The sequence below is a fragment of the Anolis sagrei genome, chromosome 5, assembly GCF_037176765.1.
Source record: "Anolis sagrei isolate rAnoSag1 chromosome 5, rAnoSag1.mat, whole genome shotgun sequence".
NCBI lineage: Eukaryota > Metazoa > Chordata > Lepidosauria > Squamata > Dactyloidae > Anolis > Anolis sagrei.
This window is the reverse complement of record NC_090025.1, coordinates 150,739,354-150,861,249: the sequence shown is the minus strand read 5'-3', so window position 1 is coordinate 150,861,249 and position 121,896 is coordinate 150,739,354. Positions and strand designations below refer to the sequence as shown.

Below are 121,896 nucleotides of genomic sequence, written 5' to 3'. Positions count from 1 at the left end.
ACTCTCTTCCTTGCTCTTTCTATTTCCCTCTACCCCAGAGCTGCTGTTACCCATGAGCTGCCCACAAATAGGGATAATAGAATTCTAGAGTTTGAAGGGGTCCCATGGGCCATTCAGTCCAACCCCCTGTCAAGAAGCAGTAAAATCACATTCAAAGCACCTCTTCTTTCTAGTATGCCAACTTCTCAATTTCCAAAAATCAAGAGCAAGAGAGAAAAAGAGACATGGTTGATGCTGGCAAAACATCAGGAGAGAATGCTTCTGGAGCATGGCCATACAGCCCAGAAAACTCACAATAACCCAGTGATTCTGGCCATGAAAAGCCTTTGACAATATATTGAACATCTCTATGTGGAGAAACTGTTCCAAGACATATAGAGGACCTCACAACCTCTGTGGATGCCTGCCACAGATGCAGGTGAAACATGAGAATGCTTCTGGAACAGTTATTTATTTACCTTATTTATATCCCACCTTTCTCTCCCCTGGGGGGGGGGGGGTGACTCAAGGCAGCTTACAATCGCACCTCCACAGTGCCTTAAAACATACAATATCAGTTAAAACATACGTTAAAAATTAAAATATAATAAGTATAATAAAAATACATTTCAATAAATCATGTCATCCAGAGTCATAGTCTAAAGGCTGATCTGTAGTCAAATTGCACATATTCCATACTAACATCCCTGTACTGCTCTATCCCAGAGCCCAGAGCCAAGTTTTGACTCTTACTAAACACTATGAGGGAGGGGGTTGCTCTGATATCACTAGGGAGGGAGTTCCACAACCGAGGGACCACCACTGAGAAGGCCCTGTCATACAGCCTGGAAACATCACAACAATCCAGTGATTCTGGCCATGAAAGACAATAGATTAAACCATGTCTTTGTTTTCTTTCTGCGAGCCAGTAGGGACAGAGTTCCAGAGCCAAGGAGCCACCACTGAGAAGGCCCTTACTCACTTTCTTGCCCTTTCTATTCCTCTCCACCCCATAGCGAGCTGCTCCAGAACGACCCACTCTTCTTCTAATGACAAGCTGGAGGTCTTCTCTTAGCATGCCCAACCTTTCCATTCCCAAAAACCTAGAGAGAGAGCAACTGAGAGTGCTAGAAAGAAGCTGAGTCCTCTTTCCGCATGGCACAACTCTGGCTGTCCAGGAACTGCCCTACCCTCCTATAGGTGTGTGCCAGGCGGGTACATCTCCTCCTGGTGCGCCTAACCTCTCCATTTCCAAAACCAGAAAAGGGCGGCGGGAGGGGGGAGACAGCAGCTTGGGTCCTTTGGCCACAGCATCTTCTCCCCCCAGGGCAAGTACACCGTGCCGCAGTCTCCCCTAGAAAGCCACAGGGTGGGGTTAGGCTGGGGACGGGAAAGGGGGCCTTGGGACCAGGGCTGTGGGCGCCAAGATGCGTGGAGGGGAGGGCTCGCTTTGTTCTCGGCGGAAAGCCTTGGTTCGCCTAGCGCGCCTCTCTTCCAAGGGTGGGGAGGGGGAGCCCCTTATCCTCTTGGTCTTGCCTAGAGGAGGAGGATGGAGGATGGATGGAGAGGCCGGCGTTGCAGGCTGCTCTGCGTCAAGGGAGGTGCGGCTCCCTCCGCCCTGCCTTTCCCCCTCCCTCCCTGCCTCCCTCCCTCGCTCCCTCCCGCCTTTCTCTCCGTCTTTAAACGCCCCTGCATCGGAAGCGCCGCGCACATGTACGTCTCTGTCCTCGCCACCTCCCAGAGCAGTACATAGACACACAAACACACACGCGCGCGAAAACCGCTGCCCCCTCTCCCTCCCCACAAAGCCATTGATCTTTCAGCTGGCCACATTGCGGGGACTGCGGGAGAGAAGAGCGAGTCGCCCAAGCCACGCTGGGCGCCTTTGGACAGAAGGTAAGGCTGGCGGGGTGCGGGTTAGGGGGGCTTCTAGCTCCTGACCTCCCGGGGAGAGGGAAAAGGTAGAGGATCATCGAAAGGGGGAAGCTTGCGAGTTTGCATTTATATATGAGTATGTGTGTGATGGGTGGGGTGCCTGCTTGGACACATCGGAGGCGAGGCAGCCTCGTGGTCGCCTGGACCACGCGCTCTCCAAGGAAAGGCCCCTCCATCCCACGAAAGGGGTCTATCCCAAGACTTGGAGGGGGGGGGGGTGCCTTCCTTCGTGGAAAAGGTGGGCAAGGATTGCCACCCGCTTGTCCGCGGAAGGAGGGGCCCGCGCGCCCGCGGCGTGGATGGAATTGACAAGTGGGTTGGTTGGGAACAAGGCCTGGGTTGGATAGGCAGCCAAATATGGGAGGCAAGGAAGGCCGAATGATCCTATATGGCTATGACAGGCAAGCAGTGCCACCCTACTTAGCAGACATGGCATAGAAAGGGCAATTGGTGGGGGGGGGGGGGGAGGTAAATAGGACTGGAGGGATAAGTTATTTGAGGAGAGGGATGTGGGGTCTTCATCAGCGCAGAAGGTGAGAGAGGCGCAGTGCTGTTGCTTCCTCCTCCTCGCTGGTCCAAAGAATGTGGCCTTCTCCTCTCGTGGTCCAGAGAACGTGGCCGCCTGAGGATGCAGAGAGCATCCTTCCCATTGGGATGCCTCCCCTGACACAGCAGGATGGAGGCATTCCAGGCAAGGAAGGTTTCAGGGAGGGGAAGAGGAAGGTGGAGGGAGGAAATCAGAAACATGTGGGTTAGTAGGATTTGGGGGCAGTCGAGCTGGAGATGCTCTGTGGCGGGTCCCCCTACCCCACGCATGGGCAGGCTTGTCGGATCGGCCTTGGGAGATCCCTCCAGCTCTTTCCAGGAAAGCGAGATCTCTTCCTCAGCGGCTTGTATTCTGAGGGGAGGGTGGAATCTTTCTCCAATGTTGCTCCTTTCTTCTTTTTTTTTCGTGGCATGTTTGCGTATGTAGCAAAGGAGACCAAGAACGTCAGCATTTGACACCCGAATGCTTGGTGGGCATGTTGGTTCCCCTTTTTGTATTGCATCAGAAGCAGAGCATTGCAGAGGCCTCAGTCCCATCACAACCCACGTTCCCAGTAGTTGAGGAGCCAACCCCTGGGGAAAATCCCATTCAGCACGTGAGCCTACTTTAGACCAGTGGTTCTCAACCTGTGGGTCCCCAGGTGTTTTGGCCTACAGCTCCCAGAAATCCCAACTAGTTTACCAGCTGTTAGGATTTCTGGGAGTTGAAAGCCAAAACATCTGGGGACCCACAGGTTAAGAAACACTGCTCTAGAAGATCCAGGCCTTCTACAGGGTAGAATGAATGCAGTTGGACACCACTTCCCATGGCTCAGTGCTATGGAAACCTGGGAGTTGGAGTTTGGTGAGGGCCCAGTGCATTTCTGGTTTTCTGATAAACCAGTTACTCATTGTACAAGGGACCCTTGGTGGCGCAATGGGTTAAACCCTTGTGGCAGCAGGACTGCTGACCAATAGGTCAGTGGTGCAAATCCAGGGAGAGTGGGTTGAGCTCCCTCTGTCAGCTCCAGCTCCCCATGTGGGGACATGTGAGAAGCCCTCTATAAGGATGGTAAAACACCAAACATCCGAGCATTCCCTGGGCAATGTACTTGCAGACAGCCAATTCTCTGATACCAGTAGCGACTTGCAGTTTCTCAAGTCACTCCTGATATAACAAAAATAGACATTCTTATACATTAATTCTGCCCTGTAGATGCACATTTTCCTCTCCCTCCACACGTGTATTGTGATTGTCTCCTTGCTTCTCCTGTTTGGCTAGAATCACAGAGTTGGAAGAGACCTCATGGACCATCCAGTCCAACCCCATTCTGCCAAGTACCAAGAAAACTGCCTTCAAAGCATCCTTGACAGATGGCCTTCCAGTCTGTTTAAATTCCTCCCAAGATGGAGCCTCCACCACACTCCGGGGTGGGGAGTTCCACTGTTGAACAGCTCTCAGAGTTAGGAAGTTCTTCCTAATGTTCAGGTGGAATCTTTCCTGTAGTTTGAAGCCATTGTTCTGCGTCCTGGTCTCCAGGGTGGCAGAAAACAAGCTTTCTCCCTCCTTCCTATGACTTCCCCTCACATATTGATACATGGCCCTCATCATGTCTCCTCTCAGCCTTCTCTTCTGAAGGCTAAACAGGCCCATCTCTTTAAGCCGCTCCTCATAGGGCTTGTTCTCCAGAACCTTGATCATTATAGTCACCCTTCTCTGGACACATTCCAGCCTGTCAACATCTCCCTTAAATTTGCAGTTCCCAGAATTGGACACAATATTCCAGGTGTGGTCTGACATGAAACCGGAGCAGTTTGTTATTTTGGTTTATGTAGTCGAGACTGATCCCCATTGAAAGGAATAGATGCTTCTGGATGTTCACAGAGAATAAGAGATGGGCACCCAAGATGCCCTGCAAATTATTTCCCAAGATTCTAATATTTACAGGGGTGGGAAGAATACCATCACTATCGATCATTATTGTTGATTATTGTGATGTTAGGTCTTAACACAACAAAGCAACCCTTTTCCTAGCTTGCCCACCCCATAACACAAGAAAAGCGGAGAAAGGGATTTTTTTGGGGGGGGGGGGGGTAAAGCAATACAAATGCGTATCAGGCCGGAGATGATCAGCCACAGCCATTCCTCCCCAGCAAAGGCTGGCTGGCAACCTGCGACAAGGACACCTTCCTATCCTGCCTGAATCCCCGCCTGCCGCCTCTTGGAGCCGTGGAGGGGCGGGGCAAGGCTGGCACGCAGTGACGTCACAGTGTTTGGGTGGGTATGTTAATGAGCCGCTCAGCCTGGCGTCTACGGAGCTCTCTCCCCGCTCCCCCCTCCCCCCCCCCCGTGTTCGGAACCTCACCCTTTTCTTATTAGGAAAGAAAGGGAAGACATACAATGGCACTGAGCATCACCTGGGTGTTCAGCCTTTCCTCCCTGGTTCTTTCCAATTGTGGTTAAGGTATTCCTTGCATAGGATTATATGAAAATAATAATTAAAATGGCTTATTGTCCTATTGTCTGAAATGAATTGCAAGCCTTTAATGTATGTATCCAGGATTTATTTGCTGAGATGCAATGCTTTTTAAGGAAGTTCCTCTTTAGGAATCTAGTAAGGATTTTATAGAAAATAGGAGCACAATTATACTGTGCATGTGTGTATACAAAGACATATGAGACTAATGTATTGTCGAAGGCATTCATGGCCGGAATCACTGGGTTGTTGTAGGTTTTTTCGGGCTATATGGCCATGTTCTAGAGGCATTCTCTCCTGACGTTCTGCCTGCATCTATGACAAGCATCCTCAGAGGTAGTGAGGTCACTACCTCACTACCTCTGAGGATGCTTGCCATAGATGCAGGTGAAATGTCAGGAGAGAATGCCTCTAGAACAGGGGTCTTCAAACTAAGGCCCGGGGGCCAAATACGGCCCTAGAAGGTCATTTACCCGGCCCTCGCTCAGGGTCAACCTAAGTCTGAAACGACTTGAAAGCACACAACAACAACAACAGTCCAATCTCATCAGCCAAAAGCAGGCCCACACTTCTCATTGAAATACTTAAAAGTTTATATTTGTTAAAATTGTTCTTTATTTTAATTACTGTATTCTTTTAAAGTGTTTTTTGCACTACAAATAAGATATGTGCAGTGTGCATTGGAATTCATTCATGTCTTTTTCAAATTATAATCCGGCCCTCCAACAGTTTGAGGGAGTGTGACCTGGCCCTCTGTTTAAAAAGTTCGAGGACCCCTGCTCTAGAACATGGCCATATAGCCTGAAAAAAACCTACAACAATCCACATATGAGACTGCATCATGCATTGACTCTCTTTCTCCCCATTTTCTTAGCAATACAGAATACACATGTATTAGGACTTTAACAATGCAATACATATCCACACAGGAGTGAATTCCATTACAATTGAGTTTGGATACTAAATACTGTACTGAACACCTATGGAGCCCCTGTGGTGTAGTGGTTAAAGCACTGAGCTGGTGAACTTGTTGACCAAAAGGTTGCAGGTTTGAATCCAGGGAGCAGTGTGAGCCTCAGCTTCTGCCAACCAAGTAGTTCAAAAATATGCAAATGTGAGTAGATCAATAGATACCACTCTGGCGCTGGCCACATGATCTTGGAGGTGTCTATGGACAATGCCTGCTCTTCAGCTTAGAAATGGAAATGAGTACCAAACCCCAGAGTCGGACCCAACTGGACTTAATGTAAGGGGAAAACCATTACCTTTTACTGAACACATTGACTCTTGTTTATAAGTAGTTGTATACAGGATCACATTGTTTTTCTTTGATTCAAGCAAGGAGAGGGATGTCTGCCTTTTCCTCCATCTTCAGCTCTTCCTGAACTATATCCTACATGGATCCCCAAGTTCCTAGATTTTAGTGGGGGATGTAGAGGGGAAGAGCCCAAGCTTGAATGTATACTCTGCTTCATGCGCAGAAGGGATGTTTAGATTCACATACGCGTTTTAATAAAGCAAGTAGATCAGTGGTCCTCAACCTTCCTTATGCTGCGACCCCATTAGGAATGTAAATATCTGATATGCAGGATGTATTTTTATTCACTGGATCAAATTTGGTGCAAATACCCAATACACCCACATTTGAATACTGGTGGGGTTGGGGGGGGGATTCATTTTGTCATTTGGGAGTTGTAGTTGCTGAGATTTATAGTTAAACTACAATCAAAGAGCATTCTGAACTCCACCAACAATTGAATTATACTGGAAGGGTTTGGTGGGCATTGACCTTGAGTTTTGGAGTTGTAGTTCTCCTACATTCAGAGAGCACTGTGGACTCAAACAATGATGGATCTGGACCAAACTTGGCACAAATACTCAATATGCCCAAATGTCATCACTGGTGGAGTTTTGGGAAAATAGACCCTAACATTTCAGAGTTGTAGTTCTGGGATTTATAGTTCACCTACAATGAAAGAGCATTCTAAATCCCACCAATGATAGAATTGGGTCAAACTTCTCACACAGAACCCCCATGACCAATGGAAAACACTATGTTTTCTGGTGGTCTTTGGTGACCCCTCTGACACCCCCTCGTGACCTCCCCCCAGGGCTCCCGACCCCTAGGTTGATAAACACTGTCCCACATGTATCCCCAAGTTCCTAGATTTTAATGAGGGGATGTGGAGGGGAAAAGCCCAAGCTTGAAGGTGTACTCTACTTCATTCACAGAAGGGATGTCTAGATTCACATATGCATTTTAATAAAGTAAGTAGATGGAAAGAAATACTGTTTGTTTCTCTTCAAATGATAAATATATTTTATTACCATTGCATTCAAGGTCATATCATGAAATGTTTGAAGTAGTATTTTGGGCTGGGATATTAGACTGGGCTGTAAGATGTATATGTCAAAAGAAGACAAAGTAAGCAGGCAATTTGAATTGTGTTCCTTCTCTACAGGATTTAAATTTGAAAGCTGCTCACAGGAGGCAGCTATTGCATCAGTTCTTCTGCTATGACTGGGCACTAAGATTTGCTTGGGTTTCCCCCTCCCCCTTCCTTCTAGTGTAAAAAGAAATCAGCTATACTATGCAAAAATAACACAAAATTGCATCAGCACTCTACTGTATATACTTGCTGATGCATATCTATGCAAATTAGTCCAGCAGCTTCATTGTATCAATAGTCTGAATCAAAAGGAAATCTGATTGCTGTGTGACCCTTTAAGATCTGTCAAGTTTCTATTTCCTTGTAATTATCTTCAATTCAAATTATAGTGGTTGAGCACTGTAATTATCTGGAATACCTGGAAGAAGTTTTGTACACACCCGGATTCTTTTGAGTCTGAAGTTGAGTTGAACATTTAGGGAATAACTTTAAATGATTTTATTCTCGCAGGCAAAACTACAGATGCAGCAGCAAACACAAAAATCTTTGAGCAGTTCAAGCAAATCCAAGTTTCTTTTTTTCAGAATAAAGCTGACCTCTTTCACACACAGAGGCAAATCCTTTTGTGTCAGATTTTCCCACTATCTTCATCCCCTAGAAGTGACAAAATATCAGGAAGATTAATATTTTATGGTAGAAATAATCACTGCAAGAAGCCACTGGAATAGGATATTTCTGGGAGAGAATGTTAGCTTGAAATGTTTACCTGTTTTGACTTATAAACAAATTCAACTTAAGAACACACCTACAGAACCTATCTTACTCGTAACTTGGGGACTGCCTGTATATTTGTCAGAGCTAAGTCATTAGATCAATTCTTCTCAACCTTTAGTCTTCTAGACAATTTGAATTTCAGTTTCCAAAAGACCTAGCTAGTACAGTGAAAGTTCAGGAATTCTGAGAATGATTTTCAAACAACTGTAGGAGGTTGAGAGAAGCTGCTCTAGATTGAAGGCATGGCACTGCTTTACAACCTGCGTAGATTTTTGGCTACCATAGAATCATAGAGTTAGAAGAGACTTTCTGGGTCATCCAGTCCAACATCCTGCCAAGAAGCAGGAAAATTGCATTTAAATTACCCTCGACAGATGGCTATCAAGCCTCTGCTTAAAAGCCTCCAGAGAAGGAGCCTCCACCACACTCCGGGGCAGAGAGTTCCACTGCAGCACAGCTCTCACCATTAGGTAGCTCTTCCTAATGTTCAGGTGGAATCTCCTTTCCTGTAGTTTGAAACCATTGTACCATGTCCTCGTTTCCAGAGCAGCAGAAAACAAGCCTGCTCTTTCCTCCCTATGACTTCCCCTCAAATATTTATACATATCCATCATGTCTTCTCTCTGCCTTCTCTTTTGAAGGCTAAACATGCCCAGCTCTGTAAGCTGCTCCTCAAAGGGCTTGTTCTCCAGATCCTTGCTCATTTTAGTTGTCCTGCTCTGGACACATTCCAGCTTGTCAACATCTCCCTTAAATTGCGGTGCCCAAGCTGCTCTTTTCCTGGTTACAAACAAGCTGTTATGGATGCTCCAGATGTATTAGTCCATATTCTTGGCCTTTGGCTATACTGACTAGAGATGTTGGCAAGATCACCCAGACTGGGATTGCTAGGCCATCTGTCAGTACTGTTTGTCCAACTGTATGAACATAGCTGAATGCTTCTCCCCTGTCCAGTGCTGTCCTCATTGGGTTTTTTTTAGAGGGAGGGAATGCAGTAGCAAAAATGTGGATGGGGTGAAGAAGGGGATGTTGCATAGTTCAACCTGGAAGAACTGTCTTCCTGCTCAACATGGATCCTAGAAAGGGGAATGGGAGGAGGAACCTGAGGGTTTGCTGAAAGGAACTGGCAAAACTTGACAGCCCAGACTCCTATGTAGTTGAATTTCATCAGGAATTATTAATCAGACATGTACTAAATTATTGGGCACTTGGATTCATGTACACTATAGAGATAGTGTTGTTTGACACTAATATAACTGTCATGTCTCAATGCTACTGAATCCTGGGATTTGTAGTTTGTTGAACTTAGCTCTGGTGATTCCATAGCATAGAGTCATGACAGTTGTTAGTGTCAAACTGAATTATTTCCACAGTATAGTGACCCCCTAAGGACACTGGCCTCAACCCAACATCCCCTTATCATAGCATAAATATCCACATGCTGAGATATGCTATGTGAACACTATAAGCAGCCCTCCTGCTCAACATTACTGCTGTGCAACACAGGTTAATGAGTGTTTCCTTGCAGAATGTACAAACACAGTGCACAGTAGACGGCATGTAATGTCAATGTACAACATATGGTAAACAACTGAAAAAGATAGTATTATATTTTGCAACTGCAATGCCCAATGCCCAGTTGCAAAGACAAGGCATAGGGTAACACATTGTTTGCAGAACTCCACATCTCCTGCCACCAACCAAGGATGTGAATTACATAATGGTGACTACATATATCTCTCCCTAACTGGATTCTGGACTATACTTGCAGAATTCTGTTGTCTACAGAAATGTTAATGGTACAGGAATTTTGTCCTCTTTTCCTTTCATCACAATAACTATATGTGCCAATTTTTGTGTGCAAATATGCAAAATACATGTGTTCTTATTAGGAGTGTCCAAAAAACCATACTGTTTTTGGTTCCATATTCAGCTGCATCTTCCCCCCGTTCCATTTTCTGGGAAATTCCCAAAATCGGGCGGAGGTGCCATTTTTGTTCCGGTAAGATTCAGTCCATTGCCATCAATTGAAAAACTTTAGATGCTTGTATTTAGGCCTATCAGGATGAAATGTGCCTCACTTGTAGGCCACATGTATGACTGCAAGCCTATTAAGTTTCAGAAAATTTCACCAATCCACAGATTTTTGGGAGATTATTTAAGTCTTTACCATAACATTTAAAAAAAAAACTCCACAAGAGAAATTGGGAATTGGTTGAAGTCCCAACCAGGGTGCACCACAAGAGGGGAGGAGAATAGACACAGTCAACCAAGCCTCTGATTGGCTGAGAAGGAAATGGAAGAAATGCATAGAGAGAAAAATGTCAACTCCCATCATGCCCTGGGAGAGAGAAGAGAGACTACGTCAGTGCCCATGCCACACAAAGTGCTTCTGGGAAAGAGCGTTCCTGGCGGGGCCTTCTCTGGAAGATGGGCCTAGGAAAGCTTTTCCCTCCCCCTTTCTCTCTTTCTCTATCTCTCTTTCTCCCTTATTTTCCTCAAGCAGGTACTCCATTGGGGGGGGGGGGGGGCGTTGAGAAGGGATTGAGAAGGCTGCCGGGAAAGAAAGAAGGGGAGGAGCTACCACCAGGCGCCCACTCTTGCCTGATTTGCCTCAGGTAGAGTGCCACTCAGCCCTATTATCCCCATTAGCCAAAAGATCCAGCTTGTTGTGATCTGTTCTAGTTAAGGCTTTGGCTGGGTCCTCCCCGGTCTGTTTTCGACAACCTGGCTGCCAGATTGCAGAATTTTCCTAAATCCTGAATTGCCAAATGGAATTCTGAATACCCCTAGTCCTTATGTTTTTTGGAGACTTTGCATAGCATGTCAGCCTGTTTTCAATTAGAAGCTCCCTGGGTTGCTGAATCCCAACCCGTGATGAGACAATACACAAGCATAGGTTTGGGGTGTGTATGCATGGAGATATGGGGTTTCCATATTTGATTTAAGGGTTCCATCGTTTATCTTACTGGTCACTTATGTAGTTTGTTTTAACCCTTATCTCAAAAATTGTGGGGCTTACACTTGGGCAATTCCTGGAATGGCACAGCTCTAATTATTCATCTGACTAAATGTGGGTTTCAAATCCTTTAGCCTATTTTAAAGACACCAAAAGACAATTTCTTTCTTGGTTTGCTCATTGAACGCATATAAATGCTGACCATATGACAACATTAGGTTAATACCATTGACTCTAAAGTCGTCTCCGGTTGCTCCGGTGGCACCACGAGATGCAGAGCCAATCTTAAGAAATGGGGCTACAGGGTGGAATCCTCGGCATGCGAGTGCGGAGAAGAACAAACCACTGACCACCTGCTGCAATGCACCCTGAGCCCTGCCACATGCACGATGGAGGACCTTCTTGCGGCAACCCCAGAGGCACTCCAAGTGGCCAGATACTGGTCAAAGGACATTTAACCAAATACCAAATTTACAAAATCTGTATGGTTTTTTTTTCTTTTTCTTTTTAATCTCTGTGTTTGTTTTGCTCTGTTAGAATTGTAAAACAATGGTTGCTGATGACACGATAAATAAATCGACTCTAAAGACTTCCCAGTGCTCACTGCAATTACAAAGAGTGGAGTCTTTTGTCGATCTCAACCTCTATGACATCTACTTTGAGGTGTCCAACTTCATAGAATCATAGAATTAAAGAGTTGGAAGAGACCTCATGGGCCATCCAGTCCAACCCCCTGCCAAGAAGCAGGAATATTGCATTCAAATCACCCCTGACAAATGGCCATCCAGCCTCTGCTTAAAAGCTTCCAAAGAAGGAGCCTCCACCACACTCCGGGGCAGAGAGTTCCACTGCTGAACGGCTCTCACAGTCAGGAAGTTCTTCCTAATGTTCAGATGGAATCTCCTCTCTTGTAGTTTGAAGCCATTGTTCCGCGTCCTAGTCTCCAAGGAAGCAGAAAACAAGCTTGCTCCCTCCTCCCTGTGGCTTCCTCTCACATATTTATACATGGCTATCATATCTCCTCTCAGCCTTCTCTTCTTCAGGCTAAACATGCCCAGTTCCCTAAGCCGCTCCTCATAGGGCTTGTTCTCCAGACCCTTGATCATTTTAGTCGCCCTCCTCTGGACACATTCCAGCTTGTCAATATCTCTTGAATTGTGGTGCCCAGAATTGGACACAATATTCCAGATGTGGTCTAACCAAAGCAGAATAGAGGGGTAGCATTACTTCCTTAGATCTAGACACTATGCTCCTATTGATGCAGGCCAAAATCCCATTGGCTTTTTTTGCTGCCACATCACATTGTTGGCTCATGTTTAACTTGTTGTCCACGAGGACTCCAAGATCTTTTTCACACGTACTGCTCTCGAGCCAGGCGTCACCCATTTTGTATCTTTGCATTTCATTTTTTCTGCCAAAGTGGAGTATCTTGCATTTGTCACTGTTGAACTTCATTTTGTTAGTTTTGGCCCATCTCTCTAATCTGTCAAGATCGTTTTGAATTCTGCTCCTGTCCTCTGGACTATTGGCTATCCCTCCCAATTTGGTGTCGTCTGCAAACTTGATGATCATGCCTTCTAGCCCTTCAGCTAAGTCATTAATAAAGACCGGGCCCAGGACGGAACCCTGCGGCACTCCACTTGTCACTTCTTTCCAAGATGAAGAGGAAGCATTAGTGAGCACTCTCTGTGTTCGTCCACTTAACCAATTACAGAACTTCCCCCAAAGCATCTAATGTAGATGTATTTAATGTTATCTCAATGGAATATAGAGGGATATTCAATGCTGCCACTAGACACCTTGTCTCAACCCAATCCTGAGACAGTGTTTCCAGAGGTATAAAACAACACAAATGTATACATGTACATAAATAACAACAAATCTTCATTGAAAGGAGTTAAACATAAGATATTAGATTATTTATTACAAACTCTAGGATTCCATATCACTGAGCATTGGATGAAAGTGGTGACAAACAAATAATTCTACAGTGTAGCTGCAATGTGTTCAATTGCTCTTTAGCAAATGAGTTCTGAAAGGAGGGATCCAGTTCTGTCTCCAAAGTAGAGAAATGGATATTGAATGAGCATGGTTGTTCTTCCAACCCTGACAAATGGTCTGATGAATTAATAGTATATAAACATCTTGACCTTCCTCCTAGCTGATCAGAGTTTTATGCCCTGGTTTTGGATGATTTAGGGACAGATGCTCGAGAAGCATAGTATTTCATCCCCGGTGTCCCTTAGTGTTATGTCATGTGACTTTTGATTTTGATTTTGGCCAGTTTAGTAGCTTGTTTCTTTTTCTGTTTTTGCTGCTTGGGTTATGCAAGAGGGTATGTGAGAGGCTTGGAGTTGGAGGGCAATACAACAACATTTTAGAGTAGTTTTGAGATGTTTTAGATTTTTGAGGGCAAGCTATAGTATTATTTTTTAAAAAATCTTAGTGTCCTGAGCTTTTTGGGATTCAGGAACCTTAACGTTTGCATGCAGTCTATGGGCTTCACTTTGCCCACTTTTGATTTGAAGGGAAGGGGGTTGGTGGGTAGATCTAGTGTCCTCTACAATCCTCACCTGAGATGCAAATGTAATGACTTGGAACTAATCAAATCACCCCATCCCACCCCCAATAGCCTCTGAATATTTGGTCAGAATTAGGCTAAGCAAAGTTGAGCTCTTTAAAGTTTACCTTTAGGAACTATATTTATCACATTCCCATGATCAGTGTAGCTAGCTACTTGCCATGAATTCTAGAAATTGGGTGACTGTGGAAATTCTTTGATAAGCTTATGATACAACTGTCTTTCTCTCAGACATATAGGTGCTATAATATGCTTTTACAGATAAGAAATTGAACAGTCTCATTGGAAATGAGTGCGCATGTGCATCTACCTGGAAAGTTTTGTTTCTCTGATTAAAATGAAGGTAGCATTCAAAGACATAGTCATGTTAATCTGGAGCAACATGCTTGAACACCTTTGAGTCTGAGAGTGCATCTACACTGTAGAATTCATGCAGATTGGCACCACTTTAACAGTTATGGCTCAATTCTGTGAAATCATGGGAGGTCTAGTTTGGTAAGACACCAGCCATTTTTGGCAGAGAAAGGCTGCCATATAATGCAGTTCAAAACTGCATTATATAGTCAGTGTAGACTCATATAATGCAGTTCAATGCAGTTAAACTGCAGTGTAGTTGGGGCCAAGGCTAAAGACTCTGTAAAATTCCAAATCCCAGGATCCCATAGCATTGTGCCATGGCAGTTAAAGTGGTGCCACATTGCATTAATTCTATCATGTAGATGTATCTTTAATTATTAAAGCTTATGATATGACTGTCTCTCCCTCAGTCATAAAAGTACTATAATATGTTTTTACAGAAAGTGAATCATCTTATTTGAAATGTGTGTACATGTGCATGTACTTGGAAAGTTTTGTTTCTCTGATTAAATGTTTGTATACCTTGTTGAATTTTTTATTGTGGGTTGCTGCAGCACTATTTTAGAGCAATAGGTGCTATTTTAAAAGAAATCGTGGGAGCTGCTACAGTTAACTCCCTGGAGGTTATGTGGAGTACATAGTCCTCACTTACTTTATTTTTCATTTTAATATCATTTGAAGTAGAAGGACACTTGATATGGAACTTTTTTTTAAAGCTGGGGTATTAATGTTTTGAAAGCCATTATTAGGAAATTACCTACATGTGAAATATCTCTCAAAAGAAATGTGTTGTATGCTCATAAAGACAATCTATTAGCAGTTTTAACATATCTCCACCTAAAATATTAATACTTTATTAGGATTTTGTAACAACATGAACAACTAGTGCTGTAAATGGAGAGGAAAAAAGAAACCTTTATTTCTGTTAGTGTGGTTGGATTTAGTAGCCATCCTTTTCTTCTTAGGGAATCCACCTATCATCATTTAAGTCACTGCAAACATTCAGTTTACCTTAATGGTTAGGAATAATATTTGCAGCGAATCTAGGGGAATTCTAAGCTTGGGCTGACTAGAAATTTGCTTATTTATGACACAGACTGTTATATATCTTTTCTTTATTGTATTCATATTTCCAATTATAATACCTTTGAAAATCTGCTGTGGAAATTCAGTACACTTGGATCATACTGTCTCTAGGACGATACTCCAAAACAAATTGTCCCCCAACCTGTTACAACAGATGAAGATTCAAGCTGCATGTGAACTGAACTGTCACTACTGAAATAAGCCAACTGGTCCAGATCAAACAGTACTTTTGCTATATATGTTCAATGCCTGAACTCCTACATTGATTTACTTTGAAGCAAAATTGATTTTAAAAGGGGTGGGGAGTACAATTTACATCAAAGCTGTGCTTTTAAGTAATTGGAACTGAAATCTTCAACACATTTAGGACGGGCTTTCTGGAAAGCTTTGTTCAAAGCCTATATTTTTGGCTCTGGTTTAGTATGCTTATAATTTAGACATAATTTAGCTATCAATCTGGAGGGGGGGGGGGTAGACCTTGTATGACTGCGGAAGACAAACAAATAAGCAAGCAGGCTGAAATGGTTGTGAGGATAAAGTAAAGGTAAAGGTTTTCCCCCTAACATTAAGTCTAGTTGTGTCCGACTCTGTGGGTTGATGCTCATCTCCATTTCTAACCCAAAGAGTGGGCGTTGTTCATAGACACCTCCAAGGTAATGTGGCTGGTATGACTGCATGGAGTGCTGTTACCTTCCCAACGGAATGCTACCTATTGATCTACTACATTTGCATATTTTTGAACTGCTAGGTTGGCAGAAGCTGGGGCTAACAGTGGGAGCTCACTCTACTCCCCTTTTGGTCAGCAAGTTCAGTGGCTCAATGGTTTAACCTGCTGCACCACCGGGGGCTCCTAGTTGCGAGGGTGCAAATGGAAGTAATATAGTTTAACACCACTTTAACTAGCATGGTTCAATACTGTGGAATCTTGGGATTAGTAGCCTGAAGAGGCATCAACACACTTGTAAAATTACAGCTCCCATGATTTCACAGCACTGAACCTTGGCAGTTAGTGATATCAAGCTGCATTAAGTAAGTAAGTAAGTAAACTTTATTATGGTCAATGACCAGATCATAACAGGGGGACCCAGTCCTGCACATCCATGTCAAACCTGTAGAGAAATCGGAGTCCTCAGTCCCATCAGAACTGCTGCCTGCATTTCTCTTTCAGCGAGACATCCTGGGCGGCGGCGGCGGAGGCAGCGAGGGTGGGTGCGCCCCGGCCGCCGTGTTGGCTCCGGCGGTGTCTATCGTGACTGGCGTGCCTCCGGTCCCCCAGTGCCAGGCCGTGATGCCGTTTCCCCCAGCGGCGACCTTTCAACCAACTCCCTCCACTCTTCCGCCGGGACACTCGGCGGGGAGATACACCCCCCCCCCCATGTCAAACCCAAGGGGTTATATGCTTCAAATTTCAACAAATTTTAAAATCTAGGCTAAAAACCACATGCAAGTAATTATTAAAACCCAACTCAACCCACGAGATCATCTGAAGGCAGTCTAAAGGGAGGTAGTGGGGATGGCACGGGTGGGGGGGGGGATATCCAACACTATAAATATTAGTCTATATCTGATTTCCCATCTATATTCCAGAGCTGAAGCTTAGTTCTTTTGACTCTCAATTATTGTCAACCACATTAATTCCACAATGTTGCATCTTTAAGAATAGTCAACTGGAAAAGATTAATTATAACTTCCAAATTGTTCACTTGTAACAATCTGATTTTTTTTAATTTGAAAAAATACATTGTTTTATAGTATTACTGTTGTGTTGTTACTAATAATTTCAGATACTGGTAATTATGGATCACAGAACCAGGGATTCAAACACACCTATTTTTTCCATTTTGTTCATATAGTCACAATAGAATTACTGAAAAATGAGAGCTAGAAAAAGAGTCCACAAGGAAGTGGCAAACAAGGAGAGTGAAAGAATGTGAGACTCACAGATTTTATAGAAACACAACATCTTGGTAGGAAGCAGAAAACAACATTCCCAAACAATTAAATGAAAAGAACTAGCTATTCTCAGGGTCTTTCCACACAGCCATATAACCCAGCATATCAAGGCAGATAATCCACAATATCTGCTTTGAACTGGGTTATCTGAGTCCACACTGACATATAATCCAGTTCAATATGGATTTTATCCAGTGTATGGGAGGGCCTCAATCACTACAGAATTATGTGATCTGAGAAGAAGAAGAAAGATGAGACGAGAAGAAGAGAACAGAATGGGGCATAGCTGAAGATGTTTTAGAACATTTTACTATTTAATGTTATCAAGCACTGCACTTATTTACATGGAAAAATCATGTGCAAAAATAGAGCCTTGGATATTTTTTTTTACTTGTAGGCCAACAAGGAAACAATGTGATATCTGGCTAAACATCTGGCTAAAGATTGAGGCATAATAGTGAATCTGAATTAGAAGTGAACGTAGTGCTTTAATAATTTCATTTCATACTTGTAGGATACCAGACACATGCTACAATAAACAATGTTTTTGGTTTGTGTTTTTTTTTTTTACATTGCATGGCATAGCATTGCCCTTGCATAGGTGGGAGATGAATACCCCAAAAGCAATTAGGGATACTGGACTCCACTGTTGCAATGGATGTATTTGATGCGGGAATCCTGTTCATTCACATTGCATCCTCTTACTGACAAGTTAAGATTTAATTGTCAATAGTCACTGGATACCCCCCAGTAATTGTCTCTTTTTGTTCTTTCCTAACCTCAGAATAGGTTAGAAATCATCAGCTTGGAAGGAACTGCAAGGGCCATCTAGGCCAACCTCTCCATGCAGTTATACACAATTGAAACACTGTTGGGAGATGGCCATCCCACCTCTGTTTAAAGACCTCCAAAGAAGGAGATTACATATATTAGGGTAGAGTTGTTTTTGTTGTTGTTGTAATTTGAATATATTGGTTTGCATTCTAATTTCCCTGGCAATAGAAAATGATCTTGCTCCACCTTCTTCTAGGTAACTTCTTTTCCAAGCCAAGCATATCCAGTTCCCTAAGCTGTTCCTCATAAGGCTTGATTACCAGGCCTCTGAAAGTTTTAGTCTCCTTCCTTTTTCATTATCTTTTTTCAATGGTGGTTGTTCTGGCACACCTGTTCCAGGAGCTCCACATTTATTTGCTTTGAATTAAATGTTGGTTTGCAATCCCAGGCTTGGGATTTTGCAGCAGGGTGGCTTCCTGTTACAGTTTGCAATCATAGGGCAAGCTACTTGTCTATTATAGTTAGGATCCCTGGTCCCACCCCTCTCTGGGTTTTTTGGAGGGAAAGGGCCATCTTTCAGTTAGTATCAGCAAAGGAAGTCAATGCAGAGGATGTATACAGATGTCCTCCTGTTCAAAGGCTTCGTCCCTTAAGACTTTCCGGGGGAGAACAGTCTTGAGAGCCTCTAAAGATTCCCAAAGGTTCCAGGGAAACAGCCTTACAGCCCTGAGGAATTCTGGAGGGAATAACAGCTCTAACCATCAAAGCAGCTAAGTGATTACAGGCCTGTTGGTACGTCTACTCGGTTCTGAGATGCAGTTCAGTGGATTCAAATCAGTCAGGTTTAGGTTCACAGCAGCCTGGGAGGAGCTAGAAAGGGGAATTTTCCTTTGAAAAAGGTTTTTGAAGATAGTGCCTGTTCCCTGTGAACAAGATTGCAAGAGCTAAGAGACTGTTTAGAAAACTTTACAATTTCTGTTTGTTCATCAATAAAAGACTGTTATATTTAAGCTCAAGCCTCATAAAGACTGTTTAATAAGGGAGATTTCTCTAAAGGCTTCTTTTCGGGGCCCCTGGCTTCCCGCTGGATCCAAGCCATACATCCTCTCTTAAAGGCACTTCATTTCAGGTCCAGCAGCGACAGAACAGTGGTAGAAATAGGATTCCACTTAACATTGCAGCCAGCATACGTGCAATATTAGGACAGTAGAAAACCCAGTTGAGAAGCACTAATCTAACAGATCGACTAATGTTTATGAAATGAGTTTCATCTTCTTTTGTAACTAAAGGATAAAGGAGGACTTTGTGACAGAGCACTTAACAAAAAAAGTTAATGACATCTGGTCTTCCCAGGAGGATACCCAAAATTTGAAAACCAGGGGAATAAGACTCTATCATAGAATCTCTCCAGGTACTTTGGTTCAAGGATGCAAAACCAAGAATATACTACCAGACATAAATGCATTGGAGCAGCAATGACCAAAACACAATAAACAGGTAACCAATGGACAAAGAGAGGAAGGCAGTGGTCTAAATCTTGTTGGCATCAACTGGAGTAGATCTAGACTGGTGTTGCTATTGTGCTTACTGTTATCATCTGTATAAATGAAAGTATCATTGATTCAATGTGACTAATAGAAGGATTTATACCTGTTTCCATGGCCACAGATTCTGCCATGTCAGCACCATGTATGAGGAAATGGCTTCCTTTTCTGGTGAATATGAGGCATTCTTGGAGACATCTGCTAATACTGCTGTCAAAATAGTCTTTTCCCCTTTGTTTAATACTGACTAGAACATGTGAAACAACAAAAAAGTAGATATAGTTCCAATACACTGCCCTATCTACGAGTTATGGAGATATGGCTAACTATCAATGGGAAGATGGATGAAAATATATACAAATTCCTTTACTTTGATTTAATAGAGTATAATAGGTGCCTAGACTCTATTAGATGCCTTTTATACCCTATTAAATATAACTATCTTTCAATGAGAAATCAGGAAACTACTCAACAAGCATAGAACAAAGAATATTCTCTTCTACATTACCATATACTGTAGGTATATTCAGTGGGATTTACCATAACAGTAGTGGCAGGTGGAATAAACAGTTTTGTGTTCATCTCATGCAAGCTCCCTCCCATTTCCACACATTGCTAAAACAGTCCATAGATGAAGTATCACGGAGTCCTTCATATGATGCAGACAGACTTCTGGCTGCCACCAGTGGTGTTTTGTCAGTGACCTGTGTAAGAAGTGTGAAGAAATGGTGGGGTGCGGGGAAGGGAACTGAAGCCAGGGAGAAATCATTATGATATGCCTTGAAAAAAGGGACTCTCCACACCAACACAGTTGGTGGGGAGAGCGATTTGCCCCACCCCCTGAAGGGAGAGAATAGGAGGTTCCTTTAGAACCTCCTGGAAGAGGGGCGGGGGCTGGCTCATCACGTGAGCCAGCCTCTTTACCTCAGTCTTGTTGGATGTTTCACCCACCACTCCCGTCCATTGACAGTATATTTGGTTGCCCGTTGGAGCCGGGTAGGAATTTTTTGCCTCTCATGTTCTGGGGTTTTTTTTCGCCTACCCTATACTGTTATTAGGGGCTAGATGGGGTGGTCTGGTTTAATTAGGCCAGCATAAATAGATCAGGAAAACACAGACATGGAGGTATACGCAAGGCACCCCTTAAGGGTGGGGGTCACTATACAACAAACACTCACCTAGAAGTCACCAAATGGGTGAGGGGACATCAATTGGCACAGTAAGGAGATAAGCTGATATCAATAATCAGACACAGGCTTATCCAGACTTTTACCTTCAGGTTGCCCGGTTGGGCATCCAGGGCACACAAATTTTACACACTAAGTAGCCGAGGACGCTGCCTCGGTTAGCCACCAAGTTCCTTGACACTTAGTTTAGTTCAGGAAAAGTTAAATAGGTAACATTCAATAAAAGTTGCCCAATTTGAATCCATACCTTTGTTGTCTGTCTCATTATTTCAGGGGTTAAGGGGCAAAGGAGAAAGCACTTAAAAACATGTGGAATGGGATCTGTCAGATTTGTCCATGTTGAATAGTTTCAGTGGCATGGAGGAATGGGCATTCTTAAGAACAGTGCCTTGGGTCTCTTCTTGAGTAACAGGATTGAGGAGGGAAATAAAGTAAACCCAGAAGTGATGTCTGTCTTAAGAATGGTGCTTGGATCTCTAAGTGGATAGTTGTGGCTCGAGTAGGCGTTTCTGTGTGATGGGAGTAAGTAAATTCTTTGTCTTATTTAAAGACAGAATCCCATACAAATTATTATTATTATTATTATTATTATTATTATTATTATTATTATTATCTTTATTTATACCCTGCCTTTCTCAACAAGGGGACTCAAGGCAGTTAACAGCCACACACTTTGATCAATTTGAAATAAAGCAAATGCATTGGTTTTTTTTTTAAAAAAAACAATTAAACAGGTTATTGACATCCTCATATGAGACTTTTCTTCAGAAATTAAAGTTTTCTATCTTTTCATTTTAGCAGGCACCCTTAGTCTTTTGAAAATGCATGACATCAGTGAAACAGGTGCAGCTTTGTCTAGCATAGAGAAAGTATGGTGAGGCCAGCTGTACTCTATCTGTCATTTGGTTTAGTGTCACCAGACACTGCAAAATGAAAGATAAGTTGTCATCAAAATTCATTCCAAAGTTAATCAGTAAAAATTACTGTGTGGTAGACTGTTCTCATGAAGGTTGACATGTAGAAGACACCTACGTCCTTCTGCCTGCTGTAGATGTCTCAGTAGTGGAATATAATAAACATTAGTTATAGACTATCCTCTGTAGTACCCAATGAACTGAAATCTGTTTATGCTGGTGGTTGATATGCAGGAGGTGTGCAAGATTCCAAACAGGGATAGGGTTCAGCACCTTTATAGCTACTTTAAAGATCAGACTAGGGGTCAAAGCAGATTCACTACCCAGTGACATAGAAACCTCTAGCTGCAACCGTCTTTATCCTGACCTTACCTTGAGAGCACTGAACTGGAGCCTTGCCATTAAAGCATTAAAGCATTATAAAGATCAAGGATAAACCTCCAACACTGTCATGGCTTTGTCCACCTATAGCCTCATTTATTGCTATCGTGATGATAAAATTAGCAGTTGGGCAACATGAAGTCATTAAATAACAGATAGGCTAATTGCAACCAGAAATTTTAAGATGAGAGGGATATAGTTTGATGAAAAGGCAAGTGGGGGGGGGGGGTACTTTGGGAATGCTATTGGTCCATAGGTCAATAATTCTGTTTAGGATCATAGCATAGTGCCAAATGTGCAGATTCCAATTCTTCTTTTCTGTGTAGAGCCCTTTCTTGAGTAAATAAAGCTCATGCTTTCCCACAAAACTATGAGTCTAGGTGGAGCCCATTTGATCTAGGGATCTTTAGTTACATGGGTATTTGAAATGAGAGGACATGTCATAAACTGAATTTCTGGGTGACATAAAGGCTCTATGATGGGCTTCACTTATCCTCCTATAGATATCAGGAACATGAGTGTCCCTTGCGAGTGTTGCTTTCTGGAGAAAGGGACATGGTGTTTCTCATAGGGCACAGTTTCCAGATTTTTGACCATTTTGATCATCCTCCCTTAGACATGTTGCAGCATAAAAAGAAACTTCATTTTCATAGAATTCATTAATTGAACCAAAACTATATAATATAACTGGTGTGTGTGTGTGCACGCGCGCAGGAGTATTCTTGTAAAATGTTTCTAAAGTTTCCTTTATAAGGCTTATGGGATCTTGGTGATATACACAAAGATGTTATTCTTGAGGTCCCTCATTGTGAGGTGAATTTTGTATTTGTTAGCTGGGGTGAAATTATGGGTTCATTTCACCACCATTGTAGTCTTTTCCGTGCATGGCAGGACTGTTGTCTATTCAAAAATCACAGTCTGTGAGTACTGGTAGAGTTGCCAGGGATTTTGTTCAATGACAGTATTGCTACATTAGACTTTGTTTCTTCAGCTGTTGTGTTATTGGCCATACAACAGGGATTGCAGAGAAACATTAATGTGTTGCACTGGCTTTAGCTACAGAATACCAGACACTAGCATAACAAGACCTCTAAGAATAACCTATTTGTGTATGAAAGGCATTTGTGAAATTGCTTTGTAGTCTCATGCTTTAATTAATGAATATAAGACCACCCATGGAGTTTAGCATTATGCTATTTTCATTTCTGTATAGCAGTGGAGTAGGGGCCCAAAATCAGCTCATGAAAGGATTGAATGAAATTAGAAACTGCTGTGTCAATAAAAGATATTGCAATGTAGAACAACTCAATAAGACTGATAATGAACTGTACAACCTTCAAAAGTAGAATAATTTGTAAATAAATCATGATCACAATTCACCATAGATCAGGCATGTTGAGACACCCTAGGGGTGAGAAAAGCAGTATATAAATACTGTAAATAAATAAATAAATATGAGTTCAATTTGGGGTGCAGAGGTAATTGGGGATTTTAAAATGGGACAGGTGTAGCATTTCTAAGTTTCAGAGGGGTTCATTTCCCCTATTCCTTGAAAACTTATAACTCCTGCTTTAAAATGTGACATAGTGGACAATTCTATTTTTCTTAAAATGTAGGCAAGTTGGATTACCATACATATCTTTGATTTGGCTTGTGTCTGTGAGAAGTAGACCTATGTCTAAGTATTCTTTAATAGTTATCCTCTTGCTGTTTTATTGCAATCTGATAAATTTGGTACAATGTTTTTATTATTATTATTGAGTATAAGATGTTATATGAATTCTAGCCAAGTATGGGCCACAGATATTTCATGTTGTACAAGTACATGAAGTTTCTGAAAGATCAAAACATGGAAGGTCAGTGTGGGTCAGATTGTGGAATTATGGGAGGCTGTTTATCACCCTATTTCTCTTTTATTAAAGCACACTTCCTTGTCCATTGAGTAACTGCTAGCAACAAACATGCACATTTCATTTAGCCCAACACATAAATAAAAGTAGATTTCTTACAGGCTTTGTAATTCCTTCAGCTCTCCTTAGAGATTTCTAAAAGATGCCAGTTGCCAAGTGACAAAATTGTCAAGGTTGTCATCTACTGCAGCGAATAAACTTCTAACTGGAGAATGTGGAATACTTGGTGGCACTTTCTTAAGCCTTTGAAATAAAGGATGAAGTGTTTGTGTATTTCTGTGGAGGTTAATGAAAAAAATATTCAGAATCAAATCTGCCATGAGGCATTAAAAATACATTGCTCCAAACTCTGCATCTGAATTACTTATTCTAATGACATAGTAGATGGAGGTAAACAAAGTGGTCAAGCCTCTTATTGTTTCATTCTGGTCATTTTATCTGGGCTAAAAAGAGAAATGAGAACACACTTCAGCTTTTCAGAAATTAAAGGATTTTGGCTCTTTTCTGGGTAACACTTTCCACAATGGCATAATTTATGGATGCCAGTGACAGAGCTTTCTTTATGAAGGACCTCTACTTGGGATCCTTCTGCTAATAGAGTTAGATTTCAGGCTAAGATCTTTCACATTCAACAAGCATTTAACATGGAATGCAGTATTTTTGTTATCTGTTCTATTGTCTGCTCCCTCTGCCCAATATTGTTACTTCATACGACTTAATCCTGTCCTTTCACTTCCCTCAAGTAGTCCCAGTTTCTTTCTGTGAAATTTTGGGTGGTATATTACTTTCCATATTAGTTGGCTTACTCTTTCAGTTGCTGTTTTATCAGTTGTTTTGGATTTGTATGGTTACAGTCCTCTTCAAGGCATTTGTCAGTTGGATAGTAGAGCAACATGAATGGCTAGCTAAATAAATAAATAAACATTCCAAGGGCTAATCTCTGTATTTCATCTCAACTCTGATTTATCTATTTTTTATAATGAAAACACCAAGGTAGTTTATAATAAAAAATCCCAACAAGAAACAATAAAATTAAGTTTAAAATAATAAAAAATCGGTCAAGCAAATACTTAGTTACAATTACCAGAGTACCTGGGAACTTTAGTTTCTAGTACTTTTGTTATGTAAACAAAGAAGTATTCATTTTATACATGTGATAAAGCCTCTAAAATTTATGGGAAAACCATTGCTCTGTAATGAGAAAGCTGCACTGACTTCAGAATGTTTCTATATGAAGGACATGACTCGCTTAATAAAATTGCAGTGCTACCCTGTTGTGGGAAATTTGACTACTCATACCCATTATCTTGTCTAATACTCTTATGCAAGACAAACTTGCCTTGGGGATTTCAGAAAGGCAGACTGACTTAATAGTAACCTCAGGCCCAACTCACATGACAAGACCGACGTAGTCAGCCTATGAGCGGAGCTGAGTGCATATAGACAGTTTGCTTACCCATTTTGGAAGTTAATCCACATTCACTGGATTGTCACAAAACTATCCAAAGTGAAGTAAACCACTTGTGTGATTAAGCAGGACTGTATTGCCATCAGCATTGTAGAGTGTGAAGCAATACATAACTCTCACCAAACTCAGCTCTTGAATCTGCTTATTAGTCGGTCTGCACATAGAACCAATTTAATTCAAGAGCAGGAACAATCCCTATGTTTTAAAAATCGTATCTGTACTAATAAAAATTGCCAACAACGCCTGTTGCATTGGGCTTTGAATCTGCAAAAATACATTTTCAGTAAAAATTCAACTTCCTATATGATATAATTCAGTAATCATTTCCACTTCAGCTCTGACTGAAGTTTTCATTTTCTGACTGGCTGGAGTATTCAGGGAGTTGTGGCACAAAAAATCATGTTTATAAGCATTGTATCTCCAGTCGTATTTCTTGCAGTTTGCAAGTCCTATAGTATTTTCCTGCCTATTAATGAATCAGTGAAGCACTCTATGCATTTCCCATTAGTCTGCTTTGGGGGTGCCATAAATCAGAAATTACTTGAAGGCACACAAACAACATGTTAAAACCTGAGAACAAGCTGAGGACACAGGGAACCTAGAAAAAGAAGAGAGAAACTGGGGCATTTTTAAAACAGCTAAAAAATAGGATGACTAGGGATTAATTAGTATTGTCCCTGCCAAATCATAAGAGTTGAAGGGCATATCAGTCCTGTGACAGAATGAAAGTGCTCTGATGTTTCCTAAGGCCTCCCTACCTCTCACCAATATAGTAGATGTGAAGGTGTGGGATTCATTGAATCATTTCACTTGGTTTTTCTTGAAAATAATCCTTATCCTTCCCATTGTGAGCAATGGGAGGGAAGCCTTTAGAACACCTCTTGTATACTGAAGATATTAAAAAGTAGGTATTCATTCTTGTGTATGCAGACACTTTCCCAGTCATCACATGAGAAGCCTCCAGTCTGCCCATTGTTTACCTTTTCTGATATTATGCTTTCTATGTTGGTGAAGAATGAGGGAGTCAGGATGTAATCTGGCTAACCATCCCTGTGACTCTGTCTCAGTGATCATGAATTAGATTCCACTATAACAAATACAATTACTAATTACCTAAAAAACTGAATAGGGAATTCTGAATTACTAGATGATTAAAGCAATACAGTTGCATGAGTATGCATTCTTCTTTAGATGTGTAGAACCTCTCTCCTATCTATTCATCTATCTGTCTTCCCATGGTTTGTTTGGACACTTCCAGGAAACACTGTATAACCACTGTATTTTATTCTATGCACATAATTGCTTTAACATCTGCATACACAGAACATGGTATTGCTGACAAATGGGAAAAAAGAAGTGAGCTGATTCCACGGTCCAATAATACAGCTTTTAATAGATGTCTCCAAAAAACAATTAGCATACCCAAAAGGTTTATATGGTGCAATATAGCGTAATAGCTGAAATTCTAGATACTACCAACTGATCATTTAGGTTTTATGTATGTGAACCAAAATCGAGTGTTATGCATTTTGTCATTTTATGGAACAAATAAACTTTAAATCACAATTGACACAATCTTTTCAATGCAATCATTTGTTTGCAGGTATTTATGTTAGCGGCAAGCCATTCCGAACAGCAAGCCATTGCAAACATCTTGATCACATTGCGTAAAGGGACTCTGTTGATATTTTTGCCAAACATTTTTGACTTGGCAAAAAACAGGTATCGACTGAGGCTGGATAGCCCATCTGAAGGAAAGTTGATCTGGCTTTTATCGTTTCCCCATTTCAAATGCCTAAGAACAGCAAAGTGGTAAAAAGAGAAATAGATGATGATGTCATCGAGTCAGTTAAGGATCTCCTGTCAAATGAAGACTCTATCGAAGATGCTTTCAAGAAAAGCGAGCTGTCTGTTAATGATTCAGAGGACAAAGAAGTAGATGTGGAAGAAGGATCTGATGTAGAAGATGAGAGACCAGCCTGGAACAGCAAACTTCAATATATTCTAGCCCAAGTTGGATTTTCTGTAGGTCTCGGGAATGTGTGGCGATTTCCATACCTATGTCAAAAAAATGGAGGAGGTACAGTTCTATATTTGCTTACTGGCTTTGTTTGTGTAAGACTGACATGCTTGGTCCCTATTTATTTTCATATCTCATTCATATTCCTGTAGTAAGCAGTGTTGTCTCCTAGTGCCAAACTAGATGTGACACTAAATGAAGATTGCACTCTTAATCTTATGGGTATGAACTGTACCCAATGCTAAAACTGTGCTTGCTTAACCCAGTGAAGGATAGAGATATATTGGCATGATTTCCAACCTCACATCAGCTCACAGAATTGAGGCAGAGGTTTTGTGTTTTAGGACGCACTCTCTCACATACACTGTCTGTATATATTATATATGGTGTGTGTGTTTATTTGGCATTATTTCCCTCTTTGCCAAAATGAATTAAATGTGACCACCCCCATTTACTGCAAATTACTGGCAAGTATTCTTCCTGGAGCTACAAAACAGGCCTTGTATAGTTTCCTGTTGCTGTTCATAGTTATTTGATTTTCTCATAATTACTGAATGATTCTGCCATTTTTGTAAATGGGCAAATTTACAGATTATGTTGCTTGGCACACAGTGTAAATACCAGGAGGAAAATCCCACCTGGATATCTGTGCATGCAAGTTCACATTCTCTCAAGTATATCTTTATTAGAAAATTGCTCTTTGTGTGCTGCTGAGTTGTTTCAATTTATGGCGCTCCATATATGAACCTAGTATGCCATTTTATTAGCAAGATTTGTTCAAAGGGGGCTTGCCATTGTCTTCCTCGGAGGCTCAGAGAGTGCAGCTTGCCCAAGGTTACCCAGCAGGTTTCCAAGGTTGAGTCTTCAGAGTTGTAGTCCAGTGCTTGAAACACTACAAGACAATGGCACTTTTCCTATACCACTGTGTAAGTGGCTTCTCAAAATTTCCTTAAAAGTGAGTAAAGTATCCTTTACTTTCCTAAAGCCCTTCAAACCTTCTGGAGGAGAATTGGGGGTATACTCATTCTGAAGGAGGAAAGGAATCAGTAGGGCACATTCGGGTGTTAGAAAGATATGCTTTGGAATGACAAAAGGTAAGCAGCCATGACATCATGTGCAATACTTGTGGCCACAACATTCTTCTGTAAGAAAAGTCTTCACACTATACCTGCCAGGGATACTTTAGATCAGGACTTCTAAAACCTTTTCCATTTGTGACCCCTTTCCACCTGAGAAATTTTATTATGACTTCAGGTACATAAAATAGGTGTAAAAATCAAACATTTACTGATAATAAATCAGTATTTGGAAGGCTTGCTAAACAGAATTATTTTCCTTCTGTGGAGTACAGCTGAAATAGTTTCTGTACAGTCCACTGTAAACACTGCACATTGTTCCTAACTGATTTAGGTAAATGGGTGGTATTTAGAAAACTTTAACTGTTGTCAATTTTTTGTTGATCCCAACATTGAGCTAAGGGAAACAGTCCTTTAGATGGCCACAGTCTCAGAAGAAGGTATCAGGATTTAGATAATCAGTTAAGCCATCTATTCCCGCAAAGATCCTGAAAATTCCTATTAAATGTTGCATCTTCCTTTGGCAAGAGCTGGGCAATAATTATGTGAACAAAAACCTAGTGTTGTAAATGTCTGTGGTTTAATTTCACAGTCTTTCAAAATGACGTGGGTGTTAATAACATTGTAAAGAAAAAACTTGAAAGCAAAAAAAGACATAAAATAAAACAAGCAGAAACATGCTTGTTTCCCATATACAAAATAGAAAGTGGAACCATTCTTATACGTCTTAATTTCCTTAGCATCTGTGATACCAATAAACACTAAGGATAATATAGTGCCTTTTAGTTTCAGAGACAGGCAGAGGGTCAGAATAATGAGGAGTTCATATCCTAGTCTAGCCATACTTGCAGACAAGTTAGCAGTGCTCTCGACCCTTTCGGGTACTTTACTGCTGCAAGAATGGCCCTAATCACAGGTTGATACTGGACTACCTGTTTTGGCATTAAGGGACTATAATAATATTGCAAATCCTCTTCCCACATCCTCTGTCTCAATTTCTTAGTCATTTTATCCTTTGTACTTTCCCCCCTGAGCTTATTCCCCAACTCCATTGAATCCTGAACCAGAGCTAACTGCTTCTAAAGTGAACTCTGATTTAGCAAAGGCCAATAGGCTTTGCTGTTAAGAAAGGTTATTCCAGTCACTCATCTGCCCTTGTTCTGGTCTTTGCACTTCTCTTTGACATTAATGTTGAGACTGACACTTGTTTACCAGTTGCCATATTCTAATGTTTATACAACAACCTCTTTGGTTAAACAGGTGCATACCTTGTGCCATATTTAATTCTGCTGCTGGTCATAGGGATCCCACTTTTCTTCCTGGAGCTTTCAGTGGGTCAGAGAATCCGCCGTGGAAGCATTGGAGTATGGAATTATATCAGCCCGAAGCTTGGTGGAATTGGATTTGCAAGCTGTATAGTAAGTCACTGAATGTTTCCAAAACCTTACTGTATAATAGGATTGTTTCAATTTTTTTTGTCTGAAAATGGTAATCTATCATAGGATTAATTTTGTAGACTGGAATCCTGTATCACCTACTTGTGTTCGCAACTGTGAACACAAGTAGGTGATACAGGTGATTATGACACTATTGCCATGATTGTAATCCCTCAAACCACAGGTTGAGTATCCCCTATTCAAAATGCTTTGGAACAGAAGTGTTTTATTTTTGGATTATTTTAGATTTTGGAATTCTTTGCACATACATAAGGAGATATCTTGGAGATGGGATCTGAGTCTGAACATAGAATTCATTTATGTTTCATATATACCTTACACACATAGCCTGAAAGTACTTTTATGCTCAATACTTTAGTAATTTTGTGCATGAAACAAAATTTGAACCATCAAAAAGTAAAGGTGTGACTGTCTCAGCCCCCCTATGTGGAAAAGTTTGGATTTTTGCATATTTTGGATTTCTGGATAAGAAATCTCTTATTGCTCATAAAATCTGTTAATGGGTTCCAGTCTTTCAGAAAGTCTTCAACTGACTTATCTTTCAAAATGTATGTTAATTTAGCAAGTTAGGCCAACCTTAACAATCCATTCTTTCATTGGTGATAAGTCCATTTCCAAGTTTGAGTACCCCATATTCTTCCTGCTGTTGTCATATATTGAAGAAGTTATCCAAATTTAGTCTCCAGTTCGTTATCCATAATCCCCAACTAAAACAATTTTGCAAAACCTTTAATTATTTTGGATTAATATATAAAACTTTGAGCAGTACAGTTTTTCCTTCTTCAATTTCTACCATAAATGAAAAAGGAACCCACCTTACCTTGACATCCCCAATATTGGTTTGAAATCTTTTGAACAATAAAAAAGAGATTTTTATGCAAATACATTTTTTGCAGATTTTAATATTTTCTCCAGAGAAGCAGATCTGCAGAATGCACTCTTCTAAACAGTGTCATGTATTGGTTACCATAGATGTCTTTGGGTAGGACTCCATATTAAGGAGATCAGTTTTGAGAATTTTGAGTCTCAGTATCTGTATTTGGCTTTCCATAGAAACAAATGCTCTCATATGTGTGAAATCTAGAAATTGCTTGTCTATTCTGAAGACCATATAATTTTTAAAAGCTTTATTTACTTGTATCAAAACATTTAACATAATATAGGTCTTATTACACCATCTATTCCCAGATTTATATTCCCCCACCCTCACCTAGTGTTGTTACATAGTGTATTTTTACATAGTGTTCTAAAAATACAGTGCTGTCAGTTCTATTACTCCTACTATCTTGAAGAGCATATAATCAATCACAAAGATGGCATTGACACATTGTGGTCAGAAGGGACTCACAAAACTTTGACTGCAAGGACAGAGATTATCAGCAAAGCTATAGCAAGATAATAATAATCTTTATTTCTAGCCCACCCTATCTCCCCAAGGGGACATAGGGTGGGGACATAGGGCATCTTACAACAATATAAAACAAAATGATAAACATTCAGTGCCAGCAAAATATATAACAAATCAGAAAAACATTTTAAATAAACAGATCTCAAAATGCACAGATTGTACCTATGTTAAGTTATAGAATAGAAAATAGCTTTTAAAAAGTGCTTCTTTTTTTCTTTCAGGTGTGCTTTTTTGTGGCTCTCTACTACAATGTCATCATTGGATGGAGTTTGTTTTACTTTTCTCAGTCCTTTCAACACCCTTTGCCATGGGACCAGTGTCCTTTGGTGAAAAACTCTTCTCATACCTGTAAGTTTTGGCTGCACTAGATCAAAATTTTCCTTCTTCTTTGTTTCAAATTACAATGTTAAACTCTTTATAAACTTTGCACTATTGAAAAAAATAGCCCCAAAGGAGTTATACTTTTGTAGAAATAATTCAACTTAAATCCATTGTTATTTTCTAGCGATTTCCTGGTATTCTGGTGAAAATTTCAGTTCCCACCACTTACTTTTAGTGCAGCTGTGTTAATTAAAAGCATAGAGGCTGCAATCCTGTGTATACTTTCCTGGAAATAAGTCCAGTGAATTCAGTGGGACTTACTTCTGAATAAATATACATGTGATTGTATTATTTGTATAGCTAAATCTAGTTGCTGCTGCTTGTTAGTATCTTTTCTGAAATGCAGTATAAAATACCCAAATTTAAATACAAATAAAATCAAAAAGTCACTAATGTTTCTGTGCATTGAGTTGATTCTAACTGTTTTAAGCTATATGGACCTTTGCACTTGGTTCTTTTTTAGAGATATAAATCCTCAGTTTTTTTGGTCTTGCATGGAAGAAAAAACCTTCAAAAATGTTCTTTCTGTTAGGCGACATTACAAACATTTTTAATGCACATCTTTTTCACATTTTGAAGGTTTTGTTAACATTATATTTGTCTGAATACATTTTGGGCAAAATGCAATATTTTGTGTTCAAAATATATTTTTGTGTTTTTCACAAAAAAACTGGAGAATGCAAGGACACCCCAAGTCCTGGATTTCCACAAAAAAAGTGAAAATCTTGTGAAGATTACATTTTTTTTCTACGACAAAAGCACTTGCAAATATCCTTTATATTGTTATTCCTTATGCAGTCACTTTCTCCTTGTTTCGTTTTCCCTTTGTGTGGATTTTTTATAATCATACCCACAATTGATGAAATGCTTCCAATAGTTTCCCTTGGCAAAAATACGGTAGGTAGGCTTTGTATATTTTTTTATATTAAAGTAGGTATTCTATTTTTATATGGATTCCTATGGACTTGCAATAAGTCAACAGATGATTTGAAAGCACATATTTATTTGCTATACTTGTATACCGCCGTTTCTCAGCCTAGCCGGCGACTCAACGCGGTTTACAACAACTTATAACAAACAACAGTATACAGTTTAAAAGCATAAAAACACGATCCACAATACATATATCAATAAACCATCCAATTCATCTCTTGACTAAAATCGCGATCCAGTTTCGTCGTCCAAATTGCCAGTCCTTCAATCATTACACTTATTGCACTGAGTTAACCGAACGCCTGCTCGAACATCCAGGTTTTTAGTCTTTTCCGGAAAACCATCAATGAGGGGGCTGATCTTACCTCCATGGGGAGGGCGTTCCATAGCCGCGGGGCCACCACAGAAAAGGCCCTGTCTCTCGTCCCCGCCAGCCGCACCTGTGAAGCAGGCAGGATAGAGAGCAGGGACCTCCCAGAAGATCTTAGGGTCCTGGTGGGCTGATAGGCTAAGATACGTTCGGATAGGTAAGTTGGTACAGTATAGGACCAATTCTCTATGTCCTTTACCACATATATATGTTTTATGGATTTAATTTGAATTGTTTTTAATTGCATGGCATGGGACTGGACTGGATGACCCTTGTCTCTTCCAACTCTATGATTTTATGACTTTATGAACATAAAAAGTTAGGTCAGAGCAGACTTCACTAGTAGTGTAGGGGTTGAATGATAAACTGGGAATTGAGAGATTCAGGCTGGATCTAAACTGGTGTATAATCCAGTTTCTGAATCCAGATTATCTTCTTTGAACTGGATTATATGAGTCTACTCTGCCATATAATCCAGTTCAAAGCAGACAATCTGAATTCAGAAACTGGATTATATACCAATGTAGATGTGGCCTCTGGTTCTAGTCTTCATGCAGCCTGCTCACTGTCATTATGTTTGGTTTACTGCTTTTTTATGTTTTGTGTATATTATTTATTGTATTTATATGTTTTGTACTTCACTGCAATGTTGTTTATTTTGTTGTAATTTGTATTTTATTTTATTGTAATTTGTTGTTTGGGCTTGACCTCATGTAAGCCGCCCCGAGTCCCTGTTGGGGGAGATGCTGGCGGGATACAAATAAAGATGATGATGATGATGATGATGATGATGATGATGATGATTAGAGCCAAGAAATTCATAAGGTGACATTGTGCCAATCACTGTTTCTCCAGTGATGTCATTGAATTGTTTTTAGTACAAAGTGAGAAGGAAGAAAGCCATGCAATGTCTAACTTGAGCTCACTTGAAAAAAAAAAGAGAGATATAAATAAAAGTAGTAGTGGAAATAGTGGTAGAAGTAGTAAAACCTAAATGTCCTAATGGCACCAGTTCCAAGCTGAACATGGAAGCTTAGCAGATTCAAGCCTAGTTAGTACTTGGATGAGGGATCACTAAGGTATACCAGATGCTGTAGGATATTTTTTAATGGGCGTCAGTAACAAACTACTTCTGAAGCTTTTCCCTCTAAGGCTACTCAGTAAAATTTATGGGGCTACTATAGTTAGCAGGTTGCTTGAAGACACACATATATGGGGTACTAAGAACAGTAGTAAAAATTCACACGTAAGAATGTTTAGTATTACTATCAGTTCTTGGTATAGGATACCTATAGTCAAAGGCACGGCATCATGTTTAATCTTGCACCTAAGCAGGGTCAACCCAGATTAGTACTTGGATGGGGGACTGTCAATGAATCTCAGATGCATGATTTGAAGTCACATACATACACACACTGGGTATAGGACCAATGTTCTATGTCCTTTACCACATATATAAAGATCCCCAGAATTTTTAAGCAATAACAAGACTGTGTTTATGATCTACTGGAACAGAACAGCAGCAACAATAAAAAACATTTACACAATTTTCTGGATTTTGAAATGATCATAACAATCTAAGCAAGTAGCTACATACTATGAAAGCAAACTACAGGGATTGCTTTCGGCTGTGTTGAAAAACCATTCTTGAACTGCTTTTATGTCATTTTGTTTAGTATCCAATTAAAATTGTGTATTTACCCTACTACATTTTTTTCATTCAGTTGTGGAGCCAGAATGTGAAAAAAGTTCTGCTACAACCTATTACTGGTATAGAGAAGCACTCAATATTTCAAGCTCTATCTCAGAGAGTGGAGGTCTGAACTGGAAAATGACAGTTTGCTTGCTGGCTGCTTGGGTTATGGTGTGCCTTGCAATGATTAAAGGCATCCAGTCTTCAGGGAAAGTGAGTATCTATTTCCTCCATAATTTAGGTTTTCTTCACACTAGCCATCTCAGCTCTTATCTACCACACCCCTTTGCCTATAAAGTCTTTATTGGCAGGCTGGAAGCTATGATTCACCATGCCTTTTGGTAATCTCAGTTGGGAAAACTGTACTCTATTTAAAATATAGAATTTTTTTTAGATAAAAAGTGGGAGTGTTGCAGTATGAGAACCTGTTTTGTTTTGATTTTCCATAGATTATGGTTGTAATTATGTATCAGCACATGACTAAAAAAAAGAAAGAAAACACAACAAAGAATGGGCTTGCCAATTGGCTTCTTGAATAGTATTTCCTCTTTCTGATTCTGCACTTCATCCATGAAACAATCAAGCTTTAAGGACAGATGACAAAATTTACATCGACCCAGGACACAAGTGAAAAAGGAGGCCTGCAAAACAAACACAAAGATCTTGCATGTTGGCTCCCAAGTGAGCAGCTCACATGAGATGCCTTCCCATCATGCCAACCATTGAAGGGTATTGGGCAAAATGAGCACAATGGGGTAGCAGAGACACAGAAAGGATCAGACAGAGAGTGATATGGTTATACTGAAGTAAGATGCAAAAGCTGTAAAGGTGGGATTTTGAAGAAGGAAATGCAAGAATACATAGGACACTATAGAAAGCAGATGGTCATGATGAATAGAGATTACAAAGAAAGTTTGAATAGCTGATCATGTCTTGGTTTCTTTCATGAAACCATAACTTGGGGGAATCACATTAAAATTGATGACCAAACTGATTATGAAGATAATTACTTTACATGAAGTGATCTCATTTTTTTTTAACCAGAAGAATAAAATCTCCATCCTGGAGGCGTAATGCATTTATTTACTACCCCATCAAATTGAAGTCCAGAGTCAGCCTTTTGGATCCTATTTGAGGCATTATTTATGGATAGAGAAATTAATATACTTTTCCAGATATATCTTGGTTGTAACATGTCCCAGTTTTCAGTCCGCCCTGATTCTTCTTTTCTTTTGTAAGTTATTCTGGCATGTCAATCAAGTGGACGGCATGTTCTTCAGTCAAACTTGTGTACAGTTACTCACATGGGAACTCTTATCACTATGTCCACCCCCTAGGGCAAGAGATCTGAGTAATTCTGGAAAGTGGTCTAAGAAGACCAATGGCAAAGAAGAATTCCTGCTTTCACATGGCATTTCAAATAACCACCGACGCCTGGGAACAACTTTCACAAGCTTCATTTTATTGGGAGCAGATATTACCAGTGATATCCAAGATTACCAGCTGTGTAGTGTAATCCTGACTCAGAAGTCAGTCCTTCTTCCTCTCATGGGAGTGACTTTTCTGCAACAATTATATAACCTGCCTGTCAGATTGCAATTGCTTTCTCAAGGCAATGTATACAATTTCAAAATAATATAATAAGCACTAAATAACCATCACTAACTCGAACTGAAATTGAACAGTAGAAAATAAGGTACTGACAACAGTTACTTTACAAACATAGCCATGATGACAAAAGGGAAGTTTCCCTTCTTTTTCTGTTTATTATATTCACTTAGTAAACAGTGAATTCAGTGTTGTTGAAGAACAAAAGTAAGGTTTCAGAGAAATAGCAAGATTTTCATCTTCCTAGAGGTTTAACCCATATGAGCTCCTTATGGCAGGGTTATTAAACTCAACTTCAGTACTAGAATAATTAAAATGTGGCCATTTCTGGTAAAGATGTTTTTCTCAGCAAAGATAAGGATCATAAGGCAAAATATCATTACGCTGTAACGTTATCCTTCAGCAGGTGTTTAAAAGAAATATTGTGCAATAATATGCTTTAAAGATTCTGTTTTCACAGAATCAAAATATTATGCAATTTCTGTGACACTATTCTAAGGGCTTCAAGCTCTGTACTTCACCTTGTGAGGAAAAGAACATTTATAAGTGATAAAGAACAAAATCCTTCCCTTAACTACAAAAGTTGGATCCAGTATTTTGCTTTTTCTTGTGGAAAGCATCCTTCTATTGAAGCATGAGGTGGGGCTCCATGTTTAAAGGAAAGACAAATTGGAGCATGCCACCACAGCAGCAACACAGGAGACTTTACCTGTTCTGCCAGGAACAAAGGGGGGAAGCTGGGTGGTTGACACTTTCTCCTGTGGGATGGTGAATTAGGTGAGTCAGATGATGTGAGACATGAGGTGATGGGTTCCCCCTGGCCCCTGAGGTGTTTGGCGATGCCTGTGCCTTTTTGTGATGAGGTCATAAGATAGCTTTGCCCCCCCCCCCCCCCGGGAATCACCTTGTCATCTGCGTTTCTATCACCACTGCCAGAATACCCCCCCAAAATACCAACTCCCACCAAATAAAAAAACCCCAAAAAAACACTGCCAGAATACCAAAGAGCTCCATTGTGACAATAGCAGAGGCACTCATATGACCAGGGAGGAGGAGGGAGCAATTCCCTTTCCTCTCTTCATGTGGAAACATTTGCTGGTTTCAACATGTGGCACTTGCAATGGCCAGGGACTGTCATAAAGCTGTCTGTCAGTGATCACAAGGGAAAAGAGGTGGTGCTGGTGGCCCATTTAGATAGCAGACCTGTACGTATCGGACCTAGTCATACTATGCAAACTGGGTCACAGCTGTGGGATTGCTCTGGAGTTTGGGGCAAACTCTAAAGAATCCTTTCAACTTTTCCTAATGTGATGCTAAACTGGATTAACCCTCTGACTATCCTGAAGATGACCACGACCAAGTGTACAGTGAGTGCCAGCTATTAAACTCATGTAGATAAATCTCAGATAATATCTTTCTTGGGATGTTCGTAGCTCATTCTAGTGGTAGGTTTCTATATCTATCACATCAGAATCTTCTTAATCATAACACAGCCCTGATGACACTGTATTTGTCATTTGTTTCATTCCTATTTTTAAACAACAGTTTTTAAGTAAAAAGTATTTGTTTCTTAATGAGTCCACATTGCTTGAAGTTTTTGGTCTTTACAAATGTCTTAAACCAATACAGAATTTGAATAGTATCAGAACTTTGATCTTAGATTTTTGAGCAAACAATAGAGTTGATCAGATCTAAGACATAAATGTAATTTTTTTCTAAGATGTGGTTTCTTTTCCCTGTTTTTCAGATAATGTATTTTAGCTCTCTTTTCCCTTATGTGGTACTTATATGCTTTCTAATCCGAGGGCTGCTTTTAAATGGTTCATTGGATGGTATTCGTCATATGTTTACCCCTAAGGTATGTATTTGGTTTCTTCTTGTTTTGTTTGCTTGTCTTAGGCAATTTGTTTTATGCCTGAATAGTTTGAATAAACTATGGGATCAGATTATATTGCAATCATTTGGAAGACGCTGATTGATAGACTGGATACCTGCTGTGAGATTTGACCCCCCCCCCCCCCCAATATTCACAATTTTATACACTTTGCCCCTTTACACATATACATTTGTGATTTTATCACCAAAATAATCATGTGATTGCTTGATTCAAACTGGTCTTCTTGTGTGTAGATTTGTAGTGTGGCGAAGCAATTGTTACACCATGTGCATGACAGACTCAAAGAAAGAGAGAGAGATTGAAGGGAGTCTACTACAAATGTGAATCCAAAGTTCATTCAGAATTTTATCTAACCACAACAAGAGAACAACACAGCAGTTTAAGAATTTGGGATGACTAATCTACATTTCATAAGCTCAAGTATATTTCTGCAGATAGTTTCTGAACCTAGATTAATTCCTTCCCCTTTGTTTTCTAAAGTACTCTGTACTAGGTTTTTAAGAAGTGCATATTAAAAAGGTGAAGAAATATAAATTATGATTTCTTCCAACATTCTTCTCTACCAGTTATTCCCTTTTCCTATTCTTTCCCTCTTAAGACCTGCGAGGTAGGTTGAGGGATAGCAATGAGTCTAATCAGTCTTAAGTTTGATGGGTGAACTGACCTCCTACAACCTTGTCTAGTTGGACTCATGTTTCAGAACATAGAAATATACTGGGGAACTCACAACATTGAGGGTGCATGTACATTGTAGAATTGTAGAATTAATGCAGAGGCATCCATATGACCTAGGCGCCTCCTCAATAGTTCAAATCCCATGATTACATAGCACTGAGCCAAGGTGGTTAAAGTGGTGCCGTACTGTATTAATTGTAGAATTTAGATGCATTGTGAGTCACATACTAAAATGCATAGAAAGAATCATTTTGAGAAATTAGCAACATTAGTTTGGCATTGTTCTACCACTAGAGTAGCCTAGATTGACTTTATTTAACCAGATTTATTGATGAACTCAGAATCTTCAACCCAAGTATATAAAAGTCACACATAGCTCTTAGAACCAGCTTCACATATCTGCCTACACAATCCTTGCATAAAAAATATGTTTAATAATATTTGTCCCATTACAAGAAAATTCAAGTTATATAAAAGCACCTGACAAATGAGAATTCAACAGTAAAATGATGAGAAGAGCCTAGTGAAAATCCATGAGGTCTTATAATATATTATTATAATCCTAAAAGAGCTGTCAAAGCATTGAGGTTATTATATTATAATTTTTTCACAATGGAAGATTCCCAAGTTCATACAAAAGATCATTTGTAGTAAGGTAGTACTACAAAGTAGTAAGAAATGCCTGTGTGTGTGTGTGTGTTTTTTTTTAAAAAAAATTAAAACTCTCCCATCCCTTAAGCCAAATACAGAATAGAAACCTGTAAGTATTAGTCATATGTGAATGATGAAAAATTAAGCTGGAGCATGATTAAGAGATTTAGGAAAAGTCACACGGGAAGACTCAAGCAACAGTTGGATAGAACCGAGATCATGTTAATCCCTCTAAATATGGGCATCTGTGATAGTTTAGGTGGCTGAAAATCCCAGGCAATATTTCCAACAGTTGTGTGTATACAAATCATTGATAAGATTCCTTGATCATATTTACAAATTCTTAATGGTCATTTGGGAGAATTAGCTGATCTCAAAATCTCCTGCATAAAATGCAGTAATATCTTGTTCCATCATTGCACTTTGTCACCGCAATTCATTTTGTTTTGTTTTACCTGAATCTCACATGAGACTCTCCACATGACGCTCCCCTTTTCATGATCCACTATCCATTTGCATCTCAACGTTGGCATTAAGTATTGGGTACAGTCCAATATTAAGCTATATACTAGTAGGTGATGTGGAAATAAGTGAGACATAACTAGATTTTGGGGGTTGAGAACTCATTGATCTAAAGTTTCAGATAGAATAAAACCATAGAATTAATATATACTGGTTATGTCAACACTTATGTTGACATAATTTCATTGGGTTTGGTCTAACTCTGATTAGTGGGCTTAGGCTGCTGTATTGTAAAGATTACACAGCAATATTGATAACCTACAATATGTACTGATCTACATGGCAATATCAAACCTGCTGTGGATTGTAGTCAACCCTTCAAATTCATTGTGCAGGACCACCACATAAATGGAAACTGAGAAAAAAAAAGGTTATTTGTTAACCTGAGAAAACACTTCTCTAGGAATCTCTATGTCCTCCAGTAAAATTTCAATTCTCATTGAATATTATTATTGATCATATTTTGCGCTGGAAGACCCAGGGATTCCTGCAGAATATTTTGCATAGGAAATCTAGGTCCTCCAGTATGATTGTATGGTTCAGTAGAAATTTGAGCAGATAGAGATTCCCAGAGGGAACATTTTAATCAAATCCATGAATAATCAAATCCATAAAAGTCAAACTCGCAAATGTGGATAGCTGACTACAATTTCAATTTATAGTGTGACCTCAAGAAACCTCATTGATGCTATAAAACTCATCTCATTCAGTCTTATCTGTACTGATTGGCAGCCCTCTTCAGAGTTTCAGAGACGGAGCTTTCACAGCGTAACTCAAAATGTTAGGTCAAGATAGGACCCTTTTAATGACATTCACAAGCTTTTCCATAGTTCTTTTCCCAGTATACTGTGCAAATTTATAAGTAATTCCCACAGATTTCAGTGATTTGCTTCCAAGGAAGTATTCATGAAGTTGCAACCTTAAACCCACACATTCATATTTAATCAGCCTTTAGGTGAATTTACAAAGCTTGATCCAGTGCAGAGGGAGAGGAAGAGAGCTTCTGGTGAACTTAGTAGTAGTCGAAGGCTTTCATGGCTGAAATCACTAGATTGCTGTGAGTTTTCTGGGCTGTGTGGCCATGTTCCTGAAACATGTTTCTGGAACATGGCCATACAGCCTGGTATACAGGCCAAAAATGCACAGCAACCTAACTTAGTAGTAGTTAAATTACTTTAGGATAGAAACATTAAGAAAAAAAGAACTGTTCCAGGACTAAGCAAAATGGAGAGAAAAAGAAGTGAGGCACTACATTCAACAGGTAGAAATTTCAAGAGAATGAAAGATGTTTATTTAGCACCATCTAGCGAGCAAACATGAGTATGACTGTATGTGAGAGTGTGTACGTTTCACACTTTCTTTACAGTCTTGGTATTAAAATATCTCAGAGTAAATGTTACTAATTATATTAATGTATATTTTAAGGAATAATCTGTTTTTTACATCTGTAGAAATCTGGAAAGGTATTCTCATACTTTAGGAGTAAGATGAGTAGTCTCAATTTATATCTCTGGACTCTAAAAACATAACTAGAAAAATGAGAGATAGATAGCCTGATATTTTTCTTATTCTTCTATCAATTTCTGCTTAAATATTGCCTTATTCCTTGAGTAGACCCATAGAAATCAATATGATTTAAGTTAGTTATTGCCAAAAATTTCCATTCATTCTTCCTCCTAATTGTACTAGCCTTACATTACTGGCCTACCTCCAACATTATGTTAGCAGAGGTACATAAATATGACAAAAATGTGTTCCTGTTCCATTTCCCTGACATTCTTCAGAGCACCTGAAAAATGGGTCTGGGTGGTCTTCAGGTATTCAGAGCAGGTTTTGTGCAGGCGCATCTGCATTGTACAATTAGTGTAGTTTGACACTACTTTAACTGCTGTGGCTCATTGCTATGGAATCTGAACATTGTACAGGGTTAGTCAAAATGCATAGGCCAATAAGCCATTCAATTGAATGGCTTATTGGCCTATGCATTTTGACTAACCCTGTATTTTTACAAGGTCTTTAGCCTTTTCTGACAAAGAGTATTGATGTCGCCAGACTACAAATCCCAGAATTCTGAAGCATTGAGCTGTGGCACTTAAAATAGTGTCAAACTGCATTAATTTTACAGTGTAGTACATAGGAAGCTGGGGGAATATCTGTTTGGAGTTGCTCGGTCAGCAGAAGCAAACAATTACATCCTGCCCTCTTAATGGTAATAGTAATAATTATTTTACTGTGATGATGAATGTGTGCAAGCTAAATGACACCAATCCTGTAGATTTAATGACACGAGTTTTATCAGGTTTTTCTCCTAATTTTAAATACAGCTTTATTTTTTTAATGTCAGCAACAACATTGATGAACTTTTTTGTGGGAGCAGGGTCGAATTATTAGCAAACTAGCATCAGATAAATATATTTGTGTGATAGGTTTTGTCAAAGATGCAGATAAAGGGGGCAATGTGCAGCAGAATAATCAGTGGCAGATTTTGAAATCCATTTTGGATTCGCGTTATGGTTTGACGTTTGGGATAAGAATGTAGGATGATGTGGGGTATCTTCCTGGATGATTTGTTGCCTCTCCATTTTGGAGAAATGCTATGTTTTGTAGCTGACATCTATTGTGTCTAATTTCAAACAGCTTGAAATAATGCTGGAGCCCAAGGTCTGGAGAGAAGCTGCTACTCAGGTGTTCTTTGCCTTAGGGCTTGGATTTGGTGGAGTCATTGCCTTTTCAAGCTACAACAAGAGAGACAACAACTGCCATTTCGATGCGGTTCTGGTGTCCTTCATCAATTTTTTCACTTCTGTGCTGGCAACTTTGGTGGTGTTTGCTGTTCTGGGCTTCAAAGCAAATGTCATAAATGAGAAATGCATTATCCAGTATGAATATTCATTTCTATATCCATTTTAATATTTCACTTAGGAATTTCCACCGCAGTTCCTTGGCTTGACAGGTGCTTTTTTGTTGCCTTGTGTTTTACAGAAATTCTGAAAGGATTGTTAACCTTTTGCATATGGGAAATCTTAGTAGAGATATCATACCTGCTCATGTTAATTTCTCAAGCATCACAGCAGAAGATTATAATCTTGTTTATGATATCATCCGTAAAATAAAAGAAGAAGAATTTCCTCTTGGATTGAAACCCTGCCTGATTGAAGATGAACTAGACAAGGTTTGAGAGATACCTGTTTTTGATGGAAAGATCCCAAATAAGCAACTGTTTAATAGCCATTGAAAACAATTCCTTGACACTTCTGAGTATAGCAAACCATATGTCTAATATATTCCCACAGTTTTGTATTCTGTCTGGCTCTGTCCAGGTCTTATTAAATGTGAATTTGGAGCTGAAATTATGTGGCATATTTTTTTAAATCACCCCATACTTTAGCTGCTCATCTCTAGTGAGCAGAATAAAGTAACTTTCTCACCCAGAGCCACTGACTGTTCTGGTAAATAGAAGATAAAGATACAATGGAATAATTTATATGATGGGGCAATATTATGCTGGAGTTGTAAGTCAACAGAGATATTTTGCTTGAGACAAAACATACATTGTCCGAGCTCTACAAAAAATGTCCATCATAATCAGGTAGTCGTTGTATAGTCTTATCGAGGTGTTATGTGACTTTGGAGATCCACAGGTTTGTCAAATCTACCTTTTCTTTCTTTTTCCTTACTTGTTCCACATATCCTTAAACATGTCTGTCTTTAATGTGACAGTTTGTATATCAGCAGAGAGCACCTTTCTGTCTATAGCAGACATTATATCTGCATTTGATGAATGTGTATAAGTTAGACTGTGTAGGCTCTATTTCTAATCTACACAGTAGGGTCAACGTTCATTAAACTCTCCAGATATCATTAGACTGCAACACAGCATTCATAACTATTGGTTATTCTGACTAGGACCTGAATCCAAGTCAGTAGTCCCAATGAGAAAAGATCTATTTAATTTGTCATTGAATGGTGAGCCAACCCATAGTTAATTCAATAGAGTTCAATCCAATAATATCTGAACTCCTACATGATTCTCATCTCTGCTGTTGATTATTAAAACATCTGTCAAGAGCTTCTTCATGACTAGTACATCCAGGAACTCTGTTTTCCACAGCTGCTAATCTTACAAAGAGAGTGCTCTATGCGAATAGCCCAGGAACTCTCTACAGAAGTTTTCATGTACACATGCAAGTACAGGAGAGTTGGAGCCTGCTGTTAAAATGTGACACCCTACAACATGCATCCACTGACTCTGTGAAGAATTTATATAGGAAGCCTGTGTTTCATGACAGTGTATTAGCAGCCCCTGACCATACATACAAAGAAAAATAAAGAACAATTATTAATAAATCCACTGTTATTCAGAAGTACTTTTTCTGTCGTCAGTAGATAAGTTGTGAAGTGTGGGACTCAAAGATTGCAACTTATCATTATATTATCCCAATTTCAGTTAATTGTACAGATAAGAGATATTCTGCTTTGATTTTGATGTGTTCTCCTACCTTGTTTTAATAATTTGGATTTTTGGTTGACAGGCTGTTCAAGGAACTGGTTTAGCCTTCATAGCTTTTACAGAAGCCATGACACACTTCCCGGCTTCTCCCTTCTGGTCAGTTATGTTCTTCCTCATGTTGGTAAATCTGGGACTTGGCAGCATGTTTGGAACAATTGAAGGGATCACTACACCTATAGTTGACACCTTCAAAGTGAGAAAAGAAATACTGACTGGTGAGTAGTTACATATCTCTTTCCTTAAGTTCTATTTAACTCTAGGATAAAAGTACTTTAGAAATATTTATTTTGCTCTAAAGGTTGTCTTTAAAAAAGTTTCCAAAAATTTACAACATTTAAGTGTAGATCTATGGCAAGAACTCTGATGACCTTTACTAAGTAGTTGCTTTTTCAAACTATACACCGATAATAAAATTTAATATGAGTACAGAAGAAAATTCATATATAGAGATAAATAGCAAAATGCATGTTTTAAAAAAATAGAGTGGATAACAAGAGGAATCATCGTGTATGAATTGATATGGTCAATGAAAGCAAAATAATTCATTTTAGTACATTTATCTCATAGTGATCCCTCCTCATTGATCACAAGGGCACCTTTGCAATGCTAGTTGTCTGGTGGTGGTCAGAAGTTGTCCAGAACTCTATCTGGCTATCTGTCATGGTGACCACAGGAGGAAGAGGAGATGCACAGACCATGGCCCGATCTGTCCCATTTGCCTTGTAGACAGCAGACCAGTTTAGATTGGAGCTGGTCATACTGTTCACATTCACCTCAAAATGTGGGTCTGCTACTGAATTTCCGCAAAACTCCAGAACATTCCCTGACTGCTTAACATAAGATTAAACCAAGTTAACCCAGTTTCTTATTTGTGTGAAGAAATGAAAAAGCCCAAAAGTTTTCAAAAGTTATTAGAGATTTTCTGCATTTTTCAATGTTCAGAGAACTTTTTTGAATGAACGCATGAATGAATGAATGAATGAATGAATGAATGAATAAATAAATGAAAAACTATACAGCTATTTGATATGGCAGGATATAGTATCAAATGAGAACTCACCCCAAGAAAAATCATACAAAGAATATAAATGTTTCCACGATGACTCTTTCACCCCATTTCTGTTTTTTTTTTTTTTAATAGTTACTTGCTGTCTTCTTGCATTTTGCATTGGCCTGATATTTGTGCAGCGGTCCGGAAATTACTTTGTAACGATGTTTGATGACTATTCTGCGACATTACCTCTGCTAATTGTGGTCATTCTGGAAAACATTGCCATGTCTTACATTTATGGAATAGACAAGTAAGTGCTGAAATATTTATGTTCCACCATATAGCAAGAAATCTCATGGCACCTAGTACTGAAGCAGGTTAAACAGGTTAAAGACAGTTAAGACAACTAAAAATATTTTATACAATATGGATAAAATGATTAAAATGTAGAAGTTTTAAAAAAGCAAATAATTATGTTTTGGGAGGCCCAATTGTGTTGATGAATAACCAAGTTTTAACTTGGCATCTAAATAACAAGAATGGTGGTACCAGCTGGGTCTTTGTGGGGAGGGCATTCCACAGTTGGGGTGCCACAGCTGAGAAGGCTCTCCCTCATGTTGGGACATAGAAAAGGGACACAGTGGTGAGACAAAGAGAAAGAGGCCTCCCAGCCTTAACATCTTCAGGCAGACACACAAGAAAGGTGTTTCCTGAAGTATCAAGTCCCAATACATTACAGCCCATAAATGTATTCACCATCAGCAAAGCTTGTTTATACACTTATATTCCCAACAGCAGTCAAGTGCTATATTTTGCAGTAGCTGCAATTTCCAAGTGTTCAAGTGAAACCTAATGTAGAGCATATTGTTGTTGTTGTTGTTCATTCGTTCAGTCGTCTCCGACTCTTCGTGACCTCATGGACCAGCCTACGCCAGAGCTCCCTGTCGGCCGTCACCACCCCCAGCTCCCTCAAGGTCAGTCCAGTCACTTCAAGGATGCCATCCATCCATCTTGCCCTTGGTCGGCCCCTCTTCCTTTTGCCTTCCACTTTCCCCAGCATAATTGTCTTCTCTAGGCTTTCCTGTCTCCTCATGATGTGACCAAAGTACTTCAACTTTGTCTCTAGTATCTTTCCCTCCAGTGAGCAGTCGGGCTTTATTTCCTGGAGGATGGACTGGTTGGATCTTCTCGCAGTCCAAGGCACTCTCAGCACTTTCCTCCAACACCACAGCTCAAAAGCATCTATCTTCCTTCGTTCAGCCTTCCCTAAGGTCCAGCTCTCACATCCGTAGGTTACTACAGGGAATACCATGGCTTTGACTAGGCGGCTCTTTGTTGCCAGTCTGATGTCTCTACTCTTTACTATTTTATCGAGATTGGACATTGCTCTCCTCCCAAGAAGTAAGCGTCTTCTGATTTCCTGGCTACAGTCTGCATCAGCAGTAATCTTTGCACCTAGAAATACAAAGTCTGTCACGGCCTCCACGGTTTCTCCCTCTATTTTCCAGTTGTCAATCATTCTTGTTGCCATAATCTTAGTTTTTTTGACGTTTAGCTGCAACCCGGCTTTTGCGCTTTCTTCTTTCACCTTGATTAGAAGGCTCCTCAGCTCCTCCTCGCTTTCGGCCATCAGAGTGGTGTCATCTGCATATCTGAGGTTGTTAATGTTTCTTCCAGCAATTTTCACCCCAGCTTTGCATTCATCCAGTCCCGCACATCGCATGATGTGTTCTGCATACAAGTTAAAAAGGTTGGGTGAGAGGATGCAGCCTTGCCGTACGCCTTTCCCAATCTTGAACCAGTCTGTTGTTCCGTGGTCAGTTCTTACTGTTGCTACTTGGTCCTTGTACAGATTCCTCAGGAGAGAGGGAAGGTGGCTTGGGATGCCCATCCCACTAAGAACTTGCCACAATTTATTATGATCCACACAGTCAAAGGCTTTAGAATAGTCAATGAAGCAGAAGTAGATGTTTTTCTGAAACTCCCTGCCTTTCTCCATTATCCAGCGGATATTGGCTATTTGGTCTCTCGTTCCTCTGCCTTTTCTAAACCCAGCTTGAACATCTGGCAACTCTCGCTCCATGTATTGCTGGAGTCTTCCTTGCAGGATCTTGAGCATTACCTTGCTGGCATGAGAAATAATTGCCACTGTACGGAAGTTGGAGCAGTCTTTCGCATTTCCCTTTTTTGGTATGGGGATATAAGTTGATTTTTTCCAGTCTGATGGCCATTCTTGTGTTTTCCATATTTGCTGGCAAATGGCATGCATCACCTTGACAGCATCATCTTTTAAGATTTTAAACAGTTCAGCTGGGATCCCGTCGTCTCCTGCTGCCTTGTTGTTAGCAATGCTTCTTAAGGCCCATTCAACCTCACTCCTCAGGATGTCTGGTTCTAATTCATTCACCACACCGTCAAAACTATCCTCAATATTATTATCCTTCCTATACAGATCTTCCGTATAGTCTCGCCACCTTCTCTTGATCTCTTCAGCTTCTGTTAGGTCCCTGCCATCTTTGTTTCTTATCATACCAATTTTTGCCTGAAATTTACCTCCAATGTTTCTAATTTTCTGGAAGAGGTCTCTTGTCCTTCCTATTCTGTTGTCTTCTTCCACTTCCATGCATTGCTTATTTAAAAATAGTTCCTTATCTCTCCTGGCTAACCTCTGGAACTGCGCATTTAACTGGGCATATCTCCCCTTATTATCCCTGTTTCCTTTTGCTTTCCTCCTTTCTTGGGCTACTTCCAGTGTCTCAGCAGACAACCATTTTGCCTTCTTGGTTTTCTTTTTCTTTGGAACGTACTTTGTTGCTGCCTCCTGAACAATGTCTCGGACTTCTGTCCATAGTTCTTCTGGGACTCTGTTTACTAAATCTAGTCCTTCAAATCTGTTCTTCACTTCCACTGTATATTCGCTAGGAATGTTAGTGAGATCATATCTAACTGGTCTGTGTATTTTCCCTGATCTCTTTAGTTTTATTCTAAATTGGGCAATAAGAAGTTCGTGATCTGAGCTACAGTCAGCCCCAGGTCTTGTTTTCACCGACTGGATGGATGTCCGCCACCTTTGGCTGCAAAGGATGTAGTCAATCTGATTTCGGTGTTGACCGTCTGGAGAGGTCCATGTGTAAAGCCGTCTTTTAGGTTGTTGGAAGAGAGTATTCGTTATACACAGCGAGTTTTCCTGGCAAAATTCTATCAGCCTGCGTCCCGCTTCATTTTGTTCTCCCCGACCATGCTTGCCTGTGATCCCTGTTGTCATTTGACTTCCCACCTTGGCATTCCAGTCTCCTGTAATGAAAATAATGTCTCTTTTTGGTGTATTATCCAGTAAGTCCTGCAGATCCTCATAGAACTGATCTACTTCTGCTTCTTCAGCAGCTGTGGTTGGGGCATATATTTGGATCACTGTAATGTTGAAAGGCTTTCCTTGCACTCGAATTGAGATCATTCTGTCATTTTTTGGGTTGTATCCAAGCACCGCTTTAGCGAATTTCTTATTAATTATGAAGGCTACTCCATTTCTTCGATGTTCCTCTTGTCCGCAGTAGTAGATCTGGTGGTCATCTGATGTGAAGTGGCCCATTCCAGTCCATTTCAGTTCGCTGACCCCCAGAATGTCTATCTTTAGTCTTGACATCTCACCAATAACAACATCCAATTTGCCCTGGCTCATAGATCTTACATTCCAGGTTCCTATGGTGTGTTGATCTTTAGAGCATCGGATTCGTCGTTCGCCTCCAGTACCGTCGGCCGCTAGCCTTCCTTTCGGCTTTGAGCTAGCTGCGTCATCACATCTGGGGCTAGTTGAACTTATCCTCTGCTCCTCCCCAGTAGCATTTTGGCCATCTTCCAACCTGGGAGTCCCATCTTCCAATGGCATACCGACATATCTCTGGTTATACTGGTCCATTTAGTTTTCTTGGCAAGGATACTGGAGTGGTTTGCCATTGCCTTCCCCAGGGATCACGCTTGGTCTGACCTCTCTGCCACAACCGTCCCGTCTTGGGTGTCCCTTCACGGTTTCGCTCATGACATCATTGAGGTGCTCAAGCTCCAGCGCCCCGACAAGGCGGTGATCCTTTGCTGGAGTATATTGCAGTAGTCTAATTAGATGGGGGAGAGCATATTGCAGTAGTCTAATTAGATGGGGGCCAGTGCATGCAGAACTGTAACTATTTGTTTGTTCATTTATTTATTTGCTTTATTTTTATCCTGCCTTTTATCTCATAGGGAATCAAGGCACCTAACAATAACATGACACAAGCCAGAAGAATTTAAAAACAAGGCAACTACAAAAATTAAGAACAATTAAATATTTGTGTAATAGATACAAAAGTTATAATACAATTAAATATAATAAAATATATTTAAAATACATTTAAAAACTGAACACCACCACCACCCCTCAGCAGCCTTCCCCTGATTATCCCCCAAATGTCTTCATCTGCTTGCAAACATTTTCAGAATAGGCAACACATTTTGTCTTAGGCCATATTTTCATATTATAATAATATTTTTGTACCCCACCCCATCTCCCCAAGGGATTCAGGGTGGCTCACATGAATACATACAAAATAATTATCAAAATTGAACTAATAATACTCCTTTCTCTCCAGGTTTATGGAAGATTTGAAGGATATGCTTGGCTTTTCTCCAAACCAATACTATTACTATACATGGAAATATATTTCTCCTGTTGTTTTATTATCTTTACTGGTAGCTAGCATTGTTCAAATGGTGTTAAGTCCTCCTCATTACAGTGCATGGATTGAAGAGAAGGTGAGTGATGACTTTTAAAAAGGAACATGCACTACTCATATTGAAAGTGCACAGATAACAGGAGTCCTGATAGCAAGGCATACAAAACAAGGTATTTGAAGTTAGAATTTTTATATTAGATCCTCCACATTATAACTTATGACAAACCCCTTTTCAGAAAACATTTTTCTTAACAAAAAATTAAGCATTTTAAATTTCCAGAAATTATTTAAGGAGGCAGTTAGGATAGGGTGTAGAGTTTATCTTAGTTGTAACGATGTGCCATTGTTAGCTTAAACATACAGTGACATTTTGAATGAGAGGCCTGTTATTAACAGTCATACTACGTTCTTGCAAACTTAGGGTTGTGGCTTCCTGCCAGAGGACAAACATTCATGGATAAGGCATCCTGCTCCTTGTTTATATCAGCTCACTCTGCTATAAATTCCCCACTATTCGGAACCAACAGAAGGAAAGCAGGGCTTTGGACGTGGTTGTTAATCTTGATGTCACCTTCCCATCATTTACTTAGGATTGCTTTGTAAACTTTTTCAAAAGGAAGAAACCATTGCATTCCTATTTTTAAATGCCTGTGGACTTTACCAATTCTTTTTTTTTACTCTGTCATCTTACACCATACATTTATTTTGTTTGAAATCACTATGTTTAACTGTTCTGCTTAATTTATTTATGTGACATTGTTCAAGCATTGTATCTGTTCAAGACATTGTATCTATCTAGCCTTAATCTTACAAATGAATATATCTTAAAGGGAGGTAGTCTTTCTATGGAGCTGTAAGAAGATGGACCACAAGGTGGACTTGACCAAGAATTTGGGAATGCTATGAGAATTGAAATATATACATCAGCACTTCGCTTGAAGGACATATATACTTGTTCCACATTCTGCAGTTTATTGCTATGTTGATCAAAACACTTTAGTGAAGCACACTCTTTGTCATAGGCTATTAATTTAACTAGATCGTTCAAATTGATTTCCTTGTACCTCATAATCTTCTCTAATAGCCTGGGTATCTCCATAGTCTTGCTTGCAGGCATCTTTCTTGGAATCTGTCTCCCAGAACCTTCTAAACTGTATGCCTTTAAGAGACTTGAATTTTATTTAATACTCAAAACACCATCACTAGTTTCATTTATTTGTTTTCCATCAAGAATGGGGATATCTCTTCTATTCCATTATTCTGAAGGTTCAAAGGCAAAAATAATTAAAAAGAACTAATATTTTCAGTAAATATATATTAGTATTTGCAGATCAGTACTCTATAAAAATGGAAATAAAAAGCTAAATGTCTCAATACTTAAATGTCTCAGTAGTTCAGAAGCAAGACCAAGAATTTTGAGGGGGAAAAAATCCAGAGATAAACATGGATTAAATATATTTTCAGATATCCCTGTTTTTGGTGCATAGAACTTGATAATATAGAACTTGGAAAGCTTGAAAATGTTTTATGAAAGAGGAGAGCTTTGCAAAAGGAAGATGTCTAACAATATTTCTGTTTTTGTATTTGCACAGGCAACTGAAGAATTCCAGAACTACCCAACCTGGGGGCTGATCGTCTGTGTGTCTCTCATTGTTTTGGCTATGCTCCCTGTCCCAGTAGTATATGTGATCCGCCGTTGCAATCTTATTGATGACAGCTCTGGTAGCTTGGCAGCTGTTTCGTACAAAAGAGGGCGGATTATCAAGGAGGCCATCAATCTTGAGGGAGATGATACAAGTCTGATTAATGGGAAGAGTCCAAGTGAGGTGCCCTCTCCAAATTTTGGCAAAAAGATATACCGAAAACAGACTGGTTCTCCAACTGTGGATACTGCTCCCAATGGTCGCTATGGTATTGGTTATATAATGGCAAATATGTCAGATATGCCTGAGTCTGACTTGTAGCTACAAAGTAGGGTTGATGCCTTTGTTGTTATCCTGCACCACTGAACATTTGTTCTCTTTAAGAGAAGGGGTCAACTTCACTTATTAGAGTGCAATCTCAGGTGCCTAATGGCTGTCTCCTTGAAAAGATCATGACCTGTGGTACAAAGAGCTTGAAAATCCCCTTTTGGCTCAGTTTGCTGGTTTCCCTTTGTATTGAAGGGAATGCACATAGATACTTATTGGTAATGGCCTCGCTTTGTCAGGATTGCCAGATTTTTAAAAATTATTTTTGCATTTAATTTGAAAGTTTTCTATCTTTAAAGTACAGGTGTTACCTCAGTTTGTAGCAATTTTTTAAGTGAATTCATATTTCTCTACTGCTGTAACTGGAATTTCCTTCTTTGTTCCCGCTAGTTAAAGTCCCCTTTTATTGGAAAACAAAAATGTGTTCCAAAGAGTTTGCCAAGCCTGTTTTGACTGCACTTATTTGTACATAATGTTTTGTAGATACTCCCGTACTTTTTTTAAGCAACCACAGTCCCTTAGGCTACTAGCTTAATATAAAAGAAAAAAAACAAGAAAGAAAAGAGAGCAGCAAACAAACACATTAAAACCCTGCAGATTATTTTCTTACATGTAATAGCTTTATAGAGCAATAGTATTAGTCAACCAAGTATGATTATGATGGAAACAAAAAGAAATCCTCAGACTTTGAGGAACTGCATATGATGTGGCTGTATTTTGCATACTCTATATACTAATGTAAAAGTCTATAAATTTTAGTCAAAAGTCAATCACAAAAACCTGAGTCAACTTACCCACAGGTCAATGTGAGTACTGTGCCTAAACTCTTATAAAAAAAAGGAACTATACCCTTCTCTGGATGAAGGTGGGGAAATAGTGGTGACACTGACTGCTAGAGAAAACTGAAGCCTCTTCCATACAGCTGAATAAAATCCCACATTTTCTGCTTTGAACTGGGATAAATGGCAGTATGGACTCAGATAACCCAGTTCAAAGCAGATATTGTGGGATTTTCTGCCTTGATATTCTTGGTTATATGGTTGTGTGGAAGGGACCAGTCTCCCTGAGATGGCATTGGTACTTTCCCTTCTCTGCAGAATATCAGTGGGTGATATCAAAATCCTTAATTTTGCCCCCAAAACTTGCCCTCAATTTATATATGAGGTTGACTTATACATGAGTATATACGGTACTATATTTGTTTTTTTAGTGTGAAAATTATGTCAGAGTGAGTCGCTCCACGACTCTTAATGATTGTGCAGATTCTGCATTTTTCTAAGCTGTGTGCCTAAAAAAAGAAACACAAAAAATCTCTCCTAATATTTATTGTGGTTACAAGATTATATATATTATATTTATATATAATATACTTGTAATGTACATATGTATAGTAATATTGTATGTAATAGCTTCAAACCTTGAAGCAAGATGGCTTTAAAACTGTTTCTGTTTCGCTTCTGTTTTATGCAAAGAAGATTGTTCCCCTGTCCCAAGTCAGTGATCATTCAGAACTGTATGCCATTACATTTAATCTAGGAATAAAGAACGTGGAAAGTTGTTCGATTTTTATTTTATGGGATTTTTCAGCATATGTGTCTCTTTTAAATGAATTATAAGAGGGAGGGCAGAAATACATATTTTCAACTTCAGTATGAGATTAATTTAGATCTGTATACATATCTTGGGAGTTGGGGAACAAGTCTAAACATCAAAATTGTTTTTGCTTCATATACCCTTTATTTATACTGATATCCTGAAGGCATTTTTATACAATTTTTAAAATATTTTTTGTTCATAAAACAAAAGGTGTGTGTATTGAACTATCAGAAAAGATGTCACCATCTTAGTCAATTATGTGGGCAGTTTTCAATTTTGGACTATTCTGTAATTCCTAATAAGAATAAGTATTAACTATTGATTGTGCAAAATAATCATAATAATTTCCTTCATATTGTATAACTCCGTAGAACAGAACTGCACAATTTGGTAGTAGGTAAAATAGACTAAACGTCTTCCAACCACCCCACTTTAAAGGTACAGGTATAATTAATGATTAAACTGTTTGTAAATAAGCCATATTATAAAAAGGGAAATTTAAATCAATGTCATGTGGTGTTTTTATAATATCAAAAACACTTTCTTCATCAAGACATAATCCAGAAATTGAAATTAGCAAGGACTTCTCAGCAGCAGCAATTTATTTAGAAATCTGAAAACTAGCCTTGGAAGCCACCTCATTTTCTGAGTTTATTTTCTTGAAAAACGATTGTCCCCCACTGAGATTTTGCAACAATTTGGATGCTTGAATTTATTTTTCATTGGTATCCAATTTGTTTAAGTCAGGATGTATTGATTTGAAATGGCAATGAAGATTGTACTCCTTAGGAATGGCTATTACTTCTCAGCAAACAAGGTGTAATGTTTTGTCTCTATTGTAATAAATAATATCTATTTGCCCCCTCCAGATTAAACACTCTGTGCTCTCATTTGATCTCCTGCTTTTTAATCACCCATTTTTACAAAATAAACTCAAAAACTTTGATGTTAAAACCAAAAAATCTCAACTGTTCATATCAAAAGAAATAATGAACTGAATACAGTAGAGTCTTGCTTATCCAACATAAATGGACAGGGAGAATGTTGGATAAGCAAAAAGTTAGATAATAAGGAGGGATTAAGGAACAGTTTATTAAATGTCAAATTACGTTATGATTTTACAAATTAAGCACCAAAATGCCACGTTTTACAACAAAACAGAAAAAATAGTTCAATACACAGTAACATTATGTAGTAATTACTGTATTTACGAATTTAGCACCAAAACATCACAATGTATTGAAACAGATGTGGATCTGGGTGAGAGTCAGGCTGCATTGGATAACAGGACATTGAATGAGTGAAGGTTGGATAAATGAGACTCTACTGTATCTGACCTTGGAGACAGCAGCAGACACTCTAATAACTTGGCAGACAGTCATGCAGCAAGGAAGGAAAGAAGCACTTGGATTGTTGCTGCTCAACACATAGTTAACTTCAGCTGGGTTGGACCATGCCTGCTTTCAGTTTTCCCTCTTCAGTGCCAGTAAAGACTGAAAGCATCACAACAAGATATGATTTTGCTCTTCTCAGACTAGAGACAGACTGATGATGGTTGGATGCCATGGATCATGTGACAAACAGGAGAGAGTGTGCAGTGGCAACCCACCCACCAGGTTATGTGACTGGCAGAATAGTTAATAGTGGAAGGTGGGTTAAGGTGAGAAATGTTAAAACCTCATTTCAATGTACTGGAGTTGCTTTATGATTTTTGAGATGTAATGTAATGATGTAATGAGTGATTTGTCCATGCATAACTTATACACTGTGTAATGTCAAGCATAAGTTATGCATGGACAAATCACTCATTACATCTGGCCTAATATGAATTCCTCCGCCAGTAGAAGGGTGGTTTGAAAAAGTTGACCTGAAGAAACTCCTGTTCAAATTTACCAGCTTCCAGAATTCATTGCCAGGTGAGCTCTTGCAGGATATGCTAACAAATTGATAACTGGGACTTTTAACATTCATTGTAAATTACAGACCTCCAGCAGTTTTCTATAGCCATTTTGAACATCAGGTTGCTGTGAGTTTTTTGAGCTGTATGGCCATATTCCAGTAGCATTCTCTCGTCGTTTTGCCTGCATCTGTGGTTGGTATCTTCAGAGGTCTGGCACTGACCTCCGAAGAGAGCAGCCACAGATGCAAGCAAAACATCAGGAAAGAATGCTACTGGAACATGGCCATACAGTCTGAAAAAAATAACAGCATCTCAGTGATTCCAGCTATGACAGCCTTCAACAACACATTTTGGACATCACTTTTAGAATTTTATAAGGCTTTACAAAAATGTATACTGTGATCCACTGTCTTGACTTTTTCACATGCTAAGATTCTGGCCTTGGCACCAAGGCAAGACTATTAATCTAAAATGGGTGCACTAGTGGTGGAGGAGAAGAGAGATGTGAAGGGATCAGACCTCTAGGGTGATCTGAAGTTCATTCCTGAGGGGCCAGAAGAGAAGGGGTGATGAGTGACATATTCCTCTTCCACTGGGGCTGGGGAGTGGGGCACTTTGAGAACCTTGGTGACTACTTTCCAACTGTGGAAATGCAGGTTCTTCAAAGCAACTCTAGCAACCTTATCACACAGGGGACTCCCCCTTATCTGTGCTCTGCTTCGTCATGGCAACACTTCCCCCATCACTTCAAAGGTCAGCATTGTTGGTCTCTGGAGAACCTTGTGGACTATGTGGTCATAAAAAAATCCATGTGTTGCATTACTACAGCCAGTTTACATGTCTATCCTGTCTTCCATGGCTTTCTATGAGGGAGTGAGATATTGTGACAAAGTAGCAGAGGGAGTTCTGAAGTAAAATGTTGGCTTGGGAAAATTCTCAGGCTTTGGGAAACATTGTGCTGTCCCTGGCAGTAATTCCGATTAGAAGAATACACCACATGGGATTTAAGTCCTATCACAGTATTGCTGAATTTCCTGCTCAGAAAGACTATTCTTCTATCTGGTTTATTAGGTGAAACAAAGACAGAGATATTGTGTATAATCAGACTTGAACAAGCCTGCTCAAATATCATGAACAAATATCATGAAAATATCATTTTAATCTTCATTTAGAATATAGAATAAGCAATGAAAAATGAAAAACCATCATATCTATGCACCACACAGGGTAGTTGCCATCAGTTTCAAGAAGAATAAGAATTCTGTGACAACAAAAACGTGTCCTTCAAAAATCATTGAAGGCTTCAACAATTATTGTTTGTTTCCAGAGAGAAATAAAAAGATAACATTTGTCAGATAAATGGTCACTTGTGAGATTGCTACTCTGCTCAGATTATGTCTAGAAGAAGAATATTATCTGATCTCTGGTTATTGATAGTATGAGGGCAATGACGGCAAAGCTGCTGACCCAGAAACACGCAACCTTTCCATCCCAGGTCAGAACTCTAATGTTATGACATGAAGTCAGAGGTTAATACTTCATGACAATTACAAGATGTAATAAACACTTATTTGATAACCAGTGGTATGAAGGGGTTGTAGGTCCAAACTCTGGCTAGCTTGAACCCTGAACCAAGGTTCTCTGCTTTCCTGTAGATAAAATTGGTGCTCCTTTGTGCAAACAGAATTCTGACCCTGGTGTGATTTGAACACACAGCCTTCTGATCTGGAGTCAGACATGCTACCATTGTTCCACAAGGTCAGTGCTACTTCTGATTCAATCCTGCAGAACAAACTATTTGTTCTGCATCTGGCTTTAACTTCCTTGGCTTTGTGTGCTTATATGAACCACACAGAGTATATCTCCAGCATGCAGGGATCCTATGAATGAGCAGATGTCTCCAATAAAAGGAAGAGTGGAACATGAAATAATGCATTTTATTTTGGTGCAGAAAATACCAAATCTAAAATCTCTCTGACTTGAGTCTTATTCTGTTCTGTTTCACATTAAGCTAAGGCCATGTGGCTGCCACATTTACATGCATCACAGCTGGCATAGGGACCAAAAAGAAAGTAAACCTTCTAAAGTTTGTATAATTTGAACACACAACCTCTTCTTCTGGAGTCAATGACATCATGAAGCCACCACTGATTCTAAGCTATAGCTACACAGAAGCTATTTATGGGAACAAACTCTCTGAAAGGAAAGAGTTAGCAGTGGAGCATGACAGAGCAATGAGATCATCAGAGCTGCATTCCTTTTTTTTCTTACATTTTTAAATTTAATTATTATTATTTTCTTTAATTCAATAAAGCCTCTTGCACATCAAGTTAGCACAAGGACTAAGGAGGAAAGGGGAATATTGATCCTGGTATAACTTAAACACACAATCCTTTGATCAGTGACCTCATCACATGGGGCTTTTTTAGTGTCTTAGATGCTCTCCACCAGTCCAGCAACAGATGGGTATGTTGCCCATCACACAACATCACTGGACTGCCAGCGGCAGCCCCACCCACAACTAGAGTGGAAGCATCGTACAACACTTCCCTCACAACATGGGAGCCAAATGGAGCCAACAAGGAGCTTTGGGGATGCTTCCCTGTTGTGATGGGGGAAGTGTTGCCATGACGAAGCAGAGCACAGATAAGGGGGAGTCCCCTGTGTGATAAGGTTGCTAGAGTCAAATGCACTACCATTGAACTAAAAGACCAGTTGTAGTTCTACATTTAGAAGAGGCAAATACTGGAAAGCACCCAATGGAATTCGCAGGAAGAAAATGAGATGTGGCTCAGTGCCCGGTGGATGGCTATTTCTATTTTGAAAAACAACAACAACAACAAACGCATATTGGCCTATGTAAAATTGCTACCAAATATTATCCATAATGTTCTTGTGGGTTTTTTCGGGCTATATGGCCATGTTCTGGAGGCATTTCTCCTGACGGTTCGCCTGCATCTATGGCAAGCTTCCTCAGAGGTGAGGTCTGCTGGAGCTGGGAAAAAAAGGGGTTTATATATCTCTGGAATGACCAGGGTGAGACAAAAGGCTTTTGTAAGTTGGGCTAGGTGTGAATCTTTCAACTGACCATCTTGATTAGCATACAATGGGCTGACTGTGCCTGGAGTAAACTCTTCTTGAAAGGTGATTAGATGTCCCTGCCTGTTTTTCTCTCTGCTGTTTTTGCTGTTGCAATTTTAGAATTTTTTAATACTGGTAGCCAGATTTTGTTCATTTTCATGGTTTCTTCCTTTCTGTTGAAATTGTCCACATGTTTGTGGATTTCAATGGCTTCTCTGTGTAGTCTGACATGGTGGTTGTGAGAGTGGTCCAGCATTTTTGTGTTCTCAAATAAAATGCTGTGTCCAGGTTGGTTCATCAGGTGCTCTGCTATGGCTGATTTCTCTGGTTGGAGTAGTCTGCCGTGCCTTTCATGTTCCTGGATTCTTGTTTGGGCATTGCGTTTGGTGGTCCCTATGTAGACTTGTCCACAGCTGCATGGTATACGGTAGACTCCTGCAGAGGTGAGAGGATCCCTCTTGTCCTTTGCTGAACGTAGCATTTGCTGGATTTTCTTGGTGGGTTTGTAGATTGTTTGTATGTTGTGTTTCCTCATCAGCTTCCCTATGCTCTCACAACCACCATGTCAGACTACACAGAGAAGCCATTGAAATCCACAAACATGTGGACAATTTCAACAGAAAGGAAGAAACCATGAAAATGGACAAAATCTGGCTACCAGTATTAAAAAATTCTAAAATTGCAACAGCAAAAACAGCAGGGATAAAAACAGGCAGGGACATCTAATCACCTTTCAAGAAGAGTTTGCTCCAGGCACAGTCAGCCCATTGTATGCTAATCAAGGTGGTCAGTTGAAAGATTCACACCTAGCCCAACTTACAAAAGCCCTTTGTCTCACCCTGGTCATTCCACAGATATATAAACCCCTTTTTCCCCAGCTCCAGCAGACCTCACCTCTGAGGAAGCTTGCCATAGATGCAGGCGAAACGTCAGGAGAAATGCCTCCAGAACATGGCCATATAGCCCGAAAAAACCCACAAGAACTGAGTGATTCTGGCCATGAAAGCCTTCGACAATACATTATCCATAATATTCAGTATAATAGTACCTTCCTACCTTCCTGCTTTCAAAATGCTGCTGTTGCTATGCTGAGTTTTTTAAATGTTTAAACAATGTTTAAACAAAGTTATGTTCCAATCACTGAGCAACCTTTTATTTCTTATTTCATGACTGTATGCATTATACATTTTAACAACTTTTCATCTTCCAAATGCCAAGCAGATTTAAGTGCTAAATATTATTAAAACATTGCCTTTGTGGTAGCAAAGTGCTTCGTGTCATTCAATCTGTTTAAAAAATGAAGCTATGTTTTTTCCCCAGCGATTGACCACCACTGTTAAATATTTTACCAAACTTGTGCTATGCTCTCATTTCATTTTTAATATTTGCTGGATGGCTTTAAAATGTAAATCTATTTCACATGATTGAAGTCAGCTTCACCAGAGAGTCCTCTGCATGTTAAATATTTACCCAAATCTATCTATCTCTCTCTCTCTCTTTTTTTTTACTACCAAGCATCTTTAGCTCTACATTTGAACTTTGCTAGGTACATGTGAAACACATCTTCAAAAAAGCTGTTTCATGCAGCTGCCTTACAGTTTTTTTGAAACACAGGTAAATGATGTAAACAGGTAAATACCAGGTGAACACATTCCAATTAAAAGTTATCTCAGATCATTCATGTGCATCTGTGTGAAATATCTGAATTCATGCATTTTGGAGAAGTCAAAGCAGCTCTAATCAAGTATAGTCTCATTGTATTGTCGAAGGCTTTCATGGCCGGAATCACTCAGTTCTTGTGGGTTTTTTCGGGCTATATGGCCATGTTCTAGAGGCATTTCTCCTGACGTTTCGCCTGCATCTATGGCAAGCTTCCTCAGAGGGTGAGGTCTGCTGGAGCTGGGAAAAAAGGGGTTTATATATCTGTGGATATACCCCTTTTTTCCCAGCTCCAGCAGACCTCACCCTCTGAGGAAGCTTGCCATAGATGCAGGCGAAACGTCAGGAGAAATGCCTCTAGAACATGGCCATATAGCCCGAAAAAACCCACAAGAACTGAGTATAGTCTCATTGCATACTCATTCAATTGTTCTCAAAGTTCTCTTTAAAAAAACAAAGAGAAAATGAGCTTGTAGCCAATATCCATGCATATGATGGAGGAGTATAAGATTATTAAAATGTACTCATACATGAAGGGTTTTTTTTTCATGACAAATGATTATTCATTTGAATCCAAGAAACAGAGCTGATACCTGGATACAATAGGCCTGGTGGTGACATTGGCACAATTTATCTCCCTTTCCTGTGCTGATCAGTGTAGAGAAAGAGTAATAATAGTGGTGTCTATGTAGATAGGGGCTCAGGCTGAAACATATCTGATCCAGCTGTCCAGATTATCATAAGCCCCAGGATACTCTGGAGTTTCCAACAAATTCCGAAATACCACCCAACCTAAATAGCAGTAGCTGTGCCTCAGGGAGATAGACATCAGTCAATTTGTGGTGAATCTAGATTTATTTATTTGCAATACGAAACACAATGTGATCAAATAAAAGTTATCAATTTCTCTTTTTGTTATTTTGCTGGAAATGTGAGGTGAAAAAGGTTTATAGAACACTGGATGCTGAACAAATTCCTAGAAACCAGAACCACTTTTGTAATAACTTGTGTGTATAAATGTCTGATAATCTAACCAAGTTAATGAACACTTCTTCAAGTGGAGCATGTATATATATGAACAGAAGCATGACGTGGTCAGCCACAAATACTGGAATTGGCATGACTGCCTGTGGTAAACCTCAGGCTATCCAATCTAAACATAAATGTTGTAATGTCTTCTCTTGGTTAACAAGAAGTAGCTATGAATGGCGCCATTGGGGTGATGAGTATTTATTAAAAAGTCAAAATGATTTAATTTCTTTGAGCCTGCTATAAATAGTTTTTCTTCAACCATTCCTCACCAACAGAAAACAAAGTAACTGGACTCATGTTTCTAATGGTGTCTGGTATAGAAAAACTTGATTAATTTAGGAAACATATTTAGGAGTAGTTGTGCTGGCCATGCAGCAAAGTACAACGAAACGCAAAATTCACAAAAGATTGACACCTTGTTTGACAATTAAATTGTGCACAATACATGCAGGCTTTCAAAATGTCAGCAGACAAAGAAATAAAAATAATAATACAAAAGAGAAGTGACAACATGAAAGCCACAGGCCCACATTTTGTCTCAGGTGTTATTTGTCTTTTCAGTTGAGATGTTCTAGGGCAGTGGTTCAGCCTGAGCCCCTATCTACATAGACATCACTATTATCACTCTTTCTCTACACCAGTGGTTCTTAACCTGTGGGTCCCCAGGTGTTTTGGCCTACAACTTCCAGAAATCCCACCCAGTTTACTAACTGTTAGGATTTATGGGAGTTGAAGGCCAAAACATCTGGGAACCCACAGGTTGAGAACCACTGTTCTTGAGGGATATCAGTGCAGTAAGAGGCCACTTCCCTTCATGGCAATGGGGATAAAGGGTAATAAAATACAGGTAATAAATTTTAAAATGACTTCTAAATTCAGGCAGCTCCTGTCTTTTTTCCCTTTCTAGGCAAAAAAAAAATAAAAATAAAAATCCCAAACGAACAACAACATTGAACTTCTCAAGAAGTCCTTATACTGTTACATGTGGAACATATTTATGTGCTATACAAGTAAAACTTTCGAATTATGGTCGAAATGTAAGGATTATACTTTCAATTTTTTAAACAAAATCTGGTATTTTCAAATCTTTCTTGTTAAAAGAGATACTGGGCATGTCAACACTGACAACCTAGGTCAGATGAGCACTGAATCAGCTCTGTTGTGGTCAAATATAACCCTATTTTTATTCCTAAAGACATTTAGTTATTTATTTACCACACTTGTACCCTGCCCTTCTCACCCCAAAGGGGACTCAGAGCAGCCTTACAAAGGCAACCATTTGATGGAGGAGTTTAGCACTATATATATATATATATATATATATATATATGAACAGATAATAGACAGACAGATTCTAATATTGCGCTGTGACTGTTCATTCACTTTGCTATGTTCTGCATTGAAGACATAATTTTGAGAACTTTTTCCTTCAGGATGAGTTATATTTTATTCCTCAGTTGGTGGCAGCAGTAAGCCATGAATTTAAGCCACTTGTAAGTTCAAGGTGTACAGTGTATTTGTTTTCTACCTCTATGGAAACCTACTGAAAGAAAGCATTCAGAATTGCGTTTTTCCTGCTCCACTCCATCATGTTCAGCTGTGCACCTCTGACCCATATCCTTCCATGTGGTAGACTAGGCAGAAGGCATGCAAATTGTTCAACCCTATACCTAAGAAGGTCACAACAATATACTACTCATATCAGTCTTTAGGGTGGTGCCTGTTTCTAGTGCTCTTTTATTTTAGAAGTGTACAGTTGGTCCTTTACATTTGTGTATTTGATTAAAATGTTCTGTCTGGGAATCTCTAGTTTCTTCAGGCTTACCTAGTCAATTTTAATCATGAATTTTAAATCAATGTCCTGTGTTCTCTATATTTTAATCCTTGTCCTGTGTATTTTTATATTTGTATTTCGTAGAAATAAGTTTTCATATGTGTATTTGATATAATGTTTGTGATGATTACATGTTTTAGCTATCTTGTAACCTGCCTTGAGCTACAAGTAGTGGTGGATAAGAAATAAAATTTTGCTGCTGCTGCTGCTGCTGATGAGCAACTTTCTTCAGACATACTGGAGGGCCTAGAAATTGTTAGAGAGAGCACCTAATCTCTAGGTCTCTCCAGTGTGATTAATGTAACATGTAAATCGCTTCCAAATTTCAAAGTAATCACTCTCTTGAGCTGCTTCCCCTTCTCTTCTTTCTCTTTTTCCTTTCTTCTTCCTCCTCTTTTAACTCATCATAGCTGCAGAATTTTTTTTTACTATTCCATTTTATTTTTTGTCCCAACTTTGGTTCAGATGTTCAGAGAAGAAAGAAATAAGAGACTTCAGGTGATGTTGAACATGTTAAATCATGCTACAGTTTAGGGAAGGATGGCACTGGCATCTATATTTGATTTTGGACAGCATAAGAAGTATATGTAGACAAAAATGAGGCCTTACACATAGCATTTAAGACTAATTAATTCTAGAAGCTTTCCAGAACTCTCCAGTGACCCCATATTATTTTTAATGTTTTAGTTTTTGATAAAAATGCTCCCATAGTAACTGACTTAATATTGGTTCATTGATAAGCATGAAAATGTCTGCCTACAAGGTCAAATCTAACTGACATGGCATAAAGGAAGGTGGAAGTGGAAGAAGCAAAGAGATGTAAAGAGACAGGAAGCGAATGCAGGCACTAGTATAGAAAGGTATGTCTTACTTAACTACTATTCCATTAATTAGACCTTAAGCTTAAGCCTAAGCTTTTATAAGCCTCCCTCATTACTCGGTTCTTCACTGTCTTTATTTTCTAGTTGTCAGAGCACTTCAATTGACCCCAAATATGATTGTTCTCTTAACAGCAGTTAGGATCTAGATTCTGAGAAGAACCTGGACTATCTCACTTTTCCTATGTGCCAGTTAGCAAGTGACATAGGAAACAGATAATTGGAGGGTAAGAGCTATCAAGGAATAAATCCAGACCAGTCATGAGGTATCCAGGAGGATGAAGGAAGAAGCAAGAATTGTCATCTTACAGTCCAGAAGTTGTTCAGCAAGTCAGTAGTCTAGAGAAGGCAGCAAGAAACAAAACAGAGTCATAAATTGTAGCCAGTGCCATTTCTCTTTGTCTCCTTGCCACTCAATGAATGATGGCAATGGGTCTTCTGCAGGTTCCTGCTGTGGAGCAGGGAATCCTCTGGCTCAACCTATAGCTTTTCAGGTTCAGAAAGACCATGGTGTCAATGGAATGCAGATTCCTAGCAACCTGACACCTCTTCATCTGAATCATCCACTTCTAGTGGGTGAATTATGCCATCACCCCATGTGAAAAACAAAGCAGAATAAAGAAGTGAGCAATAATTTTTTCTTAAAAAGAGACACAATTTTGAAGGTAAAATCAACACAGACCTCCGTACTGGCAGGTGGCTTCCATGCCGATTGGGCAAGGGGTTCCATGTCAGCTTCTAGTTTTAACTTTATTTGAGCCATTCAAGATGCTCAATCGATTTTGTGGAAGGTGTTCAGCAGCTGGAAAAAGCTTCTTTAAATCGCAGAGGAATACCTGAGATAAATTCAATATCTTACTAACATGAAAACTGTCAATTCTAACTAGCAGATTCTTGCCTTCAATCAATATATACTGGGATAGGGAACTTGTGGAATTGCAGATGATTTTGGAGTGTAGTTTTCATATTCTTTCACCATTATCTATTTTGGCCAGGATTGATGGAAGCTATATGCAAAATCATCTGGAGGGTTACTGTTTTCACACTTAATAACTGAAGAAGACAACATAAGATATGCTTGTCAAATAACACTTTGCTTCTAAAAATGATGTTCTATTGTCATAGAAAGGAAAGTGTAATTCACACAATTGTCAAGCCAGTACATGACAGCAGCAATTACCCTGTTAAAAAGTATGGTCAAATGAAAGGGTCTTTAATGGCATGCAAGATGACAATCTATATGTTGCCTAGCCATTCCCTGAAGGTGTAAAATAATACAGGCTTTTTATTTGGTTTCTTGTCTTTCAGTCCAATAGTAGGAGTGTTATCTATGCCACTTTAGAGAATATAGAGAACAAGATTTAATGGGACACTATATCAAATGCCTTAGTAAAATTGTTAGCATGTGTCGCGCTAGGCTAGTGCTTTAGCCTCTAGTGTTATTTGCACTTCATTTCTTCTGTCTAGTTGCAACTTATCTTCTTAAAGATCTGGGCATTTAATGTGTCACATTTGCAAAGATGATAGCAGCAATAGTGAAAAGGGGAAGCTCCAGGGAAAGAAAAATGGAAATGTTTGAGTACTTAGCAGCATTCTGTTGCCATTGGCTCAAGCTTCAAATGTATCTCAGCCACCACCAAAAGTGAGGGAGAAGCCTAGAGGCCATTCATCCACAAAAAAAAAAAACAAAAAACAAAAAAACTCCCTTCAGCATGATAATATATGCAGGGAATTTAGTTCATCCTACAGTCATGGTCCAATTCATACATGCAAACTTTGAGTTGTATGAACATACTGTCTGTCCACTAACAGAAGCTGTCAAGAAACAAGGAGACAATAGTTATCAGCAGCTTCTCTGTCCCTAATGCCCTCTCCTGTAGTGCATATACTATATATACCAACATTTCTAATTTTACTCAAAAAAGCAACCTAAAAATGTTTCAATGCTCATTTTGTAATGAGTATTGAAACATCTTTTATAATGACTTCATAGGCCTAGTAGTAATCTAATTCAAAGGGCTACCTTTTGATCCGGAACAACCTTAAGGGGATGGCACAGGTGACTGAAGTGAGAGAGAAGAATTGTCCCAACGTTGTTGGCAAATTCATTCCATAGGTGGATGCTGTGATGAACAGAAGGAGAATCAACTCCCTTCTTGGGTTAACTAGTACAATTAAATTGAATGTTGTGTGATTTAACATAATTTTGTGAAGGAGAGTAGGAAAGAAGGTGGAAATGGCGGGTAGGAACAATTTGGATAGGTAGAGACTGAGGAGCTAGCCAGCTATTATTTATTTATTTATTTATTTACAGCTTTTATATTCCGTCCGTCTCACCCCACAGGGGACTCAGGGCGGATTACAGTGTACACATATATGGCAAACATTCAATGCCAATTTTTGACATACAAACATATACAGACATACACAGAGGCTATTTTAACTTTTTCTGGCCGCCTGGGAGCTGTCGTTTTCATCATCCATCTGCGATGCTGATGAATCACTTCTGGATTCCTGCATGCTTCCCCACTGGAATGCTTTGCTGGAGTCTTCTTTATGGCCTCATAAAACAGGTAATTTAGCCTCCCCACACTTTAAGGTGGTACCTTATTTTCCTACTTGACAAATGCAACTGTCTTTTGGGTTGCAAAGGTTGACAACAGGCTACACTCAATTGGTTGGAAACCCACTCCAACCCGGGCTGGCTTCGAACTCATGACCTTTTGGTCAGAGTGATCTTAATGCAGCTGACACTCAGCCAGCTGCGCCACAATCCCAGTGCTTTTTTGCTATGAGGAGGCTGGTAATAGTTACTTAAGGTTTTTGTTATCTAAGACTAGAATGAGATTAGCTATTGGTTTTTAGCTAGTTTTGAGGAAGGGGAAGCATATTGCTATGTTAATAGAGGGGGGAAAAAGAAAATGATACAATGGTTACTTAGGCAAACTAGAAAGGGCAGCCACCTTGGAAATGTTTCAATTTTTAAAATAAGAGCATTACCCACTTTTAGCATTAATCCATGCCCAGACTCATCTTATGTGGGGACAAAATGGGTTCCTTTAGAAACGTAGGATGCACATGCCTATGTGTTTTTACACTCTTGATATCTGCTGGGGTTTGGTTCTAGGACCCTCCATGGATGCCAAAATTTGTGAACCTCTCTCTCTCTCTCTCTGTGTGTGTGTGTGTGTGTACACACACACACACACACACATACACATTTACAGAAACCACTTGGGAAACACAATCACATAGAGAAACACAGTCAGAAATATGTATTAGTTTCCAAGAGATAGTAAATATCTAGTGGGACTTCCTTGCCATCAAGAGCTTCCTTGATTGCACTATGCGGGGTTTGTGGTGGCATTTCCATAGGAAAACAATGCAGATATTGAACCAATATCCTGAGCTAAACCTATAAGACCAATCATGAGAAAATCTATGAAAATCTTGAACAGCTTTTGTGGTTCATATAAAAAGAAAAATCATGAAACCAGACGTCAGGGTTTGATAACATATATTCTCTTTTTCTATTCTGGAAAATAGAAATTTGGATATTATTTTACTTAAAAAAAGAAACCCAAGTCTATTTCTCAAGTCTGTGAGACTCTGAGCAGCTTACTATATATATATATATATATATATATATGGCTTGGGCGGTTTCGTTCGTTAATTTCGTAATTCGTTATTAATTCGTATTTAAATTAGCTTACGATCCAATATTGAGCCATGCAGGAATAGTGTGAGGAGTAAATTAGATTCGAAACAATTTTTTCAATTTATTTCGTAATTATTTCGTAATTATTTCGAAATTATTTCGTAATTATTTCGTAATTATTTTTGCATGTCTGGTGCAAGTTTTATAGTTGTTGTTTGTTTTATCACACCAACAGTCAACAACAGAGGAAGAGGGAACCTTCAGAAGTTCCCCCTGTCCCATTTGGAGGTTTTTTTAGCATATTGCGCAATCGCGTCCGCCATTAATGAATCGATTCGTAATTATACAAAATTTCATAAATTTCGAAATTTTTAAAAGGAAAATTTCGGAATTCTTTAAAAAAACGAAACACGATGGACCCCTAAAAACGAAACGAGTTTAGAAACAATTTTTTCCGTTGTTACCCAAGCCTAATATATATATATATATATACACAAACTTACATACAATATATTATATTATTGCCATAGTACAATATCAGTATTAAATATTACTAGATTGTACTATATCATTATATTATAATATTATTAGTAATATTACATGCAATATAAATATGTAATTATAATATTATATTATTATTACTAGTATTATATTACATTCCATTATACTATTATAAATATTATATTATATTATATTATATTATTAGAATAGCTTAGGAGACAAGGTGGAACTGTCCCCCTCTCTCTTTACTCTGGCCCAGAGCAGTAGTTGGCGCTGGGGGGAGGGGTCCCGAATTGATGACATATGCTGGAGACAAGATGGAACTGTCCCCTGGCCCCCTCTCTCTTCACTCTGGCCCAGAGCGGCAGTTGGTGCTGAAGGGAGGGGTCCCCAATTGGTGACATATGCTGGAGACAAGATGGAACTGTCCCCTGGCCCCTCTCTCTTCACTCTGGCCCAGAGCAGCAGTTGGTGCTGGGGGGGGAGGGGTCCCCAATTGATGACATATGCTGGAGGCAAAATGGAACTGTCCCCTGTCCCCCTCTCTCTTCACTCTGGCCCAGAGTGGCAGTTGGTGCTGAAGGGAGGGGTCCCCAATTGATGACCTATGCTGGAGACAAGATGGAACTGTCCTCTGGCCCCCTCTCTCTTCACTCTGGCCCAGAGCAGCAGTTGGTGCTGGGGGGGAGGGGTCCCCAATTGATGACATATGGTGGAGACATGATGGAACTGTCCTCTGGCCCCCTCTCTCTTCAGTTTTTGTTGCCATTAAATGCATGAGAATTTAACAATCCACAGGATATTCCCAGACTTTCAGGATTCAATGTTTTAAGATGTCAAATTTATATTTATTTGACAGATAAGGTATACATTATGTCACTGCATTAAAACCAAAGGAAAACTTGATATTGAGAAATGACTGATTTTCTACTTCACCTATAGTTCTGTAAGAAGAGGGAAAGGATTTGTAAGATTCTATGTCAAAATATTCTAGGCTTTTTGCCTAGCTGTCTGTCTGAAGCACTTTCATGTGCAAACAACTTATAATACATTTCCTTAACTGACAAAAATGTAAAATGGTAAATTAGTACTAAGAGAACAGTGAAATAGAAGTACCTACCACTTAAAACTGATCTTACATTTTCATCCCTTTCAGTCTAATGGTATGAAGGAATATGAACTCAATGGAATAAAATATAATTATTGTTAACTTGTATTTTCATATGATATCAGTCATATATTTTTCAACATTTCATTACTATTGTTGAAGGCTTTCACAACCGGAATCACTGGAGCATTGCGTGGTTTCTGGGCTGTATGGCTGTGTTCTAGCAGCATTTTCTTCTTACATTTTGCCTACATCTGTGGCTGGCATCTTGAGATCCTCTGAAGATGCCAGCCACAGATGCAGGAAAAATATCAGGAGAAAATGCTGCTAGAACACAGCCATACAACTCAGAAACCACACAACACTTCATTTCATTAGTTTATAGTTGATATCATTGATAAACCCTTTTGGATAAAGGAAGGTCAATGTGTAATGAAATAATCAAATATTGATATATCTACAACCAGATCATGTTTGCCCTTGGAAGCTAAGCAGAGTCAGCCCTAGGTGGTACTTTGATGTGAAACCAGTAATTAATACTAGGTGCTAGAGTCAATATTTTAAATGAAAGAACTGGCAAAACCCCTCTAAGTATTTTGTAGTTAGGAAAATACCTTGCCCATGCTCTATGGAGTTGCCAGAAGTCTACAGGTGATTTGAAGATGACATATGCATGCACACATAAGATTTTAAACTGAAGATTACACCTGCAGAAGATACTTCCACTCAAAATGTAAACAAGATTTCAGAAATTATTTATGCACACTACTAAATTACCATATTAGTAATCAAGATAAACAATATGATTTTAGTAGCAGCATAACAAATCACAATACTTCCCATGCTTGTCTTTCAGTGGTTTTTCATTTTTTTTAGATTACTTGTATTAGAGATAAATGAGGGCCTTTCAACTGGTCCATATGACTCTAGAAAACAGAATGATGAATTACAGAAATGAGTAGTAAACAATGTTTTTGTCTTTTAATTTATTCAGTCCAACACTTCTATACACCAGACATTTTTCATATTTCTAAATAGTTACAAAATCCTAAAGTGGTTGTTAACTTAAAACCTCATGGAGAAAGGTTCCTACGTTTGTTCAGGAAAAAAAAAAAAACAAGAAATAGTCCTGGAACAAACTTGGAAGAACAACTCCTTACCTCGTGACCATGTCATTTAAGTGTACCGCTGTCCACAAAAGCTTCTGCCTCCATCCCCAATTAAAGCTTTGCTTTTGTGGTTAAAGGTGTGGACTTTGGCATGTGCCCTCCACAGCCATCTTTGACCCAACCTTGTTATTTATATTTTACATAAGATCAAGCATTGGAGTCCTATATTGGATACCTAATTACATCTGTTTAACTAAGTAATGTCTCGTAATCTCTCCCAGCCCACCTTAAAATCCAGCAACTGGATTGGGCATAGGAGGTTCATTCAGTTTCCAACTGGGGTGCAAGAAGATCCCAGTGACAAGGGTGATGCTTCTGATTGTTTTATGCTCAATGATTGGTAAGAGATGAAACAATATTCCTTGTACTCCAATTAGAAATCAAATGGATCACTTTCACCTGATCCAGGACCTGGGTGGACTGGAACAGCATTTATGTAGGTTTCCAGTCAGACTACTAAAATGGACTGGAACAGGATTTATGTAGGTTTCCAGTCAGACTACTACTGGCAATCATTCCGAATAGAGAACTGTTTAGAAACTACATTACAGATCCACAAGTGCAACACTGACTATGAGCTGGCAGGATAGCTTGACACTTATGGTTAACTTCACAATTATTCTGTATGCTTTTTTGTGTTATTAAGAGGAAGCAATGTCTGTCTGCTCCTCCTGCCCTTTGTCTGTTTCTTTTTCTTCCTTGTAATTTTTTTTTGTTCTGTGCAGTTATTTCTTCCATGTCTATTTCTATATCTGGCTGTTTGTTTGCAATAAGATTTACAACATCCTGGATTAATACATGATTTGTGCAATCTCTATTCTCATTTGTCTACATCTTTAATTAAACATATTCTTATTTTAAAAAGCAAAAAAGCTTGTAACCACACTGAAAACCGTTATATTATACATCCCAATGTTTGGATGATTAACTCTCAAAAAGAAAAAAAAAACAACTCCATTTCAGAATTAAAACAAGATTCTTTTTAGCCATAAGGAAATTCTCTTAAAATAATTTTTAATGGAAGAACAAATTGGTTGTTGAACTACTAGATGTGAGGTATGGTGGCTAAGGCATCTTCTATTTATTATTCATGTGAACTCCAAGACATTTTTGTAGTATAGAACTGCATGACTGAACAAACTGATTATTTTTAATTTCATGGATTGATGGGAAATCCTTGTATGGGGAATGTTCTCCAGAAGTCTCAGTTTGTAGCTGGGCAATGGAAAGGAAGAGAAAGAGAAAGAGAAAGAAAGAGCAAGGGAGTCAAGGGCAGGCAAAGAGGAAGCAATAAAGAGAAAGCAAATTGATGGGGAAACCCTTTTTGAAAATGTTTCTGATACATTTTGATATGGAGAAAATAGCATAGCTTTGATAAATCCGCAAAAAGAGCTTTTGCTATGTTAGGTCACTGTATGAAATACTGTCTTGATTATCTGTTGTAGTAGAATTATCTTTTGTTGTTTTGAGGGGAAAAACCCAAACTCTAAATCTAAATGTCTTCATTATGAATGCCAGTGTGAACACAAGATGGTTTTGAAAGTATTTTTTGAAATAAAGTAATATATGTTTGACTTATTAAAATCTGCATCTGGCTAATTAAAAACATATTTGGGTGATACAGGTTCTATGTGAGAGTGTAGAATTAATGAAGAAAATTCATAAAGACAATGGTAAAATAATTACTTTTCTTTCTAAGTAAGACAAAAAAGAGAACTGTATAAAATGAATAATATTGGAAGGACATAATAATTAGATGGTATGAAAGAATGTGGAAATTTGGTTACAGACCAGCTCATAAAATAATTAATCCAGAAATCTTCTGGGTCAGTGTCATGAATTTATTGGCAACATTCCTGAAGAAGAATGCAGTGCTGCAGTCAAAATGAGGTAGATTTTATTTTTGGTATTTAGTGGTATTTTTCAGTAGTGTAATAAAAAGAAAAAAATTACCTAAGCATTTTAGCATGATGATAGGTAGGTAGGTAGGTAGATAGATAGATAGATAGAGACAGACAGACAGACAGACAGACAGACTGACAAATAGATGATAGCTAAATAATAATTTATTTGAATTTATGGAGAGGCCTACTATTATAAACCGGAACGTTAGAACATTATTATATATTTTTAAAAGGTCCTTACTTTTCCTCTTGCTGCCTTAGTCAAATGAAGTTAAAATGTTCATATATGTACATTATTTTCTCTGGGGTTTTTTTGAAGTCAAATCATATATTTCAGTAAACCTGCAAACTGGAATATTGGGAAGTCTGGCAGAATATTTCAATTTATTTTTTATTTATTTACTGCATTTTTTTATCTCTACCCTGACGGGGACTCAGAGCGGCTTCCAGTTTGGCCATAATTCAATGCCCCATAGAAGCATATAAAGAATACAACACATTAAGCACTAAAATCATAAAACAAACCATATAAATACATTTAAATAAACTGTTAAAAGCATTGCACCTAATCCCACAATTATAGTCCAAGCGATTCGTTTATATTAACTCTTGTTGAAATTAATGAGCAAAACCTACCTCCCCCCAAACCATCCAAATCATACCAGCTCAAGGAGTTATATATATACATTGACATAATTTGAACATTTTGCTTTTTGGACTATAACTCATAAAATCACCAAGCCACTGAGATCTAGCCTTTCCTATGTTTTAACATTTACTACAAACCATTGTGGAATGTCTCTGGAAACAGGGGACAGTTTGTAGGCCAGAGTTGGATATGCAAGTTCCATCTCTCAACATTGTTAGGGAGAATGCAGGATAGTGGGAACAGAAGCTTATTGACATATGGAGATCAACAGATTCGGTCAGAAGTAATACCTGGCTTTAGGAAGGCAAGATATAAACCAGTGATATGCTGCAAAATAAAAATATAGTGCAAAATAAAAACAACAATCTGCTCAACCACAATCAAAGAAAGAACAAACATTAGGCTTTATATCGGTTAACCAGTTAATCTTCACTAAGGATGATTCAGATGCTTTTTGAATATTTTTCTTTGAAATAAAGTTTTATTGATTGAAAAATGTTGATGTCTTCTACTACTACTTTCCTTCACTTCCTACATGTACTACATTACATGGGCTATGTTCACAGTGATGAATTCAATTATTAAACATAATATTAACACCATGTGTGAAAACACACATGGGCTCCAACTGATGGACAGCATTTCATCACCACCGCAAGATAAATCAAGAAATAAAACCTAAGGATTTATCCTATTGTAGCTTTCCAATCCTTAATTTTTGGACAGGTGGATAAGCTTTCAAAATGGATTGAACCAAGAAAAAATGGTTCTTGCTGCTATAAAGTGAGGTTAAATATTTACAAGGTCTAACTATCAGAGGGGCAAAATCAGGACATCACCTCTTCAAATAAGTACTATTTTGCTCTCTTACTCATATGAAAAATGTCTCACTCCTCACATTTAGTATTGTGGAGAATGAGTCATAAAAATAATTCACATCTAAGACTCATATATTTTTTGGGTTTGCATTCCTTTGATAATTTTGCCTGGCCCTTTTCTCTGGGTGTCTAAGTTGTATTTCTGAATTCTCATCTGACTGTTTACGGACCTCATCTGATGAGGGGGGAAAGTAGGGGGAATTGTCTTCAATGGACCTCATCACATGGACCAAAGGCCCCATCTGAGGACACTACTGAGACGCAGCCAGGGCAGAGTCCACTGGAGCCCATCATATGACACAGGACTATCTCCAGCAGGGTTCTGTCCTGACACTGTGCACACTGTGTCTTGGCAGCAGGGTAAGCTGCAGCCCTGAGAACACGGGTGACTATTGATGTTGTCATTGAATAAGCCGGGGACAGCATGGGAATCAAGCCTGGGACAGATGAGAAACCACATGGGATGGTAAGAGGATGATGTGGGGTGATTCCCAAGAGTTTCCAACACTGTCCCACAGATCTGCCCCACTGTCCCATGGATTCTCTACTTTACCCCAGCTTAAGGACCTCCTAAGTGTGGTATTCAGTGGTCTTCTGTTTCCAAAGTAAATGGAGAATGTAACCATAGTTCCCATACCAAATTAAAATACAACAGTTGCCATCCCACCTTAAGATGCCTAGTTTCAGCCATTTCTATGTGCAGTGAAAGCAGTGAAATCAATTTTTCCATGACTTCACTTTAAAGACAACAAAAGCAGTCCTACATCATTTGATGAGGTCCGTCTTCAAATTGAAGAGAAATGATAAGACAACTCTCCTCCTCCTCCCCACTTTTCTTCATGGGATGATGTCCTAAGTTAGGCAATGGTAGGATTCGGGAATGGAAAGAAAATGTTACATGGGGGTGGTTTTGGTAGAATTCTTATTTGAGAAACAATGCTGTAAGCACACCCAGTGTAACTACACCTGTAACTATGCAGAGTGTTGGCTGTCTAGCTTTTGTAACAATTAAGGTGCCAGTTTCCTCTCAGATGTCAAGTTAACCATAGAATCATAGAATCATAGAATCAAAGAGTTGGAAGAGACCTCATGGGCCATCCAGTCCAACCCCCTGCCAAGAAGCAGGAATATTGCATTCAAATCACCCCTGCCAAATGGCCATCCAGCCTCTGCTTAAAAGCTTCCAAAGAAGGAGCCTCCACCACACTCCGGGGCAGAGAGTTCCACTGCTGAACAGCTCTCACAGTCAGGAAGTTCTTCCTAATGTTCAGATGGAATCTCCTCTCTTGTAGTTTGAAGCCATTGTTCCGCGTCCTAGTCTCCAAGGAAGCAGAAAACAAGCTTGCTCCCTCCTCCCTGTGGCTTCCTCTCACATATTTATACATGGCTATCATATCTCCTCTCAGCCTTCTCTTCTTCAGGCTAAACATGCCCAGTTCCCTAAGCCGCTCCTCATAGGGCTTGTTCTCCAGACCCTTGATCATTTTAGTCGCCCTCCTCTGGACACATTCCAGCTTGTCAATATCTCTCTTGAATTGTGGTGCCCAGAATTGGACACAATATTCCAGATGTGGTCTAACCAAAGCAGAATAGAGGGGTAGCATTACTTCCTTAGATCTAGACACTATGCTCCTATTGATGCAGGCCAAAATCCCATTGGCTTTTTTTGCCGCCACATCACATTGTTGACTCATGTTTAACTTGTTGTCCATGAGGACTCCAAGATCTTTTTCACACGTACTGCTCTCGAGCCAGGCGTCACCCATTCTGTATCTTTGCATTTCATTTTTTCTGCCAAAGTGGAGTATCTTACATTTGTCACTGTTGAACTTCATTTTGTTAGTTTTGGCCCATCTCTCTAATCTGTCAAGATCGTTTTGAATTCTGCTCCTGTCCTCTGGACTATTGGCTATCCCTCCCAATTTGGTGTCGTCTGCAAACTTGATGATCATGCCTTCTAGCCCTTCATCTAAGTCATTAATAAAGATGTTGAACAGGACCGGGCCCAGGACGGAACCCTGCGGCACTCCACTTGTCACTTCTTTCCACGATGAAGAGGAAGCATTAGTGAGCACTCTCTGTGTTCGTCCACTTAACCAATTACAGATCCACCTCACCGTAGTTTTGCCTAGCCCACATTGGACTAGTTTCCTTGCCAGAAGGTCATGGGGGACCTTGTCGAAGGCCTTACTGAAATCCAGGTACGCTACATCCACGGCATTCCCCGCATCTACCCAGCTTGTAGCTCTATCGAAGAAAGAGATCAGATTAGTCTGGCATGACTTGTTTTTGATAAATCCATGTTGACTATTAGCGATGACTGCATTTGTTTCTAAGTGTTTGCAGACCGCTTCCTTAACAATCTTTTCCGGAATCTTGCCCGGTATCAACGTGAGGCTGACCGGACGGTAGTTGTTTGGGTCATCCTTTTTTCCCTTCTTGAAGATTGGGACCACATTGGCCCTCCTCCAATCTGCTGGAACTTCTCCCGTTCTCCAAGAACTCTCATGCAGCCTTTGGGAGGTATGACTTTTTTAACAGCTAGAAGTTTATTCCAAGATATATATATTTTTAAAAGAAATCCCCTCTCCATTCATATTACACAGAAAAAATAAGATTGAGATAAAGAAAAATGTGCCAAATAAATATTGAATGATTTTTCTGAATGATTAGTGGAATATGTACCTGCACCATCAGAACAGCAAATGTGTTGAGGTTTTGGAAGGTAACCCAAGGCTCCTAAAGGGAATATGTTTGTCAGTGGTCTTAATTTCATTGCAGTCAAACATCACTAAACCAATACATTTAAGTAGTTCTGTTTCACAGGATTGCAGATTGGTCTGAAAGTCAGTGAGCAATGTTTTAGATATTTCCATAATAATGTTGTTGATATGCCATGAAATCTTTTGTCATAAAATGCCCTAGTTTCCATTATATTTCTTTGAAAAAGCATAAATCACAAACAGATGTATGCATGTACACATGCGCGCACACACATACACAAGCATCCTTAATGGAAATACCTCAGAAATTGAAATGTAACTTCATATTTCCACATAATGAGCTATTTCAGAACTTACAGTTAAGACAAAATTGACAGTTTGGTTAGAAAATAGCATAAGGAAAGTTCATTGGGATAGGTCTTTGCTGCTTGAAAGGAAGTACAGTAGTCACCAAGTAATCAACAAGATAAATTCTGTAGGTTTGTTCTTAAGTTGAATTTCTATGTAAGTCAGAACAGGTATGTTTTGAAAGTGTAACTCCAGCCAAAAATATATCTTTTAAAGCTTTGGCTAGCACAGGGAAAGGTTAAGAACTTTCTTAACAACCTGGGGTTTCTTTTTCTCCCTGTGCCCCTGTTCAGAAGATTTCACTTCATTTTCCATACCTGTGATAATTGGATTTTGAAAATTTTGGCTTGTTGTAGAAACAAGGTTTGGTGATAAAGCTTCAGTTAAAACACCTTTTCCCCTAGGAAAACCCTTACAGCAGTGAATTTCCCTTTGTAGAGGCAGATTTCTCCCACTTTCTCTTGTCTCACCCCCATTCTTAACTATAAGTCATTTGTAAGTTGGATGTTTGTAACTCTGGAACTGTCTGTATATTAACAATTATAAACTACTGAGTGGCCTCTGTCTGTATGTCTTGTATTTCAAAAACGTCGTTGAATTTTTGCAGTATATGTGCGTATTGTGATCCGCCCTGAATCCCCTTCAGGGTGAGAAGGACGGAATAGAAATACTCTAAATAATTAAATAAAAATTACATTTCCTTCACTTAGAAATACACACTGAAAATCTATCACTGTGGAAAACTCCAATAAAGCACACTGGAAAGACACAACCATCATACTAAGAGGGAAAACTTTGAATCTTGAAAAATGATTATTTTTTTCTAATATTTGAAAGGAAATTTGAAGGAGGCCCTTCATAAAGTTAACCAAATTTACAATCAGCCTTTTGAGTGAATATTGCAACACAAAATCTGATGTAGAGTATGCCTCTCTGACTGGGCATTCTTTGAAGAAGCTATTCTTTCACGATTCAGTGAAGCAGTGTCTCAATTACTGTTATACCCTCCATGGATACCTAAGAGATTTATTAACACAGTCATGGTATAGAGCTGTGCAATCAATGAAAAAGATATTTCCAAACTCATTACAAAGTTAGAGGGCGCTGGTGTTTCATTTCTAAAGTGTTTTTAAAGTATCATTAGTGAAAATTTTGTTACTATAATGAGAGTAATCAAATTTCATTACTTTTTGATTATAGTAATTGGGCAAGTGGGGAAACTTCATGGCCCCCTTCTCCTTCATTTTATAGCAATTGGGGTAAAATGTGCTACAATGCTAGAACCCATTTACCACTGTTAGCCCATAAAGTTTCAGAATGTTTCATTTATCCATGGCGTTATGGGGAATTTTCAAAGTTTTTATAAACAACATTTTTAAAAGAACTACAAGAGCTATCTTCTTGAAGTTTCTATACAGTGACGCAAAGATAACAGGGAATCATTCCCCAACTTTCAGAAATATTCATATATCAAGTAATTTTAGAGAATGTTTTAAAGTTTTGACAAAATCATTTTTTAAAAAACCACAACAGCTATCTCATTGAATGTCTCTCATATTAACCAATATAACTTCAATTTAGGGATTTCTTCCCAGCCCAGCACAGAGATTTACTTACTAGAAGTATCAGTCAGTCATCTTCTTTGCAGATTCAACAATTTATTGGAACTCTGGCTCGCTGCTACTACAGAGGGACAAATCTCTCCCCTATCCTGATTGGGGCTTTCTGATCCTGAGCAGAATTCTGGGAAATGTAGTTCAGGGCAGGGCCTTTTGAATTCTCTGACATAGAGTTCCTTGCCTTCTGAAACTACATTTCCCAGTATGTGCTTTCTCAGTCTCTTTCCCATCGAACTCTGTTTCTCCATGCTGCTTCCCTCTCTCAATGGCAAGAGGCCATTAATTTAAAGAGGAATAGCAGCCTTTTTGGCTTTGCTTGCTTATACTGAAAATAAGACTGACTTTGAGAGGCTTCCAAATATGTTTAAAAAGTTTTGGCTATGTTTTGATTCTTAAGTTTTTGGCATGGGCCATAAGTACGAATTTAACTAATTTGATCCGACTTACAAGGACTAACGATAATTTTGCGCAGTTCTAGTATACATAGATCTTTAGTTTCCCTCTTAAGTTTAATTATTCAAGATCTAATAGAAGAAAAATAGCAAATAAATGCAGTCAAGATATTTTAGATAGGTAGGAAGTTGATTGGAATAACACATATTATTTGGTTGTCAATAGTGCATGATAAACACATGGAGAAATATTACAACAGATTTGCTCCAAATTTGAGATTATCATTTGGGGACTTGGGGGGGGGGGGTATATGTATATGTATAGGCATACACAATGAATGTCTATAAAAATATTATTGTCAATATTCTATGTATCCATTTCTGTAATGATAATTGAAATAAGGTCTCCAAGATGTTGCTAGAACTTAATTGATGCTAAAACACATTGGCTATCCTAGATTCCATCTTTAGATCTAGCTACAAAGATTGGGAAGGAGTAATCAGAGAGAGAGGGATGTTAGGACAAGAATTCTAATGTTACCCTACTCTCCCATCATGAAACAGATCCTGAAAAGCATGGGTCAAGATTGATACAGTTACATTGTACTTAGTGGGCTAAATTAGTTTACCACTACTATATTGCTGTGATCCACAGCCATAGACTCTTTCATCTATATTATTTCCTTTTAGTTAAAGCAATGGTATATTCTTATGATGCATTGCACTTAACAGTTTGATAAGGCTGTTTCACCTATATTCTACTAGAAGGAAATATTTGAGAATGCAATAGGACTGATTTAACATAATAGAAGGTGAAGTAAAGAAACATGTTATGCACCTCTTTGTTCCTCATGGTGAGCCCCAGGCCATTTGAACTGCATTATATGGTCAGTGTAAATTTGTATAATGCGGCTCAACTGCATTTTAATGTATAGATTGTTGATCTTTTTGAAGGGTCAAAGGTGCTCTTTTAGCTCATCAGCAAGGGTCAAAATATCTTGGCACTTAGAAGAATGAGTTTAACATTTTCATTAATGAAAAATAAAACAATAACCAAATGACAGTGATCCTTTGCAAATATCATATTTACTTCATTGAGATTTTATTTTTGATATTCCTAACTTTACTTTCCCCTTTTTCTCTTAATGCCAGTATTGTAACAGAGATGCACGAACTCTCCCAGTTCTCAACAACTTTTCCAATAGTGAAGCTAGAAATGCATTTAAAGATTGATTTTTCAGACTAAGATGAGGTGTGAGAAAACAGTAATTCAGATCATCATGCCCTGAAAATCAATCTTACTGTGCAATGAAGCAATCAGATTATCAGCTGGTTGTTCATCCAACTGAAATGTCCATTGCACTTTCCACAAAGAATATGTCAAACTTCAGGCATCTGAATTGGCCAATTCATTAGGGAACTGATTAGGTGGGTTTTGAATTAATCCACATGAATGTCATGGCAGACAACAGAATGGTATATAAACCAATTATTTCTGTTTTATTTCTGTTACTCATTTAAAGGCCAATCTGCACAGGCCTATGTTTATATGTAATGCTTGCAATATCAAGACATGACTCTCATATGCAAAAATAGTTTGCAAGATGAAATAGTGTAGACAGAACTTTCATATTGATTCATATCACTTCAACCACATCTTTAAATAGTTCACACCTTTTGAAGCTGAGATATGTTGTTGACTGTTTAATGAGGGCATTGAAGTTTGAAAAAACTGCTCCCTCTCTCTTCGCTGTTAAAAAACTGCTGAAAGCTCACCTATGCACTTTGGCATATGGAGAGGAGGAAGATGAATATGCCTAGATATGTTAAACCTTGTCTAGAGACTGGAACTGACTTCAGCCCACTTGTTGTTGCATAACATGTCATCTTTTTATACGGTTTTAGTTTCAGTTGCTTTCATTTAGTGTTAAATTTATATTAACTGTTATATCTGTATAGGTTATTTAAGTTCCTACTGTCGGTTACTTTGTCTGTTATTAAGTTTAGAGTTAGGTTGCTTTTATATTGTTCAGTATGGTTTGTCCTGATGTAATTTGTTTGAATGGGTTTTGTTTTGTTTTTTTGCCTTTTGGCATTGAATGTTTGCCATACATGTTGGAAACTGTTGAGGAGATAGGGCGGTCTACAAATAAATTATTATTATGTTCTTCTTCTTCTTCTTCTTCTTCTTATTATTATTATTATTATTCCCCAACTTTATGCCTGAGCTTTACAGTATATGAGCCAAGCCCAAACTGTGCTGAAGTCTAGGATAGCTCATTAAAAGCTCAGTTCAAATGAGGAAAAAACAATACACTACATGGAATCAATTTGATTCACATTTCTGCAGAAAAAGGCTTCCTAAGTTTTTTAATTTGAATGTATAAGGCTTTATTTGAAACCTTATACATTTGAGATGGCTCTCTAAAGTTTGGATTCTTAAATCCATTCCATTCAAAGTGGAAAATATAAAGAAAACACTGTAAAGAGATTCAACTTAATGCCAACATTATAGCCACTGTAACTGGAGAAGAGAGATAAACAATTTATAGGAAAATATAAAAGAAGGAAAGTAAACCTTGGAGATGATGGCCAGGGGCGGGGGCATGGAAGAGAGCAAAGAATGATATGTGGGGAAAAAATACATCATAGATCTCTAAATGGAAACAAAAATGTGCATTTCCTGTGTGAGATCTAAATGAATTGTGATTCATTATTCCATATTTAAAAGACTGCTATATGTTAGCTTTTCAGCTGGAGGGAATCTTAAACTCAGAATAATTTCTCAATTATTCTAGAACTTGCAGAGAAAGCCAGTTGTGAAGGGTTTGAGCAATGGTATAATCTAGTTGGTTTTTTAAGAAAAGAAATAGAATCTCATCAAATGGAACTCACACTGCACCAAGGAGACATAGGGGAAATTACTGCTATACACTATAGTGTTCTCACTGGAAGAAATATGTTTGCATAATGTATCAAAGCAGGATGAGATATTTCTCATTCCAAGAGGAAATTAATATTTCATTTGGAATTGACTATTTTTCATGAAACTTGGAAAGACCTATATTTGTTTTTATCATTGTAGTAGCATCTTTTACATCTTAATGGCAGCTGTTATGATACTTTAACCATTTATTCTAACAATGTGCATTCTCTGACTCTCAAACATACACACAAAATGCAACATCTTTGCTTTAGGAAGGTTTTACTCAACTGTCATGTCAGAGGTACCTAAGGGGAGAAGAGCACAATGAGGACATTGTCTCAACCAAATAATTCCTCCCCGCCCACACACACTTATTACTATCATTTTTTTCAAAAGTCTGACATTGTGAAGTATGGGTACTGACAATAATTCACACCTAGAATGTTAAGTTTTTTTGTGTTTATATTCTCTTCATAACATACCCTACTTTTAATTGGCCAACTAAATAGCATTTGTAAAAGGTCAGTAATAATTTACTACAATGGTATACATTTGGACATTTATTGAAAACTTCATTTGGGGCAGAATTCTCATTTGGGGAATGTTCTCATTTTGCTTTGAACCCATTTGGAGTGAGAAAGGTTCTAGGAAAAAAATTCCCAGAAAACAAAGTGAAGTGTTTGGATAGGATGTGTAGAACCTTTCAGTGGTGCATATTATATATGGTAAGAAGTAGTGATCAGGAAGAATAAGGGCAATTGGAAATATTTTAATGAGTAAAGAAACAAGAGAAGGGAAAAACTTCCCAAGGTCTCATTTAAACTGTTTTTTTTAAAAAAAACAGAGATTAGATTTATTTCAAATCAAACCCTTATGATAGGTGAACTAAATCTAAAACAGACACACATATCCCTGGACAGAAAGTGATTATATTTTAATTGGCTGTTTAATTTTGTGCAGCTGCAAGAGACAGAAAGTAGCAATAAAAGAGAAAAGAGTTGCCTGGATGGTCTGTGAGGAAAATCACTAGGGATAAAGTGCCACAGATAGCTTTTGCAATTGACTGTCAGAACAACGTTGGCAAGGGTTTTGAGGGCATCTTGGCCTATTAAAACTAGATAATTTCCCATAGAAAATGAGTGGTCAGATAGGAACTAGAATACAATACTAATTGCAGATGAATAAACACATGGTGATTTTTGTGGTAGGCTCATTTCTACATTAGTTCTACCCTGTCCTGTTAAACTGATTGACTCCTTTTTAACAAGAGACTAAAATCCAACATTTTCCAAAGAACAGAGGTGGACAAAACCAGCTTCTTGAAGATTTATTACTTTTATTGGCAATCAATATTCCCTCCCTTTAGCTCACTTGAATCATTATGAATCAAATCACCTGAATGAAATCTTACTCTGAAATCTGATTCTGATATTTCAGAAGGTACACATAGGAGCTTTAGCTGTCGTGATTACAGTAATTGCCGAGGTAGTTAATACATAATTTTGTTTAAATATTCATACTGTATTTTTTTAAAGAATATTTGCTAACAAAATCCCTACAGACCCTAAAAGAAGATTGGTTAATGCAAAAACTGATAAAAGCTGCAATTTTAACAGCCCAGTATTAGTTTAAATCCTGGTGGTGACTTCTCTAGTGGGATTTTCAGCACAAAGTCTTTCATGTTGATTTGACTATGTTTAATGTACTTCTTATGCCTGTCATTTAAAGATGGAAATAACACTATGCTAAGCCACAAATGCGTCTAGTTTCTTTCCCTTTCCCAATTTTGAAAAGAAGCTTTTGGGCAAAAAAAAAAAAAAAATTGAAATGAGACCATAATATTTGGGTTTCAATGTCTTTTGCCATCCTCGTCCCTTTGGAGTTATGTCTTTCTGTCAATTTCAATAGTGTGAAACAATTCATTTTCCAGCAGAGATCAAGAACATGTAGAACAGTTTGTTGTTTCATTTTTTTTAAAAAAAACTTTTTTTTCACTTGTTAGCTTGTTAGCTAATCTGCGTGGATGAGTGGGATGAAAGGGACATGAGGTATTCTAACTCTCATGTATAATCTCTACTTGAAGCTTCAAGGGCTGGTTCAAACTTGAAGCAAATATTATCATAAGGGATGGTCTAGATTCTTGATTCAGTTGCCTGGTGTGTATGTATTGGAAGTAGGCCCCAGGTGGTGCAGTGGGTTAAACAGCTGAGCTGCTGACTAAAAGGTTGGTGGTTCGAATCCAGGATGTGGGGTGAGCTCCCACTGTTAGGCCCAGATTCTGCCAACCGAACAGTTTGAAATATGCAAATGTGAGTCAATCAATAGGTACTGCCTTGTCAGGGAGGTAACAGTGCTCCATGCAGTCATGCTGGCCACATGACCTTGGACGTGTCTACGGACAACATTGGCTGTTTGGCCTAGAAATGGAGATGAGCACCACCCCCGCAGTCGGACACAACTAGACTTAATGTCTGGGGAAACTTTTACCTTTTATGTATTGGAGGGTTCTCTAGATTGTAAAATCATAAGTGCTGTGGATTACCTTTGTGGAATACCAGAAAAGAGTGTAGCTATTGATTTCGTCATCTGTCATCTGTATCAAATATAATACACTGTAACTAACTACATGTACATATATGTGTACTAACCTGCTTCATCATTTCACTTTACTCTGCTGGGGATACTTCTTTTGTTTGTATGTGTGTTCTTTAATTACATCCTTTTTCTATCTCTTTGTCATTAATAAAGTTATAACTTGTACTCTTAGCGACTTAGTCTTACTTCAGTGTGTTCTTTGGTCCTAAAATTGATCTGGAGCCAAATGGATCAAGTCTTCCAGATTGGTAAGATAAGTCAACATTATAACATTTGAGACCCTTTTACTTATCATATGTCCTTTCACACTATGCTATTTTAGTGCTGGGTTCCACTTTAACTATCATGACAACATCCTATGGAGTCCTAGGTTTTATAAATTTGGCGGAGCACTTCAGCTCTTTGTAAATTCTAAATACTTTGCTAAACTGCAAAACCATAGGATACTGCAATGACAGAATTCCATAGGATACTGCCATGACAGTTAAAGTGGAATATAGTGATATAATTTTGTATGGTTAAAGGATCTCTGCTGAGTTGAGTCCTAGACATCTGCTCTAAGGTCATACCTCGATGGCATCTGTGTTTGAATGAATTGAAGATATTTTGTTTTGCCTCCACTCTGAGTTTCACAGCTCCTGAAATTGCAATTTTCAGAGCAAAAATTGAACCTCATGAAACATTCATCTCAGAACTACTCAGCAAGCCTGTGCAATTCACCTATGCAAAGGCTAGAATGTTATGCATTAACCATTATTCTTTTTCATGACCTGATGGCTAAGTACAGCAATGGAAAGTCTTGAAAGAGCCTGTAGATGTATAGGACAATTCAGAAGCAAGGGCAAGGAGCTCTACCTGATGCTGCCTTCTGTTATGGGATGTCAGGATGGTTTAAACTATTAAAAACTAGACAATAATAATTCTGAGATAGTATTTTTAAATAGTTCTGATATTTCAAATAAAATTAATTGACCTCAACAAATTCCAAAGTGCTTTGAAAACATGTCTAACAATGTCCTGACAGAATGTGACTCAAGTTACAATAAATGGGAAATGGTGCAATTATCAAAATTATAGCTTTTAAGTGATAGCAAATACAAATCTCTCTCTTTGCAAAGCAGCTGGTTCCCAAGGAGCAAAGAACAGACACAAACAATTTATAGGCATTAAATGAAAATTCTAGTGAAGAACATTGGAATGTTATTGTGCCCATCAGTCATTACTAAGGCTCACTAGGAACTTTTAAAATCTGTTTTCTTTCTCATGAAGATAGCAAGAAGAAAATAACTGGGATGCTTTTAGAATAGATATCATTGCATGTATAGGCTTTTATAAGTATTTTTGGCACAGAAAAGAACTTGGGGAAAATGTGCTTTGATTTGCAGAATCCTCATCAAGAATGGGTGGGAAATGTTTGGATTATGATACAAAAATAGATTTGCCATGTTCTGGTACAGAGATTTACCCTCAATTGTAAAACTCTGTGGATAAATGAAATGCTCTGAAATTTGGTGGACTAAGAGTAGTAAATGTGTTTTAACATTGTAGTGAGTTTTACCCCAATAGCTATAAAGGAGCCCCTGAAGTTTTCCCTAATTATAGTAATTATTAGGGCTGGGCGGTTTCGTTTCGTTAATTCGTAATTTGTTAAAAATTCGTTAATTTTTTAATAACGAAGCGATAACGAACTTAAAAACGAAATGAATTTTTAAATACATTTTGTAAATGCTTCGTATTTCGTTATGTATTCATTTCATTATTGGTTTGAGGTCGTTTCGTTATTATTTCCGCATGTCTGGGGTAAGTTTTATAGTTGTTTTTTGTTTAATTAGTGAAAAAAATTATAACATCACACCAACAGTCAACAACAGAGGGAGAGGGAAGCTTCAGAAGTTTTTTTAGCGTATTGCGCGATCGCGGCCGCCATTAACGAATCGATTCGTTATTGTTTCGTTATTGTTTTGTAATTTTTTTACCATTTACGAAATTTCGTAAATATCGAACTTTTTTTAAGAAAAAAATTGTAATTATTTTAAATAACGAAATGCAAAAAACCCCAAAAAACGAATCAATTTTAGAAACAAATTTTTCCGTTGTTACCCAGGCCTAGTAATTATGCACAATTACTGAAATGAAATGTAAGAAAATATCGTTACTCTTGTTGTAGTAATGATTTTTTTTCACTAACTATACTCCAGAAACACTTCATAAACAAAATGCCAGCACCTCCCCCAAGTTTTGTAATGACTTTTGAACCATTTTTAAAAAAATGGATCATACATCCCTACTCAGTTGTCATATCTTTTCCTTTCTTTTTCACAAGGGAAAATGCAAGCAAAATGCTTTTGCTACTATTCTTATTAATAGCTTTAGACTTTCATATCAATGGGATTTATAGAACTATCCAAGGTGCTGAACTTATTTGAGTAAGAGGAAATAGTTAGACAATTTGAATGTCTTATTTAAACTAGAACATTATTGATTTATATAGAAGAGATTTGAGACAGTGGAAGTTGTCTGGGAAAGATTGTCCAATATGTGACTCACTTAGCTGAGTCTGACCTCACATTTTGGCCACACCTTAGATGGGCATACATACCATCTTCTTGACTTTCATGAATCAGGTATCAAAATATTCCTTTACCTGCCGCTTGGTAGTATAAACCTTAAAATATCTGGGCAAAGAGGTCATATACCCAACCAATTTTAGGTTCCCAAAGCAACTGAATTGTGTTAGTCAATTTGCATGGTGCAAATTTTTATCCCCTCCCATTTCTTCCCCTTTTCCTATTATCCTTTTCCTTCATACTAGTCCCTTTCCCATACCCATTCCCTTTCTCATCTCCTCTTCAATTCCCACAGTCTTTGATCTTTCTTTTGGAAAATATTTATCTCAATAAAAATTTGCACCATGCAAATTGACGAACACAATTCATGTTGTATAACTAAGCAGAAACTTTAGCTTTGAAAGCATGTGAAAACACTTCAAAGTATTACCCCAATCAATTGGGGGGGGGGGGGGGTGAGAGTCTTTAATTTGCTGCCTCTTTTGTCACTGCTACTGTCTGTGAAATTATACTGTAGTCTTAATTTTCCATTCATGGCTTTACATTTCTAATTCTTTGCCAAATTAAATGAACTACAATTACTCTATAGTGAATTTAATCTATTCCATAATGAATTAATTTAATGCTAAATGAATTGAAATCATTCTAATAGCACTTAAATACATTAAAATAATCTTTTTCAAATAACAATTAATTAATTGTTATTGAGTTTGGGGGTTTCTTCTTCTGAACACAAAAAATACTGTAAAATATTGTTATATAATAACTGTAATTTATATAAGTGTATCTAATAAAATAAAGTGATATTTACAATTTTCCATATTTTGCTGGTGCATGTGGCTTTATGTCTCTCTGTGTGCATGAAGATATTATTAACCCTCACACAAATAAAATTCTACTAAACTTTATGCAAATCTCTTTAGATTGGGCATGCAGACTTCAATCAGCCTACTTGCCTTGATTTGAAGAAACCTCATATTCCTCAAAATACTCTATTCCTATGTCTTCTACTTATACTAACCACAGTACTATGATTTAATATACTCCAGGATTGCTGAAATAATTAAATACACTTAACCTAGAGAAAAAAATTGAGATTGTTTGATATTCATCTTCAAATATTTGAAGCACTGTCATGTAGGATATAAATTGATGCTCGATAGGATTGCACCTTGATGTTACAATAAATAAGGTTTTGGTTAAATATTACAAATAACTCCCTGATAAAAGAGTTGTCTGACAACAAGCAAGTAATAGGAGAAGAAAATTTCACTTGAATTTAATGGAAGCCAAGTAGAAAAGGGATTTTGTTATGATCGGGTCAATGAATTCTCAAAAGAAAGAGCAATTCAGTCTCATTTTTATTTAGAAGAAAAATTCCTGTTGCTTTCTGAAGCAAAAAGGATGTTTGCTTTTTGAAATCCTGCCATATTCTATTATCATCACAATAGCAAAATAAAAATAAAAATAAAACACTATAGACGAGGAGATGACTGGGGAGTGGAGTTGCTCTAAATCTGCTAATCCAACTGAGTATTTTTCTATATAATAACATATTTTACTTCTGTTTCAGTGTAGATAAATATAAATGTCCATGCAGATAAATATAAATGTCCATGAATAATTAGCAAATGTATTTGTTTTTTTAAATGCTATTAATTAATTTCCTCCAAACAGAGCTGAAACAGAGCACAACATTTTGATCTGCAAAGAAAAGGTGATGCATATGGAACCTCTTTGATTTTGAAAGTTATGAATGGCAGGCAAGGCAAAACCAATAAAGAAATATCAATTCAAAAAAAATGTGGTGTACACAATCACACCCACATAGCTGCATAGATTTTATTAAGAAGTAATGTGTGACTGTCTATATGAGGTGAGACTACATATATAGATACTAGGGCTGTGCAAAATTTTGATTCTCAATTGTAAGTTCGATTTAATCTGTTAGATCCATATATATGACACAATATCCAAAGTGTGGGCATTGCCCATGCCAAAAATGTAAGAATAAAAAAAATATTTTTTTAATTAGAGGAGGGGGTTGATGATAGCTTAAAGCTGAAGGTCTACTGCTTGCTTTTTTTTAGGGGGGGGGGTGTACCTTTTGTCATTTTTTGCAGTATTCTGAGGGTATCTTCTAGGGACTGCCAGCCTATTTGGTGTGCATTAGTCGCCACAACCCACACAAGTTGTCTGAGGCAGGCACAACCCCTTTCCAGTTCATTTCAAAGCTATCACTATCTTCTAGGGCTTCTGGCAGCCTATTTTATGTGCATTGGTTGCCACATGCCACACAACAACTTGTTTGGGGCAGGCTCAAGTCAAAGCACTGGGTCCCAATGAAATGAGTGAGAGGGGAGCTCTGCAAGGCCCTCCCCCCATGCAATTACTTAACAAAATGGTAACAAAAAAAATTGTTACTCTTGTTATAGTAACGAAAAGGACATTTATGATATTTTAGAAACATTTTAGAAATGACTCGCTGGTACCCCCTAATTTTATAATAAGTATTGAAATATTTTTTCATTGATTGCACGGGCTTTGTAAATATTGTATGCGTCATAAATTAGGGCAGTATACAATGATGCATTTTAATTTGTTTTTCAAGAAATCTATGTCCCCATTCCCCTGCCCTCCCCATTCCCCTGCCCTTTCACATCTGTGCAGGTACAGCTGTATCAGAAGCTCCCACTTCATTTGCTTTGCATTGTGTTATTTGCAGCCCAAGGCTTAGGATTCTGCAGGAGGGTGGCTTCCTGTTAAAGTTTACAGTTATAGGGCAGACCACCTGTCCATCATCATTAGGTTCCTTAGTTCCGCCCCCTTTGGGGTTTTCAGAGGAGAAGGGAGACATTTTAGTCAGTCACACACAAAGAAGCTAGTCTATAGGATGCAGACAGCTCATCCCGTAGGAAAAGCTTCATTCTTCAGAACCATCCGGTAACCATCCGGGGAAATAGGAACAGAAGGAAAAGATCCCAAAGGCTCTGGCTGAGAGCTCACAGCCTCTCAGCCTCACAACACCAGAGGGGAAAACAGCCCTGAAGTTCCCACAGGACAGCATTACAGAACCACTGAATTCCAGCTGAAGTATCATCAAGCCTTGGCTGGTAGGTTTACTCGGTGTCCAGAAGCAGTTGGGTTCGGTAGTAAGACCCAAACCAGCGAGGCCCAGATAATAGACAGCCTGGGAGAGTTTATAAAAGGTTCTTCCTTATGCTAAGAAAGTACAGTTAATTCAAGTCAGTGCCAGTCTCTTAAAGACTAGAACAAGAAAACCTTGAAGTGTTGTCTGAAGATTTGTTATCTGTTCCTTAATAAAGACTTTGTTGTACCATTAAAGACTCCAAAGACTATTACTTCAGGAATTCCTTAAGAATCTCTCTTTGAGGCACCCCGGCTTCCCACTGGGTTAAAGTATATGTCCTATAGAATAAAGACAATTTGTTCAGACCCAGTGCATGACAGAACAACATCTCATGATAATATGAATCTAAATATCATTGATCGGTTTTATTACAGCCTCAGTAGGTTGTACCACACTTTTTATTTCTGCCTTGGCACAAATGATGATCAATTAAATGTATCTCACTAATTTGGACAGCATTATAAGAGGTGTACATTTAAACACACACATTTTTATATGGACTAACAAGAAAAAAGGTGGTTCCCACATGGAAACCATGTCGTGTGAACTGCATGCCACCTTTACAGATATGCTTGATTTCATATAGATGTAAGCATTAAAGAGGTAGCAACAGAGAAAGCAAATGTGTAGCATAATAATAATAATAATAATAATAATAATAATAATTTATTTCTAGATAACCCTTTCTCCCCAAAGGGACTCAGGGCAGTTTACACATACAAAAAGGCAAGCATTCAATGTTTTAGGTGAGTACAAAGGTTGTATTTCTTTCTTTGATGGAATCTTTACTGATTTTGACTGCACTGCTTCAACTATTACAACCTAGACTTTTTCCATTACACAGTTTCACATACTCTTATTTGAAAACAAACCAGATGGTTGATCCTGGTATGTTAATAGTTATTTAAGAGTGGAGGAAGGAGATTGGCATTTCAGCCCAGTCACTTGCAATAAGCGACACTAGTCATCTATCAGTTTATATAGTGAGATAGAAAATGCAGCTTTGTTTAAACAAGCTATCCAGTCAAACTAAGAATGAAGCATCTGACAAAGACCTAGCAAACTGTAAAGCTACAGAGCTGTCCATGCCAGCTTTTGCTACATAGGATGTGTCAGACTAGATCAGAGCAACAGTCTATCAAGTTTGGTATTCTGCATTTGACCTATGGTGTAGTGATCTATGGGAAGAAAGATGAGAAATCCATAGCTCAACTTCTGCCAAGTACATTCTAAATTGGCTTTCTCTTAAGTTCACATAATTATGAGAAAAGTATAAATACACGAAGAAGTAATTTAAGGTTATATTCTTGAAAGTTGTTGAGTTATGGATTTCTCATTTTTCTTCCTGTAAGACACTATAGCATATACAGTGTTTATTTCATGGAAATTCAGTTTGGTGGGAAGATGACATCTACATTTTCAACAAATCATCTCATTTCTGTTATGTTTATACTTCACACTCATTTAAACTATTAATATTCATTTAATTTAATCTGAAATTAGAACATGTGCAACAGGGATGTTATATCTCCAGAGGTGTAAGAGTGAGTTTTCAACATCCAAAACCCAACATGAGTCTCCAGGCCACCACCCTGACAAACAAACAAACAAACACTCACAGTAAAAACAAGTAGCGATGTAGTCTACTTTCAGGCTGGGGAAGTATGGTGAGCCCAAGATTCAGGACTTTAAAAATCCCTCAATTCCCTCCATTATTAGAGAGGTTTAGGGGCAATTCTGTAAGGCGGTGGTTCTCAACCTGTGGGTCTCAAGGTGTTTTGGCCTACAATTCTGAGAAATCTCAGCCAATTTACCAGCTGTTCTGATTTCTGGGAGTTGAAGACCAAAACATCTGGAGACCCACAGGTTGAGAACCACTGCTGTAAGGGATGTTGCACACCCATAGATAAGCAGATCTTTCCTTATTTTGTTCTTGCACAGTAACATAAAATATTGCAAAATATTATTCCTGCTGGAGAAGAAGGCATGAGCCATTGTGTATTTTTGATTATTTCAGATATTTCAAGACCTTTTTGAGTGTGATAACAATGTTGATTGAACTCTGGCCAATATCCTTCATCAGGAGATCTAGCTACAGAAATATAGCTGTGATGTATCCCAGTGGTACTCTCCAAAGTCCTATCTCAGAAACCTTGCAGTTGCTGCTAACAAAACAGCCATTTCTAAGAGAGCTGTAGAGTGGTACAGTGAGTAATGATGTGCTCTGTCCACTTCCAACAATGAGCATGGTTGCAACAGGTAGCTACAGAGAGAACTTGACATCACCTGTCACATGTCCTGTGAGTAAGCAAGAACACATCATTATTTACCATTCTATTATCCAGAACTTTAAAAATTGCCATTTTGAAAGAGCTGCAATCTTCAGTAGTAAGATTTGGGGAATACTTTTTGAATGTGCATTCATGCAATGACTGTAAATGTGAACTGGGATGATTACAATTATTATCCTTCCTATACAGATTAGAAGATCTGTATAGGAAGGATAATAATATTGAGGATAGTTTTGACGGTGTGGTGAATGAGTTAGAACCAGACATCCTGTGGAGTGAGGTTGAATGGGCCTTAAGAAGCATTGCTAACAACAAGGCAGCAGGAGACGACGGGATCCCAGCTGAACTGTTTAAAATCTTAAAAGATGATGCTGTCAAGGTGATGCATGCCATTTGCCAGCAAATATGGAAAACACAAGAATGGCCATCAGACTGGAAAAAAACAACTTATATCCCCATACCAAAAAAGGGAAATGCGAAAGACTGCTCAAACTTCCGTACAGTGGCCCTTATTTCTCATGCCAGTAAGGTAATGCTCAAGATCCTGCAAGGAAGACTCCAGCAATACATGGAGCGAGAGTTGCCAGATGTTCAAGCTGGGTTTAGAAAAGGCAGAGGAACGAGAGACCAAATTGCCAATATCCGCTGGATAATGGAGAAAGGCAGGGAGTTTCAGAAAAACATCTACTTCTGCTTCATTGACTATTCTAAAGCCTTTGACTGTGTAGATCATAATAAATTGTGGCAAGTTCTTAGTGGGATGGGCATCCCAAGCCACCTTGTCTCTCTCCTGAGGAATCTGTACAAGGACCAAGTAGCAACAGTAAGAACTGACCACGGAACAACAGACTGGTTCCAGATTGGGAAAGGCGTACGGCAAGGCTGCATACTCTCACCCAACCTTTTTAACTTGTATGCAGAACACATCATGCGATGTGCGGGGCTGGATGAATGCAAAGCTGGGGTGAAAATTGCTGGAAGAAACATTAACAACCTCAGATATGCAGATGACACCACTCTGATGGCCGAAAGCGAGGAGGAGCTGAGGAGCCTTCTAATCAAGGTGAAAGAAGAAAGCGCAAAAGCCGGGTTGCAGCTAAACGTCAAAAAAACCAAGATTATGGCAACAAGAATGATTGACAACTGGAAAACAGAGGGAGAAACCGTGGAGGCCGTGACAGACTTTGTATTTCTAGGTGCAAAGATTACTGCAGATGCAGACTGTGGCCAGGAAATCAGAAGACGCTTACTTCTTGGGAGGAGAGCAATGTCCAATCTCGATAAAATAGTAAAGAGTAGAGACATCAGACTGGCAACAAAGATCCGCCTAGTCCAAGCCATGGTATTCCCTGTAGTAACCTACGGATGTGAGAGCTGGACCTTAGGGAAGGCTGAGCGAAGGAAGATCGATGCTTTTGAGCTGTGGTGTTGGAGGAAAGTTCTGAGAGTGCCTTGGACTGCGAGAAGATCCAACCAGTCCATCCTCCAGGAAATAAAGCCTGACTGCTCACTGGAGGGAAAGATACTAGAGACAAAGTTGAAGTACTTTGGTCACATCATGAGGAGACAGGAAAGCCTAGAGAAGACAATTATGCTGGGGAAAGTGGAAGGCAAAAGGAAGAGGGGCCGACCAAGGGCAAGATGGAAGGATGGCATCCTTGAAGTGACTGGACTGACCTTGAGGGAGCTGGGGGTGGTAACGGCTGACAGGGAGCTCTGGCGTGGGCTGGTCCATGAGGTCACGAAGAGTCGGAGACGACTGAACGAATGAACAACAATGATTACAATGTTTTAAGACATTAGAAATACTGGGCAGCCCTTGTATTTGTATTCATGTATATTGTTTTTAATGCTAATTTATGTGATTGTTTACAATGTTTATTGATTTATGTATGATTTTGTATTGTATTTTAAAATGTTGGAAGCTGCTTTGAGTCCTCATTGTAGGAGAAAAGCAGAATATGAATAAAGATGTATTATTATGTTGTTGTTGTGCAAATGCCACTATTTTTCCATAAAACATTTTTTGTAATATAAAAACTATTTTAGGCAATGAATGTTTTTACAAAAACAAAATCCTGAAATGCCAAACATAAAAACATGTGTTTTTTATATATATATATATATATATATATATATATATATATATATAAAATTTGTCATTAAATTTTAAGACTCATCGTGGTTGTGAACATTTGTAATGTTTTTACATCCCTACAATTACATTTGTTTACAATTGAAAGAAGAATTCAACACTAAATTTTAGAAATTAAACTTGCATAAATTACATGTATTATTTCATGTATTGTTATTCGTACTGCAAGCTTTTAGAAATCACTTTTCAGCCTACCAAAAGCAAAAAACAAATGTCCCAAACACAATGCAATCCCAACAAAGGAAGCACAGGAGCAAGTTATCCTTTAAACAATGCAGGGGCTCCACAAAAACCCCCCACTCTTTTTACTGTCCATGTAAAAGAGCAGTAGAATTGGAGCCAACTTGATCTCAGTAGTTCACATCTGACCTGTTGTGATATAGCTTTGAGAAAACTAAAAACTGAGTGTTTCTGAACTGAATTTTTGCTTAAACTACAAGGTGACATACCATAAATCCTATCTGAGATATTTGTGAGAGTGAATAAAACATGTTTTGCAGACAAGGGATTATTTCAGATTTATTGAATAAAATGTCTAACCTCCTGTAATATTGGAAAAGGTCTAAAACGTAACATGTGTTCTTATTATGAAGTAGATGACTTATGACATACAAATAGTAACCTAAAGTCTAAATAATGTTAATAGTATGCTGTAACCAATAGCACTGGTAAATAAGCATCTACACTTTCTACTGTGAGCATGGTTTCTTGCTTGTAACACATCCAAGATTGTTATATTTTCCCCTTTTTCCACTCTAGTACTAAATATGTGATTTCCAATTACTGTTTAATAGGCCTGGGTAACAACGGAAAAATTTGTTTCTAAAATCGATTAGTTTTTTGGGGGGTTTTGCGTTTCGATATTTAAAAGAATTCCGAAATTTTTCTTTTAAAAAGTTCGATATTTATGAAATTTCGTAAATGTTAAAAAAATTACGAAACATTAACGAAACAAATACGAAACAATAACGAATCGATTCGTTAATGGCGGACGCGACCGCGCAATACGCTAAAAAACCTCCAAATGGGACAGGGGGAACTTCTGAAGCTTCCCTCTCCCTCTGTTGTTGACTGTTGGTGTGATATTATAATTTCTTTTCACTAATTAAACAAAAAACAACTATAAAACTTGCCCCAGACATGCGGAAATAATAATGAAACGACCTCAAACCGATAACGAAACGAATACATAATGAATCTGAAGCATTTACGAAATGAATTTAAAAATTCATTTTGTTTTTAAGTTGCTCCAGAATGGTTCGTTATCGCTTCGTTATAAAAAAACCTAATTTTTAACGAATTACGAATTAACGAAACGAAACCGCCCAGCCCTAAATATGTGAAATAAGGTGATAATTTGGAATGAAACTAAACATTCCCAGATACTCACTTATAGTCATAGGCCTCCATTAATTAAAAAAATTAATTGGTTCTAGCCTAGCAAACAGTGCTCTACAAGTACAAAAAGTAGGCCTGTTTGATCAAGAAAAAATTTGTTTCTAAAATCGATTTGTAATTGGGGTGTTTTTTTGTTTCGATATTTAAAATATTTACAAAACTTTCCAAAAAAATGTTTTGTTATTTACGAAATATTTACAAAATTTCGTAAATATTTACAAAACATTTTTTAAACTCCATTTGCCTAGTTTCTTTAGAAATTTTTTCTTGATCAAACAAGCCTAATAAACACCTATAAACATGTATACTTCCCACACACATTTCTATTACACAGAGAGAGACAAACAAGCCTCGGTGGAGCACAAAAGAGACAACAAACCAATGCACCTGGATGTGCACAAAACAGCAGAGGGAGAGGATTGGGAGGGGGGGGGAGCATAAAGGCACCAAGGCTCTGTCATACACAAACACACACACACACATACAAAGCGACCCTGCATCTTGCAAAAGGGAGGCAGGAGAATGGGAGGAGAGAAAGAGAGGATGGAGGGGAGGGGGGGGGTTGCAAAGAGCTGCTGCAATCCGAAGGCGGGTGAGAAGGAAGGAAGGAAGGAAGGAAGGAAGGAAGGAAGGAAGAGGAGGGGGCGCCTGGCTGACCTTTCTCTCCTCCCTCTCTCTCTCTGTCTCTCTCTCCAAGGAGGCTGCTTCCACTCGCCCAGGCTGCCTGGCTTCCCTCCTCGCCAGCTTGGTCCCCGTTGCTGCTGACAAGCCCAGCCTGGCTCTCCTGGCCGTGCGGCAGTGGAGGCTGCTTCTGCTTCTGCTTCTGCTGCTGGGCCTGGCTGGCTCCCTTTCACGTGACGCAGCCACATGATCTCACAGCTCGCCTTGCGCTCAAAGCCCCGCAGGAAGTGCTAGGAGGAGGAGGAGGAGGGCGCAGGAGCCGAGCCGGATGGCGCGCGGAGGCCGGTTGTGAGCGCGCGCGCGCCATCCAATCGGCTCCTGCCACGGTGCACTGCTGGGGTGCTTGGGAGCGCCGGATTGGCTCCCAGGCTCCAGCAGCACTCAGCAGCCTCCATGCCATTAACGACACGAGCTGAAGCTCGTAAAATATATGGGGCTGCTGCTTCGATATTTTTAAACCCTTCCGGGTTTGAAAATATGTTTTGATATCGCGTCGGATATGGCAAAAATAACGATTTATTAACGAAATAACGAATTAACGAACTAAAATCGACAGGCCTAACAAAAAGCTATTGAAGAGAAAGTTGCCTAAATATAGCAACTCTATAAGATGCTTCAACTAGAAATTGGCATACTAAGCAATTTAGTATGGAGGAAGGAGAGCATTTGTCTATTATCTAGTCCTACCATAACTGCTCGAATTGGTAGGGAACATTAATGTATTACATACTAGCAATTGTGTAGCTGTAAATTTTGAAGTGAAGATGTAATTACATGGACTAATACATTTAGCCCGGGATTCTGGCAGTGGGTAGCTAGTAGCTAGCTACTGTTGGGAGTGGGTGGCTTCTGACTTGTTGAATCTGCTCTGGGTTTGCATTTGAATGTGAAAGAGAATTCAATACAGTTTTCTAAAATACCGTCCAATGCAATTGACAATTTCAGTTCCCCCCTATGGACAGTTTGTGTTGTGGCTCAGTCTGAGTCTGAGACTGAACTGTCTGGGCCTTATGCTGGGCATTCTGGGCCTGCTGGGCTTTCTGAGCCTGACTTTCTGCAGGATGACAAGGAGGCTGATGGGTTTCAGATTTCTGTACATGTTCCAGACAGGGCTGATAGTGTGGCTTCTGAAGAAGAAACAGCAAGTCTGTTCCCCGGAGAAAGGAATGTGCCTTTAGATAAAGACAGTGAAACTCCACAACTGCAGGTGGAGACTCCTTTGACTCCTTTTGGTTCCCAGGGTGATCAGGCCCAGCTGGGCCAAGATAAGGAGTTGTCCAGCCTTGAAGATAATAGTGAATTAATGAGTAGACAGGATTGTTTGCAATTAAGAGTTCACAGAAGCACTCGTCTTACCAGCAAGCGTGAAGCCAAAGGTCAATGCAATGCTTTCATGTCAGGGAAACTTATTTAATGATGTAGCCGGCAGGCATTTTCTGTCAGTCCAATGTTGTTCCTTCTCTGTTAACTTCTGTGGAATTACCTTGGCTTTTGCGGAACGCTTCTGGCTTCTTTGAGACTTGGATTTTGATCCTGATTTCATCCGTCTACCATGGACTCTTGTTTGACCATTGCTAAGGGATTATGCTTCATGTTATTTGCCTTTGGATCTTGGGAACTTTGCCTTTGCATTTAAGACTCTGGTTTGCCTATTGAACTTTTACATGTATATTTCTCTGTTTTTATGTTGCTTTTTCTCAATAAACTACAAAACCTACAGCCTTGGTGTGTGGTGGTGTCTTGAGCAAGGTGAAAACTACCCTGAGTTGTGACAGTTTGTGCTTAGGGCAGGTGGGATCCAGGCAGTATCGACCAAATTATTTGAAAATGTGTCTCTTTTTGTACCATCATGTAAAGTATTTATTTGCTTTTAAAAGGTTGTACAATGCCTTGGATCCCATGTTAGGTAAATACAAGAGATCAAGACTTATGTGAATGGGAAGTGTGGCTCTTTTCTTTCAACCCCAATAATTGTATAATAAATGGGATTTTTACAAAACACATATTTAAATTTAGACTGCTTTATCTGTGTTATCAGTGCAAACATCCCTAGATGTCCTGTTCCCTTTCTTTGAGTTTATATATTTTATTTAATCATTATATATAATAAAAGAAATAGCAAATATGGTAAGAAGAAAAGAAAAATAACAAACACTGAAGACCCAATAAGAATATAGATAAGGAAGAAAACTCCTATTTGGAGAGCTCTTTGAAACATCAATAGTAGCATTCCCCATACAGAACTCTGGGGCAGATGACTAGCAGAATGAGGAGCAGGATTTCCAAATGCAGAAGAAATGGTTTGCCATTTTAAGAAGCATGTGGACATACTATGTTATTAAATTGGTAATCCTATTCAATATGATGATGCTTTACTTATTTACTTAGGTGATCCCTCATTGTCTGAGTATGATGGCCTTCCAAGTGCAGTGTCTTGGCGGTGAATATGTAGGTGACTGTGGAGCCCTCTTCTTGAGCTGCATGTTCTTCCACAATGAGGGCATCGGTTTCCAGATGAATGCCGGTCCCAGTCAGGGTTGGGTTGATGCACCTTTCTCTTGGCACATTTCTTCCTTTCACCCTCCATTCATGCCTTTTCAAATTCCACAGCACTGCTGGTCATAGCTGACCTCCAGTTAGAGTGCTCGAGGGCCAGGACTTCCCAGTTTTCATTGTCTGTGCCACAGTTTTTAAGGTTAGCTTTTAGCCCATCTTTAAATCTCTTTTCCTGTCCACCAACATTCCATTTTCCATTCCTGAGTTGGAAGTAGAATAACTGCTTTGGGATATGTTGATCGGGCATTCGGACAATGTGGCCAGTCCAGTGGAGTTGATGGTGTAGGAGCATCGCTTCAATCCTAGTGGCCTTTGCTTCTTCCAGCATGCTGACATTTGTCTGCATGTCTTCCCGAGAGATTTGCAGGATTTTTTTTGGAGGCAACGCTGATGGAATTGTTTCAGGAGTTGAGTATGATGTCTGTCAACACACCACATTTCACAGGCATATAGCAGGGTTGGGAGGACTATAGGTTATAAACAAGCAGCTTTGACTGATGGCAGGCTTCCATTATATCTATTCCCAAATAAAAATAGCAATAGCAGCAAGGTTCAACTGTCCCCAAATGAATATCCTGTATAAAGTGCCCATAAAACAATGAAATTCTGATTCATATATGAGTCAATCAAACTGGAACTAAACAAATTGGTTTCAACTGCAAGGAAGCATGTGCATTTTAAAGATTTCAATACTGACATGCTTCTGTTTCATTTCATGTCATTTGCAACTGGAAAGGGAATAAAGTGGTTATTGGGATTATGCTGTAGTTTCCATTGGTTTAATATATTGGAAAGGTCCATCAATGCGGGCATGTTACAGAGGTAAAAAGAGGGCAAGCGATATAGATTTGTGGTTCAAATTCTCTTTATTTTGAGAGTTTAGTTGTAACCATGTAGCTTCATACTTGAAATCAAACCTTTTTCTCTTTTGGAATAACCAGTTGAAGTAAGTGAAATAATACACATTACCATTTAAAGAGCTCCCAGCCTATAAGATCATTAAATTCAGAGTCTAAAATTGCTTAACTGCACCACAGGGTATCAATGATTGTGACAGCCAACAGGAAGTAACAGGGAAGCATCTTATTTAAGAGGCACTTCTGTTTATGGAAATGTATATATGACATTTTATGTTAAGAATGTATTATTTTGTAGCTGCAAAGCAACAAAAAGATCTAGTTATTTTTTATTGCTAAAAATAATGAGTTCAGAAGAGAAGCCCACTGAGGCTCTTTTGAATTAGATTTTTGCCTTGCAAAATATAAGTGTGCTGATGAGAAACAAAATGCCATTCCTATCTAAATTGTAGTTTATTTTACTCTGCAAAGTTGATATACTAATTCTGTAAAATTTAAATTCTTTATTCCAAATTATGTCTATGCTATTTCTCTGAACTGCAGGAGGCAACCTACCATTTTGGAAGACATGAAAACTGAATGGTTTAGTTTTCATCTACAGAATTAACATTTATATTGAGTTGAATGGGCAATATAATTCAGAAAAAGTAAAAATATTGTTTATTCCATATTTTTAAAGTTCCTCTGCTTCCTATTTGCAAAAAGATTATTTGCCCCGATTTCATTAAAATGGAAATATATTTTATATTATTAAAAGGAAGATAAAATGTCAAGGTTGCTTCCCCTGACATACCTCCTCCCACACATACATGTCAGTAGAAGAGCAGTGCTGAATGAAGAAATACACATGAATAAAGATACTCAGTGGAGCTTTATACTTTTCCTCCTTTCATTCATGGATTTATTTAATGGCTTCAGGCAAGTCATTCTCCTCTGTCTGGACGAAACAAAGTTAATAGCTGCTTTAGTCATAGGTTGTCATCAAGGGGAATGACTTCAGAATTGTCAAAGCTGATAAATAAATAATCAATTTGAGCAACAGCTCAATGTTGTAAAGAAATCATTTACAAGACATAACAGCTGTACGCTTAGCATTTTAGCAGTTCTTCTCCATGTACCTTGGTGAAGCTTAATAGGTTCAGCTATTTCCAAAGCTGGCAAGTATTCAAATTATTGGGTTGCTGTGAGTTTTTCAGGCTGTACTGCCATATTCCAGAAGTATTATCTCCTGATGTTTCACCCACATCTATGGCAGGCATCCTCAGAGGTTGTTGGGTTTGTTGGAAACTAGGCAAGTGGGGTTTATATATCTGTGGAATGTCCAGGGTGGGAGAAAAACTACTGTCTGTTTTGAGGCAAGTCTGAATATTGCAATTGGCCACCTTGATTAGCATTGAATAACCTTGCAGCTTCAAAGCCTGGCTACAAAATGTCAGGAGAGAACACTTCTGGAACATAGCCATACAGCCCGGAAAACTCACAGCAACCCAGTAATTCCAGCCATGAAAGCCTTCAACACATTCAAATTATTATTTATTATTATTATGTTTATTTATTCCCCACTTTATTTCTCCCGAAGGAGACTCCAATCTGCTTTTAGTATGACCACATAATTTAAAATATACAAATATGCAAACACCGAAACAGAATTAAACATAACAGTATTCACAGTTAAAATCCATCGAAATATATTCAAAGCTATTCAAAGTAGAAGTGGCTAAGTACCTTAGGTCTAGAGAGGTGATTTTGACTTGTTAGGGGATATGTAAACACACTTTTTAACCAAGAATTTATGAGAAATAATGTCTAGTTGAGGGAAGACTCTTTTCAATCTAAAACAAGTTAGGGCCCCACAGAAATTGCCAAGTTAATCTCCTAACCTGAAGGGAGACTTTATACATCCCTGCGTGAAATAATGATTGGTTTTCCATGTGGGTCAGAGGATCTGCGATAGGGTCCCATGGAGTTTACAGGCTACCTTACCCAAACATAATTTAATGTAGAGATCTGAAACAAATGAGTTTTGATTTTAATAAAGTTCATCTAAAGCATTACAGCAGAGTCTCGCTTATGCAACTTAAACAGACCACCAGAACATTGGATAAGTGACAATGTTGGATAATAAGGGGGGGGGGGGGGGTTAAGAAAAAGCCTATTGAACATCAAATTATGTTATGATTTTTCAAATTAAGCACCAAAACATCATGTTTTACAACAAATCCATGGAAAAAACAGTTCAATACACGTTAACATTATGTAGTAATTACTGTTTTTTTACAAATTTAGTACCAAAACAGAAAAGGGTTCTTTCTTTCTCCTACACTGGACATTATTCTGGGCAGGAGGCAGGCTTTGTTGAATAATACAGAATGTGGGATTAACAAAGGTTGGATAAGCAAGACTCTACTGTATATATAAAAGAAACACATTTTAGGAGTAATTAGTCACTGTAGTTTATATTTTGCTTGAGATTTTTCTTATGCAGTACTACTGCAAGAAGGTTCATTCCAGTTTTCTGAAAAAGCTTCTTTTGGCACAAACAAGGTTCGAGAGGTTCTTGTTTTGAAGGAAAACTGAACGTTTTGGATTTTTTTTCAGAGACAGGAGTCTACATTTGGGCTAAAACATTTCTTTTCCATAAGGTCTTGAAGGCAGTGGCAATAGAAAAGACCTCTAGTGGACCATACAATTCCCAACCCCCCTCCTTTCCAAAGAATGCAGTGCTGTAAACTTTGTTTCTCCCCAAATGGATTTAGTTCAATGCTGTCCCATGTTAGTGGAAAAGAAATTCTCCAAAGTTTCACATGGTGGAACAAATAGGTTTTCCTGAAAAGGGAAGATCAATGTGTGCAGAAACACCCTGTAAGATATATTAAACATTGCTTTTGCTTGATTCTTCAGCAATGGATTTAATCTCTTGCTATGGCCCTATAACACAAATTTCCCCTTTCTTTTTTATGGCATGTAATTGTTTGGATTTCATTAGTTGGAGGAGCTTTTCCAGTCACTACCCTATTTCTAAAGATTCAGTTTAGCTCACTGATTTTATCATGCATTTTGTGTGTGTTATTGAATCTGAAATGACCAGATCACTTTCCCCCTTTGATAGCCTGTTCCATAAAATTTCCAGTAGACAGAGAATTATACAACTCACACCAATTCAGGCAGTTTGCAACTTGTCACATAAAATCCAAACTGTTCCATTACTGGGTGACACATCATCTTTATTTGGATTATATGCTCTTCTGCTTTTGCACTGGGTCTCTTATGTGTATCTTGAGGGTGATATAAGACATTATTTGTCACCTTTTTCTTTGGACGACACTCTCAACCTGATAGTGATGTTTAATGCATGTTATTTGCTAAATGACACAATGATCTCTGGAAGACAGATGGGACACTGTTGTTAACTTTTACTGCAGTGTCTTTTCCCGCTCACTAACTAGGACCCCCTCCTGATTTTATTTTTCAAAATTTGGAAAGAATATGCATTTTTAAACAAATAAGCAATTTACTATATCCAACACTGTTTGCAGCTTTTATACTAAAGTATCATTTCCCTGATTTAATTACTTTATCCCAGATGCCAAACCCACATTAAAGACCGAAGAGTGCCTTTTTGTCCTTAGATACAAAGCTGTTTCTGCTAGAGATGAGCAAGACACAAAAAATACTGCACAGCAGGGGATGGAAAAATATATTGCTTCCCTGATAAGTATTCAGAACAGAACTAGCTTGACCTCTCATGTACCCTTCCACCATGCCGTGCCGACAGACAGTGCTGCATAGTTTGGCATGGCAAATATTATTCTAAGCCTTATCAGATGAACAAATGATGCTTGTCTGTTTGAGGCTACCAATTAGTTAGGTCCATATCTGAATCCCTCAAAGATGACTTTCTGACATGGTCTGCCTTTTACTCTGTTATTTGTTTTGGCTCTTTTAGTCTTTTTATCAAGAGAGAGAGAGAAAGGATCTGTTTCTATTAAGAGTCAAAGATGAGCCTGTGAGAAGCAGTGTGTGTTACATCCTATTTAACTGAAGTGATGGGAAATATATTTTTTCCTTGAAATCAGTTTAATAAATGGAAAGGAGTATTTGGCAGCCCCTCTCTCTGTCCGCCTCCCTTTCTATGGGCAGGAATGAGCTAAATCATAGCAGGACAAAAGAAATGACAGATACAGAAATACAAGGCAGAACTAAATGCTGCAGCTTGAAAGCCAGATTCTAACAAAGAGAACCACAGGTAGTTCAGAGAACAAACACTGAAAGAAAAGACAATTTTAAGATTTTTAATAATCTTAAAAAATCTCAAAGTGTGATGGAGGGACATCTTTAAAAATATACCTTTTTTAAATATACAGAAACATTTCAAAGCAAATGCCATCAGGAAGATTAGAAAGAGGACAAGATGTTGAAAAAACTTTAAAATTTGCCTATGAATACTCCACCTCAGACATCAGACATCCATTGCCAATGGATACACTTCAGACATCACAAGAGTCTCAAGTCTGAGAACAAGCCATGAGAATCAAGACAAAGAGCCACACAGAGGAAAGGTGTTCTTGCCATATATCAAGGGGCCCACTGAACGCATAGGGAAGCAGATGAGAAAAGACAACATACAAACTATCTACAGACCCACTAAGAAAATCCAACAAATGCTAGCTTCAGCAAAGGACAAGAGGGATCATCTTATCTCTGCAGGAGTCTATTGGATATCATGCAGCTGTGGACAAGTCTACATAGGGACCACTAAATGCAGCATTGCCCAAACACAAAACAAGGAACATGAAAGGCACTGCAGACTACTTCAACCAGAGAAGTCAGCCATAGCAGAGCACCTGATGAACCAACCTGGACACAGCATATTATTTGAGAACACAGAAAGGCTGGATCACTCTAACAACTACCATGTCAGGCTACACAGAGAAGCCATTGAAATCCATAAGCATGTGGACAATTTCAAGAGAAAGGAAGAAACCATGAAAATGAACAAAATCTGGCTACCAGTACTAAAAAACTCTAAAATTATAACAGTAAATAAAAATCCCTCAAACACAGGGGAACTCCCGACAAGAAACAATCAGGAACACCCAATCACCTCTCAACAGTGGAATTTCCCAGGCAGTAACAAGCCACACCTAAAAACTGCCAGGCCATCAAATGCTAATCAAGGTGGCCAATTGAAACATTCACAACAGACAAGAGTTCTTTCTCCCACCCTGGACCTTCCACAGATATATAAACCCAATTTTCCTAGTTTCCAGCAAACCTCACAACCTCTGAGGATGCTTGCCACAGATGCAGGTGAAACGTCAGGAGATAATGCTTCTAGAACATCGCCATACAGCCCAAAAAACCTACAAAACCCAGGGATTCTGGCCATGAAAGCCTCTAACAATACAAACTTTGAAATGAAAATCTGGAGTTTCTTCTTGTACAGTAAACTCTAACTGAATCATTTCTTTCAATAGTTATGTACAAGTTGACACATCTTGTTAGAGGAAAGACAATGATGTTACATTGCCATTATAATTATTGTTGTCATCTGTGGTTCAGTGACACATTATCACAAGTTTTAGAGTCTTAAGACAAGACGTGCTTTTTCATACTGTAATTTCATATGGTTGAATTAGCATGGCAAGATAGATACTTACAAACAACCAACATAACATTATGCAAGAAAGCCAATGTAATGAGGGCACATACTGCATGATTCCTGCATCGCTTTGCTTAAAGCATTGACATATGGAAATGGTAATCAGAACGGAAGGATCAGAATAATGTAATATCCTATGCAAATTTCATGGGAGGGGAGTTCTGCCATTTCAGCATACTGGCAAGGTGGATGGCACACTACTCTCATTTCTCTTGAAAACTAAAGCTACTTCCTGATTCATCTACACTTAATAATTTCACATTGACTTGCATAGCCTCAGTCCAGATGTGATTATTAGGTCAAATTCTATATGCACTTACCTGTGATAAAGTAAATCTCGTTTAACTTAATAAGGCTTAGTTTTGAGTAGATAAGCTTAGGGCTTTGCTGTTGATTTTTAATAAGAAGATTTGAGTCCTATGAAATATTGCATCATTAAGCCTAACTGAAATTGATGAATTACATTGGATAAAATAGCAAGTCTGATAGAATATTTCAGACGGTGCTTACAACTATATTGGAGCCCGTATTCCTGTCTTGTTTGCACTGTGTTTCAATGTTCTGTAAGAAAAAGATGATTACTTCCCCCCAAGGGGCAAAAAGCCAACCATCAACTCAATGTCCTGAATATTAATACTGGAATATTATCACCTACTTAAATTTACCACTAACGGAAACATATGTATATTATTGACAATTTTTTTTGCTGTAGGTGAAAAACTCAGCAACTTTTTTTTTAACCTGGGCTAGGCCAAATGAGCTGGGCTCCCAAACTATCCTCCTTCCACAGGGATTTGAAAACCTGGATGTTCCAACATGCATTTGAGAATGACTAGTTCCTAGTTTATAAATGCCCATTACTCTTGTTTTCTGCACTTCATCAAATTCCCTGGCCCTACAGTATACTGTTTGCACTATCCCATGCCTGGCCCTATTACAGCCTCATCATACCTATTTTTGAAATTTGTGGTCATTACTTTTTTTTATAGAACATTGTCTGATGGAACTTCAATGTTGTTGTTTATACTCTTATGTTTAATTGCGTTTTTATCTGGTTGTATTTTATGATGTTTTTATTTAAATGGTTATTTTTGTTTTAATTGATTGTTTTGTTTTATGTCTTGTGGACATTCTGTCCTATATGTAAGCCACCCCAAGCCCCTTCAAGGAGATGGCGGCAGGGTATAATTATAAAGTTGTTGTTGTTGTTGTTGTTAAATGGTCTCAGGCCTAGATAAAAGGTAAGGTAAAGGTTTCCCTTCGACAATAAGTCAAGTCGTGGTGCTCATCTCCATTTCTAAGCCGAATAGCTGGCGTTGTCTGTAGATACCTCTAAGGTCACGTGACCGGCATGACTGCATGGAGTGCTGTTATCTTTCCACTGGAGTGGTACCTATTAACCTACTCACATTTGCATGTTTTCAAACTGCTAATTTGAATGTTTTGAACAGGTCTAGATACAACATCTCAATTCCATTGCTGGAGATATATCCCAAATTCTGATGAAATCATTTGATTACAAAGAGGTTATGTTTTCATTCAAATAGAAAATTATTTAGTCCATAGCAAAAAAAACAAAAACAAAAAAAACGAAAAGGGATACAACATGATGCAGCACTTTGAGCAATAGAGTAAGACTCTAGAGACTGGAGTTCAAGTGTCGGTCAACTAAGGATATTGCTGGATAGTCTTGGGCAAGCCACAGTTTCTCAGCCTAAGAGGAAGGCAGCAACAACTTCTGATGAAACCTTGCAAGAAAGCCCTATGATAGTGTTGCCATAAGTTACATGGATGCACATAAGAACAGAACACAATAAAACTAGAGCTCTATTTCTGTCACACTTTACAATCCTTAGTATAGATCAAACATGCACACAGAAGACAAGCAAGCATTTTATACCTCTTTTTTGTTCAAGATATAGTAAGGTAAAGGTATCATAACAGAACATCCTAATTTTCAGACAATTCCAAAATATATGATGATAACCTACTCCAGCTGTCTATATCTCCAACATCCATCTTCCTGTGTTCTATGCACATCTTTTAAATCTTGTGTTGTGTAAGAGACCTCTGACGCACATTTTTGAACAGATCCTATTTTAAACTCATACATACTAAATTCTTTCTGACATTCTTCCAGATTTGTTGCCAATTCTCCAGCTGATAAGAGTCACTCCTAAACATTTCTCCTATGTTTTCTGGATATATTACTTTCATCCCATCTTCCTGTCTTTTATTATAGCATAAATTCTATTTGCCAGAACACTGTAGAATGGTGCAACATACTATTGTTCCAAATACAATAATTTCCTGACAGAACCATATTTTCTCTTCAGTGCATAAAATAGCCTATTCTTTTGAAAAATATGTAAAGTATCTAGAGATTGGTGTGTATGTATATGTTCATAGGTCCTATTATTAAACTAAAACAGGTTTAACAGATCAACTTCTTTTCCTTCCTGATAAAAGGTGTCTTCCTATACATTTTGTATTAATTGCTTCATTATAGCTACATGATATTAGCAGTGATAATCTTGTGGCAGGCATGTCTTTACAGTTAGCCTATACTCCATAAAGTCATTTTTACACATGGTTTGCATCACTCTGTGGCACCTATCATTTAAGAACACTAACGTAAGCTATTGGCTGGAGCTCAAATGGATACACTATCAGAAATCACTCCTTAAGGCAAATTTATTTCTCATAACTTTCAAGCCACTTTGGGAAATTATTTTTGGCTGAAGGGCAGAGTATATATACTCTTAAATCATAAGATTTTTCATTACATTGTGGAATAATGCATTTCTCTTTTATAGACTAGATAATTTGACATTATATGTGTGTGTGTTCACATGCGTATGCACATGTGTGGAGGGTCAGTCCAAATTGGGTTTTGTGGGTGAGATCAGGTTGCCTCCTCCCTCTTGACCTTTAGGAGACAGTTAAAGACCTGGCTGTGGAATCAAGCATTTAGCCCATCATAGGAATATTCAAAGTTAAAGTTGAAAGTGCAGTGACCCAGGACTGTTTACAGAAAACAGCTATGTATGATATGTGATGCTATTTTATGTGCTGTGTTTAATAATGTTTAATATTTTATCAGGAAAGGGTCAATTTTTTCCAGTGTGCCTTTCCAGAATTGGAAACTCCCAGCATCATGTCCCAAACGCACTTTACCAGAGATTTAAGATTGCCTGCACATCGCACCTACCCAAAAATCCTTACATTTCACCTGTCATGTCCAGCACTTTTTAATTTATTCATTACATTTGGCCCGGCCTTGCTTTAAATGTGTCATGATGTATTGTTTTGATGTTTTACTGTTATTGCTTTAAAGTTTATTGGTTTGCTTTATGAGTTTTATTGTTGTATTTGTTATGCTGTTGTTTTATTGAGGGCCTTGTCCTTTGTAAGCCGCACCGAGTCCTTCGGGAGATGTTAGCGGGGTACAAATAAAGTTAATAATAATAATAATAGTAATAATAATAATTTTTATGTTTTATGCTGGTTTGTTATTGATAGCATTGAATTGTAAACCACCCTGAGTCCCTTTCAGGATTGAGAAGGGCGGTATAAAAATACCGCAAATAAATAAATACTGCAAATAGTATGCATTTGCTCACCTGTTCTGTATAATCTCTTGACTGTCTGTTTTAGTACAGATGAAGATCACCTGGGAAAATTATTCTTGAAAAGTCCTTGAATTTACTCCAGTCTAAAATAATTACACTCTATTAACTACCACTACCATGTGGATCAAAAGATTATTAAGTTATTGGGCTCAATTGTGGGAGAAGAGTGGAATAGAAACAACCCCCCCCCCCTCCAAGGAAATTGTACTAATACATCTTGGGAGCAAGGCTGATCAGATAAACACCTATTAATAAAATAAAAATATCTTTCAGAAAGCAAAATATGCTGTAAACTGAGACAATGCAAGACTGAAATATGCAATCTTGAGTAAATCTTTGGGGATCTTTTCACATTTCATATCACGTATAAAAGCCCAGACTAAAAAAGTTCATTATGGGAGAAGGGTGTTTATTTTTATAGGTATAGAAAGAATATTTAAATAAACATCCAAATAAAATTGTAAAAACAAAATACATTTTTTCAAATGTTGACAAATCTTGACAAGAAGCATCTTGCACTGATGAGAATCTTTATAGTAGAGGACTATTCTGCACAAAGTTCACATTTAGTTGTTTAGCATAGATAACAGAATTTTCTTCATAAAAAATGTTTCATCACATTATTTCAGTGGTTCCCAACATTACAGAGAGAGGTCAACCCTCCTGTTCAAGGAGCTCCATTGGCTGCCATTTACCTACCGAACCCAATTCAAGGTGCAGGTATTAACCCAATTCAAGGTGCAGGTATTAACCTACAAAGCCCTAAACAGTTTGGGACCTGCCTACCTTCGTGACCGCATATCCGCTTATGAACCCACACGCTCCCTTCGGTCATCTGGAGAGGCCCTGCTTGCGATCCCACCTGCGTCGCAGGCGCGTTTGGTGGGGACGAGGGACAGGGCCTTTTCTGTGGTTGCCCCCCGACTTTGGAACGACCTCCCCAAAGACATTAGATTAGCACCCACGTTGGCAGTCTTTAGGAAGAATTTGAAGACCTGGCTATTCCGACGTGCCTTTCCAGAATAGGATGACCCAGCACTTTGTCCCAGAAGCACTTTACTAGAGTTTAAGACTCTCTGCACATGGCACTTGCCCAGAATCTCAACATACCTCCTGTCACACCCAGCACTTTTTTAACCTGTACCCATCACTGTCCCAGCCATGGTTTTTATCGTGTAATAGTGTAATGTTTTGCTATTGCTTATGTTTTTAATTTGCTTTGTTTTGTATTGTTCTGTGTTTTACTGCTGTTGTGTTCAGGCCTTGGCCTTTGTAAGCCGCATTGAGTCCCTCGGGAGATGCTAGCGGGGTACAAATAAAGTTTAATAATAATAATAATAATAATTTGCTACGCCAGGTGTTTTGGATGTCTTCATTGTAGCAGAAGGGGATTTGGGGTGTGAAGGAGGTGCTGTGTGCTGCAAACTCTATAAACAATGTGTACACTGTGCTGGATCTGACTTTTTAAAAAAGCCTACATTGCTGCCAATTGGGGCTTTTAAAAACTGAATTACACCTAGGGTGCATTTGCAGGTGAGCAGAGAACACGGCATGTTTATGAAGATCTACTGATTCACGTATATGTATGTGTGGGTGGTTTTCAAGTAATAGTTCAGTTTGAGCAAGCACACACACTGTGTGGGCATGCAGAATTTCAATTTGTGTATTGTTAGTAATATGCATCTAATCCAATGAAACACCTTTTCTCACTTGGTAGTTTACCAGAAACGTGTTGTTATATGAAATAGTTTTCTTTTTGGAACATTTATCAAAAGCAGTGATATGGCAGAAGCATTATTGGAATCCAGGCAAGCATGATTGCATGGATGGATGAATACTCAAAAGAAACAACAACCCTATTTACACTTGATGCTCTGAAATGCAAGGACATATGGAAAGATCAGAGGAAGGGACCAAATAAATCTATTCACATATGGAATTGTAATAGAAGGAAATTTTTCACCTAATTTCAAACCCCCAAATTACTATTTTTCTCTAAGTTTTATGCAATCTGTGCTCTTGAATTAGGTGTCACATGAAGGAATAACTTTACTTTTTCATCCCTTTGTAGATTTAGTGTAAAAAAAAAAAACAAGGAAAATCTTAACCTGTTTTTAAGAGCCAAAGCTGTATTATTTCCTATCTTCATAATTTTGCTATGTGTGTTTTACTATGTTTCATGCTTGGAGCAGAAATCCTCGTTTTAGTTCTCTGCTTTCTGAATGCATTCTGTCCTCCTTCCTGAATGCAGAAGAAGTAATAAGAACAACATTGCCTACATAGATTTTGGACAACATTTGTATTTTAAAATTATTTTTCTATATTTTATAGTAGTTGTGGCTATATTTTAAAGACTAAGAATTTACTTTCCTATGTGACAGGAAATAGATTTAGTTATTTTTGAAAGAAATATGAATGTCCCTAGCCTATGATAAAAATACATTTTTCTCCTGACTTTCATATTATTTTGCCTTAATACCCACAACACTGTATGAGGCAGCAACATAAGACATGGCACAAAACCCTGTAGTATCCCCCCCCCCCCACACACACACACACAATTTAGGCCACATCATCATAACTATAAAAGTAATGGAGATAGTACAGTTACAGTAGAGTCTCGCTTATCCAGCCTTCACTCATCCAAAGTTCTGTATTATCCAACAAAGTCTGCCTCCTGAAAGGATCCACAGTTGTTTCAATATATTGTGATGTTTTCATGCTAAATTAGTAAAGTAATTTCTACATAATTTCATGCTAAATTAGTAAAGTAATTTCTACATTTTTTGATAGAAAAAGCAATTCTACAGTGTATTGAATTACTTTTTCTATCAATCTGTTGTAAAACATGATGTTTTAGTGCTTAATTTGTAAATTCACAATGTAATTTGACGTTTCATAGGCTTTTCTTTAATCTTTAATCCCTCCTTATTATCCAATATTTTTGCTTATCCAATGTAGGCCCATTTGTGTTGGATAAGCAAGACTCCACTGCATATTAAAAAAGGAGTGTTATGTCATAAGCAATTTTTATTGCAAAAAAGGGGCAAAGAAATCTAATTTCAAGAAAGCAATCCTTTGTAATGAATTACACTGCACTGACCCATGCTTTAGCTTTCTGTGAAGAATTGATAATGTATAGCCTTATGCATAAAAAAAACCAAAAACAAAACATAAACAAAACAAACATACCTAATACATATCTAAAACTTTTATATCTCTACCCAAAGACCACAATTTAAATATGAAGAAAATGAAATCACAGGACTATATAGTTGGAAAGAATTGCAAGGGCCATTTAGTATGAATTCTTTACTTACATATTCCTAAACATCCAAGCTCTGTTTAAAGCCCTCAAAGAAGAAGCAGTTATTAAGAAATTCTTCTTAGGACTTGACCCCATGTGTTTTTCCAAGCATTTCTAGACATTTAAAACATGTAGCCCCAAGGAGCCCATCAGATGATGCAAGAACATTCTGAGGGTTCCCCATTAGAGCCCATTTCTAGATTATTTGGAAATGTAAGGATTTAAAGATGCTTAGGAATTGACTCCAGTAGACTCCCTGCACAATGTCCATAGAAATGGGTTAAAGCAGCAGATTTGAAGTGGTATGGGAATAGTTTTAATTCCCCATCTTCTTTTTGTTTAGTGACATTTTGTGTGAGTGGTCTTTACATGCCACTCAATGCTCCAATTTTCACCATCACTCTTAGGACATGAAGAAGAAACAGTAATCCCTTTAAAAATACTTTTAATGTTATACCAGCACAATGTTTAATTTATGCTAATTAGCTGTTCAGAAAGATTTATTTTTGAAAGAAAACAGGAGGAATAGTTAGGAGGAATCTACATATTATGTGTGATGGCAAAACCAATGGACAAATGAGAGAAGGTGAGCATGTGTGATGGGGTTAGTAAATTCTCCATTTCCTTTTTAGACAGAGAAAAACAAAATGTAACATGAAAATACTTGATTTTTCTTGCCTTTGCCCAGATGAAGTGTTGCATTTCCCTAGATGAAGTGTTTAGATGGAATTTCTTTTCTTGTAATTTGAATCCATTGGTTCATGTTATATTTGAACAGGAAAGATGAGAAATTATCTTTGATTATGAAGAAAGACAAAAAAAATCATTTTAGTATATTCTTTTGGGTTTATGGAAAATAAAACACTAAAATGTAACAAATAATTTCACAGATTTCCAGTCAAAATGAGATTGACACAAAATAACATTCGGGATGTTTAGCCTTTGTTACACTGCTGAATTATAAAACCTGATTAGGTTTTAACATTTTTAATGTTGTTGTTTGTTGTTGTTAGGAGATCCCTTGTAGCCCGAAGATGATGGTCCTCCACGTGTAGTGTCTTGTCGATGGGTCTGTAGGTGACTGTAGAACTATATTCTTGATCCATATGTTCTCCTACAGTGAGGACATCGGTTTCCAGATGGAAGGTGGTCCCAGTTGGGTTGACTTGATGCACCTTCCTCTTGGCATGTTTCTCCCTTTCACCCTCCATCTCACCTGACTGTGAGAGCCGTTCAGCAGTGGAACTCTCTGCCCCGGAGTGTGGTGGAGGCTCCTTCTTTGGAAGCTTTTAAACAAAGGCTGGATGGCCATCTGTCAGGGGTGATTTGAATGCAATATTCCTGCTTCTTGGCAGGGGGTTGGACTGGATGGCCCATGAGGTCTCTTCTAACTCTTTGATTCTATGATTCTATGATTTGTGCCACTTTGAATTCTGCAGCGCTGCTGGTCACAGCTGACCTCCAGTTAGAGTGCTCAAGGGCCAGGGCTTCCCAGTCAATGTCTATGCCACAGTTTTACGGCCGGCTTTAAGCCCATCTTTAAACCTCTTTTCCTGTCCATCGACATTACATTTCCCATTGTTGATTTGGGAGTATAGTAACTGCTTTGGGAAATGGTGATCAGGCATTCGGACAACATAGCCAGTCTGGTGGAGTTGATGGAATAGGAGCATCGCTTCATTGCTGATGGTGTTTGCTTCTTCCAGCACGTTGACATTTGTCCAGCTGTCTTCCCAAGAGATTTGCAGGATTTTTCAGATGCAACGCTGATGGAATTGTTCCAGGAGTTGAGTGTGATGTCTGTAGACAGTCCACGTTTTGCAGATGTATAGCAGGGTTGGGAGGACAGTAGCTTTATAATCAAGCACCTTGGTCTCCCAACAGATGCCCCGGTCCTCAAACACTTTCTGCTTCATTCAGAAAAATCCTGCACTTGCAGAGTTCAGGTGATGTTGTATTTCCGTGTCAATGCTGACTTTTGTGGAGGTGGCTGTAAAGGTAGTGGAAATGGTCAACTTTTTCTAATGTTAATTTTAAATATTGCATCATCAGTTCAATTTTTTTTCAGAACACTGAAATATGGGCCAAATGTCTTGTTGCACATTTGGCATGATAACTTTAGATACCAAAAATATTTCCTTTCCCTTTGTGTCTAAGCGTTACTTCATAAGGATATGGAAGCCTTGGGAATATAGGTGATAATCACTTTGCTTGTATAAAATGGGAATGGATATTACAAGGTTCAGTTCTTGTGGGTTTTTTTGGGCTATATGGCCATGTTCTAGAGGCATTTCTCCTGACGTTTCGCCTGCATCTATGGCAGGCGAAACGTCAGGAGAAATGCCTCTAGAACATGGCCATATAACCCGAAAAAACCCACAAGAACTGAGTGATTCCAGCCATGAAAGCCTTCGACAATACATTATTACAAGGTTGCTTTCACCTCTTCTTCCTCTTCTTCTTTCCCCACCTCCTTTCCTCAACTTCCTCCTTCTCCTTGTTTTTGCAAATACAAATATTTGAATTTCCACAATCTCTAAAAAAATATCCCTCACTCACTGCAAATTTTTTTTTCAGCAGATGTACCTTAGAAATACTCTGAAAAGCAAGACAGGAAGGCAATTTATTATGTTAATCATAAGGTTCACAGACTGAGAGGAGTCTACTCTATAATCACTTGACACAGCTTGAAACCACAGTAACAAAGCAGAGCTGGCAGATGAATGGCTTCTCTTCCAGACAGTCGAACCTGGTTTATTTCATCACCTCCTGTGTCAGCATGAAATAATGAACATCTGGATTGATCACCTTTAAAGAGACAATGATTTTTGAAATTACCAATATTTTTTATCACTGAGATAAAAGATATTCAAAATTTCATATTTAGATAACTTGTAATTTGTGTGTTTTTATTTTGAAATCAACAGTATTTTGTCCAATTAAAATTGTCCTCAGATGCTAATTTTAAGATTCATTGCTTTTCAGTTTTAACTTCCTTTTAATTTGATGTGTCTACAAATTTACTGATAATCATGGTGCAAAGTTTATTTTAAGGTCATTTTTAAACATGAAAAAGTCTATTTGCATATTAATCTGAGGCATATTATTGTTCATATAGTTGCAATAGAAGTATATTTATATAGTATAAACTATTTATTTTGTACTTGCTGCAAAATAGCAAATTGATTGAAAATTATGGTTAGGATGCAGTGGTGTATTTTCACTGGATCCCACAGCTACAGGCTGAGTCATTGGTTCTTTCCCCTCTGTGTTGTCAAAGGCTTTCATGGCCAGAATCACTGGGTTGCTGTGAGTTTTCTGGCCGGTATGGCCATGTTTCAGAAGTATTCTCTCCTCACATTTCTCTGCTTAAAAGCTAAAACTTATTTTTTGTAAACTCTGAAATAGGGCATTTGTCACATGAATTTGAAATGGAAAAGAAATTTATATTCAACTGACACTGGATATAAAAATCCTTCACTATTCATGGCTTAGGACAATGTTTCTTAAAAAACCAAAACCTTGCTTCTCTGATGAATTTTGTTGATTTTCTAGCATGCTTTCTTGGGAGTAAGTCCAATTGCACTCAGTGGGACTTATTTCTGATCAGGCATGCAGAGATTCATGTTGCTCAATCCTGATTTTCTCATTGTATGTACACAATGGAATAAACCCAGTTGCTAGTGCTAACTGTATCTGTAGGATTTCTGTACTGTATCATTCAGCAAGTCAAATGGGAAGTCAAATGACAACTGGGATCACAGGCAAGCATGGTCTGGGACAGCAAAATGAAGTGGGATGCAGGCTGATAGAGAATTTTGCCAGGAAAACTCACTGTGTATAACAAACACTCTTTTCCAACAACCTAAAAGACGACTTTATACATGGACTTCACCAGATGGTCAACACCGAAATCAGATTGACTACATCCTTTGCAGTCAAAGGTGGCGAACATCCATCCAGTCAGTGAAAACAAGGCCTGGGGCTGACTGTAGTTCAGATCACGAACTTCTTATTGCTCAATTTAGAATAAGACTAAAGAGATCAGGGAAAACACAGAGACCAGTTAGATATGATCTCACTGACATTCCTAGCGGATATGCAATGGAAGTGAAGAACAGATTTAAAGGACTAGATTTAGTAAATAGAGTCCCAGAAGAACTATGGACAGAAGTCTGCGACATTGTTCAGGAGGCGGCAACAAAGTACATCCCAAAGAAAAAGAAAACCAAGAAGGCAAAATTGTTGTGTGCTGAGACACTGGAAGTAGCCCAAGAAAGGAGGAAAACAAAAGTAAACAGTGATAGGAGGAGATATGCCCAATTACACGTGCAATTCCAGAGGTTAGCCAGAAGAAATAAGGAACTATTTTTAAACAAGCAATGCATGGAAGTGGAAGAAGACAACAGAATAGGAAGGACCAGAGACCTCTTCCAAAAAATTAGAAACATTGGAGGTTAATTTCAGGCAAAAATAGGCATGATAAGAAACAAAGATGGCAGGAACCTAACAGAAGCTGAAGAGATCAAGAGAAAGTGGCGAGACTATACAGAAGATCTGTATAGGAAGGATAATAATGTCAAGGATAGTTTTGACAGTGTGGTGAGTGAATTAGAACCAGACATCCTGAGGAGTGAGGTTGAATGGGCCTTAAGAAGCATTGCTAACAACAAGGCAGCAGGAGAAAACGGGATCCCAGGTGAACTGTTTAAAATCTTGAAAGATGATGCTATCAAGGTGATGCATGCCATATGCCAGCAAATATAGAAAACACAAGAATGGCCATCAGACTGGAAAAAATCAACTTATATCCCCATACCAAAAAAGGGAAATGCTAAAGACTGCTCAAACTTTCATACAGTGGCCCTTATTTCTCATGCCAGTAAGGTAATGCTTAAGATCCTGCAAGGAAGACGCCAGCAATACATGGAGTGAGAGTTGCCAGATGTACAAGCTGGGTTTAGAAAAGGCAGAGGAACAAGAGGCCAAATTGCTAATATCCGCCGGATAATGGAGAAAGGCAGGGAGTTTCAGAAAAAACATCTACTTCTGTTTTATTGACTATTCTAAAGCCTTTGACTGTGTGGATCATAATAAATTGTGGCAAGTTCTTGGTGGGATGGGCATACCAAATCACCTTGTCTCTCTCCTGAAGCATCTGTATAAGGACGAAGTAGCAACCGTAAGAACTGACCATGGAACAACAGACTGGTTCAAGATTGGGAAAGGCGCACGGCAGGGTTGTATACTCTCACCCAACCTATTCAACTTGTATGCAGAACACATCATGTGATGTGCAGGGCTTGACGAATGCAAGGCTGGAGTGAAAATTGCTGGAAGAAACATTAACAACCTTAGATATACAGATGATACCACTTTGATGGCCGAAAGTGAGGAGGAGCTGAGGAGCCTTCTAATCAAGGTGAAAGAAGAAAACGCAAAAGCTGGGTTGCAGTTAAACATCAAAAAAACCAAGATTATGATTGACAACTGCGAAATAGAGGGAGAAAACGTGGAGGCCGTGACAGATGTTGTATTTCTAGGTGCAAAGATTACTGCAGATGCAGACTGCAGCCAGGAAATCAGGAGACGCTTACCTCTTGGGAGGAGAGCAATGTCCAATCTCGATAAAATAGTGAAGAGTAGAAACATCACACTGGCAATGAAGATCCACATAGTTAAAGCAGTGGTATTCCCCATAGTGAGAACTGGACCATAGGAAAGGCTGAGCGAAGGAAAATAGATACTTTTGAACTGTGGTACTGGAGGAAAGTTCTGAGAGTGCCTTGGACTGCAAGAAGATTCAACCAGTCCATACTTCAGGAAATAAAGCCTGACTGCTCATTGGAGGGAAAGATATTATAGACGAAGTTGAAGTACTTTGGCCACATCATGAGGAGACAGGAAAGCTTAGAGAAGACAATGATGCTGGGGAAAAAGGAAGGAAAAAGGAAGAGGGGCCGACCAAGGGCAAGATGGATGGATGGCATCCTTGAAGTGACCGGCTTGACTCTGAAGGAACTGAGGGAGGTGACAGCTGACAGGGAGCTCTGGCGTGAGCTGGTCCATGAGGTCACGAAGAGTCGGAAACAACTGAACGAATGAACAACAATCATTCAGCAATTGATTCGATGGGGGCCGTTCTACACTGCCATGTAAAATTCAGATTATCTGCTTTGAACTGGATTAAATGGCAGTGTAGACACATATGATTCAGTTTAAAGCAGATCATGTGGATTATCCGATTTAATAATCTGGATTATATGACAATGTAGAGAATCTGAGGACCCTTCCACACAGTTCAAAGCAGATATTGTAGGATTTTCCGCCTTGATATCCTGGGATATAGGACTGTGTGGAAGGGCCCTGAATTATCTGATTTGATAATTTGGGTTATATGGCAATGTAGATCCAGCCTGAGTTAATAGGCACCCTTTGGGGTTGGTAAATGCTGGATAAATGTAGTTTCCAGTTGCTTTAGACTTACTATTAAAAATAGGCCTAACTAATACTATTCGGCCTATACTCTACCATAGTAAAGGTAAAGGTAGTCCCCTGACATTAAGTCGAGTCATGTCTGACTCTGGGGTGTGGTGCTCATCTTCATTTCTAAGCCGAAGAGCCAGCATTGTCCGTAGACACCTCCAAGGTCATGTGGCCAGCATGACTGCATGGAGTGCCGTTACCTTCCCGCCAGAGCGGTACCTATTGATCTACTCACATTTGCATGTTTTCGAACTGCTAGGTTGGCAGAAGCTAGGGCTGACAGCGGAAGCTCAGGCCGCTCCCCGGAATCGAACCTGCGACCTTTCGATCAACAAGCTCAGCAGCTCAGTGCTTTAATCCACTGCGCCACCGGAGGCTCCATACCATAAACTTGATACTGACTTGAAATTGATATTGGAATACAATAATTAAAAGCAAAGCGAGACAAAGATGATGTAATACAGTTTAACCATATTATACATGTATTTTACTTTTATATAAAATATTGTTTCTTAGACCTTTTGCCAGTTGTTTGAGAGTTCCATTTGCTTGAATTCTGGTTAACAGAGGGCACACAGCCATATAACCCAGAATATTAAGGCAAATAATCCACAATATCTGCTTTGAACTGGTTTATCTTAGGCCACACTGCCATATATCCCAGTTCAATGTGGATTTTATACAGCTATGTGGAAGGGGCCTGAGTGTCTTCTTTATATGTGCTTAAATCAATATTATTTTGGGTCGTGCAGACTCTAAAAACAATAACAATTGCAAACTAATGGGATAATAAAAAAGTAAAGACTGGAAACAAAAGGAAATAGGAAAAATTAAGTCCTATAAATAGATTGTTTCTTATTTGGCCCAGTGAAATTAATGCTTCCTTTAAAAAGTAATAAAAAAGTAAAAGAGAATGTGTTCCTTTTATTCCTTTTCAGCTAACCCCCTTTGCTGACTCTCACTACAGATTTGAACATCAGTATATTCAGAGGTATAACAACAATGGTTTGTACATGTCTCATCATTAACAGCCTAGGTTAAAAGTAGGGCACTGGTTTGTTAAATCGCCAAGAAAGCAAAACTAATTAGAGGCCAGTGAGATGGAAAAAATAGAGGAATAGATCTCTTTAAAACTGCTGCCTGTATAAAATAAACACAGAACTCTCATTCAGTGATACTGATGTGTGTTCAAGAGTGGAGCACAGGAAGGGTACACGTGTGTGACAGTAGATTATCTGCAGTACGCATTTCTTCTTGTATTCTAATTCATTTCTGTGTCAAACTAAAGAGAAGACAGTGTTGGGCATTTAGGGGCCCCTCCACACAGCTATATAATCCAGAATATCAAGGCAGATAATCCACAATATCTGATTTGAACTGGATTATCTTATTCCACACTGCCATATAACCCAGTTCAATGTGGATTTTATACAGCTCTGTGGAAGAGGCTTTAGTCTCACTAGGGCAGTGGTTCTTGACTTTCCTAATGCTGCGACCTCATACTACAGTTCTTAATGTGGTGACCCCCAATTATAAAATTATTTTTGTTGCTACTTCGTAACTGTAATTTTGCTATGAATTGTAATGTAAATATATGATATATAGGATGTATTTCATTCACTGGGCCAAATTTGGCACAAATACTCAGTATGCCCAAATGTGGGCATTGACCTTGAATTGTAGTTCACCTACACCCAGAGAGCACTATGGACTCAAACAATGATGGATCTGGACCAAACTTGAAACAAATGCTCAATATGCCCAGATGTGAACACTGGTGGAGTTTGGAGGAAATAGACCTTGACATTTGGGAGTTGTAGTTGCTGGGACTTATAGTTCACCTACAATCAGAGCATTCTGAACTCCACCAACGATAGAATTGGGCCAAACTATCCACACAGAACCCCCATGACTAACAGAAAATACTGTGTTTTCTTATGGTCTTTGGCAAACCTTCTGACATCCCTTCAAGATTCCCCCCCCCCCCAGGGGTCCTGACCCGCAGGTTGAGAAACACTGCACTAGGGACTTTCAGAATTTTGCTTCAGATATAATAGCACACAGCCTTCAGTGCTGACTGAATGTTTCAGAATATGTGGGGATATAGAATCATAGAATCATAGAGTTGGAAGAGACCTCATGGGCCATCCAGTTCAACTCCCGGCCAAGAAGCAGAAAATGATGCACAGAGGCTTCCTGGGAGGGAGGATTAAAAGTTTTAAGCATAATGCTAATTGTATGTATTATATTTAAACTTTATTTTAACTTTATTAAAATTAACCCATTTATTTGGGTTTTTCCCCCCTAATTTTTGTATTTGCTTTGTTTTAAACTGGAATCAGATTGTGTGATTGTTAGCTGCCTTGAATCCCCACAGGGAGAAAGGTAGAATATAAATAAAGGATTTTTTTTTAAAAAAAGTCATGTCAGGAGTGACTTGAGAAACTGCAAGTTGCTTCTGGTGTGAGAATTGGTCATCTGCAAAGACATTGCCCAGGGGATGCCTGGATTTTTTACCATCCTGCACGAGGCTTTTCTCATGTTCCCACATGAGAAGCTAAAGCTGACAGATGGGAGCTCACCCCGTTCCCCAGATTTGAACTGCTGATCTTTCAGTTAGCAGTCCAGCTGGCATAAGGGT

The 121,896-nt window shown here is 38.6% G+C and overlaps 1 protein-coding gene and 1 non-coding gene across 2 annotated transcripts; one reads left to right on the top strand and one right to left on the bottom strand.

Annotated features, from left to right (window-relative positions):
• The first annotated feature begins 1,562 nt into the window (after nt 1-1,562).
• On the top strand, nt 1,563-53,619 carry SLC6A15 (solute carrier family 6 member 15). Its single transcript, XM_060777374.2, has 12 exons — nt 1,563-1,875; nt 26,798-27,274; nt 29,551-29,708; nt 31,377-31,503; nt 34,564-34,745; nt 37,888-37,998; nt 42,523-42,764; nt 42,868-43,057; nt 44,418-44,610; nt 45,537-45,696; nt 50,009-50,171; nt 51,685-53,619. Exons 2-12 carry the CDS (start codon nt 26,986-26,988, stop codon nt 52,054-52,056), a joined length of 2,187 nt encoding a protein of 728 aa, XP_060633357.2. The 5' UTR covers nt 1,563-1,875; nt 26,798-26,985; the 3' UTR covers nt 52,057-53,619.
• A 3,628-nt stretch (nt 53,620-57,247) lies between these two features.
• TRNAW-CCA (transfer RNA tryptophan (anticodon CCA)) lies at nt 57,248-57,319 on the bottom strand. Its single transcript has one exon. It is a non-coding gene; the product is annotated as a tRNA-Trp (tRNA).
• Nucleotides 57,320-121,896: the final 64,577 nt, after the last annotated feature.

Coding starts and splice junctions, on each gene's coding strand:
- SLC6A15 (XM_060777374.2), top strand. CDS start 26,986: ATGCCTAAGAACAGCAAAGTGGTAAAAAGAGAAATAGATGATGATGTC. Junction 34,746..37,887: donor GCATCCAGTCTTCAGGGAAA/GTGAGTATCTAT, acceptor CCTGTTTTTCAG/ATAATGTATTTTAGCTCTCT. Junction 42,765..42,867: donor AATGAGAAATGCATTATCCA/GTATGAATATTC, acceptor TGTGTTTTACAG/AAATTCTGAAAGGATTGTTA.